This window comes from Pleurodeles waltl, chromosome 1_1 (assembly GCF_031143425.1).
Source record: "Pleurodeles waltl isolate 20211129_DDA chromosome 1_1, aPleWal1.hap1.20221129, whole genome shotgun sequence".
Lineage (NCBI taxonomy): Eukaryota > Metazoa > Chordata > Amphibia > Caudata > Salamandridae > Pleurodeles > Pleurodeles waltl.
This window is the reverse complement of record NC_090436.1, coordinates 335,195,087-335,339,265: the sequence shown is the minus strand read 5'-3', so window position 1 is coordinate 335,339,265 and position 144,179 is coordinate 335,195,087. Positions and strand designations below refer to the sequence as shown.

General features: G+C 44.7%; 1 protein-coding gene, 1 long non-coding RNA gene and 1 other non-coding gene across 5 annotated transcripts; 2 read left to right on the top strand and 1 right to left on the bottom strand.

The window, feature by feature from the left end:
• Window positions 1-50,007: 50,007 nt before the first annotated feature.
• LOC138284160 (uncharacterized) lies at window positions 50,008-57,299 on the bottom strand. Its single transcript, XR_011201353.1, has 2 exons — window positions 57,040-57,299; window positions 50,008-50,141 (listed from the first exon to the last, which is right to left on the bottom strand). It is a non-coding gene; the product is annotated as an uncharacterized lncRNA (long non-coding RNA).
• A 21-nt stretch (window positions 57,300-57,320) lies between these two features.
• On the top strand, window positions 57,321-114,769 carry DIMT1 (DIM1 rRNA methyltransferase and ribosome maturation factor). Of its 3 annotated transcripts, XM_069222632.1 has the most exons (13): window positions 57,324-57,456; window positions 59,736-59,836; window positions 70,391-70,464; window positions 77,539-77,625; window positions 80,450-80,511; window positions 85,642-85,735; window positions 85,838-85,887; window positions 86,749-86,872; window positions 87,040-87,132; window positions 88,714-88,778; window positions 108,681-108,744; window positions 110,006-110,112; window positions 114,179-114,769. In XM_069222632.1, the coding sequence occupies exons 2-13, from the start codon at window positions 59,830-59,832 to the stop codon at window positions 114,219-114,221; spliced, it is 870 nt and encodes a 289-aa protein (XP_069078733.1). In that variant the 5' UTR covers window positions 57,324-57,456; window positions 59,736-59,829; the 3' UTR covers window positions 114,222-114,769. The 3 variants fall into 3 exon arrangements, with proteins under 3 accessions (XP_069078739.1, XP_069078733.1, XP_069078724.1); XM_069222638.1 differs by lacking the exon at window positions 59,736-59,836 and having other exon boundaries at window positions 57,321-57,456; XM_069222623.1 differs by lacking the exons at window positions 57,324-57,456; window positions 59,736-59,836 and adding an exon at window positions 61,549-61,711.
• LOC138292258 (small Cajal body-specific RNA 24) lies at window positions 71,782-71,911 on the top strand. Its single transcript, XR_011202624.1, has one exon. It is a non-coding gene; the product is annotated as a small Cajal body-specific RNA 24 (non-coding RNA).
• Window positions 114,770-144,179: the final 29,410 nt, after the last annotated feature.

The following is a 144,179-nucleotide window of genomic DNA, read 5'->3' as shown; positions in this document are numbered from 1 at the left end:
ACTTTTAGTTAAATAAAAACACAAAGGGAAATTAGCTTTAGATGTGCAACATGTAGGAAAGCTTTGTGTATATAGGCCTAAATCTAGTACTGACACTTTGTGGGAACGAGTGAATGTAGACATGTGTTTTTGTTTCAGATTAAGTGGACATTTATGTTGAATGGTCAGGATCCAGCGATTTCTGGTATATATTACATCTGTGGACCAAATGCTTATTACCGTCTTCCAAGAGGATGGCAGGGCACATGTTACTTGTGGATAGTCTTCCCAAAGATATTTCAACTTGAGGACTTGAAAAGATTGCCGAAAATGACTGAATTACATCACATTAAACAAAAGAGAGAGTCTCCTTCTGGTAGAGTGCAAGATATATTTTAAGCAATGATTCCTTCTGTAGGAGTTGTTCTGAATTCTATAAAGATTCGGACGTTGTCTACTATTGAGGATAACATGTTGACAAAATTTTCAGGAGCCATGATCCTAATGGATACAGAAATGGCTGATGTGAGATCTATGACTCTTCAGAACCGCCTTGCGTTAGACATTCTTTTAACAAAAGATCACAGAGTTTGATTGCTGCTCGAATATTCCTGTTAATAGCAAAGAAATTAGAAGCTTACTTACTAATCTGACTAATGAAAGTGCTAATTTGAAAGAGTTGAAAGAACCAGGTTTTTGGGAGAAAGTTGGCAAAGGATTTGCTTCAGTGAGAAATTGGCTCAGCAACATTGGGAAAGGGATAATATTGAAAATAATAGAGGGGATATTGATTATTGTGATTTGCATAATTGGAGCATGGGGAATATGTAAATTATGTTGGTTGATTACATTAAAGAAAATGAAAAATAATCAGAGGAGGGAAGAAATCAAAAGGGAAAACTTGTTTAGGGAAAATTCGAAGAAGGAACGAAGATTAAGAGGGATAGAAATGACAAATATTTGCTGAACCAGAAAATTTGTGTGGAAAGATGTAGATGTGATGACATATTTAGTCATCAGAGGAGGGTTTCTTAACGCTGAATTTTACTAATGAATATTCATGTATTATGAGTGTTGAATTTGCATAGAAAATTAGTTAACGTAGGGAAATAATACACGCATTTGAAACTGTGCCTACTTGAGTAGCCGTCAATTTTCACGAAGTGTACTTATTAACAGCTTATTAATGTAAAATGTTGAGCTCATGCTTGAATTAATGTAGTAATATGGTATATTAAAGGTTATGTATCATGTATTTGCTTTATTAATCATAGGTCCTAATTTAGCAAGGTCTTGGGCCTATTTGCACAGCCTCATGTCAAGCTGCATTTCTTAGGCGATTTATAAAATGGCTGCTTAGAGAATTAACTTGTGATTTTCCACTACATTGACAAAATGCTCGTAGCTGAAATTCTTTCCCATGAGAACTGCTTGCTAGAATATGCTGTACTAGCTGGACATACAATGTATAACTTAGTGTGCGTAAAGGCGACCTTCCTAGGAGAAGACAATGGATGCACTGACTGAAGTATAAGCTGATACAATATTGATACTTGGCAAGCCCAAAGACGAGAACAGGAGAAGAGGAGCCAATCATCGACATGTTAACCGTGTACTAGTAAATTCTTAGATTTGGGTTTCTACTTTCACTGGACTAAATGTAAACGTATGATTCTTTCACCAATAGCAATGTGGGAAGTAGTTTTAGGAAATCTAACAGCCAGACTGCACCGAGAGGAGAGCTCACTTCTTTGCAATTATTTTCTTGACCGTCCCGAGAGGAGACGTGCTTAACTTTCCTTAACTTTGTTGCCTAGAAGTGACATTCTGTATGTCTATTCTTGAGACATTTCTTTCCTGAACTTTAATGCTGCATTCCGATGCTCTGCTGACTTAACTGATGTCCAGTTGACGAAGACTGTTATAGCTTGCTGAACCATACTAAGGCAAGTTAAAAGACGATGTTACTGATTGTTATGTCTATTTGCTTTTGTCCCTAGGCACCAACTGCCAATTTTGATACAGCGATAGTAAAATGTTTTCCAAATTTGTGTTGACATAATTGTTTTGCATAAAGTCCAAACATGCTATTCTAATCTGAAAGTTAGTTAGGGTATTCACAGATGACGCTCGCAACATGTAATAACAGTTGATTTCTTTTCTTTGCTGAATCTAAATGTACGTCATTTTGTTTGCTCAGTTATTCTTGCTATTGATTTGTACTATAACCTTAGAATGTGTAGTGGTCCAAGCTTTGATTAAATTGTGATTCTTTAGGAGATTTGGTCACCCAGTATTTGTGAGAAAGTAGCCTCTTTTTAGTATGGTACCCCCACTTTTGGCCTGTTTGTGAGTGTGTGTCAGTGTGTTTTTACTATCTCACTGGGATCCTGCTAGCCAGGACCCCAGTGCTCATAGTGAAAACCCTATTTGTCAGTGTCTTTTGCCTGTCTCACCGGGATCCTCCTAGCCAGGATCTCAGTGCTTATAGTTTGTGGCCTAATGTGTGTTGTCAGTAGTGCTTAACTGTGTCACTGAAGTTCTGCTAACCAGAACTTCAGTACTTATGCTCTCTCTGCTTCTATATTAGTCACTATAGTTTAGTGACTTCATTTACCAATTCCAATTGGTACACTGGACCCCCCTTATAAGTCCCTAGTATATGGTACCTAGGTACCCAGGGCACTGGTGTTCCAGGAGATCCTTATGGGCTGCAGAATTTCTTTTGCCTCCCATAAGCAGCTCAGACAAACCCTTTCACAGCACTGCCACTGCAGACTGTGTGAAATAGTGCACACACTATTTCACAGCCATTTTCACTGCACTTAAGTAACTTATAAGTCACCTATATGTCTGACCTTCATTTACTGAAGGCTAGGTGCAAAGTTACTAAGTGTGAGGGCACCCTTGCGCTAGCATAGGTTCCCTCACGCTGTCCAGGGCCAAATACCCGGACTTCGTGAGTGCGGGGACGCCATTACACAAGTGCACTAAAATAGGTCAATACCTATATGTAGCTTCACAATGGTAACTCCGAATATGGCCATGTAAGGTGTCTAAGATCATGGAATTGTACCCCCATTCTAAATCTGGTATTTGGGGCCAAACCTATTTATCCTGGGGGCTCCACCATGGACCCCCAGTACTGCCAAACCAGCTCTCGAAGGCTTGCACTGCAGCTACAGCTGCTGCCACCTCACAGACAGGGTTCTGCCCTCCTGGGGTCTGAGCAGCTCAGTCCCAGCAATGCAGAACAAAGCATTTCCTTTGGGAGGAGGGTGTTACACCCTCTCCGTTTGGAAATAGGTGTTACAGGCTTGGAAGGGGTAGCCCCTCAGAGCCTCTGGAAATGCTTTGAAGGGCACAAGGGGTGCCCTCCTTGCATAAGCCAGTCTACACCGGTTCAGGGACCCCCAGTCCTTGCTCTGGCATAAAACTGGACAAAGGTAAGGGGACTGCCCACTCCCCTGTCCATCACCACCCCAGGGGTGGTGCCCAGAGCTCCTTTAGTGTGTCCCTGGAGTTAGCCATCTTGTTTTCCAAGGTGTGGGGACACTTTGGAGATCTCTGAGTGGCCAGTGCCAGCAGGTGACATCACATACCCCTCCTGATAGGTGCAGAACTGGTTAGGTAGCCAATCCCCCTCTCAGGGCTATTTAGGGTATCTCCTCTGGGTTCCTTTTCAGATTTGGCTTGCAGGTTTCCACCAGAAATCCTCTACAACTTCCGCTTCATCCTCTGACCTCGGATCAACCGCAGACTGCTCCAGGAACCGCTGTAACTGCAACAAGGTATCCAGAAAGGCTACTGCGACTCTACAACTTCAGCTCCAGCCAGCAACTGCAACAGTTTCCACATTGTGCACGCTCTGGGGACTACCTGTCTTCACCCTGCACCAGAGGAACCGAAAAAATCTCCGGTGGAGTGATGGAGTCACTTCCGTGCTCCAGCAGGCACCTTCTAAGACGACGACCAGGTCTCTGGGACTCCTCTCTTGACAAAAGGTGTGCTCCTTGGAACACAGGTGGTGGACCCCTTTGACACAGAGGCCCTCATTCTGACCCTGGCGGTCTTTGACCGCCAGGGCGGAGGACCGCGGGAGCACCGCCGACAAGCCGGCGGTGCTTCAATGGGGATTCCGACCGCGGCGGTAAAGCCGCGGTCGGACCGGCACCACTGGCGGGGTCCCGCCAGTGTACCGCGGCCCCATTGAATCCTCCGCGGCGGCGCAGCTTGCTGCACCGCCGCGGGGATTCTGACCCCCCCTACCGCCATCCAGATCCCGGCGGTCGGACCGCCGAGATCCGGATGGCGGTAGGGGGGGTCGCGGGGCCCCTGGGGGCCCCTGCAGTGCCCATGCCACTGGCATGGGCATTGCAGGGGCCCCCGTAAGAGGGCCCCTACATGTATTTCACTGTCTGCTGCGCAGACAGTGAAATACGCGACGGGTGCAACTGCACCCGTCGCACAGCTTCCACTCCGCCGGCTCGATTCCGAGCCGGCTTCATCGTGGAAGCCTCTTTCCCGCTGGGCTGGCTGGCGGTCTGAACGAGACCGCCCGCCAGCCCAGCGGGAAAGTCAGAATTACCGCCGCGGTCTTTCGACCGCGGAACGGTAACTTGACGGCGGGACTTTGGCGGGCGGCCTCCGCCGCCCGCCAAGGTCAGAATGAGGGCCAGAATGTCTTATGGTCCAGCTGTCCAAATTTGGAGGAGGGAAGAGCTTGCCATCCCGTTTGCGACAGTACCTCTGTGCACTATGTCATCTTCACCTCCTGAGGCCTCTGTGCACTATTTGCAAGAATCCTTTGTGCACAGCCTGGCCCAGGTCCTCAGCACTCTATCCTGCGATGCTCAACTCATTGAGTTGTTCTCTGGCGGCGTGAACCTTCTTTGTCCTGGTGTCCTGGGACCTCCGTGGGTGCTGCCTAGTCATATGTGGGTTCCCTCCAGTGTTGGGAGCCCCCTCTGCCTCCTCAGTCCAAGCTGAGGCCCCCAGGTCCCTCCTGAGTCCAGGCAGCGCCATTTTGACGCAATCCGCGACACTGCTTGAACCAAGGCTTGTTGGATGAATCCAGTGCTGCAACTCGCCTGCATCCAACATCTCCACGTGGTACATCCTTTGAATCATGCAGGAACCGCAGGCATCTTCTTTGGTGCTCTTCTGCAGACTTCTTCCAACTGGAGAATCCTCTTTTGCACCATCTCCTAGGTTGACAGGGGCTCTTGTCCTTCCTGGAATCTTCTGCGACTTCTGGAATTGGTCTCCTCTCTTAACAGGTCTTCAGTTCCAGGAACCCACCATTTGTTGCTTGCAGTATTGGTTCTTGCAATAACTCTAATCACGACTTGTAGTGTGTCCTGAGGAAACTTCAGTACTTTACTCCTAATTTCCTGGGCTGTGGGGTGGGGTATTTTACTCACCTTTGTGTTTTTCTTACACTCCCACCGACCCTCTACACACTACACTTGCCTTTGGGGGAATTTGTGATTCGCATTCCACTTTCTTAATATATGGTTTGTATTGCCCCTAGGCCTATTTCTTCCAATTGCAATCTATGGTATTTTCTATTGTTTGCACTATCCTATGACTATTTACTTACCTTATTTTGGTGTGTAGTGTACATATTGTGTATAATACTTACCTTCAGAAGGAGTATTGCCTCTAAGATATTTTTGGCCTTGTGTCACTAAAATAAAGTACCTTTATTTTGGTAACACTGAGTATTGTCATTTATTGTGCATAAGTACTGTGTAACTATAGTGGTATTGCAGGAGCTTTGCATGTCTCCTAGTTCAGCCTAAGCTGCTCTGCTACAGCTATCTCTATCAGCCTAGGCTGCTAGACCACTACTACATTTCACTAATAAGGGATAACTGGACCTGCTATAAGGTGTAAGTACCTAAGGTACCCAATACAAACCAGCCCAGCTTCCTACAGTATTGTTTCTGTATGCTTACCATTTGATTTTGAGACTAAGTTACGTGATATTAGCATTGTTAATATAGGGAAAATAAACATTCTAACTTTTACATAAAGGTGTGGTTATTCATGACTGAAAGGTCATGGTGTGTGGAAGTTACTGACTCTTATGATTGTCGATGTTATTGATCGTCACTGCAGTTGATTTGTATTGGTCTGGGGTTACATGGTGGGAACTACTCGAAGTGCAGTCAAAAGGTCCATCGACCTACAAACCATCCCCCTCTAAATTAATGTAAATAAACCAAATAAGGTCAGACGCACTAACAATAATGTTGTCTAAAGTACTGAGACAATTGTGTGTGACTGAGTCAATACACATAGATCTGAGCATTGTTCGCTGTTGGATGAGCAGCGAGTGTGGTAAAGCCAAGACAGGCGTTAGATTACCATGTCTAGACAGGTCCACCACCAGTCTGGAACCCATGACCTGTATCAGGTGTAATGTTAAAAATTCTGCATTTGATTCTATGTTTTCCTTTAAAGACTAAGTACATGCACATGCAGAAAGTGGTTTTAGACAAAATCTCCATTTCATCCTCAGTTTGAAGATTCTTTAACATGCAACTATGAAAAATTAGTTTGGAAAGAACATGTTAGCACTGATTCAGAAACGTATCTTTGTAAATGTAATTTTGCAAGAGTCGCCCCACTACACTAGAGGTGTTGTTTCTATAGTATTAAAACCGTCTGACAAAGGCAGAAATTTTGTGATCTGTCTAAAGAAGTGTACCTACAGAATGCCTTTAGACAACTAAATAATCATGATTGCTATACAAGATTGAATAAACCCCCAACAATTAAACTTCTTAATAGATCAGAGGTTTTGTAGTTATCAATGGAGACGAGGGAAAAGTTATTGATGGGCTAAAAAATAACATATGCCTGTAGGCTTCAATTAGAAGAATTAAAAAAAAACATCACATTATGGAAATGTTTTTTCGGAAAGTTTCACTATGTAACTGCGCTGATATACTGAATCACAATCTCTTGGGCACCAGTTCACATATGTTATAATTTGCTCTTGCTTTTATGTCAGCATTGTATTTTGAATTTAAGATAAATGGATCTCTGTAACAATGGTGTCATGGGCTGTTAATATGACTGTGCTTTCTCAGTTATCTATTCACAATATACATGGCTGTGTTTTTATTAAGTTATTTGTAACATAAATAAATATCTCCTGATATAACTTACTTAATAGCCTTACCAGTTGCAGATTGGCTCAATCTCCCCAGATGCTTTAATGGTAATTATCTCTCTTAGTAGCACTTTATTGTTATATATGGCATCTGATTCTTATTGATGAGTATACAATCATGCCTTACATTTGTTGATGTTACCTTGAAAACACCCAGAGACATGACTGAAATGCACTTTGTGAGCCCTTTTTGCACTTTGAAACAAGATTATACTTATGATAGATCACTGGAGCTAATTTGTGAGTGGAGTTGCATTGAGTAGCAATGCAGCCTAGTAGGACTACTTAAATATTAGCTCGGCAGTCCATCCGTGGAATCAACTGCAATCCATGTCCCGTGGTTTTAGGCACAGCTTCACAAAATGTATTCAGATACATATAAAATCATCCCAACAAAAATGTGATTAAAGAAAAAGCGAAGAGTTCCTTTTAACGTCATAGTTGGAAACAAACATGAGTTTGTAAGTGGACTATCTGGAAAGCCATGTTAAGTTCTGAGTTTCACACTGTACCAAGTGTATGTTGTTCGCCTGGAGATTGAGGCCTGAGGAGTGATGCCTTAGTGCAGCATCTCTGTTTTGCTGCCTTTCAATTGTAAATGATCACAATACATCCAAAGGCCTTTCACTGAAAAGCAGTTGTGAAAGTTTGTAAAAGAAAAGACAAGCTCTTTTAGAGTTCTAACACAAATATCAAATCACTGACATGCATAAACAATTTGGCTGAAAAACAACGAGGTAACATGATGGCACTTGTTGGGACAGCAGGCTTAAGACTTCATGCAGCCACGGGAGTGTAGTGAAATGACCACTGAGTGCCGAGCGTAATGTCTACAAATTAGAGTTAGGCACTTTAAATTGTCAAAACCCAGATGTAGGTTTAATAATACAAGTACAGGTACGTAACTGTCATCAGACTATGAGCTTATCCATAGCTGTGTCAGAAAGCACTTATGCAGTGGATCTGGGAAAATGGTAATTCCATCAGAGAGAAAACAACACTTCATAGTGTCCTTTTGACTCATGGCTCTGCTGGGCACTGACTTTGACTAGCCGCTATTACACAGCCGCTATTTAAAGGTCAAATTAGGATCTTTAGTATGTTATCAATGTTTTGCAGGTCAAGCACTATGAATGAAATGCCTCCAATTTGAATATTGCCCCAACTTCTCAAAACATTGAAGCAGGATTTCAAAATCTGAGTAATTCTGGCCTTGATTATGGTTCCAGGGGCACTGTTCAAAATGTTCAACCTGCTCACTTTCTTACACATTGCAAAACCATTTCAGGAGGCTCTAGTCCCAGCTCATAGCCTTCCTGTGGGAAACAAGACGCAGCATGTCTCGTTTGCCAGGTGTAGATGAAGTCTCTGCAATGCAGGACTGTTCTGGGCAGATGGTAAGCTGTACTATTGGGCGTCACAGTTGATCCCAGTGATGACTGGGTGTTTGGGAACGGAAATGACTCACCTTTAAGGTTGGAATACATTTGAAAAATTCAACCCAATAACATTGCTTTATGGTGTATCAATGCCACATGCTCTCCCTTCAGTTACCAAGATACAATTTGTGTCTTGGTTTGAAACACGACAACAAATTAAATGGTATGACTCACTCATTGGGATGACCCAACTCTGGTAGTGTTTATGGCTTTCTCAAATAGTGAGGCACAACCATATTGAATCCTATACTGAATTGGCGACAGAATTTGCATTCCACAAATTCCAATTGTTCTGCCACCTGCAGTTGCATCATATCCTGGATCATTACTGACCAAGGCTGGGATATTGATAGCTGAACATTTACAGAGTAAGGTGTGGTAACCTATGGGCGCAGTGTTCTATATCCATAGGAACCTTGTAACTATGTCAGGGGGTATTCGTGGAATGTAGAATGCATCATGACATAGCACAAGGGAGACGCTAGTGGCAGTTGGTCGCAGACGTTGTTGCTGACTGGATGGGGCTTCATGGATTGCATCACTTAAATCAATAAAGGAGCCTCTATCAACAAACATTTGGATGCCAATGTGGTGGAGTCTTTTGATCAACGTGTGGTGCAATATGCTATTCAAGATGTCAATTGCCAAGATGTTGAGGGGCAGGGCTGCTGTTTTTTCTTGGTAGAGGGGGATACGGATGTCGTCTGTGGCTTTGATTAGGACAGTCTTGGTGCTGCGCATGCTGCAGAATCCGGATTGGGAGGCCTTGAATAGCTGTTTCTGCTCCAAGCAGGTGATGAGTTGCTTGATGATGTTTTTTTCAGTTCTTCAGCTGGGAAAGGGAGCAGGGAGACTGGCCAGTAGTTTTTGAGTATTCTGGTATCCATAGTGGGATTTCTAAGTAGTGGTTGGACTTTGTCGTGTTTCCAAGCATCAGGGAAGGTTGCGGTGGTGATGGAGGTGTTGAGTGGTGAGCTCCTGGTCAATCCATCGTTTTCCAAGAACGAAGATGTGGTGCAGGGGGTCTTTGAGGGCTCCCGAGTGCATGGACTTTATGGTGGAGCTGGTGTCCTCAGTGGAGTGAAGGCTCCAGGTGGTTAGTCTATGGTTGGTGTTGGTTGTGGTGGTGGTGACTCTGTCTATGAAGTCAATAAGAGTAGGTTGAGGTTTATAGTTCCTGTATATGTGAAAGAAATCAGTGAGGTTGTCCCATAGCTGTTGTGATGTTGTTTTTACTAGCTGCTGGGTTGGAGAATTCCTTAATGATGTTAAAGAGTTCCTTGGTGTTGTTGCTGCTGGTTTTGATAGGTGTGGCTAATGCTGCCTTCTTTGTTGCTCTTAGCACGCAGTGGTAGAAGTTGATAGAGGTCTTGAAAGCCATCCTGTTAGAGGGGTCTTTACTGGCATGCCAATCCCTCTCTAACTATTTGCTGTCTCGTTTAGCAGTACCAAGTTCAGGGGTATACCAAATGGCCAGTTGGTCTCTGAAACGTTGCCCCACCCCAGGTGGGGGATGCTGGATGTCTTGGGGGTGTCGGTGCATGGGCTGGAGATGTTGAAGTGGACAACCGAGTGGTCAGTCCATGTGTGTTTGGTGGTGTGGCTGTATGTGACATGGCTGTATGTGACGTGGCTGCTGGAGGTGAAGATGGGGTCCATTGTGTGTCCTATGTGTGGTGTTGTTGTCATTGGGGTTTTGCAGAAACTGTCCTATGGACCTGGGGATCAGTATGCTGGGGTACCTCTGTTGGTACTCTTGTCGTTCATGTGTAGCTTTAAGTTGAGGTGCTACATGGGCGGGAGTAGTTTGCGGTGGAGGTGGTACACTGTATAGTTTCCTTGTGGGTTATGGCTGTTCCTCCTCCTGGCTTGCTGGTGCAGTCTTCATGAGAGATCTTATATCCACTGGGGATTGCTGTGGCAATGCCTGGGGTGGATGTGGGTTTGACCAAGGTTTCAGTGAGGAAGAGGATATCAGGTGTGAGAATTGTGGTGAGGTCCCAAAACTTGGTGGCATGCTTGCACATCAAACGTGTGTTGAGAAGCAGGCAGTGGGGTGGTTTGTTGCTTTTTGCACAATTTGCAGATGCAGACGAACAGTTCACCATTGAGTGTGGTGCACAGTGGCAGCAGCATTCAATGGGTCGTCACACGTTTAAGGTGTGGAGGGTGGCGGGTCAGAACTGTGGGTCAGAGACCAACAACAGCATATCAGCTCATGTTCCTCACCAGGCAGGGTCTCCGATTCCGACTCAGTCACACCACAAACAGCTGACGACATCCTCTGACCTATAATGTGGGTGCTGGTTCGGGGTAGTGATTGCCTTCCATCCCACTGCACTGGCTGAGGTGATACCTTTTCTTGCACTGTTGTTTTAGACAATGCACTGGCCCCACAATATGTCATTATGTTACTTCTTGTAATGCCGTCTGAGTAGGGTGCCGTGAAGTTGGTTCATTGATCCTGGAACACACCTGTGTGCCCCCGCTGTCAAGGATATAGCCTTGTTTGTTAATTACAGTTACTGATTCCAATCTGGCAGCAAGATGTGGATTCCAGGGCTTCGTTAACCAAGAGCGGGGCATTGCCACTGTTGACCTCCCCTTCTGATTGGTGGTATGTCCCACTTTCACGCACCTATAGCAACTGCACACATTGCTGTTCTGTTCTAAAAAATGTCTTACAGTTTTGGGCAAATGATCGTTCTTCGCTGGACCCTGTATTGAGGTACTAGTTAACTTAACCAAAAAAGTTTACCTTTCTAATCTAAAACTTTTAACAAAGTACTGAAAAGTTTTTGAAAACTTCTAAACGTTTTCACAAAGTTTGAAAAAGTTTTTTCTCTGTGCTTTCTAAAGTTCTAAAACTTTTTCTCTCACTATCCTTAAACCTATACTATCATGTCTGTTGTAGAGCCCACTCCCAAAACTGTTAATGCAACATATGAGAGTTTGAACTATAAAAGTTTGAGGGGTCTCTGTCTGGATAGAGGTTTGATTATAGGTAAGAATCCTACAAAAGAGTTTCTCTTTAACATGTTCATTGTAGATGACCAGAACCAGTCTGTCCCATGTCAGGAGAGGTTAGAAAATGGGGAAGCTTCCCAGTCAGACTCAGAGGAGTTCCGTAAGGAAGCTGGGGAGGGTTCTTACAAGGTCCTGCCCCCTAGCAGGGCACCTAGTGACATTGGTAGTGTTAGAGTCCTACACCAGTAGGGCATCTTTCACCCTTAGAGACCAGGTTACTAGGGTCCAGACAGTTAGGGACAGGTCCCCATCTGAAACTTCTGACATTTCCTCTGTGTCAAAGCATTCCCAACCCACCCACCCTGAGGATAACTTGTTAGAAAGGGAACTGAAAATGTTGAGGGTTGAAGAGACCAGACTGAAGCTTAAACAGCAGCAGCTGGCCTTAGATAGGGAATCCCTAGACATAGAGACGGAAAGACAGAGGTTGGGGTTAGTTCCCCATTGTGGCAGCAGCAATATTCCTGATAGCAATCCTGTTAGAGAGCAAGATTCCAGGAATCTGCACAAGATAGTCCCCCCTTACAAGGAGGGGGATGACATTAATAAGTGGTTTGCTGCACTTGAGAGGGCCTGTATGGTACAGTTGGTCCCTCAAAGGCAGCGGGCTGCTATTTTGTGGCTATCTTTTACTGGAAATGGTAGGGATAGGCTCCTTACTGTTAGAGAAAGTGAAGCCAATAATTACAAAGTTTTGATGATGCACTCTTGGATGGATTTGGCTTAACCACTGAACAATACAGGATTAAGTTCAGAGACACCAGAAAAGAGTCTTCTCAAGACTGGACAGATTTTGTGGACTGTTCAGTCAAGGCCTTGGAAGGGTGGTTGCATGGAAGTAAAGTTTCTGACTATGAAAGCCTGTATAATCTTATTCTGAGAGAGAATATTCTTAATAATTGTGTGTCTGACGTGTTGCACCAATACCTAGTGTACTCTGATCAGACCTCTCCCCAAGAATTGGGAAAGAAGGCAGACAAATGGGTCAGAACAAGGGTGAACAGAAAAGTTCATACAGGGGGTGACAAGGATGGCAAGAAGAAGGATGGCAAGAAGAAGGATGGTAAGTCTTCTGAGAAGGGTGGGGACAAAAGTAAGCATTCTGAGTCTTCATCAGGCCCACAAAAATCCTCTGGGGGAGGTGGGTCCAAATCCTCTTCTAATAATAATCAGAAAAAGCCTTGGTGTTATTTGTGTAAAGTCAAAGGCCACTGGGCAAGTGATTCCACTTTTCCAAAGAAAAACATCAAATCTCCCACCACCACAACCCCTGCTGCAAATTCTAGTGCCCCTATTAATAGCAGTGGTGGTGGGAAATCTACTACTAATAGCCAATCCAAGGGTGTAGCTGGGCTCACTATTGGCAATGTAGTTGGGGTTGGTCTTGTTAGGGAGACCACAGAGGCTGTTTTAGTCAGGACGCCTGCAAAACCGCAACAAAGTAGCAAGACAACTACCAGCAACATTGTAGCGCCTAATCCTGCCGGCTTTCTCGACTGTTTCCTGGTGGTGCATGCTCTGGGGGTCACCTGCCTTCACCCTGAACTGGAAGCCAAGAAGAAATCTCTCATGGGTCGACGGAATCTTCCCCCTGCTAACGCAGGCACTCAAAGACTGCATCACCGGTCCTCTGGGTCCCCTCTCATCCTGATGAGCGTGGTCCCTGGAACACAGGAACTCTATCCAAGTGACTCCCACAGTCCAGTGATCCTTCAGTCCAAGTTTGGTGGAGGTAAGTCCTTGCCTCCCCACGCTAGACTGCAAACCTGTGTACTGTGGCTTCTGTGCACTCCTCCAAGGATTCCTTTGTGCACAGCCTAGCCTGGGTCCCCAGCACTCCATCCTGCAGTGCTCAATCCTCTGAGTTGGACTCCGACGTCGTGGGACCCTCCTTTGTGACTCTGAGCCAGCTCCCGTACACAAATCTTCTAAGTGCCTGGTCCGGTACTTCTGTAGGTGCTGCCTGCTTCTGCCTGTCCCCTATGTCTCCTCCTCCAAGGGGCGATATCCTGGTCCTTCCTGGTCCCCAGCAGCACCCAAAAACCTCTACTACTACCCTTACTGCTAGCAAGGCTTGCTTGTGGTATTTCTGCATGGGAACACTTCTGCGACCTCCAGCACGCCGTGGGACATCTTCCATCCAAAGGAGAAGTTCCTAGCTCTCTTCATTGTTGCAGAATCGTAAGCTTCTTCCATCTGGAGGCAGCTTCCTTGCACCTTCATCCGGAGTTTCCTGGGCTCCTGCCCCCCCCCGGACACTATCGCGACTCTTGGACTTGGTGCCCTTGCCTTGCAGGTCCTCAGGTCCAGGAATCAGTCTTCAGTGTTTTGCTGGTGTTTGTGGTTCTTGCAGAATTCCCCTATCACGACTATTGTGTCCTTTTGGGGTAGTAGGTGTACTTTACTCCTACTTTTCAGGGTCTTGGGGTTGGGTATCTTGGACACCCTGACTGTTTTCTTACCGTCCCAGTGACCCTCTACAAGCTCCCTTAGGTCTGTGGTCCATTTGTGATTCGCATTCCACTTTTGGAGTATATGGTTTGTGTTGCCCCTAGACCTATGTTCACCTATTGCATCCTATTGTAATTCTACACTGTTTGCATTACTTTTCTTACTCTTACTTACCTGTTTTGGGTTTGTGTACATATAACTTGTGTATATTACTTACCTTCTTACTGAGGGTACTCACTGAGATACTTTTGTCATATTGTCATAAAAATAAAGTACCTTTATTTTTAGTAACTCTGACTATTGTGTTTTCTTATGATATTGTGCTATATGATATAAGTGGTATAGTAGGATGTCTCCTAGTTCAGCCTAAGCTTTGCTACAGCTACCTTCTATCAGCCTGAGCTGCTAGAAACACCTCTATTCTACTAATAAGGGATAACTGGACCTGGCACAGGGTGTAAGTGCCACAAGGTACCCACTATAAGCCAGGTCAGCCTCCTACAGATGGCTGTTGGGTAAGTGGGTGCTTGCGTTTGTTTACTTTGGGGGAGGGGTCACATACACACTTGGAGAGGACACGGGATGTGTGCATGGTTGTGGAGGTGGTGACTGCTCGTGAGGGGTGTGTTGTGATGGGCGTGCTGGTGATGGAGGTAGTGCATGCAGGTGTGAGTGTAGACGCTACTGGGAAAGAGGTGGAGGAGGAGGAGGAGTGGGACAAGGTGGAGGCAGTGGATGTTGGTGTGTTTGCATGGGCATGGTGCTTGTGTGAGTGGCTGTAGGATGAAGTGTGGTGCTTATGTTTGCCTGAGCTGTAGCTGTTGTTGGAGTGGGCACAGAGGTGTCCACCACCGCCAGGGAGCTTCCATAGGAGGAGGAGTCGCTGTCAGTGGTTTCCCCTCCTATCCCTGTCGTGAAGCTCCTCTCCGTCCCACTGGTGCCTTCACTCTCGGTGGATCCAGCCTCCAGGCCCATGTGGGATGCAGCTCCCTCCGTTGCCGTTGCCGGTGCCTCTGCTCCTCCGCCGGATGATGCTAATGCACAAAAGGACAGGGCGACAAAAAAAGTGGGGGGAGAGACAGAGAATACACTTGGTCAGTGCCAGCAACAGCACTACCGTTGGCATACACAACACACAGTGAGCTGCCATATGCACTAGGCCATGCCCAACCAGTCACTAAGATAGTCACCAGCCCATGGGGTACAATGCCCAATGCCAGCATCAGGACACCTGACATCCACAGGACCCTGCCCAGAAGTAGATGGCCACTTACACCATTGCAGTAGGAGTGCGCCAGAGCCTGCACACAAGGGACCTACCCTGCAAGATCGCCCTGGCCTAGGGGCACCCACAGTCCACATCCCCCACCCAGCTACCTCCTAAAGCGCACAAAGTCATTAATCTGTACTCACCCACTTGTGGCTGCTGTGATGCCCTCAAGTGCCCATCCAACTCCAGATTGGCCACCACCAGGATGCGGAACATCAGGGGGGTCACCCCTTCCACATTGGGAGGCCAACCCCAGCTGGGCCTCCCTGTTTTCTTGGTCCAGCGGCGCAGGTCCTCCCTTCTCTTGCGGCAGTGGGTGCTCCGCCTGTGATAGACCCCCAGGGTCCGCACCTCCTTGGCGATGGCACGCCAAATACCCTTTTTCTGGTGGGCGCTGACCTGGAGGGAAAAGATAGCAGAAAAGGAAATCACTCACCCGTCCGGACCGGCATACCCATTGCCCACCAGTTCCCACCCATGCCCTGACGCACATACACTGACCACTCTCATGCATGATGCCTCAGCACCCCCCAACTTGGCTTACATCCACACCACTCCAAACATGCCTTGTCCACACATCATGCTCACAGTGTACTCACCTGTTTGTCTGGAGGACCGTAGAGTAATGTCTACTGGGGTAGGACCCCATCCACCAGTTTCTCCAACTCCTCCGCAGTGAAGGCAGGGGCCCTTTCCCCAGACACATGAGCCTTTGTCGCTTCCAGACTCAGGTCACAGCAGCACCTGCAGTGTAGGTCCTCTCCTGTTGGCGGTCTGGTAGCAAGTGAGTGAATAGTTAGAAAATGGCGGTGACGTCCGTGGCGGTGCATAGCGTCACCGCTGACATACAACGCCATTGGCTCCTGGAAACCATAGGGCCCAATTATAACCAATGCGAAGTTGCGTAGCGTCAACGACCCCCTACCGCGACAGCACACAACGCCAGCGCAATTACCTCATTTCAACTTGTCCCTCGTCACAGGTCAGTCAGCCACCATTTCAGGGGGGCACATGGCATGGCACCTAACTGCGTCACAGCAGACATTAGCACATCAACTGACTCTCGACTTGACATACTGCTTCTGTGACGTAAATTGAGCAAAATATGACCCTCTCCTCACCGTTCTCCTCCGTAAGCTACAACGGCTGTGGCAGATTGCGGCATCCTCCGGTGTACCGACCCCTGGTGGACCTGTCAACAATGGAGGACAAACACATTATCAATACATATAGACTTGATCGTGCCACAATCAAAGAACTGAGTGCCCAATTGGAGCCAGACCGGATGTCAGCTATCCGCCAGCCCACAGGAATCCCCACTCTAGTGCAGATCCTGTCAGTGCTCCATTTCCTGGCAAGTGGTTCCTTTCATCAGAGATGTCTCAGCCAATGTTCTCCAACATGTTGAACAGAGTGTTGTCTGCCCTACTGAAACACATGCGCAGCTACATTGTGTTCCCCCAGGTGGATGAATTGGCCACAGTGAAGGCTGACTTTTATGCCCTGGGACATATCCCCAACATCATTGGTGCCAGTGATGGTACACATGTGGCATTTGCCCCCCCCCCCCTCTCTCTTCCCCGGAGAAAAGAACAGGTCTACAGTAACAGAAAAAGCTATCACTCGATGAATGTGCAAATGGTGTGTTTGGCGGACCAGTACATCTCCCATGTGAATGCCAAATATCCTGGCTCAGTGCATGATGCCTATATCTTGAGAAATAGCAGCATCCCATATGTGATGGGCCAACTCCAGAGGCACCGGGTGTGGCTAATAGGTGAGCCCAAGGTCCCCACACAGTATAACTATGTGTCTGGGTATGGGTTTGTCCCTAAGGGTTAGTGTGTGTCTAACAGTTGTCCCTTGATATTTACAGGTGACTCTTGTTACCCCAACCTCTCATGGCTACTGACCCCAGTGAGGAATGCCAGGACAAGGGCAGAGGAATGTTACAATGAGGCACATTGGCGTACAAGGTGGATAATTGAGAGAACCTTCGGCCTCCTGAAGGCCAGGTTCAGGTGCCTCCATCTGACTGGTGGATCCCTGTACTACTCACCCAAGAAGGTGTGCCAGATCATTGTGGCATGCTGTATGTTGCACAACCTGGCCTTGAAACGCCAGATGCCTTTTCTGAAGGAGGATGAGCCTGGAGATGGTCTTGTGGCAGCGGTGGAGCTTGTGGACAGTGACGAAGAGGAGGCAGAGGAAGAAGATGTGGGCAACAGAACAAACATAATACAGCAGTACTTCCAGTGACACACAGGTAAGAGACTGTAACTCCACTTAACATTTCAGTAATCTGTTGGACATTGTACATGGCAGCCTCTTACCCTATGTCTATGGCCACTGACTGTTCCCTATGGATTCTCTATTTTCAGATCTGTGTGCCCCATTTTGGCTCCTGCTATATGTACTGCTGCCCACCAAAGGTCATCCTGTAGTATATTTCACTGTACATATACGTTGCAATGCTTTGATAATATTGTACTAATACATTTGAGATTCATTACACTGACTCCAGTATGGTATTTGTTTGAAGGGTGTTTATTTTTGTGCCAATAAGTGTAGGGGTATGTGCAAGGGGCTGGGGTGATGATGGAGGAATGTCCAGTTAGAGTTCAGTCTCTTGGTATCACAGGTGCATTGTCTAATGGGGCATAGGAAGGGGAGCAGTGGCATTTCAAAGTGGACTGGGTAACAGAGTGGGACAGAAGGGTGACTATCAGGAGAGTCCTATTTCCTGGCGGGGGTCTTGGCAATGTTTTCTGTCTTCTGTCTGGATTGCAGGGACCATTTGCGGGGTGGTTCTACTGCTGCAGGGGGTGGGGTGCTGGTGGCCTGTTGGTCCTGTGGTTGGGCCTTCTGTCCACTAGTGCCAGCGGAAGTGGAAGGCTGTTCCTCAGTTTGGCTAGTGTCAGGCGTCCTTTGTTATGCCACTGCCTCCCTCATGGTCTTGCCCATGTCCGCCAGGACCCCTACAATGGTGACCAGAATGGTGTATATTTTTGTTAGGTCCTCCCTAATCCCCAGGTACTGTCCCTCCTGCAGCCGCTGGGTCTTCTGCAACTTGGCCAGTACCTGGCCCATGGTCACCTGGGAATGGTGGTATGCTCCCAGGATGTTGGAGAGTGCCTCATGGAGAGTGGGTTCCCTGGGCCTGTCCTCCCCCTGTCGCAAAGCAGCTTCCCTGTTGTCCTGTGCCTCTGTCCCCTGAACCTTGTGCCCACTGCCACTGACCTCAGGTCCCTGATCATCCTGGGTTAGTGGGGTTGTCTGGGGTCCCTGTAGAGGTGGACACACTTCTGATTGACGTGTCCTGGGGACAGTGGCATGGGCCCGCTGGGTGGGTGCTGTGGTGGTGTTTCCTGAGGGGGGAGGCTCTGTGGTGGGTTGGGACTGTGGCAGGGGAACAGACTGCCCAGAGGTCCCTAATGGGCCAGGTTGGCCATCCTGGTCCAGGCGTGCAGAGCTGCTGTCATCACTGTGGGCCCCTTCTGGTTGGGGGGGGGGGCTGTAGGAGGCTGGCCTGGCTTATAGTGGGTACCTGATGGTACTTAGACCTTGTGCCAGGTCCAGTTATCCCTTATTAGTAGATTAGTAGTGTTCTAGCAGCTTAGGCTGATAGAGGTAGCTATAGCAGAGCAGCTTAGGCTGAACTAGGTGACATGCGATGCTCCTACTACACTACTTATATCATATAGCACTATATCATAAGAAACACAATACTCAGAGTTACCAAACATAAAGGTACTTTATTTTAGTGACAATATGCCAAAAGTATCTCAGAGGATATACTCCCTCGGGAGGTAAGTAAAATACACAAAATATACACGCAAACCAAAATCAGGTAAGTAAACAGTTAGAAAAGTAGTGCAAACACTGTAGATCACAATAGGATGTAATAGGCCTAGGGGCAACACAAACCATATACTCTAAAAGTGGAATGCGAACCACGAACGGACCCCAGGCCTAGTGTAGTGTGTAGAGGGTCGGTGGGAGTGTAAAAAAACACTAAGGGTGTCCAAGATACCCCACCCCAAGACCCTGGAAAGTAGGAGTACAGTTACCCTACTACCCCAGAAACACACTAAAGTCGTGATAGGAGATTCTGCAAGGACAACAACTGACTGTAAAGCACTGAAGATGGATTCCTGGACCTGAGGACCCGTAAAGAAAGGGGACCAAGTCCAAGAGTCACGAAAGTGTCCAGGCGGGGCAGGAGCCCACTAAACCCCGGATCAAGGTGCAAAAGGGCTGCCTCCGGGTGGAAGATTCTGAAACAACGGAAGGTCCCAGGAACTTCTCCTTTCCATAGAATATGTCCCACGGCATGCTGGAGGATGCAGAGTTGTTTCCACGCAGAAAGACTGCAAACAAGCCTTGCTAGCTGCAACGGTTGCGGTTGAAGAAAATGGGTGCTGCCCTGGCCCAGGAAGGACCAGGAGGTAGCCCCTTGGAGGAGGAGACAGAGGGGGTGCTCAGCAGCACAGGGAGCCCACACAGAAGCTGGCAGCACCCGCAGAAAAACTTGAACAGGTGTTCATGAAATCTGAGCACGGCGGTCATCTCAACACTACAAAAGAGGGACCCACGAAGCTGGTGGTCAATTCAGCGAGTTGAGCAATGCAGGACGGAGTGCTGGGGACCTGGGCTATGCTGTGCACAAAGGATTCCTTGCAAAAGTGCACAGAAGCCCTAGCAGCTGCAGTTCACTCAGTACACAGGATTACTGTCTGGCGTGGGGAGGCAAGGACTTACCTCCACCAAATTTGGACAGAAGGACCTCCTGTGTTCCAGGGACCACGCTCGTCAATATGAGAGGGGACCCAGAGGACCGGTAATGCTGAAGTTAGGTGCCTGCGTTAGCAGGGGGAAGATTCCGTCGACCCACAGGAGATTTCTTCTTGGCTCCAGTGCAGGGTGAAGGCAGACAGCCCTCAGAGCATGCACCACCAGGAAACAGTCGAGATGGCCGTCAGGATTAGGCACTACAATGTTGCTGGTATTCATATTGCTACTTTGTTGTGGTTTTGCAGGCGTCCTGGAGCAGTCAGTGGTCGATCCTGGGCAGAAGTTGAAGAGAGAGATGCAGAGGAACTCTGGTGAGCTGTTGCATTCGTTATCTGAAGAGAAACCCACAGGAGAGACCCTATCTAGCCCTCAGAGGAGGATGGGCCACCTAACCAGGTAAGCACCTATCAGGAGGGGTCTCTGACGTCACCTGCTGGCACTGGCCACTCAGAGGCCTCCACTGTGCCCTCCCACCTCTGCATTCAAGATGGCAGAGGTCTGGGACACACTGGAGGAGCTCTGGGCACCACCACTGGGGTGGTGATGGACATGGGAGTGGTCACTCCCCTTTCCTTTGTCCAGTTTCGCGCCAGAGTAGGGGCTGGGGGATCCCTGAACCTGTGTAGACTGGCTTATGTAAGGAGGGCACCATCTGTGCCCTTCAAAGCATTTCCAGAGGCTAGGAGAGGCTACTCCTCCCCAGCCCTTAACACCTATTTCCAAAGGGAGAGGGTGTAACACCCTCTCTCAGAGGAAATTCTTTGTTCTGCCTTCCTGGGACTGGGCTGCCCAGATCCCAGGAGGGCAGAAGCCTGTCTGTGGGTTGGCAGCAGCGGTAGCTGCAGTGAAAACCCCAGAGACCTAGTTTGGCAGTACCCGGGGTCCATGTTCGAGCCCCTGAGATGCATGGGATTGGCACCCCAATACCAGATTTGGCATGAGGGGGACAATTCCATGATCTTAGACATATTACATGGCCATATTCAGAGCTACCATTGTGAAGCTACATATAGGTATTGACCTATATGTAGTGCACACGTGTAATGGTGTCCCCCCACTCACAAAGTCTGGGGAAATTTCACTGAACAATGTGGGGGCACCTTGGCTAGTGCCAGGGTGCCCTCACACTTAGTAACTTTGCACCTAACCTTCACCAAGTGAGGGTTAGACATATCGGTGACTTATAAGTTACTTAAGTGCAGTGTAAAATGGCTGTGAAATAATGTGGATGTTATTTCACTCAGGCTGCAGTGGCAGTCCTGTGTAAGAATTGTCTGCGCTCCCTATAGGTGGCCAATGAAATGCTGCAGCCCATAGGGATCTCCTGGAAACCCAATACCCTGGGTACCTAGGTACCATATACTGGGGAATTATAAGGGTGTTCCAGTGTGCCAATCAGAATTGGTAAAAATGGTCACTAGCCTGCAGTGACAATTTTAAAAGCAGAGAGAGCATAAACACCAAGGTTCTGGTTAGCAGAGCCTCAGTGATACAGTTAGGCACCACACAGGGAACACATACAGGGCATACTTTATGAGCACTGGGGTCCTAGCTAGCAGGAACCCAGTGACACAGGCAAAAACAAACTGACACACAAGTAAAAATGGGGGTAACATGCCAGGCAAGATGGTACTTTCCTACAGGGACTGGATGTATCTGGCACCTCCTCTCCGGTGACGTTGGGTATGGGAATTGTTGGGATGCAAATGCGTGTGCCATCTTGTGCATGGGTGTGTTTCCCTCTATGATTGTGATTTCCCTGTCGGCTTGGCCTTGTGTGAGTGGTGATTTTGTGGGCTGGGTGAGTCTCTCTATTGGGCATGCTGGGGAGATGGCTGTCCATGCAGGTCTGTGAGTGATGTTCATGCATTGGTGGTGCTTGCAGGGCTTGGTTTTGGGATGGGTGGGTTGTACTAGTGGGGTATATGTGAGTTGGTGGAGTGATGGGGGTGAGGGTAGGAGTAGGAGTTTGTGATGGCATGCAGGTGGTGTGGGGGGGAATGAAGTAGTTAAGATTTGGCTTACCAGAATCCAGTCCTCCTGCTACTCCTGCAAGGCCCTCAGGATGCATGATCGCCAAGACTTGCTCCTCCCATGTTGTTAGTTGTGGGGAGGAGGTGGGGGTCCACCGCCAGTCCTCTGTACAGCAATCTGGTGTCTTGCTACCATGGAACGCACCTTCCCCCGTAGGTCGTTCAACCTCTTCCTGATGTCATCCCTGGTTCTTGGGTGCTGTCCCACCGCGTTGACCCTGTCCACGATTCTCCGCCATAGCTCCATCTTCCTAGCAATGGACATCTGCTGCACCTGTGATCCAAATAGCTGTGGCTCTACCTGGATGATTTCCTCCACCATTACCCTTAGCTCCTTCTCAGAAAACCTGGGGTGTCTTTGGGGTGCCATGGATGTGGTGTGAGTGATATGTGTGAGGATGTGTGGGGTGATGTGTTGTTGTGTATGATGTGATGTTCGTGAATGGTGTATGGGTGATGGTGTACTGTGCCTCTGATTGAGTGGGTGCTCCTGGCTTGTCTCTCTCAGATAGCTATATTTTTTTTGTTGAAAGGGGTTGTATGTATTGTGGGTAGGTGTTTTATAGTGGTGTGGGTGTGTGGGTGTGGTGTGTATATGTGTGTCAGGTGTGTGTATTTTGAATTGTCCAATGTGGTGTAGTTTTGTATGCGTGTGTGTATTTTGAGCGCGGTGGTGTGTACCGCCAATTGTTTACCGCGGTTGAAAGACCGCCGCGTTGATTCATGGATCGTGATACTGTGGGCGTATTCCTGTTGGCGTAACGGTGTGGGTTTTGCTATTGCAATTTTATCACTGACCTTTGGTCTGGTGGACTTGTGTGGGTGTCTGTATTGTGGCAGTATTCTATGTGTGGGTCATAATACCCGTGGCGGATTACCGCCGCAGTCACGGTATGCTGGCGGCCGTCAGCACGGCAGTAAGCAGCATTTACCGCCAGGGTTGTAATGAGGGCCTTAGTCTTGACTGTGTTTAGCTGCAGACAGTTTTCTTTCATCCATTCAGCAACGCTTGTTATGCATCTGTAGTAGTTGGTTTGGGTGGTGGTAAGGTCGACGGTGAGCAAGAGGATGAGTTGGGTGTCGTCTGCGTAGGAGATTATGTTGAGGCCATGGTATCTCACGTTGTTGGCTGGCTGGGACATATATGGGTTGAAAAATGTGAGGCTGAAGGATGATCACCCTGCAGATGATGTTTTTTGGTTTGGAGGAAACAGGAGGTAGGTGAATCATCTGGGTTCTTCTGGTGAGGAAGGAGGTGATCTATCTGAGTAAGTCCCCTTGGATGCCAATGAGGTGGAGTCTTTTGATCAATGTGTGGTGGAATATGGTATCAGTGTCAACTAAGATGTTGAGGGGCAGGGCTGCTGTTTTTCCTCGGTCGAGGGGGATACGGATGTCGTCTGTGGCTTTGATCAGGGCAGTCTCTGTGCTGCGAATGCTGCAGAATCCCGATTCGGAGGCCTTGAATAGCTGTTTCTGCTCCAGGTAGGTGATGAGTTGCTTGTTTGTGATTTTTTTCAGTTCTTCAGCTGGGAAAGGGAACAGGGAGACTGACCGGTAGTTTTTGAGTATTCTGGGATCTGTGGTGGGATTTCTAAGTAGTGGTTTGACTTTGTCGTGTTTCCAAGTATCGGGGAAGGTTGCAGTGGTGATGCAGGTGTTTAGTGGAGAGCTCCTGGTCAATCCTTTGTTTTCCAAGAATGAAGATGTGGTGCAGGGGGCCTTTGAGGGTTCCAGAGTGCATGGAATTTATGGTGGAGCTGTGTCCTCGGTGGAGAGAAGGCTCCAGGTGGTTAGTCTATGGTTGGTGTTGGTTGTGGTGGTGGCGACTCTGTCGATGAAGTCAGTAGGAGTAGGTTGAGGGTTATAGTTCCTGTATATGTGAAAGAAATCAGTGAGGTTGTCCCATAGCTGCTGTGATGTTGTTTTTACTAGCTGCTGGGTTGGAGAATTCCTTAATGATGTTAAAGAGTTCCTTAGTGTTGTTGCTGCTGGTTTTGATATTTATGGCTAGTGCTGCCTTCTTTGTTGCTCTTAGCACGCAGTGGTAGAGGTTGAGGGAGGTCTTGAAAGCCATCCTGTCGGAGGTGTCTTTACTGGCATGCCACTGCCTCTCCAACTATTTGCTGTCTCGTTTAGCCGTTCAGAGTTCAGGGGTATACCAAATGGCCAGTTGGTCTCTGAAACATTGCCCCACCCCCGGTGGGAGACGCTGGATGTCTTGGAGGTTTCGGTGCAGGGGCTGGAGATGTTGAAGTGGAAAAAAGAGTGGTCAGTCCATGTGAGTTTGGGGATGTGGCTCTTATGTGACATGGCTGCTAGAGGTGAAGATGGGGTCCACTGTGTGTCCTATGTGCGGTGTTGTTGTCATTGGGGTCGCTGATGTGGAAGTTAAGGTCACCGAGGAAGATGAAGTCCTTGGATTCCAACACTAGGGGCGCAATTAAATCTGCAATGGTTTTGCAGAAACTGGTATATGAGCCTGGGGATCAGTATGCTAGGGAACCTCTGTTGGTAGTCTTGTCGTCCGTGCATAGCTTTAAGTTGAGGTGCTACATGGGGGTGGTAGTGTTTTCGGTGGAGGTGGCACACTGTATAGTTTCTTTGTGGGCTATGGCTGTTCCTCCTCCTGGTTTGCTGGTGCAGTCTTCATGAGAGATCTTATATCCACTGGGGATTGTTGTGGAAATGCCTGGGGTGGGTGTGGGTTTGACCAAGGTTTCGGTGAGGAAGAGGATGTCGGGCGTGAGAGTAGTGGTGAGGTCCCATAACTTGGTGGCGTGATTGCACATCAAGCGTGTCTGGAGAAGCAGGGAGTGGAGTGGGTTGTTGCTTCTGGCACAATGTGGTGAAATTTCAGGGTGGTGCTATATGGCGTGATGGTGGTCGTGCAGCAGAAGGTACATTTGACGCAGACGAACAGTCCACCATTGAGTGCAGTGCACAGTGGCAGCAGCGTTCAATGGGTTGTCAGATGTTTAAGGTGCAGAGGGTGACGGGTCGGAACTGTGGGACAGAGACCAACAACAACATTTCACCTCATGTTCCTCGTCAGGCAGGGTCTCCGATTCCAACTCAGTCACACCACAAACAGCTGACGACATCCTCTGACCTATGATGTGGGTGCTGGTTCAGGGTAGTGATTGCCTTCCATCCAACTGCACTGGCTGAGGTGATACCTTTTCTTGCACTTTTGTTTTAGACAATGCACAGGCCCCACAGTATGCCATTATGTTACTTCTAGTAATGCCATCTGAGTAGGGTGCTGTGAAGTTGGTTTATTGATCCTGGACAAACCTGTGTGCCCCCACTGTCAAGGATATAGCTTTGTTTGTTAGTTACAGTTATTGATTCCATTCTGGCAGCATGATGTGGATTCCAGGGCTTTGGTAACCGAGAGTGTGGCATTGCCACTGTTGACCTCCCCTTCTGATTGGTGGTATGTCCATTTTCACGCCCCTATAGCAACTGCACACATTGCTGTTCTGTTCTAAAAAAACATTTCTTACAGTTTTGGCCGAACGATCGTTCTTCGCTGGACCCTGTATTGAGGTACTATTTAACTGTTGCTGTCATCATTGCCTGCTGGGCCAATCAATCAAAGAGGATTTGTAATACACAACTAATTACATTCAATGGTATCCATGCTTGCAGGTCTCAGAAGCTCATTCCAATAGCCAGGTCTTGAGGGCTCTACGGAATTCCAGATGAGAGGCGGTGGTCGGGAGATGCATGGGGAGGCTTCCAGGTTATTGCTGCTATGTGGGAGAAGGCATGCCCTTCACTTCTGCTTCAGTGGATGTTCAGAGTGTGGGCAAGTGACAGGGAGGAGGACCATAGTCTGCTTGAGAGTTGGTGGAATTTCAGGTGGTGGTTGATGTAGGCAGGTCTTTATTTGTGTAGAGATTATTGTGTGGGGGTCAGCAGCTTGAATACGTACTTCTTCTGGACGGAGAGCCAGTGGAGTTGCCTGATATGTGGTGTGATGTGGGATTGTCAGGGAAGGTTCTAGATGAGTCTGGCTGTGGTGTCCTGTATGGTTTAGATGGCGTTGCCATAGTTTAGTTGATTGGTGATGAGGGCCTGTGTCATGGTGTGTCTCGTGTGCGGAGGTAGCCACTTCAAAATCTTACATAGCATGCATAGAGTAAAGAAGCAGGAGGAGGAAACGTGTTAATCTGTGATTTCATAGTGAGCATGGTAGTGATGTTTCTGAGGTTTCTGAAATGTCTGGAGGGCATGGGTGGGGGTCCTAGTTCACAAGGCCACCTGAAGCCGTTCCATGTGTTGCTGTTCTTGCCTAAGATAAGAACTTAGTCTTGACTGTGTTTAGCTGCAGGCAGTTTTCTTTCATCCATTCAGCAACGCTTGTTATGCATCTGTGGAAGTTGGATTTGGTGGTGGTGGTTTTGGTGGTGGTAAGGTTCACGGTGAGCAAGAGGATGAGTTGGGTGTCGTCTGCGTAGGAGATTATGTTGAGACCATGGTATCTCACAATATTGGCTGGCTGGGTCATATATGGGTTGAAAAATGTGGGGCTGAAGGATGATGACCTTGCAGGTTTTGCGTGCATAGCTTTAAGTTGAAGTGCTACATGGGGAGCAGGTGATGTATTTTGGTCCGGAGGCAAAAGGAGGTAGGTGAATCATCTGGGTTCTTCTGGTGAGGAAGGAGGTGATCTATCTGAGTATGTCCCCTTGGATGCCAATGTGGTGGAGTCTTTGGATCAACGTGTGGTGGAATATGGTATCAAAGGCTGCCAAGATGTTGAGGTTCAGGGCTGCTGTATTTCCTTGGTTGGGGGGATACGGATGTCGTCTGTGGCTTTGATCAGGGCAGTCTCGGTGCTGCGAATGCTGCAGAATCCAGATTGGGAGGCCTTGAATAGCTGTTTCTGCTCCAGGTAGGTGATGAGTTGATGATTTTTTTCAGTTCTGCAGCTGGGAAAGGGAGCAGGGAGACTGGCCGGTACTTTTTGAGTATCCTGTATCTGTGGTGGGATTTCTAAGTAGTGGTTTGACTTCGTCCTGTTTCCAGGCATCGGGGAAGGTTGCGGTGGTGATGGAGGTGTTGAGTGGTGAGCTCCTGGTCAATCCTTTGTTTTCCAAGAATGAAGATGTGGTGCAAGGGGTCTTTGAGGGCTCCCGAGTGCATGGACTTGATGGTGGAGCTGGTGTCCTCGGTGGAGAGAAGGCTCCAGGTGGTTAGTCTATGGTTGGTGTTGGTTGTGGTGATGGTGACTCTGTCGATGAAGTCAGTAGGTTGAGGTTTATAGTTCCTGTATATGTGAAAGAAATCTGTGAGGTTGTCCCATAGCTGCTGTGATGTTGATTTTATTAGCTGCTGGGTTGGAGAATTCCTTAACAATGTTAAAGAGTTACTTGGTGTTGTTGCTGCTTGTTTTGATATGTGTGGCTAGTGCTTCCTTCTTTGTTGCTCTTAGCACGCAGTGGTAGAGGTTGATGGAGGTATTGAAAGCCATCCTGTCTGAAGTGTCTTTACTGGCATGCCACTCCAACTATTTGCTGTCTCGTTTAGCCGTTCCGAGTTCAGGGGTATACCAAATGGCCAGTTGGTCAAGAAACATTGCCCCACCCCAGGTGGGGGACGCTGGATGTCTTGGGGATATCGATGCAGGGGCTGGAGATGTTGAAGTGGACAACCGAGTGGTCAGTCCATGTGAGTTTGGTGATGTGGCTGTATGTGACGTGGCTGCTGGAGGTGAAGATGGGGTCCATTGTGTGTCCTATGTGCGGTGTTGTCATTGGGGTCGCAGATGTGGAAGTTAAGGTCACCGAGGAAGATGAAGTCCTTGGATTCCAAGACTAGGGGCGCAATTAAGTCTGCAATGGTTTTGCAGAAACTGGCATATGGGCCTGGGGATCAGTATGCTAGGGTACCTCTGTTGGTAGTCTTGTCATCCGTGCATAGCTTTAAGTTGAGGTGCTATATGGGGGTGGTAGTATTTTTGGTGGAGGTGGTACACTATATAGTTCCTTTGTGGGCTACGTCTGTTTTTCCTCCTGGCTTGCTAGTGCAGTCTTCATGAGAGATCTTATATCCACTGGGGATTGCTGAGACAATACCTGGGGTGGATGTGGATTTGAGCAAGGTTTCGGTGAGGAAGAGGATGTCAGGTGTGAGAGTAGTGGTGAAGTCCCATAACTTGGTGGCGTGCTTGCTCATCAAGCATGTGTTAAGAAGCAGGCAGTGGAGTGGATTGTTGCTTCTGGCACAATATGGTGAGATTTCAGGGTGGTGTATGTGGTGTGATTGTGGTCGTGCAGGAGAAGGTACATTTGACGCAGAGGAAAAGCCCACCATTGAGTGCGGTGCACAGTGGCAGCAGAGTTCAATGGATCATCAGATGTTTAAGGTGTGGAGGGTGGCGGGTCAGAACTGTGGGTCAGAGACCAACAAGAGCATATCAGCTCATGCTCCTCGCCAGGCAGGGTCTCCGATTTGGACTCAGTCACACCACAAACAGCTGACGACATCCTCTGACCTATGATGTGGGTGTTGGTTCTTGGTAGTGATTGCCTTCCATCCAACTGCACTGGCTGAGGTGATACCTTTTCTTGCACTGTTTTAGAAAATGCACAGCCCCACAGTATACCATTATGTTACTTCTGGTAACGCCATCTGAGTAGGGTGCTGTGAAGTTGGTTTATTGATCCTGGACAGACCTGTGTGCCCCTGCTGTCAAGGATGTAGCCTTGTTTGTTAATTACAGATATTGATTCCATTCTGGCAGCATGATGTGGATTCCAGGGCTTTGTTAACAGAGAGCGTGGCATTGCCACTGTTGACCTCCCCTTCTGATTGGTGGTATGTCCCACTTTCACGTCCCTATAGCAACTGCACACATTGCTGTTCTGTTCTAAAAATGTTCTTACAGTTTTGGGCAAATGATCTTTCTTCGCTGGACCCTGTATTGAGGTACTATTTAACTGTTGCTGTCATCATTGCCTGCTGGGCCAATCAATCAAAGATGATTTTTAATACACAACTAATCACCTTCAATGGTATCCATGCTTGTAGGTCTCAGCAGCTCATTCTAATAGCCAGGTCTTGAGGGCTCTACGGAATTCCTGATGAGAGGCGATGGTCAGGAGATGCATGGGGAGGCTTCCAGGTTTTTGCTGCTATGTGGGAGAAGGCATGCCCTCCACTTCTGCTTCAGTGGATGTGTGGAGTGTGGGCAAGTGACAGGGAGGAGGATCATAGTCTGCTTGACAGTTGGTGAAATTTCAGGTGGTGGTTGATGTAGGCGGGTCTTTGGTTGTGTAGAGATTACTGTATGGGGGTCTGCAGCTTGAATACGCACCTCTTCTGAACGGGGAGCCAGTGGAGTTGCCTGAGATGTGGTGTGATGTGGGATTGTCAGAGAAGGTTGTAGATGAGTCTGGCTGTGGCGTCCTGTATGGTTTAGATGGCATTGCCATAGTTTAGTTGATTGGTGATGAGAGCCTGTGTCATGGTGAGTCTCGTTTGCAGAGGTAGCCACATCAAAATCTTACATAGCATGCATTGAGTAAAGAAGCAGGAGGAGGAAACGTGTTAATCTGTGATTCCATTGTGAGCATGTTGTTAGTGATGTTTCTGAGGTTTCTGACATGTCTGGAGGCCATGGGTGGGGGTCCTAGTTCGCAGGGCCATCTGAAGCCATTCCATGTGTTTCTGTTGTTGCCTAAGATAAGAGCTTAGTCTTGACTGTGTTTAGCTTCAGACAGTTTTCTTTCATCCATTCAGCAATGCTTGTTATGCATCTGTGGACGTTGATTTGGTGGTGGTAAGGTCGACGGTGAGCAAGAGGATTAGTTGGGTGTCGTCTGCGTAGGAGATTATGTTGAGACCATGGTATCTCACGATGTTAGATGGCTGGGTCATAAATGGGTTGAAAAATGTGGGGCTGAAGGATGATCACCCTGCAGGTGATGCATTTGGTTCAGAGGCAAGAGGAGGCAGGTGAATCATCTGAGTTCTTCTGGTGAGGAAGGAGGTGATCTATCTGAGTACGTCCCCTTGGATGCCAATGTGGTGGAGTCTTTTGATCAACGTGTGGTGGAATATGGTATCAAAGGCTGCCAAGATGTTGAGGGTCAGGGCTGCTGTTTTTCCTTGGTCGAGAGGGATACGGATGTCGTCTGTGGCTTTGATCAGGGCAGTCTTGGTGCTGCAACTGCTGCAGAATCCGGATTGGGAGGCCTTGAATAGCTGTTTCAGCTCCAGTTAGTTAATGAGCTGCTTGTTGATGATTTTTTCCAGTTCGTCAGCTGGGAAACGGGGAAGGGAGACTGGCCGGTAGTTTTTGAGTATTCTGGGATCTGTGGTGGGATTTCTAAGTAGTGGTTTCAGTTAATCGCGTTTCCAGGCATTGGGGACGGTTGCAGTGGTGATGGAGGTGTAGAGTGGTAAGCTCCTGGTCAATCCTTTGTTTTCCAATAATGAAGATGTGGTGCAGGGGGTCTTTGAGGGCTCCAGAGTGCATGGACTTTATGGTGGAGCTGGTGTCCTCGGTGGAGAGAAGGCTCCAGCTGCTTAGTCTATGGTTGGTGTTGGTTGTGGTGGTGGCAACTCCGTCGATGAAGTCAGTAGGAGTAGGTTGAGGTTTATAGTTCCTGTATATGTGAAAGAAATCAGTGAGGTTGTCCCATAGCTGCTGTGATGTTGTTTTTACTAGCTGCTAGGTTGGAGAATTCCTTAACGATGTTAAAGAGTTCCTTGGTGTTGTTGCTGCTGGTTTTGATATGTGTGGCTAGTGCTGCCTTCTTTGTTGTTCTTAGCACGCAGTGGTAGAGGTTGAGGGAGGTCTTCAAAGCCATCCTGTCTGAGGTGTCTTTACTGGCATGCCACTCCCTCTCCAACTATTTGCTGTCTCGTTTAGCCGTTCCGAGGTCAGGGGTATACCAAATGGCCTGTTGGTCTCTGAAACGTTGCCCCACCCCAGCTGGGGGACACTGGATGTCTTGGGGGGTGTTGGTGCAGGGGCTGGAGATGTTGAAGTGGACAACCGAGTGGTCAGTCCATGTGAATTTGGTGATGTGGCTGTATGTGATGTGGCTGCTGGAGGTGATGATGGGGTCCATTGTGTCTCCTATGTGCGGTGTTGTTGTCATTGGGGTCGCTGATGTGGAAGTTAAGGTCACCAAGGAAGATGAAGTCCTTGGATTCCAAGGCTAGGGGTGCAATTAAGTCTGCAATGGTTTTGCAGAAATTGGCATATGGGCCTAGGGGTCAGTATGCTACGGTACCTCTGTTGGTTGTTTTGTCGTTCGTGCATAGCTTTAAGTTGAGTTGCTACATGGGGGTGGTAGTGTTTTCGGTGGAGGTGGTACACTGTATAGTTTCTTTGTGGGCTACGGCTCTTCCTCCTCCTTGCTTGCTGGTGCAGTCTTCATGAGAGATCTTATATCCACTGGGGACTGCTGTGGCAATGCCTGGGGTGGATGTGGGTTTGAGCAAGGTTTCGGTAAGGAAGAGGATGTTAGGTGTGAGAGTAGTGGTGAGGTCCCATAACTTGGTGGCATGCTTGCACATCAAGCATGTGTTGAGAAGCAGGCAGTGGAGTGGTTTGTTGCTTCTGGCACAATGTGGTGAGAGTTCAGGATGGTGCTATGTGCATGATTGTGGTTGTGCAGGAGAAGGTACATTTGACGCAGGTGAACAGTCCACCATTGACTGCAGTGCACAGTGGCAGCAGCGTTCAATGGGTTGTCAATGTTTAAGGTGTGGAGGGTGGTGGGTCGAAAATGTGGGTAGGTGGGGAACCAGAGGTCTTGGCACTGGGAGCAGTCCAGGTGCAGACGGGCTTACCAGTGGTGTGCCAGTGGCTCGTCTGCTGCAAAGCCGCACTGCAGCCTCCATTAAGTAGGCCCAGGGAGAAGGCAGGGGCCCTGAGAGGCGGTGGGCAGGGCTGGGCGGTGAGGGAGAAGGCAGTGAAAATTAGAGAAAACCAAGGAGAAGGCACATGAAATACATGGGAAAAAGCAAGGGCAAATCAGTGAAAACGAGAGAAAAGGAGTAAGCACACAAAAATACAAGGGACAAAACAAGAAAAAAGCTGTGAAAATGAGGGAAAAGCAAGAAGAAGGCACACAAAAATGGGAGAAAAGGCAAGGAGAAAGCAGTGAAAATGTGGGAAAAGCAAGGAGAAGGCACACAAGAACCAGGTGAGAAAGAAAGGAGAAAGCAGTGAAAATGAGGGACAAACAAGAAGGCACACAAAAATGAGGGGAAAGGCAAGGAGAAGACAGGAGCAAAAGTGATGCAGCAACACAGGGAGAGCTGGGTCTGTGAATAATGTTACTGTGTAATGGGTGGAGAATGGATATTATGATGAAAGCTGACTTTCTCCAAGCCTAATGTTGAATGTAAATGCATCATAACTTGGAACTTCAGAGGTATGGGGTCTGTTAAGAAGCAGTATAGGATCCCAGCACAGCTCAACCGCTGCAAGGAACACATAGTTTACTTGCAGGAGATACATCTCACTGTCACTGAGGCTGTTAAATTACGTAAAAGATGGAGGACAGCTGAGTAATACATCTTACTTGGCCTCTGTACAGCATGCAGTGATCTTGTTACACGTAGTGGTCCCCTTTGCAGGTCTAGATGCTGGGGTTGACGTAAATGGCCAATAGGTTTTTGTCAAGGGGACACTGGATGGGGTACCAGTCATGCTTTGCAGGAGCTATGCCCCTAATGCAGAGCAGGATACTTTTTTGGCAATTTATCCACCATCCTAACAGACTGGGCACAATATCCTGGGTAATAAGAGGGGACTTCAATACTGTCCTAGATATTAATTTGAAGCTCCTCCCCCCAGCTCATGCTCACTCCAACAAGTGAAGGCTTTACAACAATGGGTTCCAGGAAGGTCACCATCTGATGACTGGAGTAGTAGAAGCACTGAATGCTGTAATACTCCTAATAATCCCCGCATAAATTGCACGCATGCCTTGACAGGACCCTTTGCACTACATCCCTCCAAGCAAATGTTACTTGGAGGGATGTAACGTACGATCCGGTATTTGGGCATACAAATGAATCAGGAGGAGAAGGTTTGTTGGACAGTAACCTCTTAAAAATGATTGCCTCACTCAAATCGGGTTTTGGGTCACAATGCCCGTCGGTTGCAGGACGGCTGACTCTTGTGAAAATTGTTATGGGGCCCGCCTGTTAAATCAGCTTACCTGTAGTTATACTGTAGGAAAGAACCATCTTGCCTGGCATGTTGCCCCCATTTTTACTTGTGTGTCAGTTTGTTTTTGCCTGTGTCACTGGGATCCTGCTAGCCAGGACCCCAGTGCTCATAGTTTGTGGCCTATATGTGTTCTCGGGGTGGTGCCTAACTGTGTCACAGAGACTCTGCTAACCAGAATCTCGGAGCTTATGCTCTCTCTGCTTTTAAAATTGCCACTGCAGGCTAGTGAACATTTTTACCAATTCTGATTGGCACACTGGAACACCCTTATAATTCCCTAGTATATGGTACCTAGGTACCCAGGATATTGGAGTTCTAGGTGATCCCTATGGGCTGCAGCATTTCTTTTGCCACCCATAGGGAGCTCAGAGAATTCTTACACAGGACTGCCACTTCAGCCTGAGTGAAATAACGTCCACGTTATTTCACAGCCATTTTACACTGCGCTTAAGTAACTTATGAGTCACCTATATGTCTAACCTTCACTTAGTGAAGGTTAAGTGCAAAGTTACTAAGTATGAGGGCACCCAGGCACTAGCCAAGGTGCCCCCACATTGTTCAGGGCAATTTCCCCAGACTTTGTGAGTGCGGGAACACCATTACACGCGTGCACTACATATAGGTCAATACCTATATGTAGCTTCACAATGGTAATTCCGAATATGGCCATGTAACATGTCTAAGATCATGGAATTGTCCCCCCATGTCAAATCTTGTATTGGGGTGCCAATCCCATGCATCTCCGGGGGCTCCAGCATGGACCCCTGATACTGCCAAACTAGGTCTCTTGGGTTGTCACTGCAGCTACCGCTAATGAATAACTGGACCTGGCACAAGGTGTAAGTACCATCAGGTACCCACTATAAGCCAGGCCAGCCTCCTACACATACCTGCACCAGTTTTCAAATTATTAAATTCTTTGTTAATTGATCTGCTGTGGGGATCTGGGAGGCATAGGTTTGGCTTAAATGCAGCTTCTCCCTGGCTCCCTGGTGGTACGGGTTCCCCAGACTTCAAGGCCTACTGCTTGGTGGGGCAACTACAATGGCAATTACAATGGCTATCGTATTGGCTGACAGGCCATAATCTGACTGAGATTGGTTATACACCACACATGCTTAAACAGGAAAAATTACATTGCCTTCTCATCCCAGGTATCAGACCCCATCTCTGTAACCTCTTCTGCTACACAAACCTCTTACATATTGGAAAGCTGCCCTTTGCTACACTGAGAGATAACACACTTTGTTCCAAACATCCTTCTCAGAGGTCTCCCCTCTTCCTTGGGTACACTAACAGCAAAGAGATTGCTACCCTGGGTGCAGGTGCAAGTCACAACGATTGGTGCACTATTTGAGGACCAAATCCTCATCAACCACAAGGGATTTACTCAGACTCATCAGCTACCGTAGATGCTCTTTTTGACACATGCTAGTATTATTTTATATGTCCGCAAACACATGGCTCCAAGCCAGCTACCCACAAATTTATACAAGCATTTCACACAATGGGTCACGGTAGTCACCTGATTAAATGGTTATACCTTGGTCAGAGCTCACACCAGGTGGTCCCACTGACCTCTCTACGTGCCATCTGGGAAGAGGACCCCTCATGTGGTGCCATAACAAAGAATGGGACCTTCTTATTGAACCCCCCCAGTAGAATTTACCACAGCTCCAGTTCCAAATTTTTATAATTGTCAATACTATATAAAGTTTACCTCACACCACAAAAACGTTATTCTATGTTCCCACCACCTCTTCCAACTGCCCCCGTTGCTTCCTCTTACTGGGCAGTCTTTTCAACCAGCTTGTCAGATTTGGCTTGGTCTGACCACTGGAATGCAGCAGAACAATGCATTCTGGGACTATAACCTAGACATGAAGGCTCCAGAGTTTCAGCACATTTTGTGGATTTAGCTCTATTATTGGCAAAGCGCATCCTGATGAGATGCTGGAAGTTCCCTGTGATGCCCCCTCATCTCTCAATGGCATGAGGAAGTGGTGCGTTGGAGTGCGGCGGATAGTTGCACCATGAGGAGGAAGGAATACCGAGGTTTACATAAGCGCCTCATCTCTATGGAATGGAATGCAATGCTTGAATCCTTCAAGTCTAAGGATATAGAGGATGACTAACCTTTTATATATTTCCTGCTGGTGCCATTGACCAGTGTCCATAACGCCCTGTGACTGTCTCTTCCTCTGTTGTTCTGTACAGCTAGCCAGTAATAAGCATATGCAACCCTTTGATAGCCTTGAAACGTCTCTGTTATGCGCCACAGGTTTTGATATGTTGTTCATGTCACACCATGACATTCATACCAAGCTCCCTTGAGAATCGGGCAAATATAAGTTTCACCCCCATACAAATGTTCTCACTGTTAGACAGCACTCATGAGACACAGTATAATAATGATGAGTTTGGGGAAGAGGGAGGGAGTGGTTTCTACAGGTTTATGATGTTTGTTATGTTTTCATTCTTGTGGGTCATGTACATGGTGAGATGGCCTTATTCAACATCATTGTTGGCTGCTTTGTTGCTACTGATTGTACATACAACCACTCCAATTTCTCTGATTCGCAAATGTTCTTTTTTCTCTTCTTTGTGGAATGTATAACATAATAGTGGATGTAATATTACTGTCAACTGTCTGTCCTATTGTTTGGCTGCGGTACATCTCGCTGTGACATGTATGTTATGCTTCTGATTCACCAAAATACAATACATTTTGTGTAAAAAAAAGTAATCAGCTGGAACCTTCAGAGAGGCACTCGTTTCAAGATGTACACTTTAGGTCCATCCAAGTATGTCATCAGCTTTCAAAGAGACCTATCTTTTCCTTTACCTTGTATAGGTCTCGCCTGAGACAACGCATGCACTGTCACTTGTAAGACAATCTGTTCATTTAAAAAATGCTCATCCTCACTCTCATTTCCTTGCTTCTCATTGATGAATATGTGCCAGTTTCATTTTCTCTTTTTATGTATGTCAATGGATCATGGACCAAGCACGGCTTCCTGTAAGCGGCCAGTGTCCTTAGACTCTATCAGAGGTTCTTTTTTAATTTTAAGTTGTAGCACTCCATAAGAGTGCATGCTTGCAGGCAGTCTCCCCTCTTCCCCCTGACCAGTTCTACGTCATTTCTTGCCCATATCCCTGCTGCGTTGTTGCCCTGACATTTTTGTAAGCATTGGCAAATCTAATAGGTCTTGCCTATGCATGATCTATTGGCTTTGTCAATTTATTTTCCCAAGGAGTAAAGCAGCATGGTTGAAAGTTGAAAAAAATCACTATCCGCGGCCAGCACTGACCATGTCATAGCAATTTTTTTTGCCTAGCTGCTGTACAACATGGCTAAAAAATCATTGACAACCCCAATAGGTTGCATTAGGCAAGACCTATTGGCTTTTCCAATGCTTGTTTAAATGTGATAGTACAAATGAAGTAACCCAATATGTCCATCTTCTGACCCCTAAACCCTCCAGGGCAAATATCAATAGGTCTGCATATCACACATTCCCCATATCTTTAATTAAAGGTCCTCTGGGAGATTATTGATGAGCATGAACATGAATGAACATCATGCATTTCTTCACCATTTATCTCAACACGTTCCCTTCTAGAATTATACATTTGAACTGAATTACCACTTCATCACATACCTTTTTTACTGAGTCTTTCCTTAGGCTTGGCTGCCAAGTTGTAGCATTTCATAAGTTACTTTTGTTCACATGTATTGCACACCACCTTCTGAGCCGGGCAATCTTTAAAGCTGCCTAGGGGGCTGGGTTGGCCACATCTATAGACCAACTCTTTGAACTTGAATTCATGAGCCTTGTTAACTGCACCTGGTCCACCTTTTACTTCTTGCACTTGGGTTCTATTTGCCTCCGATTTACAAATCTTTCCCACACAAGCCATCATGTGATCAGCCTATTTGCCAATTGTTAGCACTTTAATCAAAGGTGGTTCTTTCTTAAGCCAAAACTCTTCTTGCAGTCTTTCATCATTACAGTAAAGCACAAACTGATAACTGATCACAGCAGAGCATCAAATTTAAAAAAGACAGACAGTTTTCTCAAACCTGACACACAATCCTCCAAGTCATTCCCCCCCAAGCTCTTTTCCCAAAGCGACAGTGCTCCAAAATCAAGCAAAACTTAAGGTTAATGGTACAACTCTAATTTTTTTTATAAAGATCTCCAGCTCATTCAACCACCTTGCTTCTGTTTGATCCAGGTCTGGTAAGTTCACAAAAACGTCCTGATCTTTCATACGCAAAATGTGTATCAATAGAGATCATTTTCTTTCCTTAGTCATATTTGCTGAGCACGTACAAGCATAATTGAGGTAAACCTTTTTCATTTGTTCCACGTCACTATTGGTTCACTAGGACAAGCCGCAACGAAAGGAGGCCCCATCATGCCATGCATTGTTTCAGTCAATAAAAGACCACGCTCAGCACCCTGGGCCTCCAAAATCATAATGATATGGCTGGACACACTCGACACTTAGCAAATCCCCTAAAGAATATACCACCCACCAACACCTTTTATAGCATGGCCTGATGGTAATTACATTCGCCACCCTACTCCACCATAATATTATACTTGAATTACAAGGCAGTTGTTTATATGTGTTTACAGTTTGGAGGGTACAACATTCAATATGTACTGTTCCTTTAACACACAGGGCATTGAATAATGTGAACCTGAAGCATCTTCAATAAGAAAAGGTGTACGTATCAAATTATAAGCGGTGACCAATATGATTTGTCCACTTCTTTTGATGACTGATATGCCTGTCACCAACCTAACAGGCTAAAGGCACAAATTCCACAAGGTAGCATAAAATGGTGTGACTGCATCGCAGAAAGCCACATATTTTCTGCAAATTATAAAACTGTGGTGTGCCCGTCACTATTGCAATAGGCTATCCCACATCTGTCAGTGAGTGTACAGCCTATCCAGAAACCGTCAGTGCTCGTCTCAGGTGCCTGACACTGCACACTTTACTAGAACAGGACTGACACCAATGATGGCTGCTTGAATTGCATCATCCAAAACCCAGACTTGTTTCTGTGGGCCACTGTGTTGTGTTAAAACATGTCACATTTCTACAGGTAATTCCAAATGCTCTTCTGAATTGCTCCACCCAAACGTCAGCATGCATCACAAACACAGATATATGCATGTTGTTAGATAACTGGGCAGTTTTCTGGAGATGGCTGCACTTGTACCACTGCCTGCAACCCTGCAATGACTTATGACATATATCGCACTCCGGCAGAGACACCAGAAGGCACAACATGCACGCTCCACTTAAGTGCACAGAGCAGTTCCTTCCCATGTCTAACACACTCTCAACTGGCAGCCCTACCTCTCTGGTATCAATGTCCTAGGATAGCTGCACAAAAAAGTAGGGTAACTGTGCAGTTCCTGCGCTCCAGCCATCCCAGACGCCACAGTCTCGAGGTGTTCTCCGTTCCATCCTTGTCGCCAGAATAAAATGAACTCAGAATAGTGTAGATTCAACTGGAAGGTTTATTAGGAAATAAACCTCAGCCACTACACGCCAAGGAAGCACCAGAAACCAACTGACAATATTTTCAAACATAAGCCAATATTCCATATATAACATTCCAGGCCATTGTCAAGCTTGACCAACAAATGTGGAAATCACACTCGGTCTTCCTTCGGTTGTACGATTTTACAGCACATGCCTTTAACACACATATGCCTTTACCACACAGGTAAGTATTATTAAGGTAAGTTAAACCTTTCTCTCTCACTATATATATCTATACACAGATAGATATTTCTTTTTTTTGGGGGGGGGGCTTAACCCCCTTCTTTTTTAATTACCCTTATCACCATATGCCCCTACCCACCCCTAAACCCTACAAATACCCTTATCACCCTGTACCCCTACCCACCTATTTCTTCACCTTTTGGCTTTCAGCAGGTTGGTTTCGTCGACCTGGTAAAAAATCATTCTTAAAGGAAAAGTTGTTAAAAAAAGGTTTGAATAAAACATTTTGTAAGGAGCATTTTCTGCAGGCTAATTTTTCGTCAGGAACTCATATAATATTATTTATGTTTACAAATGTGCTTACTTTGTTTCTTTATTCTTAAAACCAAGAAACAATATTGTAAAATTGCTGCAATTTGCAAAAATTGAAATAATTTAGCCATCACAAACTAATCAAGCATTGGCAACACCAACAGGTCTGCCTTACACCCTACTGACCCTCTCACCCACCTTCGTAATAGCTTGCTTGCAGTAAAACATTGAATAGCACACAGTTTATTAAGGCCAAATGCCAGCAAGACCAAACTTTTGATAACAGATAGGGACAGAGAGCACTGTGGCAGTTCATGGAGGGCGTCGTGACTGGGGGCTGTCTCATCAACTGCATCTCATTTTAAAAAATAAAAACGGGGGATCATTATTGACCTAAATCTAACGACGAGGACACAGATATATCTGATGTGTGCACCTTTTACGTCGAGTTCTCCCCTTTCTTCCAAAGGATATCAATATTCTATTGGCTATGCTTGCATTCTGCCTAAGGTGGACTAGTGCAACAATCTTTATTTGGTACTACCAGCTTATGCAAAACTGTAAAGAGAATAGAATGTAACTATGTGATTAACTTGCAACTAGAAAAGTATTGAAAATGTTACACAGGTATGCAATTGTTCATTATTGATAGGAGGAGTCACTCTGAATGCATCTGCGTAATACACAAACATTTGTACTAGCTGAATCTGTTATTGTGGCCCACAAAGACACTCCCAAGGGAACAGTCCAGCTCAAACTGCCAAGACGGAAATAAGCATCCTAGGACCAGTTTCAGGGTATCACCCTTCATCAGCCAGGCTAGCTTGAACCCAGTGGTGCAGTGAGCACTTGGGGCAACAACTGCAAAAAGAACAGATGATGGACAGAATGCTGAACAATGCAATCATTCACCCCCAGTCACAAAAATCTGAGTTTAAGCCATCGTTTTTTGCTCACCAAGCCACCCCAGTTTGGACCCAGCCACATGCAAATAAGTCTTGATCCTGTTACCCATGGGAACAGACCATCCCGAACTGCTAAACCAGTTCCTCCCTGGACCAGAAACAAGCATCCTGGGACCAGTTTCAGGGTATCAGCCAAATACCCTGAAACCGGTCCCAGGATGTTTGTTTCCTGTCCAGGGAAGACCTGGCCTAGCAGTTCGGGCTAGGCTGTTCCTCTGGGGAACAGGGTAAAGACTGCATATGGCTGGGTCCAAACTGGAATTGCATGGGTAGCAAAAAACAATGGATTTTGCCCACATCGCTGTACTGGGGGTGAATGTTTGACATTGTTCAACATTCCGTCCATCACTTGTTCTCAAAGGAACAATCATCATAGCATTTATGTGTGACACACTTCTTTTAAAGTGATGATTATTTTGATCCTTTGTTTGAGTTTGGATGGTAAAAATGTGTATTTATTTTCATCTTAGAATTATCATCCCTTGATGGCGGGCCGAGGAGGCCCGAAATGCATTGGCATTTGAGAAACATCTCATGATGACACAGTAGGTCAATTTAATATAACATAAAAGAAGAAATAAAAGAGAATTACAACTGTTGGAGACATATTTGCATTATTTCTATTCAAGACTTTCTGTTTAAGTACCTGTGGTTGAAAGTCATACTACCAGCAAAACATGAACTCCTCTGAATGAGGAACAAATGGAGTACAGGAGGGAGACACTGTTGCCAGACTGGAAGAGCGCTGCTTATTCATGTTTTCTTACACATAGGATTAGTAGGTGATACCCTCCTGTACACACCGAACTTGAGAAGTTTCTATCAAACATTTGTAAGAAATCAGTGTGCATTGTCATCCATTATATTTTATTCAAGGTCTGCCACAGGGTCATGAAGATACGGCGTACACAATCACCATAAAATGGTATGCTATACTTTATTCATATAGCAGTACTTCCTATTCACACCTGTCTACTGATGGGTAATGTGAAAAGAATGGGGTAGATGAGCCAATCCTATCGGATACCTTTATCGACTGAGCAATCTGGGGACACTACATACTTAGTGAAAACTGGTGCCATCATTTCAACATATAACGCTATCCCAGTGATGGTGCCACAGCTAGATTTAATTATATCTAGTATCACATACAGGTAATGCCACCAAAGGGTGACAAATGCCTTTGTGTCTGATCACGCAACTAGAGTCATCAGGATGTCTTCTGTTACACTAGCCTTGAAATCGAACAGCCACAACTATTTATGGGAAGTGATGCAGCCCAGAACAAAGTTACTCTGATTGGTCACATCAGGAGTCCGGGATTTTATAATCCGGGTTCAATAACGATAGGGGGTCAATAGGAAGTCTTGTCTAGGGGATTGCAGTCTAATTTGGGTATTAATAATACTAGCACTTCCTTACTAATCAGCTGGAAACTTCCCACTACTTTGGTCAAATTAGACAGATCTATAAACCGAGGAATCAGTTCTCCAAACATGACCCAGAACTCCATGGGTAGACCATCAAAGTCTGGAGTCCTGCCCCTAGACATTATATTTATGGAATTTTGAATCTTCACTGGGTTAGATAATGATTGCAAAGATTGTGTTCGGTCAACATAATGGTTGGCAAACAAGATCAACTATAGAAATTCAGTAGGTGACTGATGTGGGAGGAGTGGGTTTAGAGTACAGGGTCCAGTAATATTCCACCAAGGTTAAGTTAATCATGTATTGTGTATAAGATATTTTGGCAATTTCTCCTCTCTGCACTATATACAGTAGATTTTGATAATCAGAGAGAATCATGCAAAAAGCTGATGCCTGCCTCGTCTCTGCTGTTTTTTGTTTAGTTATATATAAAATTGTTGAAATCCAAATAATTCTAATGAGATAATATATTTTGTTTTACATCTAATAACTAGAACTCTCCAGTTCAGTCCAGGTCAGTTGTCACCCTTTTTTCAAGGTCACACACTTTATTTTCAAAGTGGTCTGGAAACCTTAAAAGCACAATCTTTGTCCCACTTGCTGCCTTAATACAGATTTCAGCATTATTATGTTAAACACTATCCACTCCACATCAACATCTCCCACTGCACCCTTTTGTTCTAAAAAATAATTGTCTATACAGGCCTCAAGAAATCTACTTGCCTATTGTAAATAAATGGCTCCCTGTTGCACTGATACACTTTTTGCCTGATACTGATGCTGACTTGACTGAGAAGTGTGCTGGGACCCTGCTAACCAGGCCCCAGCACCAGTGTTCTTTCACCTAAAATGTACCATTGTCTCCACAATTGGCACAACCCTGGCATCCAGGTAAGGCCCTTGTAACTGGTACCCCTGGTACCAAGGGCCCTGATGCCAGGGAAGGTCTCTAAGGGCTGCAGCATGTCTTATGCCACCCTAGGGACCCCTCACTCAGCACAGACACACTGCTTGCCAGCTTGTGTGTGCTGGTGGAGACTAAGTCGACATGGCACTCCCCTCAGGGTGCCATGCCAACCTCACACTGCCTGTGGCATCGGTAAGTCACCCCTCTAGCAGGGCTTACAGCCCTAAGGCAGGGTGCACTATACCACGGGTGAGGGCATAGGTGCGTGAGCACTATGCCCCTACAGTGTCTAAGCAAAACCTTAGACATTGTAAGTGCAGGGTAGCCATAAGAGTATATGGTCTGGAAGTCTGACAAAAACGAACTCCACAGCTCCATACTGGCTACACTGAATACTGGGAAGTTTGGTATCAAACTTCTCAGAATAATAAACCCACACTGATGCCAGTGTTGGATTTATTAAAAAATGCACACAGAGGGCATCTTAGAGATGCCCCCTGTATTTTACCCAATTGTTCAGTGCAGGACTGACTAGTCTGTGGCAGCCTGCTGCTGAGAGACGAGTTTCTGACCCCATGTGGTGAGGGCCTTTGTGCTCTTTGAGGACAGAAACAAAAGCCTGCTCTGGGTGGAGGTGCTTCACACCTCCCCCCTGCAGGAACTGTAACACCTAGCATTGAGCCTCAAAGGCTCAGGCTTCGTGTTACAATGCCCCAGGGCACTCCAGCGAGTGGAGATGCCCGCCCCCTGGACACAGCCCCCACTTTTGGCGGCAAGTCCAGGAGAGATAATGAGAAAAACAAGGAGTCACTGGCCAGTCAGGACAGCCCCTAAGGTGTCCTGAGCTGAGGTGACTCTGACTTTTAGAAATCCTCCATCTTGCAGATGGAGGATTCCCCCAATTGGAATAGGGATGTGCCCCCCTCCCCTCAGGGAGGAGGCACAAAGAGGGTGTAGCCACCCTAAAGGACAGTAGCCATTGGCTACTGCCCTCCCAGACCTAAACACACCCCTAACTTCTGTATTTAGGGGCTCCCCAGAACCTAGGAACTCAGATTCCTGCAACCTAAGAAGAAGAGGACTGCTAAGCTGAAAAACCCTGCAGAGAAGACGGAGACACCAACTGCCTTGGCCCCAGCTCTACCGGCCTGTCTCCCCAATTCTAAAGACACTGCTCCAGCTACGCTCTCCCCAGAGACCAGCGACCTCTGAATCCTCGGAGGACTGCCCTGCTCTAGAAGGACCAAGAAACTCCAGAGGACAGCGGCTCTGTTCACCCATGACTGCAACTTTGTTTCAAAGGAGCATCTTTAAAACAAATGCGTTTCCCGCCGGAAGCGTGAGACTTGCTACTCTGCACCCGACGCCCCCGGCTCGACTTGTGGATAAACAACACTTCAGGGAGGACTCCCCGGCGACTGCAAGACCGTGAGTAGCCAGAGTTGCCCCCCCTGAACCCCACAGCGACTCCTGCAGAGGGAATCCCGAGGCTCCCCCTGACCGCGACTGCCTGTCTCCCAGATCCCGACGCCTGGTAAAGACTCTGCACCCACAGCCCCCAGGACCTTTAAAGATCGGAACTCCAGTGCAGGAGTGACCCCCAGGAGGCCCTCTCCCTTGCCCAGGTGGTGGCTACCCCGAGGAGCCACCCCTTGCCTGCCTACATCGCTGAAGAGACCCCTTGGTCTCCCATTGATTTCTATTGGAAACCCGACGCGTGTTTGCACACTGCACCCGGCCGCCCCCGTGCTGCTGAGGGTGTACTTTCTGTGCTGACTTGTGTGTCCCCCGGTGCCCTACAAAACCCCCCTGGTCTGCCCTCCGAAGACGCGGGTACTTACCTGCTGGCAGACTGGAACCGGGGCACCCCCTTCTCCATTGAAGCCTATGCGTTTTGGGCACCACTTTGACCTCTGCACCTGACCGGCCCTGAGCTGCTGGTGTGGTAACTTTGGGGTTGCTCTGAACCCCCAACGGTGGGCTACTTTGGACCCAAACTTGAACCCCGTAGGTGGTTTATTTACCTGCAAGAACTAACAAACTCTTACTCCCCCTTGGAACTGTGAAAATTGCACTGTCTAGTTTTAAAATAGCTATATGTGATTTATGTGAAAAGTATATATGCTATTTTGATTATTCAAAGTTCCTAAAGTACCTACCTGCAATACCTTTCATTTGAAGTATTACATGTAAAATCTGAACCTGTGGTTCTTAAAATAAACTAAGAAAATATATTTTTCTATGCAAAAACCTATTGGCCTGGAATTGTCTTTGAGTGTGTGTTCCTCATTTATTGCCTGTGTGTGTACAACAAATGCTTAACACTACTCCTTTGATAAGCCTACTGCTCGACCACACTACCACAAAATAGAGCATTAGTATTATCTCTTTTTGCCACTATCTTACCTCTAAGGGGAACCCTTGGACTCTGTGCATACTATTCCTTACTTTGAAATAGTGCATACAGAGCCAACTTTCTACACCTATTCACTATGGCGAGTCTAATTTTATCAGGGCGAGCTATTTGTAGGGCCAAAAATGTCTGATTATGTCTTCTTAAAATTTGCTGCTTACTTTAGCCTGGAACTTGGTGTTTACTTACCTCTCTCTGACTGCAAAGTTAGAGAACTTTGCAAACTGAACTACCTGACAGTCGTGCTGTACAAAGAGTGAAATGAAAAGATGTCAGTTGTTTTCCCTAACCCACAACACTGAAATAGCTTGTAAATGAACTGTACAAACATTTCAAAATAAATTCCAGCAGTTATGAAAGCACATTTTTTGTAACTGTTTAATGAAAAAAAAGATTTTAATAGAATGAAAACAAATGAGAACACTTTACTTGGTGATGAGAGTAGGAAAGTACCATCTTGCCTGGCATGTTACCCCCATTTTCACTGTATGTATGTTTGTTTTTTGCCCATGAGTCACTGGGATCCTGCCAGGCAGGACCCCAGTGTTCATAATGTATTCCCTGTATGTGTTCCCTGTGTGGTGCCTAACTGTATCACTGAGGCTCTGCTAACAAGAACCTCAGTGTTTATGCTCTCTCTGCTTTTCACAATTGACACTATAGGCTAGTCACCATCTTCACCAACTCTCATTGGCACACTGGAACACCCTTATAATTCCCTTGCATATGGTACCTAGGTACCCAGGGTATTGGGGTTCCAGGAGATCCCTATGCGCTGCAGCATTTCTTTTGCCACCTATAGGGAGCTCAGACATTTCTTACACAGGACTGCCACTGCAGCCTGAGTGAAATAACATCCACGTTATTTCACAGCCATTTTTCACTGCACATAAGTAACTTATAAGTCACCTATATGTCTAACCCTCACTTGGTGAAGGTTAGGTGCAAAGTTACTTAGTGTGTGGGCACCTTGGAACTAGCTAAGGTGCCCCCACATCGTTCAGGGCAAATTCCCCGGACTTTGTGAGTGCGGGGACACCATTACACTTGTGCACTACACATAGGTCACTACCTATGTGAAGCGTCACAATGGTAACTCCGAACATGGCCATGTAACATGTCTAAGATCATGGAATTGTCCCCCGGGTCTCTAGCACAGAACCCGGGTACTGCCAAACTGCCTTTCCGGGGTTTCCACTGCAGCTGCTGCAAACCCCTCACACAAGTTTCTGCCCCCCTGGGGTCTGAGCAGCCCAGTCCCAGGAAAGCAGAACAAAGGATTTCCTCTGAGAGAGGGTGTTACACCCTCTCCCTCTGGAAAAAGGTGTGAAGGGCTGGGGAGGAGTAGCCTCCCCCAGCCTCTGGAAATGCTTTGATGGGCACAGATGGTGCCCATCTCTGCATAAGCCAGTCTACACCGGTTCAGGGATCCCCCAGCCCTGCTCTGGCATGAAACTGGACAAAGGAAAGGGGAGTGACCACTCTCCTGACCAGTACCTGCCAGGGGAGGTGCCCAGAGCTCCTCCAGTGTGGCCCACACCTATGCTATCTTGGATTCAGAGGTGTTGGGGCACAATGGACTGCTCTGAGTGGCCAGTGCCAGCAGGTGACGTCAGAGACCCCTCCTGATAGGTGCTTACCTCTTTCAGTAGCCAAGCCTCCTTTCTTAGTAGCCAAACCTCCTTTTCTGACTATTTACGGTCTCTCCTCTGGGCTATTCCTCAGATAACGAATGCAAGAGCTCACCAGAGTTCCTCTGCACTTCCCTCTTTGACTTCTGCCAAGGATTGACAGCTGACAGCTCCAGGACGCCTGCAAAACCGCAACAAAGTAGCAAGAAGACTACCAGCAACATTGTAGCGCCTCATCCTGCCGGCTTTCTCAACTGTTTCCTGGTGGTGCATGCTCTGAGGGCTGTCTGCCTTCACCCTGCATTGGAAGCCAAGAAGAAATCTCCCGTGGGTCGACGGAATCTTCCCCCTGCTAATGCAGGCACCAAACGTCTGCATCACCGGTCCTCTGGGTCCCCTCTCATCCTGACGAGTGTGGTCCCTGGAACCCAGGAGTTGGGTCTAAGTGTCTCCCACAGTCCAGTGGCCCTTCTGTCCAAATTTGGTGGAGGTAAGTCCTTGCCTCCCCACACCAGACAGTACTCCTTTGTACTGCGTGTTCTGCACCTGCTCCAGCTTCTGTGCACTTTTCCAAGGATTCCTTTGTGCACAGCCTAGCCTGGGTCCCCAGCACTCCGTCCTGCATTGCCCAACTCGCTGAGTTGAAATCCAATGTCGTGGGACCCTCCTTTGTGACTCTTGGTCGACCGCTGTCCTCAGATCTTCTAAGTTCCTGTTCCGGTACTTCTGCGGGTGCTGCCTACTTCTGCGGGGGCTCTCTGAGTTGCTGCGCGCCCCCTCTGTCTCCTTCTCCAAGGAGCGACATCCTGGTCCTTCCTGGTCCCCAGCAGCACCCAAAATCCTCAACCGTGACTCTTGCCGCTAGCAAGGCTTGTTTGCGGTATTACTGCGTGGAAACACTTCTGCAACCTCCAGCACGTCGTGGGACATGTTCTCACCAAAGGGGAAGTTCCTGGCTCCTTCCGTTGTTGCAGAATCTTCAGTTTCTTCCACCCGGAGGCAGTCCTTTTGCACCTTCATCCGGGGTTTAGTGGGCTCCTACCCCCGCCCCAGACACTTGTGTGTCTCTTGGACTTGGTCCCCTTCCTTTACAGTGCTGTTTGTAAATGGCAGTGCAGTATCACATGCTTTAACAATATATTTATTACAAGTGACTTTTTAAGCACAAACTGAGAAACATTCCTGCCCACTGCCCTAATGACAATGCTATTAGTGACCTAATAAGCAACTCAGGGGTCACGTCCACCCTATATGTGGGCTAGATTCTTATTATACATTGAGCAATAGTTTAGTCTATTAAATCAAACAAATGAGTTTATGTACAGCAGAAATACTGACCAGCATACATGAAGTTACCCTCATGTGACAAAGAAGAAAAAGGAGCCTCTGTAAATTAAAGTATTTTCCTAGGAGCACACAATTTGAGGTAAGTTTACAAGTCAAGTACATTACAGTTATGTCTGGTAACATCTGATGATTTTTCAAGGCCTGATAATGCTACTATGTACTGTACACCCAAACGATGCATCCTGCAGAACACACACTTCCCAGTTGGGAAACAGTAGTGAACTGTGTTCCGATAATGTTCCACTCCAGTGTATGCCATTTAAAGCCAAACCTTTATTTCGACATGCACAAAGTGTAACTTTAATATAAGGTATAAACTGCAGAGTAAAAATACATACTCCTTTTAATGCAGGTGTGCCATGCTGCATACCATTCAAGTGCCAGTGTGTCATTCACTCTCCATCGCCAACTTATTGCTAGTCATTCAACTCAGTGGGCAGGATGATCTATAAATTTCATTATGCTACACAGTTGAAATGTCCACAAACAACATAATGTTATGTAGCAGTTGTTCTATTAACCTACTTACAAACATCATTGTGGAAACATTTAGAGCATATATAGACAATTTAATAGCAATAGAATACCATCCACATATCCTTCTACTATTACGTAATAGGCACCCCATTAATATGTGCTTCCTGGCTTAAGTATCCCCACCATCTAAGGAAAACGAGGTGTAATATGACTGCTTTATCTCTTGAAATTTGGCACCCTCTGCATTTGATAAGTGCATTTCCTATAGGAAAGCAAACTAGGCTTACACTTCAAGTAAATGTGAACCTTGCGGCGATTAGCTGGGTCCACGACACCCAGACATTCCAGGCCATGAAACTATACTTAATCTTGTTTGAAAAAAAAAACCTGGATTAGGTTCACCTATTTGTTAACATGGTAACAAGTTGGAATATGTGTTTTTTGTTGGATTATTTAGCTGAAGGTTACAAGAAGCACGTTTTTGAACTTTATCATGATAAAGTTCTGCCATTTTTGTTCCACTGAAATCCATTGTAATGGATGACTGCTTTTGAGAGGCATATTGAGAACAAATTTTTGTTCCAAAATAAATCATTTCTTTGTGGTGCCATGCTACTTTTAGAAACTGTTTTGAGCTTTAAGGCGATTTCACCTCGTGAAAAATGCTGATCCCCTGTTGGGATTTTATGAACTATGTTTCGAAGAAAACAGTTCTCTCTCATGATTTTATCTTGCAAATTATAATAAGAGCTCTAAAAACGTAAAGGTGGCCACATTTTCTATAAATTCACAAATATATTCCTCAACTATGAGGGGTAAAATGCTGATGTTCTGATTAAAGCATGCACTTCCAACATCAGCAGCCTGCCAATTGGTTCCCCAGTCTTCTACTACATCTTCATCAGCGTATTAATGAACAACTAGAGATCTTACAGTGTACATTCATGACAAATGTTAGCATAAATACAAACATTCTGTGACCAAAAAAGGTATGATTTTTTTCAAATTTTAAAACCATTTATAATCATTAATTATGGCATAACTGAAATGTTGTGCACACCCTTTAGACCGATGAGCATCACACAAAGGCACATAATGTCACTGTCATCCCTACTAGGATACAGCTTTGTTACTTGCAGGTTACAACATTGCTTGACAGCAAGCACATTAAACCGGTAAGCTATTTTATACTGTTTCAAATGTGTTACCAACACTTCTCTGGAAAGTGTATTAGTCACCTCAACTTTCTCACCAGTAATTACCCATTTCTCTTGAGCTAAAAAGATGGTGAGAACAGTGGGCCCAGTTGCCTTAGCTGCAGCCTCTTTCCTCACATTTGCTTCTCAGTAAATCCCAGGAGCAGAAAGCCATAGTAACATAAACACTGAGGCATCCAAGCCAATCATTTTTTTATTTGTGGAGAACAAACCAGGGCATGCCCTCGATTGGTAGCTCAGGTGTGTCTCAGCTGCATTCGGCCTTTCTCTGGCTGTAAAACTGGAAATGCCATGGTCACAGGCACAGGTCTGTAAGAGAGGAAATACATTACTAGTCAGCGTGCATAAGCAAAGAACAAAATGACATTTGCAAGATGCTATATTTAACTTGTACTTGTCTCGTACATTTGTCATTACAAAAAGAGTTGTGCAACATTCTGAAAGAATTGTAGCTAAAGGTTACAGAGACAACTCTGCTGTCCATCGAAATAGACAGCAGAAGTAGGAGCTTTTATATTTTCCAATGCACAGGGCCCTGAAGTGCAGCATCTTGACCTTCTGGATCATACAAAGCTGTAGGATTATCCTGATGAATCACTAGGTGGTAGTGTTGTGTATTCTTTTCAGTTATAGCTTCATACACATTATTTTAGCACACTAGGCCTGCTGCAGTGCACTTTAACCTAGACATATTTTATTCAGCTTTGTTTTAATATTTTAACAATAGCCACATTTGCGGTCTTGTTTTATTTTCTCTATCTAGCTGTTCTTTGCCTAGGCCAGCACTGCGTTCTTAAACAAGACATTTCTTTCACTCTGTGCTTTTCACAAGGCTGCAGTAAGATAGGTTGCCAGCGAACGTGGTAACGCTTTGTCTCTAGTGTTCATAGAAACATACACACTGTTATGTGGGGATCCTTTCTTGGAACATCAGCTGTTTTATTATAAAAACACTACTTTGGCACATGTACGTTAGAGGGAGATTCCAGCCAGATGACCATGACTGTATGCTGATTGCTTCGCTGCAGCTGCTAATGTAGACTATAGGCCCTTTGCTCAGGTATGAGGGATGATGTCTTCCCCGGGGAACCTGAAGGGCAGAATTAGAGCTTAACATGCTGTGCTCTAAAGTTAGCCTAGGTAGGAGCTATTTTTAACGATTCTAGTGACAATATAGTAGCGTTATTTTTATGCTTTACTCTCCTTGTCACGATTTTAATCCTGTCATGCTTTATCGTCCTAATTATTGCAGTACACGCTTTATTATTCAAGATGCAGTTACTTCAATAAAACCTTATTGAATGTTATTCTGCCTCCGATTGTCCTTGTATATGTGAGACTAATATAACTGAGATGGATGAGATCTGAGTGACCACGATTTCCCTGAGGAGTCAATTGTGTCATGCGCCCGGTTTCCCAATCATCCCTGCTCATGGGTGGAGATGAGGCACTGCTAGTTACCCGAAACAAAACCCGGATTAGGCTGACAGGTGTCACCTGTAATGGGTTCAGACTCAGTCCCCAACAGCGCAAGTGATTCTGCTGCCCAAATCCAATAGTCTCATTAGGAAAATGAGAGCCTACACGACAGTAGTGCTGGTATAAAAGTGTCTGTCTAGTACCTAAAGCGGTAAGGTTGGCAAGTATTTGTGAGTGACACCTGAATGCCATGTTGCTGGATCAGAAGCTACTGAACTGAAATAATTTCCTATGGAGGAGATACACTAAATGAACAAAATCAATAGATTATTTTTTTCATAGAAATTATGGTTAATGCCATTTAGAGAACTACAACAGGGACATGCTTTCAATAAATTCTCAAACATCCACCTCATCAAATATTCTGGAACACGGAGTGAAACATAGTTTCACCCACAGCAGCGATCCGTCATGTGATTTACCACAGACTTCTCATAAACAACTGTCTCATTTGAAGACAAAAGTGCAGCACTGCTGAACATCATCTTGGTACATCAAAAGCTGTTGAATTTAAAACATTTCCTGTGCAGCAGACAGGAGCAAATTTACACTGAGGTGTTCATTCAGACATGAAACCGCCAGTTAAAAATGGGAGGGGAAGTAAACATTTTAGTGATTTTTACCATATTAGTTAAAAGGCTAAAAGGTAATGAAAAATCCCACCCTGATTCAGCATACCCTTTTCATATCCGTTTCCTTGAACTATCCACCCTCTCTATAGCTTACACCAGCTTGGAATTAAAAGAATAATTTGTTAGGTTTTTGTTAATCTTCCATTTAAGTTTACATGAGTAGATTTTTGTTTTTTAGAGGTAAAGGAACTTATTAGGAAATAAATCAGTTATTTAAGATAAACAGATTTACGCTCCTATGGGTAATGGAACCCTTTAAAGCCAATGCTATTTGGATATTTAAATGTTCTTTTTACTTTTCTCCCATTGCCTTTTGTCAGTAGTTACATGCCTGTGTCTTAATGCTTAATATTTTAAAATAAGTAGCACTGTTATGGAGACAAATCTATGAGGCTACTATTTAAAAATACAGTCAAAACTATCATGGACGACAACAATTCAGGGCTTGAAACAATCCACTCGACCACTCGCATTGGCAAGTTTTATTTGATAAAGTCCAGATATTCTTTTAATATTTACTCGTCCCTTCTGGCGAGTTGACACTGAACAGGTGTTCTATTCAGTTGAAAAGTGGAGGGGCAATAAAGGATGCCTTTAAATCTTGTTCTTATGTCACATTTGCTCTGTGTTCACAGACAGAGGTCAAAAATCAGTTTTTCTTACAATTAATTTTCCTTCTGACTGCAGAGTTCCAGGACTCTGTAAGGTGAACTCTGTGACCTGCTGCTTAGAATGTAAAATAGGAGGATATAGGGTGTCAGGTTTTTCCTAACACACAACATTTAAATGACTAAGTCAACTGTGCAAACATCTGAAAATATATTTCAGTAGTTGTGAAAGCCCTTTTTTATATTCCTGTGTGATGAAAAAATATTTTAATAGGATGAAAACAACATCAGAATACTTTACATGTTGATGTACAAAGGATATGTTTTCTGAAACCCAATTTTCACAGATTGTTAATACACTATATCGTTTTATCAGTAAAGCTGCAAGTAAGTGGAGAGATTTTGGGACATTTCTTGGAAAGTTACTGTGTGTAGATGACAATATGTTACCACATCATGGGTTAGTAATATATTTATTAAAACTGAGTGTTTAAACAAACTGAGAAACACTCTGGCCCTGATGGCAATGTTGTTAGTAAACTAAAATAAGTCCTAGATTATGTGGGCTAGACCTCATGGGTATGTGGGCAAGATTATTGTGATGCATGCAGCAAACTTTAGTCTACCTTATCAAAGAAAGGAGATACTTCGGAAATGCTGACCTAACATATTTGAAGGTGCAATCATATGTAAGAATTAAGAAAAAGGTGAATCTAAACTATTTGCCTAGGATCACACAATTTGAGACGCGTTTACGGGTCAAGTGCATTACAGTTAGGTCGAGTAGATTATTTAAGTTACTTAACCTGCAGATCTAGTAACATTTTTATGATTTTTTGAGCCCTGCAATTGTAACAGGCTTAGTACACTTTAAATACACATGTGCAATAGTAAAGTTATGTTGTCAGAAAATCATTTTATTCAAGAACTTGTAGCAGCAGAGATGAAAACTACATTCAGGTACAAATTCAGCCTTCTGTGCGGGAAAGTGAATTACTCTAAAGCTACTTCAGTAGCTGCCTTTACTCAAGAGATCCACTCGGAGCATGGGGTAGAGAGCCCTGATAAACGTACATGCTGTTTTGACTCATGCTTTTTGTGATTTCTACAAGCGAAGTCGTTTGAGCATTTTAAAATCAAATTCCATGCATTTATGGTGGTAATTAGTGCGCCACTTTTGTAATATTAACTTTTAAGCCTTATTCGCTCGTTATACAAGGTCTTATAAGCCTGCCTGTAGCACTTTCTGGAGAAAATATATTAATGTCAATTTTTTGCAAGTTTCCCTTTGAAATTCAGACATACAATTATTTATCAGGTTCCAAACGTGAGTACGAGCTGTGGTTCATGTTGTTGATTACTATTTAATAAATACAAATGTGTAATACGTTTGACCTGTTATGTTGCTTTAATAATACGTGTATAGTAGTTCTATTTGTGAACGATTCAGAAGGAACCTTTGTCTCTGGTAAACTGCCTCCTAATGAAGGCACGTTACAAACTTTCAAATTTAGGCAGTACAGAATGAATGCCATGAAGGCTCAAATGCAGAGTATGAAGTAGTCAGAAATCAGAAATATTAAGAAATCTCAAATCAAAAATAAAATGAGGAGTATCCCTTAACTGAAAGACATTCAGGAAAAAAAATCTAATAAATTGAGCACAGTCCCTATTAGTAGAGAAAAGTCATTTGGCTCACCCCTCAAAATCTAAGTGTTTCTTATACACAATTCTTGCCTAACAAATCAGTAGAAAATGCTGTCTCATCGTTGCATGTTCATAAGCATCAAGTTTTAGGTGAAATTGTAAGTTTATTCGTCAGTTAGGTTTACAAACTAGCCTCCTTTTAAGAAAACCTTGAACATTTTATGTGCTATTGCTATCTGGGGATGGGCTAAATAATATGAATCATTTGACAATAGGGCCAACCAAATAAACTAGGCCCAGAAAAGGACCTTGAGTAAAGTTTGTTTACAATACATAAACACTAGGAAAAATAAAACATTACATAAACTTGTCGTCGCTCCTGCTGACGCTGTGGGGAGAGATGATGCGCAGAGGGATGAGAAGGGAGGCGAAAGAGCAGGAGTGTGATAGTGCAGCATCAGAAGAGTATCCATGTTAACTAATATGTCAATTCTAGAAAAATGTGGCACAACTAAACTACATTAACAAACACAATACTGTAAGTCATATTAAACTTGTTTCAACTGCAATATTATTAATTCAACAATTGGGTACTGGATCCATTCCAAAAATCACTACGTATAATTACTTACTCAGAAAAATATAAACCCACTAAAACGCTACTACAACACCAAAAGCATATTTTCAGCATTCAACCAACATGGTTTTCATTCAAGGTTGTTCAACTGTAGGTACCCATATTCTCTATTGGCCTTTGTAAAGGTGGCCTTTTCCGGAGCTGCAACCTTCTGTCTGCATCTCCTTCCACCTACACACAAACATGCATCTCTATCTCAGCTCTATTTGGGTGAAATAACATGGACCCATTGCCATGCAGTTTGAGGTGTCCCGTCAGGCAGCTAGCTGTGAGCAGAAAAAAGCGAGACAGGTTTCATCCCACACCAGCTCAATGGTGGGCAATAGGACAGGCAACCCAAATTAGGGACAAATCTGCAAAAACAAAACAAAACAAAACAAAAAAACTGTAATGCAGGGTCACCTCGCATAACAAGCTACTGATCTACTACTCCCTTTTTCACTGCCTACCCAACAAACACTGTTCCAGGCACACAATCCCAGCATGAACAGTGATTCTTTATGTTTTAGCATAGTTTTTACAAAGGCAACTGAATATATTGTGTGAGCTACAGAAAAATGATAGATGCAAACTTTAGCATACACACCCTTATGGAGGAACAATTGGAAATCTTAATTGTCCTCAGAACTGCATTGAAAAAAAAGCAATACGTTTAGGGGGAAAACAAAAAACTGAAGATTCTCATAAGGAGTCTTGCTAATAAATGTAAGTATTTCTTGCAGAATTACAAATATTTCAGACGTGCACAGAATACCTGTCAACTCACCCCCGGTTGGCAAGCATCACCCTCTTTTTAGTTCTGTTCACCCACCGGATAAACAAAATGCTTCCATAGACTAATGGATGCACCTGCTATTCTTTAAAACTTATGACATTCTGAAACAAGCATTGGCGATGTCAATAGATTTGGCTTTAAAGGAATGTTGTATGGTAATGTGAAGCATTTCACGCAAATAGCATATGTATTTGTGTGGAAGCCATAACTGAAGAATATTGGTGTAGGTTAAAAGCTGAATTGAAAGTAGCACTGTCAAGCCAGACCTAAAAATGCATTTAGGTTTATGACTGCCCTCCTCCCATGGTGCTGCTGCCACAGAAATACAAACATCATAAATTATCTAGTTTTGTCACTTTTACAGCATTATAATGTTGTGTGTGTGCGCCCTAGAAAGTTCAAGCTAAATAAACAAAATGATGGAAGCTGGCGGACCCAAGTCAAACAGGATGACTCTAGAAGCCATCCCAGAGTGATTGGATGATCATCCAACTACTGTAGAAGTCATTTTCACATCATCGGGCATCATCAAGCTCTTGAAGTCATCAGCAGAGTTTAGAAAAGTGAGCCTGATGATTTGAGAATGACTTGAAAATGAGTGTGTGATGACTACACAAGTCGTGATTATTTGTGATGACAAGGGGATAAGCAGCTGATGACTTTTCATGCTGAGGTTGTTGCTGATGATTTGATGATGCTTTGAAGATGACTACCTAATTACTTCATTGGCACTAACAAGATTAAAGTGGGTCTGACGATTTGAGGAGGACCTGCTCATTGCTTTAATAGGCTATATCTGTTTTGGTTTCATTCTTGTTACAAAAAATATCGCTTATGGATAATTTCAGAATTATTTGCTGATTGGTGGAAAAAAACACCATTTCGTTATTTTATACGTTTTCGTTTACATACAAAGAAGCACAAAATGTTATTCTGAGAACTGTTATAAGGTCGTCCACAGGATAATGCTGTTCCACCTTTCATCTAATTTCATATTGGGTAAAAACAAGCATCCAGTGTTAAAATGAGCAATACATAACATTAATAAAGACGTAAATTGAGTAGTATAGGTAGGGCCATTAGATTTAAGGGATCATCCTAGATTTCTTTCTTGCTCAAATTGTGTGTTCTGAGGCAAATATATTTTTTTCCAGAGCTTCCTGTCTGTTCATTATTGCATTCCTTCCAATACAATACTTTAGTATGTGCGCTGTACAAAAACCTCTCTTGTTTTCATTTAATAGCTTACAATGTTCCATTTGTAAAAAGAATCCGGCCACGTACAGAATACCCATGACCTCTGACTTCTCTCTTAGTGAAGGGGCAGAATTGTTTCTCGGTTTATGTTTTAAAACGTGCACTTTTAATTAAGAACAAATAATCTGATTTACTCGGGAGAAACGCTTGTGTGTAAAATAAATACACTTACTTGAATTTTGAAGCCACCTCATTTTATGCGCGCATTATCTTTGTTGCATGATAACATACAAAATATTTTCAAGACTCTGCTTGTGTACTGGCTCTTACAGTCTGACCAACCCGTAAGTCAGAGCTCTTTGTTACTTTCATGGGCTCGCCTTCCTTTACATTCTACGAGGCAAGTTAGGACATCTGTTGTCATTGCCAATGATTGATGACTGCAAGTTAATAACGCGATAGTTTTGCAGTCCCTTTTCTGTTTCTGGGATCACACAGTATTGCCTCTGCTTTGGACGGAAGCGGAAGTTGAGGTGCAGGCTGCAGGAACCTCTGGAGAAGGGAGAAAGTTCTGCACCGTCGAACACTGTGCATATTCTTGGAGAGTTTACTTGAGAGGAAAAGAAGAAAGCGTTCCTCCGTTTCTGTGGTATTTTTGGCTCGGGGACAGTGGGAAGAGGCAGAAAGTGAGACGAGGCCGATCCTCGCCTTTCAGGGTTGTTGACAAACGGCGCGCTTGTTCCAAAGGCAGGAGTTCGCTACTCTTAACTATCTGGCGCCAAAATGTAGTGCTTTGTTTGCGAGAGGTGGTGGATGCAGGATTCCAGCTCTCCTCTGAGCTTTACTTATTGTGGCTTTCTTATTGAAAAGCCGGGAATAGACCCACCTGTGAGCTAGATTGCATGTTGGGGATTTGTTTGAGACAACAGCAAATGTGGGGGTGGTGGGGGTGAGGGGGGTTAACAAAGGATGTACACTCACATCTCATCGACAGTGGAGCAGACGCATTTGTATATTTTGCTTTATTATTTCAAAAGTGTGTGTGGAAACCTGTCGGAATAATTGTTTGATTTGATTTTGCAAGAGGTGTCAGTCGGAATTTTATGTCATTTACCCTAATGTAATATAACTAATTGAAGCATCAGAGCCGATCCACCCAAGCTTGATCCCAATGGCATTAATGACACTTTATTATCTTGTTATCAGCAATTCATGGTGCAGCATTTTCATCTCTACACCTTACATATTTAATTACTGACTGTTTAATAAAACATCGCTCCTCTTTTTTTCCCCTCATCTTCACTATCAGCTGTTCTTCCTCCCCTTCTCACCTCACTTTCCTTCTCGACGTTCATGTTCTGTTCTATGTCTGTTTCCCCTTTCTCTCTGCTACCCCCTCACCAACCATTTTCAGGTTTGCATCTGTCCCTTACACTCCTTTCATGCCCTCCCCTCTTGGACTGCTCTTCTTCTCTTGCCTCTCGCTCCTTTCTTATCCGCTTTCCACTTTTTACTCTCATGTTCCATGCCAATCTTGCACTCCTTTCTCTGCCTTCCCCAGTTCTCTTCAAATTCTTTGTCTACCTTTGCATTCAGAGTTCTTCTCCTTCCTCACTCTCCCTTTTATGTTTTTCCTTTTTGCACATATCTTTCATGGCTTCCACTTGTCTGCTTCATTCCTTCTTCACCACTCTTCTTCCCTACTCCCCCTCCTTAGAAAGTGTTTACACATTGCCATCCAGTCCTGGTGCGTTAGTGCAATGAAGATACCTTCTACATTTTTGTGCAGTACTGCTATTACCAGAACTGCTTGTTGAGGACTCGGCCTCCTGTCAAGGAGCAGCATGCAATCTTCTCTATGTAGTGCAAATAGGATCTGAAAGCTACCACAAATTCCCCCCACTCTACCAGCGCTCATCCCTGGGGCTGCTTGATCACTAAACTGAAGGCCTCAGCCAGCACAGCCCAAAAACCTCAATCACTTGGCAAAGGTCACAGCTATGCTGCAAACTGGAAGGGCTGGGGTTGAATGTTCTGAAATATAGAAAAAGCAGTGGCTTAGCTATGAGTGTTGGCACTGACGGCCTGACTTTTGGCTCTGTCACTGTTTTTGTTTTATCATGTGTTTGTTGCAAAACGTGGTTAGGAAACCTGTCAGGCCCACATTAATCTAAAACAGTTGGTTAAAAGCAAAACTGTTCTTGGTATTAAAAAGCACGCAGTGCCATATTAGTTCCTAGCTTTTTAAGAAAATGCTTTGTGTGGATGTGTTCCTTCTCAAAGGCAAGATTGCCACCACTCAAAGCAAAGTTAACCAATGTGTGAAGGGTACTGCGCCATGGTGTATGGTGTAGTAGATTGATTAAACATGATGGACCTATGGATGTAAGTAGGTATATTGCACATATAAGTAGAGCTATGAGTCTTGGAGGCTCCCCAAGGTGTACTGAGATCATATTGTGATACGCAGGGAGTCCTATTAGTTTCGAGGGCCCTTTTGATGACGTTTCCTAGATTAAAGTTCTGCTATCACCAAGCACGACACTTAAAGAACTGGTGGCCATCTAATCAGCTGTTCCAAAGCCTATTCCTTAAACAAGTTTTCTGGGAGTTTGTCAGGTTTCAAAACAGCTAAATGGCATTCTGTTTACATTATTTGAAATTCCACTATAACGTTTGACTTAACAATTTTGTCACAGAAAATCACAGAAAATTGGATTGACATAAAAAAAAGTAAAACTGTGGCTTATGATCCAGATATTATCACATGATTTAAGTACCAATAATAAGTAACTTTTGATTATTGTGGGTGATGATGGGGGCCAGAGTGTAACAGGTGATAAGATGATTTTTATACTATTCTTCTTTTTTTACAAGCATTGACAGTTAGAGTAATGTTACATTCTTTCATCATATTTCATCCATCAGCCACAGAAGGATGGAAGACTGAGTTTGCACAATCAGGATCGTTCTGCTTTTAGACAATCAGGATCGTTCTCTCGGGTTAGACCCTTCTGATTGGATGCAAGGTACACATTCAGAGTTACAATGGGCAGTGCATGCTTCCATTGAGCAGTTTCAATGGTTTTCTCGTATTCAGACTATGAATCCACTCTTTTTTTTATTTGAGGACAGCCCATGAACCAGTTACTTGTATTTTTTGTAGCCATGATCCGCTTTGCAGACAAAATTAATAAAAAATATGGACTTTTTAACTTCCACAGTATGTCAGACAAGGATTAGCCATTAATATTCAGGATCATTTTAGAGCAGTGGTTCTTAACCTGTGGTAGGGAGGGGAGGGACCTAAATTAATTTGGAAAAGCACCAATATTCCTATTAAAATGTTGATTTTTGTTTATTTGTGAATGAATAAAACATTTTATCAGTTGTGTGTTTGTTTGATTATTGCCTGTTTCTGTATTTGCTGTGCATTGTTTTGCTGTTCAAATAGTAAATGCTTAGCTGTGGACCCTGGTTTCCAGTAATGACTCATCTGGGCCCCCCAGACTCCAGCAATAATGCAGTGGGTTCCCCGAGTTCCAGTAATGATTAAAAGGGGGTCCACAGAAGTCAAAAGGTTGAGAACAACTGTTGTAAAGTAATACATCCCTATCTTGAAATCATCATAGAGTAATACAGCCAGATGCTATCTTGGGGCAATACATCTCCATCATTACGGCATCATATGGCCTCATTCTAAAGTTATCCTGGTGCCATCCTTGAGTAATGCAACCTCATTTGTATGCCATTACAACATAAATCTGTGATAATACAGCCCCATCCTGGAATACTCCTATCATCCTGAACTAATCCAGCCTAATCCTGAAATCATCCTGCAGTAGTAAATGATCATCACATGTTTTCCACTGAAGTAATCAGGAACCCATCTTTGAGTAATCCAGCCTAATCCAGAAATCATCCTGGGGTCATCCTGCAGTAGTACATGATCATCAGATGTGTTTCACTGAAGTAATCCGGAATCCATCCTGGAGTAGTTTCTGTGATGACTCTAGAATCATCTCATTTAAATATTTCGCCCTATAGGCATACTTCAGGATGGTTTGGGATGACTTCCCCAGATAATTACAGGAATAGCCCAGCTGAAGTCATCAGATGACTTCAGAATGACTCCAGGATGATCTTCCTTTACGACTTGGGGGAGGGAAAGCAAATTTTTGAAGCACATGATGGGCCTACCGTGATCCGAGTTGGTGAGGCAGACAGAGGCAACCACGACAGCCCTGGGAACGATTCTTATTAGATCATTAAGGGGATTGTGTTTTGTGAAAGAAAACGTGTCGTTTGCAGTATCTTCTGGGTGCCGAGTTTTTAAGATCAAAACCTAATAAAAGTGTATTATTAAAAAAACACGGATCGTTCTCCGTTTACCTTGATGGGATCGTCCTCTACAAAGCCTGACTTCAACCGTATTTTTGAGCGGCAAAAAGTGTCGGGTATATAGTTCACGGCACTTCTAAACGAGAAACTCTCAAAACAAATACTCATCTCATTACCTTCTCCTCCGCCTTACCACCCAACATCCTAATACCAGGCCTCCAACAACATTTACTCTCGACGGGCCCTTCTCTTCCCATCTTCTTTCCTTGGACTGTACTTCTAAACAGAATGGGGACATTCAACTTAACACACTGTTCTAGAAGCAAACATCTGTAATAGATGTTTCACAGCAGGCACGCATGCGCCTCACTTTGATGTCGCGCAATCTACGTCACGAAAGCGACTTCCTTCCTGTGCTGGAGAAAGGCGTCCCTTCCCACAGCATCAGCAGAGCTGAAGCCGCGTAGTGCTAACACGTGAACGGCTCGAATTGTAAACAGCAAACATGCCCAAGGTTAGGACGGAAAAAAAGTCCCGAAAACATAAGGAAGTGAAGACACAAGGTATTTATTTTAGGTGCCCATGATAAATATTTATGTGAACAGCGGTCGTAGTGCATGTTGCGCTCTCTCAGCATTGTCGCCAGCTGGGGTGCCTACGCTTTGTAGCGGTGAAATTGATGCATATCGGTAAAGCGCCGAAATTACCTACTTCCATGCATGAGCAGGAAGATCCATGCTTCTTGTCTGTTGCATGCTACGAGTTGTAGTCTTGTGGTGAGCCTCTCGAGCTTCTAACTGGGAAGTTTGAGCACGATGGTTTGAACCAATCAAAAAATTCACTTTGTAAACTGAGATTTTTTTAGTCCCGCCTCAGAATATTTTATATAAGAGAAACGTCAGGTTTCCGAACATTGTTATTGCTTGGTTAAAATGCCAAAACAGACGGAGTGCATTCGCTCTCGACTAAAAGTATGGGCGCTGTAATGCTGCCTGCATTAGGGGCGGGGTCCGTGAGTGGTTAAAAACACAACATATTCTGTAAGCTTTTTTGGTCTTTCACCCTTAGGTATGTACATATAAAATAACGCATAGCTTAATTGAGAAATGAATAAAAAGTTAAGTTAATCAGTGGCAAATGCACAATAGTATTTTATGAAACTTCTATTAGTTAATGCACTACGGAGGTCTGGGTGGAAGCAGAGAGCCACATAATTAAATATTGGTTGATGCACTGGAGAATAGTGACTTGTGTATTTTCAGTGCTGCAGGGTAAAAGCCTGTGACAGAAAGCAATGTGAATATGTAAGTCACTATTTTAAACTTGTGTTGCACATTGTATAAGGTAGACTACTACAAAATGCACAAAAAGGTTTAAGATAAAATGGTGCCTCCAAAATATAGCTTTTAGTGGCACCTAGACTGTACTCATTCTTTGTTTGTATAGCTGTCCCTTAAACTTGCATTGCACACAATAAGCTAGACTGCTACAAAATGCACACAAAGGTTTAAGACAAAATGGTGCCTCCAAAATATATTGACAACCAAACTACAATTTTTTTGTTATTTATGTAGCTGTCTCTTAAAAGCAGGCACTTCACAGCTCAACTGGTAACTCAACTCCCTTGTACTGCCACACAGAGTAAATATCTGTTATCACAAAGCTTCGAGTGATTACATCAGCTAAAGCCAGTACCGGCTCTAAAGCACCGTTTCACTTGCAGAGTAACCAGTTGCTCACATCTGAATTTCTTTCAGGCAAGTAGGCACCCTGGCAAGAAGGCATGTTTTTGTTTTGGCTGTCTGCCCGCATTTGGTTTCACAATACGGGGTGCTCCCTGAATTGTGCTTCAGCTGAAGCATCTAAACTATCAAAATTAACAGTCTCAGACAGTTGTCTTGTCACAAAAAGTATGGTAACGTTTTTTCATAAACTCAAAAAGTAGTGCCCTTCTGACCCGCCCACATCAACCACTGTCTAATCACAGATAGTGACCATTGAGGGAGGCGGTGTGCTGCTTAAAAAGTGAAATTTTTAAATTCATTTTAGTGTGTTCGACCACTGTCAATTTCAGCACATCATTTTGAATAGAAAAAATGTAAATACATACTTAAATCTCCCGCATCCAAAAGTGCAGTCATATTTACATGAATGACAAGACGCTCCAATGACATATTTCTAGGATACCCAATTCATTAAAAAAGCTATTGGCCGTGCTTGTTGGCAGCTTAGGTGGCACATATTAAATGGTATGTATCGTAACAGTATACTGGATATTGAGTGTTTTTAAAAAGGCCAACCCAATCCACTCCAGTCTGGTCCTCCCACTCAAATGCACCCACCCCAATCAACTCCACTGCTATCAAACCACCTCACTCCAAACCATCCTATCCCCATACAATCCACTTTTATTCCACCCTACTCCAGTCCAATCCATCCCACTCCAAACCACCTTAATCCAATCCAGCCCACCCTCCCCCATCCACCCCAAACCAATCCACCCAACTCCAATTCAGTCCACCCCTTTCAGTCCAATCCTCCACATTCCACTCCACTCTAATGTACCCCGCCCCAGTCGAATTCAATCCACCACACTGAATCCACCCACCCTAATCCACCCCACTCAATCCAATCCACTTTACTGTAATCCAATCTACCCAATCTGATCCACCCTGCTCCAGTCCACCCCACGCCAATCCAATTCACCCCACGCTAGTCCAGACCACCTCACCTCAATGCAGTCCACTCCAGTCTGCTCCATCCTAACCCAACCCTCCCCCTTCTAATCCACCTCACGCCACTACACCCTACGCCAGTTCACTCCAATCCACCCCAGTCCAATCCACCACATCCCATTCCAGTCCACTGCACTCACATTTATTCCATCCAGCCTACCCATCTTCAATCCACCCCATCTGACTACAATCTACCTCCCCCACTACAGTCCCTCTACTCCACTCCAGTCTCCCCACACCAATCCAACCTGCTCCAATCCACCCCAATCCAATTGACACCCCCACTCCAATCCATTCAGCTGAAGCCCACTACACTCCAATCCAACCCATTTCAATCCTCTCCAATCCAGCTAATCCCACCTCACTCCAGTTCACCCCACTCTATCCCAATTCAGTCCTCCCCACCCCAATTCAGTCCACCCCACTCCAGTCCAACCAACTCCAGTTCAATCCACCAACTCCAGTCCAATCTGATCCACCCCGCTTCACCTGCGCCCTCTCACTCCAATCCAAACCACCAACCAAATTCAGTCTAATCCACCCTATTCCAATCTACTCCACCCACTCTACCCCAGTCCAATCCACCCCACTATCTCAATTCACTCCAACCCACTCCATCCTAATATATCCTACTCCACGACTCTCTCTGCCACTGAACTCCGCTCTACTCAATGATGCTTTTCTCTACTCTACGACACTCCACACCACTAACCTTTAGCCATGCTGAACAGCAGTCACGCTGGTGTACTAGATGGCAGAACACACTGCCAAAGTCAACAGCTCTTGTATAGGTGAGACCTGTTGGCTTTGCAAATGCTTGTTCAGTCTCTCCAGACTGGAAAAGGTTGGACGTTTACTTCTGACAAAGACAGGAGTGAATCTGTTTTCAGAGTTAGGGAAAACAGGGAAGGAGGCATATTAATGTTATAATAGCCAGGGCTGTGGAATTTAATAAAATATCTACTTGTCCATGTGACAAGTTGCTTCCTAAATCTGCTTGTCCTGTAAAAACAAAAATCTACTTGTCCCTTTGGTGCCATAAAGTGCAGAAACAAATTATGGCAGCAACCTCAATATGTAAGAGCTCTGATAAAAGCCTGTCTGATTATGCTCGTGCTAAAAAAGTGGTTTGGGGCAAAAAGTGGTTGGAGGGAAAGTGAACTTGTAAACACTGGATAAAGTTTTGCATGAGCACCATCTACTCATGCATATATTCTCGTGCTAAAATACAGCTCACAAATATTTTGTAGGAGTATGATTTTCTGGTCTACTTTTCTAAATTCTTGTGAGTTCATGAACACCACTAATGCACAGGTATGTACCATGGGTGCACTTTTGTGATTATCTTTAAGAATTGAGCCCCCAATTAGGTCTGGTGTTAATCAAGACATTTTGTTTTTATTAAAATTCTATTTCTCCCTCTGTTCATCTGTTGGCTGGCTTTACTATAAGTGATAGTATTCTGGCCTTCTACAAGGAGGATATTGGCACACAAAGTAGATTTGTTCAGTGCCAGGAACCACTGTGGCATTGTGTGCTTTTTGAACCCCAAAAACATTTTGTGCTTACTGCCAATGTTTGTTACAAATGTGAGGGCCTGGCATCTCCCATAGCAATAAAGTGTTATAAAAGCCAGGTCAAAACAAGACAGGCATTGACAAAACCAAAAGACTAACAACCAATGTCTAGTTGTTTTGCTTTGCCAGTGCTTGTTTATTTTCATGTTTTTCATAATGTGTTAAAAATGGTAATACTGATTTTCCATGATAAATATTTTTTGGAAATACTAGCATGCCATCAACACATTTTAATAAATGCTGCTTCAAAGAAATAGTACCTACAATTTCACAGTGATTTAGCAAAACCTTTTGTTTCCCACTTGCTTTTTTCTGAACATTCTATTTTGAAACCAAAGAATCATCAATCTTGCTTCCATCCTTCTGCAAACATTTGAATCTAATCAGTGAGCATTCTGGGAGCATTATAGTTAGCCTCCTATTGTTAAACTAATTAGCTGGAGTGGAGGAAATAAGGGTGGGATGAAATAAGGCAACAAAGCGTTATACCCCATGGCATTTTTTAAGGGAAATGGCGATTGTCTCTTTCTTGCAGATAACATACTACCACTCAATTTTCTGGAGCTACTGTTATATTCTTTTACTCTGGTACAGCGGTTTCATGTTGAATACTGCCTAAGGTGGAACCATATCCAACAATACTTCTTGAAAAAGCTTCAAACCGAAACATGATGGGTAGGCAAGAGGCAAAAGGCAATTTTGGTTCGATACTTCAGGGAGCAATCAGCTCCAAACAACAACTCCCTGAACGAATAAACTTGAGTAATATGAGGTTCTGCCTGTTGGCTAATTCCCCTAGGAACAGTAGGGGTAATCCCCCACAGTTACAGAATTGCAAAGAGCAATTATTTAGAAGCTCGTAGCAAAAAATGGATAGCTTGAACATAAAAAATAAAATCAGTCCCATATTAAAAATTCTAAGCTGGAACATAGCAGGTTTAAAAAACAAAATGGAAGATAAAGACTGGGTTGAATTTATTAAAAAACAAGACATCAGCTGCTTCCAAGAAACTTGGTCTACTCACGCTATTGACCTAGATGGGTTCTCCACCTTCCACTTACCTGCTATTAAGCAAAAAAAAGGAAGACCCTCGGGAGGTCTGAGTATTTGGATCAGAACTTCATTACTGAGGAACTCCGTAGTAACTCACACTGTACAAAGCAAGGGAATCCAGACGCTCGCAGTCAAATATGAGGAATGGTCACTCGAAATAGTAAATGTGTACTTCCCACCTATCAGCTGGGCTCAAGTTATGCCAGGGGTGCGGCTCCTTAAAGAACATATCCTAAATAAAAGAACCAAGGATCGGAGGAACCCAGTACCAGGTCACACGAACAATCGCTCTCCCCAACCTTGTAAAACCTTTTTATTGATATGTGGTGACTTTAACACTAAACCTCATTCTATTCTCTGGGATGAACAAGTAGCAGAGGAAGATTATGCCTGGAATATCCCAACGCCTCTTGTCCAATGTTGTAATGACTCCAAGAAAGGAGAATTAATCTTTGAAGCATTAATAGAAGGAGGAATCCGCACATTAAATGGGAGAACAAAGTCAGATAAAACCTTTAAATCTACCTTTCGAACTGGAAAAAGGCAAAGCATAATTGACTATATGGCAATAAACATCAAAGCCTGGCATTATGTCATCGATATGGAAATAAGGGACAGAATCGAGAGTGATCACGACCCACTGCTAATGGAGATAGTCCATCCGGACACGAGCCCAGGGAAGGCGGAGTCTCCATTCAACGGAAATAGCCTAACAATAACTATGAGACCAAACATGAAAAACATATTAAGGTCAAATGAGGATGAACCTTATATGAGTGTACCCAGCCAAATCTGGTTGTCATCACTTAGCACGTTCTTAAATCCATCAGTTAATGACGCTATACCCCTCCTGCATAACTTTAATAATTTGCTATTGCAAACAAAAAAGGAAAAGATCAAGCATCCTCAAATCAATCCTAAAATGATGGAGGGCTGGTTCGATGAAGAGTGTTTAAAGCTAAAAAAGACCTTATCACAAGCACTGAAGAACCGGCACTTGAATGATTCCAATGAGCAACATTTTCATGGATGTAGGCAACAGTACAAAAAATTGTTAAGATACAAAAGGAAGATATTTCCACATAAACTTTGGAAAACTTTACTGCAAGCAATAACGGCAGGGAACTCCAAAAAGTTTTGGGAGATAGTCAGGTGGGGATGCGAAGGTCCCCCGAAAAACCTAGAACTGAATATCAACCCTCAACTTTGGGTAAAGCATTTTACTGCCTTGTATCAGGAAGTGGCCAAGACAGCACCAGGGACGACCAATAACCCAAACATCCTCACTCAAGGGCTGGCAGGCAGAAATCAAAGATTAAGTAAAGCATTTCCTCTTCAAAAGACCCACGTAGTATCCTCAAATCGGCTTGTTAGATTGGTAAACGGAACCCAGAATGTACTAGTCTCCAACGAATTTTCCAGTACAAATTCCACGCAAGTAGCCCAAGTCATTCCACGTGCAATGAAGTTAATATCGGAATTCAGTGAAAAAGAGATTAAACAAGTTATCCTCCTTCAAGAGCCGCATAAGGCTGCAGGCCCAGATGGTATCCCTTCAGATGCTTACCGCAACCAGCTAACGTTATGGTTACCTGCTCTAGCCCGTCTATTCAACAGTGTTTGGCATTACGAGGTAATCCCTCCTTCTTGGAAGGAATCAATAATTGTTCCAATTCACAAAAAAGGGCCTCGGGACATGGTGAGCAATTATAGACCTATCTCACTGCTTGATAGTGTTGGAAAGATTTTTGCCAAATTGATTCAGTCGCGTCTAGACCAATGGCTAGAGGACGGAGATTTAATATCAACACACCAAGCTGGTTTTAGGAGAGGCCAAAGTACAACAGATCAACTTTTTAAGCTAAACATGATCTGTGCTAAATACGCCACCCTTAAAAACTGTCCATTATACCTGGTCTTTGTGGCTCTCCAAACAGCCTTCGACAGCGTAAATCGCCAAACATTATGGCAGTTATTGTCGGGCATACAGGGAAAAATCTTAAGGCTGCTAATTCTATTGCATACAGGAAACACTGCCAGGGTTAGATATACTACAAGAAATGATTATACGGCCGAAATTCCAATTGAGCGAGGTGTAAAACAAGGCTGCGTTTTGGCCCCAACCTTATTTAATTGTTATATAAATAAAGTAAGTCAAGTTTTGAAGGAATTAAATCTGGATGTGCCAAAACTAGCCAATGAAAGTATACCTATCTTGCTCTTTGCTGATGACGCCGTATTACTGGCAAGAACAGAGATAGCAATGCATGGACTACTTAGGGACTTCGAATCTTTTTGTATCTCAAGGAGCATAGTAATCAATGAGGGGAAAACAAAGTTTATGATTCTTAACCAAAAACAGATGTTGCAATCGACTTTTAGGGCAAATAATAAGCCTTTGGCCCGAGTGGCCACCTATGATTACCTGGGCTGCAGATTAGATGAAAAACAGACATGGAAACCACAAATCTACAAAAGCAGAATTTCCTTGGCCCAACAAGCCGGAGCAGTACTCAGATTTGCAAAAGCTACAGGCAATCACTCCGTGAGCTCTGCACTGCTTGCATACAAAACAAAAGCAAGAGCCGCAGCACTTTACAGCGCAGAGATCTGGGGATTCAGAAAGATTCCATCAATACAAGTAACCGAGAACAAATTCTTACGCCGATTACTTTGTCTAGGTAATGCTACACCAATGAATGCAATAAGAATTGATTTACAGATGAGAAAGGTTGAGGACTACATTGCTCTGGCTCCAGTAAGATACTGGATCCCTATTTGGACAAAAGAGGCTCTCAAACCATTCAGAGACGTACTTAAGGACATCATGAAGTTGCAAAACCATCGGAAACTGTCCTGGTTCAAACATATCTCAACTATCCTGGCTGCTATCGGCCAGGATGACTTTTGGCTCCATCCAGAAAAAATCGGAAGGACTAGTCTAGCTGTTATAAAAAAGGCATATTGGGAGAGAAAGACTGAGATTATGTGCGAGTCATTTAGCCCTTTATTCAAGCGGTATATTTTGTTTAACCAAGAGCTTAAACCAGCAATATTCATAGACAGTATTTATCCGGAGGAAAAAAGGGCTCTCTACTTTAAATTCCGTATGGGCACACTACCAGTGACAGCGGTGGTCAACAGATGGCAATCCGCTCCTCCGGGTAGATTAGAATGCTGTCCATGCCTTCATGGTGGTCCGGAAACACTTTCCCACTTCCTTTTATTATGCCACTTTACGCTCAAACTCCGTAAACTGTACCTTCGTCCACTTTTCAGATCTTACGGAGTTAGGAAGTGCAAGGAGGCGGAAGCGCTATGTATGCGTTCAGATGAGAAATACATTGTGACAGAGGTCTCAACTTATATCTTGGAAGCATGGAAATTACGTCTATCAATGCACCCACAGTTGGCATAGGCACAATAGCCTATGTTATCCCGTAGCTATTTAGCTTGGGAAATCGGTGCAGGGTAGTGTAAAACTGGGTTAGGCCTCGGGCTTTTATTAAATGGTTGGAAGGCACTGCAAGGTCCCAAATGATTCGTTCCAGAATAAGACATTTTAAATATTAGATTTATAACGTTTTTCTAGAATAAGTTAAGTTTTTATGTAAATTATGGTCAAATCAGGTTTTACGATATGTATGGTAAATTGGACACATTTTGGTACATGTTAAATCAAAAATTCAAGCATAGTTTCCTTTTTACTGAGATGTTTTATTCAATGTGATTTTTATTGAGTTTGATGGATTGATATCTATTGTGTGATTATTGTTAAGGCCGGATAGGCTAATAACAATTAAATAAATGGTAAATGGCCTAAGGTGGACAGACATGTAAATCATTTTAATTTTGTCTAATTTCCGTTTGGCCTAGGAATCATGTTCAACACTGGAATTGGGCAACATATTTTGAAAAACCCTCTGGTTGTCAACAGCATAATAGACAAGGTTAGTACATTTCATTTTGGTATTTATTCAATTCTTTCTTTATACTGGCTGAAATAGAGGGATATTTTGTTAGGTTTCGCCTGCACAGCGCTTGTGCTGTGTTTGGGAAACCTATTGTATTCAATATAAATCTTAAAAGGGGCTTACATGCTGCTCGCTTGCTTCCTTGCTTTTCATTGGTTACTGTGCTTGCCATTTCCTCCATTTCTATTGGCTGTACCATATTATTTCCTGTTGTTCCTCTCACATCAGTGTCCCAAGTACTGTTTCATCCCCTGAGTTTGTTGAACTTCTATGAGAGCACAAACCCTAACTCTGGTATCGTAGCGCCTACAGACTGACGCATTCACAGGCACAGAGTATTTTTTCCAATATGCCTTCCTCCCTCCCATTGCTTCAGAATAATTACTTTCAATCAGGACCCTTTCTCAAACGTCGTTCATCATCCCCCACGTATGCACACTCATCCTGCATGGCATGTTCGAACATTCGTGTCTGTCCAGTGACGTTAAAACACAAAATGCACAAACAAGTCGGGGGCGGGTCCTGATAGTGAGCAGAAGAGCTCCGGCATTCCACATTTAAAATCTATTTTGATGGTAATTGCAAAAAGCAATTACCATCCACGTATCCTTTAGAACTTATTTGCAGGTAGTTTTCTCAAAGCATTTGCCAGTAAAATGGTTTTAGTCACGCCGTGATTTTCCCCTCATAATTGGTCGGTGTAATCCTAGGGTGTATCTTGAGATCCAATCTGTTGCGTTCCATGTTGCCCTCTCCTTGCCCACTTGCCCCCTCTCCTTCATCTAATGCTCTTGTAAAGCACGTTCCAAAAATACTTACAAATGCATTTACAAAGGAGTTTAGTCAATGACCAAGGTCTATTTATTTTGCTGCAACAAAGAGGACAGATTTACAACTGTCGTCCCCAGTCCAAAGTAGTGTGTGCTAACATGGTGCGTTCAACAGTGATATTTATACTCATACATCAAAGGATACATAAAGTAAATAATGATTTAAGATATAAAAGACTCTGCATTCCGTGGAATCTGCATGATGATCGGAGTGAATCCTAGTGGCGTTGTGCAGGTAACTTGAGTTTTTGGATGAAATTGGGAGTTCCTCTAATTGTTGGTGGGTACTCTCGAAAGACTTCCTTCATCAGGGCTGCAGTGTGGGTGAACTTTGACCTCTTCCATATGTAAATGGTAAACTCCTTGTTTGTCTCTCAATCACTAATTTAACATTGCACCTTCTGTGGTACATCCGCCTTATTGTTCAGGCCAGACTGATGTGAAGCCCATCACCTAACATATATGGATGCTTAGGTGTTACCAGTTTCTCCAATTCATGGTGATAACTGTACACAAGTGTCCAACAGTAACGGAGGTTATCTGACCAGCTCATAGAAGTTTAAATGGGCTGGCTCGTTCCACCTCTTACATTTTCACACCAGCCAGTGTGACTAAATCTTTCTCCCAGTGCATTATGAGCCTATATGTTAGCCTTGGGTAAACTGAACATATTGTATCCTCCTTCCTGAGCTACAGCCTTCCAAATGAAAAGAACACTTTGACGACCCTTGCCTGAGTGTGAGCCAAAAGAATTTCTTCAAAACCTTCTAAAGAGGATCAAAATATCAGTTACTTCTGTATCGCAGTCACCTGTGATAAGTCTATATAGAGCCATGGAAATGGCCCTATAAAAAAAACAGTCCAACATTTTGATGTGTTGGTTCTCACTTGTAATTACGTTCCGTGTAAAGCTATTTGACCCACGCCCCCCAATTTAAGTCTTGTCTGCATGCTAGAAAACTGCAATATATATGAATGAATGACTAGGGCAAATGTTGGCACTAAACTGATTGAGGTCACTCTGGTCTACACAAGTCTTACCAGAAGCTGAAGCCGGCAATTTGAATGGGTAGCCACATACAAATTCTAAGGGGAATACTGATAATCTAGTATGAGGTATTTGATCAGGCTTTCCAGTCTCCTGAGCCTCTTGTAAATGTGAGAACTGCCAATATAATCTGCACACTTCTACACATCCGTCCTGTAAACTGTATGCATGTCTAAATTTGCTACCCTACACCATGTGCTGTAATTTTGAAATCTTTTGCCAGGAGTTGATATTTAAGCACCCCATAAACTCTAAACTAAGATCACTAAACCTCTGTCCAAAACTGTGTTCTTGGTAGCCTTTTGTGAACCGAACGGAAGTACTGTTGTAGGAGGCTGGCCTGGTTTGTAGTGGGTACCCTAGGTACTTACACCTTACATATTTACCCATGGTTCTAATAATGTAGTGTATGTACATATATGTGTGTGTATTCATGTGTGCATGTATGTATGTGTATATGTTGTTTCTGTGCTCGGCATGTTCATGGGTCATTGCATGGCTCCTGGGTGGGTTGTTATACTAGATATCTATGAATCCCTGCTCTCATCTTATCACACTTATCTACCCATCATCATATGTCATGTCTCTATCAAACTATCCACCATAACCACTCTGACTCATCCCAAATCCTTTCTACTACTTTCATCTCCTAAATAACTCTGCCTAAGCTCTTCCCTCCGCTTCCACATCTAACTCACCAAACCTCACTCTACTACCATGACCTCCCACACAACCCTACTAAATTCTCCCCCTTTACTCATCCCAAGCCTTTGGGTTGAGTAAATGAGGGATATACTCCCAATTAACACTTCTGGATTTCTTTCCTCCTCCACCCCTCCATTACTCCGGTCAATAATAATACTAAAACTGTACTCATATTTCCCGATACTAATCCATCACTAATTCTTGTTGGGTTCCAGAGTAGCATGCTACTTACCGAAAAGCGCTTCAACGCCTTGTCAGGGGTAGTAAGCGCTATATAAATACTATTACAGTACAATACAACATATGTCATTCAGGAATTTTAAGGAGGGAATCAGTTTCCACACACTGGTTCCCGTCTCTGCTTTGTCCTCGACTCCCTTCTGTAGCTGTCTGACTTCTCACATTCTGAGAACCCTTCAAAGGATTTCGTGGTTCAAAGATATATATATAAACCTTTCCCTCCCCAAAATACAACATCCATGGTCGGTTATTTTATTTTTACCACATGATTATAATGAGTAATGTGCCCCAGCAAGGGAAAGAAACCAGCTGGGAGCCCGTGGTGGAACCAGGCTTTTTTTAACTAAACAAATATATGATAACATATGCAATAGGTAGTGCATTCAGAGAGAGAACTCAAACTAAATGTCTTTAAGGAAAAGGAGCAATACAAAATGGATTCTTACAATCAGCCCTTTTTGAGTTTTCTCTCAAACATAACCAACGTTTTCAAAAGGAGTTCTAAATCTCCTCATATATGTTGAATTTCACTCCTACGTCCTTTGAATTGACATTCATGGGACATAAACAACAGATGGGTATGAGCAACCAATATCTTTAGTGAGAATAGTGGGATCAATAGCCACTAGGGAATTGATCTCTTCTCTCTGAATCATAGTTCGATTTGTTTCTTGTATTTTAACTGGAGGAGGGTTACACATTTTTAAACAGGAACATAAAGCAGATAAGCACTGTACTAACAGACAGCTTAATATAATGGCTATTATTATAAAAAGTATGTCTTTAAACAACCAGCCTCTTCCTATGTCATCAGTAATTTTCTTGTGGGCATTACACTTAATGATTGGCGTGCCATGCTGAATGGTGGTGCCATGCAACGTGATAAAGCCTCTATTCGCCCAGAGTCGCCCAAAATTATGAGCTACTCCAAATGCATACTGGCTATCAGTGTAGATATTAACACTAAGATGTTCACTTATTTCACAAGCTCTGGTGAGGGCAATTAATTCTGCAGCCTGTACCGAATGTACCGTGGGCGCCAGTGTGGCTGTACATTGACGATTTGGGGTATTAGGGGTATGAGACATTATTTGCAAGGTTGCATTGTTGGCAGGCAGTGGCGGAGCAGGGGGCGGGGAAACTTGGACTTGGGCTGGGGTCTGTTATTACTATGGCACAGGCTGAGGTGGTGGTACACCTGGATTGCCTAAATTCAGCCCTTGCTGTTGCTGGGCTCCCATGATAGGCTGGACTACCACAGGGGGATGAAAGGTGGAGGTGCAGTGGGGCTATTATCTAACATTTGTAGCAATACCTCATCTTCTTCTAATGCATGTTTGGATTCTGTCTGTTTTGATACATAACTTCCATCCACCTGAGCTCTATGGACTCTATCTTCAGAGTCCATTCTCTTCTGGGTTTGGGAGTGGTGGTATTGCGCTACATTTTGCTTTATTGTTTTTCGTTTTTCTTTCTCTACCAATTTGTCTGCCTTAATTTTCCTTTTAGTAGCCTCAGGCTTCTATTTTCTATGTACATCAAACATGTGCTGTCTAGCCTTTTTGTGAAACAAGCATTCCTGCGGGTAGGTTATTTTCTTTAAATCAAAAGTTCCATCCTCCGGCCGCTGGAGGTCAGGATAATGTCTAGTATATCTGCGCCATATACTGTTATACAAATTATTTTCTAAACCATAATCCTTTAACATGTCGTACCCTGGTGTTCCCTCTTTTGGGATCAGTTGTCTTTCGTCCAAACGTGGAACACTATTTCGGCGAAAACAACGACGTAGCCCTTGCTAGCATTTTTTATTTCCCATGTCTAACTTTTTAAATTTCAAACTGTAACATTTAGTTTATTTTTACCAAATGATTATAATGAGTAATGTGCCAAAGCTAGGGAAAGAAACCAGCTGCAAGCCTTTTTTTTTTACTAAACAAATATATAAGATAACATATGCAGTGGGTAGTGCGTTCAGAGAGAGAACTCAAACTAAATGTCTTTGAGGAAAAGGAGCAATACAAAATGGATTCTTACACTCTCCTGTGCTCTTTACTTGTAGCTTTCATGATTGTTTCAGGCATCTCCTCAGAGCACCCAGTTTGCATGCATTAGTGCCTTCTAGCCCAGCCTATACAGATCTGCACCTTTTGTCTCCAAGAAGGTATATTTCTAGCCAGAGCCACTTAACACCATAACTGAATTACCACGTCATTCCAGCTGCTTTAACTCTCTTTTAAGGTCTCTCTTTCATACTTAAAAATAGTGACTCGCCTTCACATTCATATCAAATTTCATCCCTATCACTCATATTTAGTATATCATTTTTAATCTCAAAGACTAATTTGGGATGTAGGTTCTCTATGGCACGTTTTCTATTCCCAACACACTCTTGGTGCAGGTTGACTAACTGTGATCCTTTCTTTAGTCTTTTGGAGTTGTTTTTTAATTTTTTTAATTTTTAAATTATTAATGTAATGTTTTTTGAATTTCGATTTATCAGCCTTGAAGAAGTCCAATGTGTGGACAAAACACGTGTCGGCTGATGTTACATGTGTATTCGACAAAATATCATCCGGTCCTTTGACTCACAGTTCATTCTGTTAGATTATGGACTTTTATTGCATCTATTTACATTATGTCTTTTATGTTGGTTGGTTTTCTACTGTAGGGGTTAGTGTTGTATGTTATTTATCATTGTCACCAATTTTTGAAATAAATATTTTCATTATATAAAATTATGAGAACCTACATTGTTTGAGGTTAATAATATATGAATGTATATGGATTGTGGACAGTCTATCACAATTTACTAATTATATAGTCATATTTGACTTTTTGATTATCAATACTTTAGAAAAAAGAAAGAAAAGAAAAAAAAATTGTTGTGCTCCGCTAGTACATTTTGTTTAGTTTTCAGAAATGTCTGGGTTTGGTAGGTTTCCCTAGATGGCTGCTGAGCCCAGGACCAAAAACGCAAGGCTCCCCCGCCCCCCCCCCCCCCCCCCCCCCCCTGCAAAAACAGGTTGTTTTCTATTTGATCATTTTGATGTGTCCAGATAGTGTTTTGAGGCATTTCCTGTTGGGAGCACAAGCCTACCCACACAAGTGAGGTACCATTTTTATCAGGAGACTTGGGGTAACGCTGGGTGGAAGGAAATTTGTGGCTCCTCTCAGATTCCAGAACTTTCTGTCACCGAAATGTGAGGAAAAAGTGTTTTATCCAGAATTTGAGGTTTGTAAAGGATTCTGGGTAACAGAGCCTGATGAGAGTCCCACAAATGACCCTATCTTGGATCCCCCTAAGTCTCTAGATTTTAAAAAAATGCACAGGTTTGGTAGGTTTCCCTAGGTGCCGGCTGAGCTAGAGGCCAAAATCCACAGGTAGGCACTTTGCAAAAAACACCTCTGGTTTCTGTGGAAAAATGTGATGTGTCCATGTTGTGTTTTGGGGCTTTTCCTGTTGCGGGCACTAGGCCTACCCACACAAGTGAGGTACCATTTTTATCGGGAGACTTGGGGGAACATAGATTAGCAAAACAAGTGTTATTGCCCCTTGTCTTTCTCTACATTTGTTCCTTCCAAATATAAGAGTGTGTGTACAAAAAGACATCTATTTGAGAAATGCCCTGTAATTCACATGCTAGTATGGGCACCCCAGAATTCAGAGATGTGCAAATAACCACTGCTACTCAAAACCTTATCCTGTGACCATTTTGGAAATACAAAGGTATTCTTGATACCTATTTTTCACTCTTTATATTTCAGCAAATGAATTGCTGTATACCCTGTATAGAATGAAAACCCACTGCAAGGTGCAGCTCATTTATTGGCTCTGGGTACTTAGGGTTCCTGATGAACCTACAAGCCCTATATAGACCCGGAACCAGAAGAGTCCAGCATACATAACGGTATATTGCTTTCCAAAATCTGACATTGGAGGAAAAAGTTACAGAGTAAAACATAGAGAAAGATGGCTGTTTTTCTCACCTCAATTTAAATATTTTTTTATTTCAATTGTCATTTTCTGTAGGAAACGTAGGGGTTAAACCCTTGTCAGGCACTTCACCATTTTTGAGAGGGCTCTGAAAAGGGGCTTAGACATTTAAGGGTTCCATACTGTTTTCTTGTACTTGGAAATATACACTTGCACATATTGGTTTGTTTTTCAAGACGAAATATAAACTGAAACAGATTTCCTGACGTCTTTTTTTTTTTATTGTTTAGGCTGCATTGAGACCAACAGACGTTGTACTTGAAGTTGGCCCTGGAACTGGTAACATGACTGTGAAATTGTTAGAAAAAGCTAAAAAGGTAAGATGAAAGTATATCTGTATTCTACTTTTCAGCAGGCGTCACTATAATAGCAATAAAAGTACGTTGTTCCTAGGTTTTTGTAATTTCATTCTTCCTCATTATTAGATGGTCATTTATTTCTGGTGTGAATTTATGGCTACCCTGTGGAAAGTTTGAATTCCAGGTAAACAACAATAGAGCACTCAAAAATAGTAGTTTTGCTATCAGTGTTTGAATGTACTTGTGTAGATGCTGTTATTAGTGGATAGGGTCAAGAGGTTACACCTGTCTTATGAACATTACAGAGAATCTTTTATCTCTTTAATGTTTAAATTCATATTTTTGGCAAGGTGGGTGCATCCGTTAAGGGTTTGGGGTTATCCACCATATGCTTGCTGGTAGTGTCAATAGCGTGTTTGGTTCAGTCCACTGGGCAAGCATTCGGTGACTGGAGACAGTCATCTTGAATAACAGCACTTTCCCTCTTTACGGCTGAGTGTGCTTTAGGGATACCTGTGCATCTGAGGAATTCCATGTGGATCGAAGCTGCATTAGTGACCTCTGAGCAGGAGAAGCAGCTCGTCATCACCACTAAGGCTTCCAACTTGCCAGCAAGAAGTCTGTGCTGCAAAGAAATCATTCAGCTGTGATGGGCCCTAGGCGTAGCACGAATGGAGTATCTATCATTTTGGGCGTACCCCATCACAGCCTACCACTTTACCTGTATTTGCATCATTTATATTGATACTCTGGCCTTGCTAGATATAATTATCTGGCCGAAAATTCCGATAAGGTTACGGTCCCAAAATAATTAACTTTTTGAAAACGTGGTTGCCGGTCTATAATCAGTGAGTAGGTGTACGCCAATTAAGAGCTGTGAACATCCTATAACATCAAAGAAAGAAAGTAAAGGATTGTTGCCAGTTTTATTTTAGAGCACCTGTCGCTTTGGGACAGAGTTGTCCACGTCACAAAGGGAATAATATGACAAATTTACTTTTTTTCTGTCTTGGGTCTCTGATATTTCCATAATTAAAGTTGTATTGTTTAAGTAACAAGCTTTGCTGATACAGTAATCCCTCCACCTCCTTCGTGCTCCTCAGCGTGGTTTGCTTTGTATGGGGGCCGTTCGGGGGAGAACCTCCTCTTTTTAATTTTTAAACTTTTGGTGTTTTTTTTCTCTTGCATCTACGAAACACCTTTCAATGTGGCTATTGCTGTTGAATCAATATTCTGACCTAATTGTTAAGAGAATTGAGACGTTATAATATCTGGTGAAACAGCACACGAAGTATCATCCAGCGTTTTCATCTGCTCAGTTGATATTACTAATAGATATAACTTTCTGTCAGATGGACTTTCTAGAACGGTAGTTTTCTGGGCTCCGCGAAAAGGCATGAAAGTGGCTTCTGACCCTCCTGCTTGGACTTACGGCACATTGACAATTGTCAGATGTAGTGGTTACCAGGTCTGCAAATCTACCAGTATTTGATAGTTGGGAGGAAAAGGGAAGTCGCTATCACCTTAGAACAGTTGTGCTCCCTCTGAGAAAGCAGCATTCCAGCTCACCTTGTTGCTGGAGAAAGATGCATCACCCACGATCCAGCGCTTCCTGAAATGGGGGAAAGATGGCTTCCTGCACATTCAGATACTCACGCCAACGGTGCTGACAGCCATTATAAGCATTACCTTGTACTCTGCTTGGTAAGTTGTTCTTGTTTTAGATTTACCTGTTATTACCCAGAAAGGGGACTACATGAGTTGAAGTTCTGACAGAATGAAGTCACTCCGGTGACGTTCTGTAGGCATGATCTTGCATGCGGGCATGTTGTTTTTGTAGAACAGTGAGCATGGCAAATCTAAACATATGATCGTAATTAAACACATATTGTGGGTATTTTGGGCACAGTGGGGCCTACTTCTGTGTAATGGCTTGGACTTGTTCTAATTCTTTATATATTGTTGGCATTGTAAGTAAAATGGTGGCATTCATGGTGTAATGCTTACGTAGACTTAACAGTGACTTTTAGCATCATCACTGCTACTGTGGGGAAATTCAGTTTGTAGGATTCGTGTAATCTCTACATCCACACTTTAATACAATCATCCATGCACACACTAATCTATCGGCTATTGACTCATTCCTACACAGCCACTCATACACACTGCACACTCTCCAATCAGTGAATCACTTATAAAACAGCAATGCCTATAGATCTGTCAGTGCTGGTTTTTATAGCATTCTGTCATATCAGTGTTTCAGCCATGAATTCTGTAAAATCCGAAGAATACCATGCCACAGTTACAGTAAGGATTAGTATTTCATGTTTGCAGATTATGTTGATAATGTTATTTGATTGAGCGCCTGTTGTTTAATAGCGTGTTATCACATTAGCCTTTTTGTTTATTTTTGTTATTATCTACTGATCTCAGCGACTTTAAAGGTTTAGCATTGAACAGTGGACATATCATAGTATCTTTATTCATCTTTATTCATCTTTGATTCTTGCTATTCATTTTTTGTTTTGTGAAACCAGTGATCATGTTTTCTTGTGATTTCTCCACGTGACCAAAAGACTTCAGATATACAGTGATGCTTCCCTTTTGATGACTACACTTGGCACACGGTTGAGGACAAGATCTTCTGAGCTCATAAATACTTAATGCTTACGGATATATGACATTTCTTAATAGCCCATCTCTTGTTTGGAGGAATGAGCAGAACAGAAAAATGCTAGGCAGTGGCGGCTGTTGAAGTTAGCAGCATCATGGCTTCCTGTCACAATGCAGTTATGTTTTCAAAATGAACCACCCTCTCTTAGTTTTTTGTTTGTTTTTGCAGGTAGTTGCTTGTGAACTTGATACACGACTTGTTGCAGAACTTCAAAAGAGGGTACAGGGCACGTAAGTTTCTATTTCTTCGTAGTATTATGCTTTTATTGTTTAATTCCAAAATCTCTTCTTCCATTTTTGTTGTGTGCAGTCATAAGTTTGACTTATTTAATTTGGTATATAACTCGTATTAGCACAGTCTGGGTTTTACGTTCTACCATCTTCCTCGGCATACCACCCAAGTGCTATTTTAGTAAGAGCTTTTTGGAGAACCTGTAATTTGTATACAAAAGGACACTTGGCGTAATGTATATTAGTGTCTTCCTTATTTCTGTTAATCTTTGTTACAGCTTTTACACATAACACAATGTTTCTATTAATAATGAAACTTGAAACATATAGTATTAGGATTTTTACTTGGTTAGTACAAAGACATTTCCATTAACAGCTTTTAAAACTGCTCTTAAAATTGTTTGACATCTCACACCCCATTTCCCGATAAACTAGAGAAGCCTTTTGATATAGTTTTCAGTCTTGATTGGAACTAGGTGTTTGCATCCATAACAGGGAGGGTGTAGGCTGAGGGATTATGAATCTACCATAATCACTGAGAGTAAAGCTTGCATTGTATGCCTCCCTCCCCAGGTCAACTCAAAGTGCAAAACGAATTTTAATGGTGACAGGCTGCTGGTGTGTCTTTTTGTAGTGCACAATCCGATTGTGTATTTATACGTGTGCAACATCACCAACTTATAACAGAAAGCATGGGATTTGACCACATCCTTGAATTGTTCAATCCTAGAGTCTTACGTAGGGTGCTTCACAGCAGAATACTTAGGCTAAAGAAATCCCTGCTTCACCTAGATTTTAGGCAAAAACACAGCAAGAAAAGACTGCCAATGTTAGATGATTCTTTCTTTGTGGAACTCTTTTTTTGTCTGCCATACATGCCAGAGCAGACCAAAGTAAGTCAAAGGAATTTGAACACCATCAACTTGGAACCAGTAGCCAGTGTAACTATTTTATGCATGCGGAAGCTTTGACTCTTGAGTCATGGCTGCAATCATGACCCTGATCTTTTCATCTATGTGAAGTTTTGTTAGCTGTTTCTGAGAGACTCCAAGTTAGGTTAAGTTGCAGTAATTGCAATAGCTCTCACAAATTCTTCACAAGGCATCAGGGTAGTAAATACTACACACAATGTTTCCCACATGGGCTTGTAAAGAGAGAGATTCTTTTATGGTAACACCTAGGTTTTTATCCTAACAGGCAGGATGACAAGCTGATCAAAGAGTGGAATAACTCTGCTTTCAGGAGCAAGTTGTTTATATCCCTCATATTTGATATATTGATGTTTGATATTGTACTCAAAGCAGGCAATTACAGTGTTGTTTATTCGGTGGGTTCTTGCTTGGGCTCCTAATGAAGTGATAACCCATGTACATTTCCATAACATTTATGGCTGAATCTTGAAGTTGTCTTGGCAGAGTTTTGATAGTGCCTTTATTATGCAAATTGGGCTTTGGTATATCTCTAACATATTTGTATTAAGATTTAAATATTACCAGTCAGCGAATGTTCTTGTTGAAGGCTTTTGTAAGTTCTAACACTTGAACTATGCCACGTTATATCACCCATATGTTTAATTTGCTTGGCTAATTATTCTTAACAGATTGTTGTTGTAATAAACATCATTTCTGGGCAAAACCTTGATGCATGAACTGGCCTTGTCAACACTTAACAAAATGTAGTTTATATCCTCAGTATACAAATATCACTCAACTCCAATTTTACACAGCATCAATAACATGTAGTAAGTAACTAATTGATTAAAAATATATATTCTCTAATTGAATTATCATACAAATCCAATGCTAACAAAATGCATTCTCAGATACGCTGGGAGGGAATGTAAAAATCCTAGAAGGCGAAAGAGTATATGGCATTGTCATGAAAATCTGAACCCACATCAGGTAAAGAAAACTGTTGCTAAAATTGTAGTTGCTAATGAGTTGTCCTCTGTAGGAAATTTGATTATTTTGTGCTGTGTTTGTGAGACCTCACCATGTAATAATGTCACAATCCCTATGAAGTCAATATATGTGGCACTGAGCAGTCGGGCTTAGTCAAAAGAACAAGGGTAAAGTGTTTAGAAGTACCAAAACAACAGGTAGGCAAGAAACACTGATTTATAAAAAATAGTGTATTTGTACCTTAGATTAGATACTAAAACGTCACAAATCCATTGAGGGGAATTGGAAATATGATTTTTAAAAGGTAAGCAAATTCTTTTAAGTTCCAATAAATCTCTGTGATCACCGTCAGGTTTCTTGAACCAGCTGCTAGCACAATTACTGATCCTCTCTTGGACTGACCACAACGGGTTGGGAGCCAGTCATAGGGACCGCTTAGGTCCATGGAGACAGTTACCTGTTATGTCCAGCAGTCTCAGAGTCCTCACAGCAGATTTTACCGGGATCACGGTTCCAGCTGAGAAGTGACCCTGATGCTGGGGGTGCAGGATGCTGAAAAGATGCCAAGGTTGCTGAAGATTTTGGAGATGTGGTGAGTATTCCTGGGGACACCTGGGGGACACTTACTTCAGGCCTCAGAACTCGATCTCCTACGATGCCCAGTGCAGGTCCATTTGCACTGGTTGACTGATCTCCGGTTACATCAATCTTCAGTAGTCATCCACAGGTGAATGTGTCTTTCTTGGAGGAGGACCCGGATCCACTTCGCCGACGACTTTGGGTTCCACGGACTTAGGGACGTTTCAGGTAGGTCAGAACACTGTCTCTAAGCAGGCATCTCAGTGTCCAGCTGTGGGCAGGTGATCCTGGGCAGCTGGGCTCTCACAAGTTCAGGCTTCTTTCAGCTTTTGTGTTCCTGGTGCTAAACAGTGGGCTGGCCACATAGCTCTTGGAGTGACTTCTTCTGACCCAGCACAAGTGGATCCTTTTTCCACAAGTAGCCATTACAGGGACAGTACATTTGTCGAGTCCCTCTGGTTCAGCAGAAACAGTCTAGTCTTTGGTGCAGCCTCTTTTCTGGGTCCATGGAGCAGCAGGGCAGTCTTCCTTCTGTACTGGGCACAAGTGAAGCTCTTTCTACATGAGTGGGCCCAGCAGACACATTCCTCTTTGCCAGTCCCTTGGATTAATCAAATACAGTTCTTCCTTGGTGAAACCTCTCTTTGCTTGGTCCAGGGAGCATCAGGGCAGTCCTTCTGTCTTCTTGCCCGTTCAGCAGTGATCTGAGGGCTCTGGAACTGGGATTCTACATCTATGCCATCTTCTCTTTTGTGGATTTGCAGGCCAGTGAGGCACTAGTTTCTACAAGGCTACCCATCCCACTTTGTCCCTTCCTGGGGCTTTGGCTATCAAACAATCCCAGGATACCCCTCTCCACCCTAAAATGGCATACGCCATCTTCCCCTGGGGTGTACCTAGCATAATTGCCATTCCTGCTGGAAAACCAGTTTTTCAACAGGTTTTCCCCCTCTAGAGGAGATGCCAGCCTGTCTGCCTGCAAAGAGAAGGGAGCAGGGGAAGGCATGATCGCCATTTGCTTCACTGAGTCAGTAGCCTGTTTGACGCTGGAACATCTGTGGCTACTGCCCGGTAGTCACCTTGTTGGAGGAGGTCACACCTTCTCTCTTCAGCAATTCTCTTTGTTCTCTGCCCTTAGAAACACTTACATTTCCTTGTAGGGGGCAGCATGTTGCCTCTGGTGACAAGTGTTGCATGACAACAGGAAAGGCTACAGAAGGTTTGGGCATCAAAGTGATTACTTTTTAAAGTTACGTTTCTGTAGAAAGTTACCTTAAATCCGATCTCAGCAGTGAGTCTGGCTTAATGTAACTATTAATTTGACACATTTGAGTACTATCTTTGGTGGTCCCAAATGAAAGTAATTAGTACTTATCACGTTGGCTAGTGAAGCTCCATGGTAGCTAATGAGACCACCATCCTCGCTACAGTCAAAACAGCAATTTTGTGTTTTCACTATCAGGGCATGTTAAACACAAAAGGAACATGCCCTTCTTAATATTAAGCGCCATTCCTGGTGGACTACCAATGCTTTCCGTATGGATGGCTTACTAATCTTAAAAAGGAGCAATTTCACCTAGCAAAAGACATTTATTTTGTGTCTGTCACAAACAAATCCAGCACCCTCAGAAGTAATGAACCAGTCTTGTATGGTCCCCATACATATACTGAAATCTTGTGGATCTTTAATTCCCCTCCTATTCTTCTGCCATCTTGCTTCCGGAAAGTCAAACCCTATACCTTTACTATTCCAAAAAATATATTTAGGAGAAATGTGTGATTTACTTACAAGACCCTCATTATGGAAATCCTCCACAATGTTCAAAGTGCTTACCCAGAAACTCGGTCCGTGTTTCTTCGTCATTATTGTGCTAACCAGGTTCATTAAATGTGACCATAGCACAGGGTCCATTGTAATCATCCTACTTTCTTCCTGGAAAGTGTCTACTACAAGTTAAGTTATAAATAAGAAGATTTTTCAACCTCCAAATGGTTTCTCCTTCACAGCCTTCATTTGTACTTTCTATAACAGAAGACCCCTCCAAAACCACTAACTCAACTCAGCCTTCTCTAGCACAAAACGTGTATCAGCTGTTCCAAGAAACTCCACCCATTCTTTGTCAACAATATTCTAGGTAACTCAGGGCTGCTGCAGAAGCTCATCCTAAATGGCTCATCCTAAACTGCAACCCATGTTGAGCGTGTCTCCAGAAATGCTCAGGCTGCCCTCCCAATAGCAGGGGATGCTGGACTTTAATTCTGTGTTGCATTTCTTCAAACACTTTAAATGTCCCATAATGTTCAGTGAGTTTATGATCACAGATTATGCTAAACTGCATAGTTGTGTCACAATATGTTAAGATTAGACTGGGAACCTGTGATGTTATTCAAAGTACTCCTGGAAAAAGAAAAAGCTCTACCTGAATGGCTTGTGTATCTGAGTTGGTGGTTAACATAAACACAAAAAATACTACACATTCAGTTGTTATGATTTTCGAAAAGTTAAGATTACTATTTCTATATACATTACTTATGTACTGGGCTTGCCATTCCTTCCCATAACCGAGCAGAGTATTGTTTTATCAGTATGTCACTGATGCCTTAGTTGTAAGCTTATTTTACAGTGTTGATTTGTTTCTCCTTTCTTCAGTGCTTTGGCAAGCAAACTTCAAGTAATGGTTGGTGATGTGCTGAAATCAGACTTACCATTCTTTGATATCTGTGTGGCTAACTTGCCATACCAGGTGAGGTGTTAGAGTACCAATGTTCTGAATAATACAGCCATGATTTCTGGTACTTTTATTATAAAATAATAAACAGACATCCTGTTTTTTTTATCTTTTTAGATATCCTCCCCTTTTGTTTTTAAGTTATTGCTTCATAGACCCTTTTTTAGGTAAGTGGTGTGTGATTTAAATCATGTATTGTCTTATACATTCTAGTTAAGACCAGGAGGTGCCGTGAACACTTTGTTTTGATATTCCATTTAGAAAACATGATACTGGTGTATTACCTAAGGTATGTTGCAAATGCATAAAATCAAGAGAACAGCATGTAAATAAATAAATGATGAATAAGCATTGCTGGTGCTGCATGTGCCAAAATCCATTCACTTTCTAGTTTTCAATTAGAAAAGATCTTCCATTGAGGGAGGTGGCTAAAGAAAGTAATTCATGACTTTATGACAAATAAAGTATAAACATTTTGAAAAGAAAGAACTGACTAGTCAGACGAAAAACAGTCTTCCGTGAGTTCTGTAATAAGAACACAAGTAAAGTACTTAATATTTTTTGTGAGAAGTGTACAGAATACAGGCATGCCATACAAAGGCTTGATCATCGTGGACTGGATGGCGAGCGGAGTCAAAACCACTCAGTTGTGCCACTTGTTTGATGCATCTCTGCAATTATATTGTGTAGACATTCTCATTACAAATTAGGATTTCTGTTTTTGTTGTGCTCTGTTCTCAAATTCGGATTTCTGTTTTTTTTTGCGTTCTTAACTAAGGCATGAGTCTTTCAGAACCTGCTGTCAGAACAGCATGAAAGACATATGACCTCTGGTCATTTTAACAGTTTACTGTGTAACCTAGTAGCATATGTTTGTATCTCCCAAACATAAAATAATGAACTGGTAGACTGCCATTAGATATTCAGAGAATTAAAGAGATGTAATATACAGCATTTTGTTATTTACAGCTTACACTTGTGTCTTTCCTTGATAAGTATTCTAACATGGTCTGGTGCTTTTTCCCCAGGTGTGCTGTACTGATGTTTCAGAGAGAGTTTGCCCTACGTCTAGTCGCTAAACCTGGGGACAAACTATACTGCAGGCTGTCAATCAATACACAGCTGTTGGCTCGTGTTGACCATCTAATGAAAGTGAGTGATAGGTTTTACTGACTTTGATGCAAAGAAAGATTATATTGGGAAAGCGTCTTACAAAGATTTCTGGCAAGACGTTTATGCTACCCTCCTTATTTTGGCTTATAAAATCTGTGTGAAAGGCTGTAGTCTAGGCTTTAACTGTAGTTTAACTATGTTTGCAGGTTGGAAAAAACAATTTTAGACCTCCTCCGAAAGTGGAATCCAGTGTTGTTAGAATAGAACCAAAGAATCCCCCACCTCCTATTAATTTCCAGGTGAGCGTGTAGTGTGTTCTTTCAGTGTAATACTCATATATGTAATTGTTTTGGAAAGTGCTATTTTTTGCATCAGAGAAGTGTTCCTATTATGATTTGTGAGTTAATGTTATCAGCAGTAGCAATACATTAATAAAATAGAAATGTTGTGAAGTTTTATGAAAGGTATGTAGAACACTGGCTTGCTTTGTAATTTTAAATAATCACTAAGGTTAATTAGAAATGGCAAGTACAGGTACTTTTCTAACAGTTGAAATAAAATAAGATTGACTGGACAAATGTCTGACTCAAACATTCCAGACCGCTGGACTCGTGGAACTTCTTTCATAACACATTAGTTGAGCATAATGATCTGTTTAGGAGGTACAGTTTAAAATTGACATTGACAAATCTTGTTTGTGAAACTATTTGTGAATGGGAAGGAGACCCTTGAAGGAGACTCTGAGAAGAGACGAGATTACAGGGTTTGTTTTATAAAAAATGCATCTATCCAAAGTTAGACTGCTACAATATGCTGTTTTTAGTTCATTTTAATGATCACCAGTGTGTCATTTATGTAGTTAGAAGAACGGCATGCCAAATAGTGTTCTCTAAGAGCAAAGATGGATATTTAAAAATAGTGAAGGAAGGGCAGATCCTTGAGAAATCCTACATCTTAACCACTTCCTTGAGAAAGGATTCATTCGAGCTCAGAGTTTATTGAATTCTTAGCTCTGCAAGGCATTCTAACAGAATGTTGTAGTTGATGTTGTGGAAGGCCGCAGCAATATCCAAAAGTACAAGTGCTCGGACACCTTCAATATTTAGTTTTGATTTGAGATCTTAGCAGGAGCAATCTAGACTTCTGTTGAGTCTAATGAGCTATTTGACCCAACAACCTCGTGGGCCTTATTCAACAGTTTACCCAGGTAAGCACTCCCATGGTTATTCAGTAGTTACTCAGATCCTCATGGTTGGCAGAATATTTCTCTTCGATGGAACATCAACAAACCTATGTTAGCAAAAGTAGAACATTTGCAAAGCTCAAGGGTCTAGTCATACACCAGGTCCACAGTTAAGTTATTTAAGGAATAAACAATACCTTGGATTACCCTTGATTAATACCCTTTTTAGTATTATGGCCACATTTTGAAGGTTTACAGATGTATTAGGTATTTTACCTTAAATTTACCTTAGGTTTCGAAGTAAATTTACCTTAGGTTTGGAAGTAGTAGTTTAAATTAGTGTGACCAATACAAACAAAACTGTTTTAGCATATATTTATCTCTCTCTGTCTCAAATATTGGATTTCTCATCCATGACAATAAAGATGCCTAAATGTCCATAATCTTAAACTGAGCATGTATTTAAAATCGCATCAGTCCTGTTTTTTCCTGCTGTTTGTTGCACACTCATTTTGTTATGTTTGTTCTATTTCAGCTTATTTATGTCAGTAGTAAATTCGCCTTTTTTAAGAAATAGAAAAATAAAATACAGCAGGGTTTGTTATTTTAATCGTCCTATATGTTTTCACATACAAACAGAATCAATGTTTTACTATTGTTAATATTGGTTATTATATGGACAGTTCTTTATCTTCAGGAATGGGATGGTCTCGTAAGAATTTGTTTTGTCAGGAAGAATAAGACACTATCTGCAGCATTTAAGTGAGTATCTTTTTGCCTTGTTATATGCATATATTTTGGGACTTGTATTGAAATTTAGGACAGCTTCCACTTTGCACAATCCTTTATACCTTTGTTTTATGGCAATAAAAATATTTTAGAAAGGGCTTGATAGTGTATGTATTCTGTGAACTATGCTGTGTATGTTTGTAGTTGGGATCCCTGTCCAGCAAAAGGAATAACCATGTGGATGTTTTCCTGGCCTAAAGTAGGAGGAAACAAGTCTTATTATGCTTGTGCTTTCCTGTATGCTCAAGTTTGTTTCAAGGATGGAACGTTAATATTATCTCATCACAAATATGTTCCTAAGTAATAATGTAATGTAGATGCTTCTAAAAATATAAATTAGGTTGCATGCAACAGTTTCTGCCCTGATAACATATTGTCCTTTTGAATTACGTCTCATTTCCTGTTTAGTTGCACCGTTAGCCTTTATAGGCCATGATGCTGTAATCGATTTTGTTTGAATAAGAACAACGAGGACGCGGGAGCATGGCATGAATAACTGTTTCTTTTACATCCTTTATAAACTGTTTAGATAATAACATTGTTTGAGTAAGATGTGTGGGCAATTGATTGCAGCCATCTCTGATATAAATTCTCAATCTAAAGCGGACATTTAGTATGTCAACTTCTCCTTAGATTTGCTAACAGGAAGAGTGACAACAAGAACAGTTGGCAACTGGTAGCTATTCTTGTACATGAGAAGTGTGTTCAGTTTGGATTTAAACCTCTTTCGAAAGTTTCATTTTTTGGCAGAATTGAGCCTGATACTTGATATTGGCATTGGCTGTGTGTACTGTCACATGTGTGTGTGTGTGTGTGTATACACACACACACGACTATTACAACACTTTTGTCTTTTTTTTAAGATCAGATTATAACTAAGTAATTCGTAGAATAAAAGGCATGCCAGTGAAACCATGAACCACGCCAACCTTGCAAGAATAAACAAGACATTAATAATAACCTTTGTCAAAAACTGTACTAGATGTCTTAATATGGTCATTCATATCTGTTGTTGCAGGAGTGGACCACTTCACTTAGTTGTTAGGTTTAAAATCTCTTGACCTGTCTCTAAGGTCTTCATAAATTTAGAGATTTCATCAATGTTCCCTCTAATTGTTTTCCTCTGTGTGTGGCAGTTCAAGATCCTGTGCGGTGCAGTCAAGGCTATGTGTACCAAGGCACTGGTCATGCTTGCGAGTGCTGCACTCACAAATATAAATCTGTGGCAATTACCACTCCAAACTCTTGGTTACAACAAGAGCGAAAACAGGTGTTTAATTGGGTCTTGAGACAGTTTTGCAATGTAGATAAAAACCCTCGTAACATGAATAGTTTACTCTTGTGGCACCTACACCCCAGGTTTAAAAAAACAACAGGACTCAGAAGGTTGTACCATTATAAGATTTTACTAAACAGTAGGGTTGATGCAAGCAGTGAGAAGAATAAGGCAGCCATTATTAAGCGAGAACTGGGGTCTGGGCTGGACCCAGTGAAATATGCTGAATGTTTTCCCCACTGTAATTTTCAGACACCAAGGCACATTGAGCAGCGCCCACAGATTGTCTGCTTTCTGCTCCAAGCAGGAAACTGCAGGCAGTGAAGGGACTTTCTTATTTAGAAATCCAGCACACCCAAAACAAATGCCTCATTTAAAGGGCCATCAGCCTTCCTTTTGTTAATAAATGATCTTGGCTTGGACCCGTCTGTAACTATGACCTAGATGCCAGTGTAATGGAGGGGAAACAAAGGAACACAGCTTATTACTTTAAAATTACTTAAGAGAAACATTGGAGGTAAGTTTTTGTCTTTGTTTACCACTTGTATATACGCTTTGTGCATGTAATATGAGAAGGTAGGCATTGTATGTTACGAATGTATAGCACGGAATAACAAAAAGTCAGGGATTAAAATATAATAAAGTGCTTGGGGTTTTCCGTTGTCATAAGACCACACTAATATACAAAGTAAGCCCTTTTAGCAGCCTTATATGAACAATTGAGAAATACAAATTTAAGGTTCCAACTCATGACTTTCAGTTTGCATGCAGTCTTTAAAACTATATCTGTCCTCCAGGGGACTCAAATTTGTACTAACTAGTTGACACAAGACATTTGTATCCAGCAGTTACAAAATTCACCTGCCATTAGACTACTGATGCAAAAGTAGAATTAATTCTTCTTGTAAAACCTACTTAATATCACCATATTTGTTTATGGGACAAATACAAGATAATATGTTATTCCTAATCAGTAGGTTATGACTCCCTGTTGAACATCATTAGTCTTAAGTAGTATTGTATTGTTTCATGTTGAGCTGGATTGTAAAGTTATGGGTTGCCTATGGATGCAGCAGTATTCTTCCCTATACAATACATGGCTCTCTGAAGAGCCCCAGCACCATACCTCTTTCTGCCAGCACGACACCAGGGGAGCCTTGGACAACTTCTAACGTTGTGTAATTTGTCTTTTGGTGAGCAGAAGGGGCTAGGTCGATAAACCCAGCTTGTGCTTTCAAAGCTTTAGGATGACGGTACAGCCCAAAAAAACAATGTTCGACTGAGTCTTAATCAGGGATCCAGTCACTGTCCAGAGTGAGTCTCTAATGCCTGGCCAGTAGGATGACAATATGGGACAGGACCACACTATGTGTAACAAGTTTGCATCTTCAGCTCAGCAGTGCGGGAAGAATGGTGAGGCTGCAGGGGTCATTTTATGGAGTTTAGATGGTGTTAAATATGCCCTGTGTAATAATGAGAACAGTATAAATTTAAACATGAGTTACGAGGTGTCATGCTTGGATATGCTAGGAGAATTCTCCACTCTTTATCATGACAAGACGATTTGAGGTCTAATTCCCAGCTGGCCCTTAATGTGAGCAGTGGGGTTTGTAAGTGCTCTCAAAACACCCTGTATATCTACTTGACCAAATATCTGTCCGTGCCCATTAAGTACAACATCTTAGTCAGTGTATGGATGTCTGGTTTCAGCCCTGTTAGCGAGCAATGTGTCTGTATATATTGGACTATAATAGCATGTGTGAGAAAGAGGGCCCCTGGGATTTCGGATTGACATAACAAATCTTGATGTGTCAACAACACTCCATCACTAAACAGGTTCCCCACAGTGGAGAGTCCTGCTCTTTCCCACAGTATGAGACTGGGACGCGTGAGGGTGCCAGCTGAGTTGGATAGGCCTCATAATGGAATATTTGGTGCATAGCACGTGTGGGAGTGTGAATAACGAACAGCATGTTTCCAATATGTGATAGCATTGTTCAATAGTAGTGGGAGCTTCAGAAGAGACACCACTCCTGTCAGCATCAATTGGTGTAACTGGCCCGATCTCAGCATGCACTGTGTGTACATGGTCTTGTGTAAATGTATCCCAGCCAACCAGTATGACAGCCATTGAAACTGGGCTGTGTAACAGTAGGACTTAAAGTCGGTTGTGTCCAATCCACCCTCCTCTATTTGTAGTTGCGTAGTAAGGTGTCTGGTAGCTTGGAAATTGAGGCAGGGACCACAATATGTACGTTCACAAAGTATTACAGTACTTTGGGCAGCATTACCATTTCAGAGAATGCCAACCGGCCTGCTACTGATAGTGGTAAGGTTACCCAAAATTGTACTTGGGCATGTAAATGTAAAGCTGTGGCGGCTTTATACAGGTTTCCATCTAGGAGATCTGTATGTGTTTTATATATCTGAGCCCCCAGATAGCGGAAATGTGTGATGAGCCACAGGATTGGGTTACATCCCTGTAGGAAGTTGGCTCTGTATGTGCTATTTCAAAGTAAAGAATAGCATGCACAGAGTCCAAGGGTTCCCCTTAGAGGTAAGATAGTGGCAAAAAGAGATAATACTAATGCTCTATTTTGTGGTAGTGTGGTCGAGCAGTAGGCTTATCAAAGGAGTAGTGTTAAGCATTTGTTGTACACACACAGGCAATAAATGAGGAACACACACTCAGAGACAATTCCAGGCCAATAGGTTTTTGTATAGAAAAACATCTTTTCTTAGTTTGTTTTAAGAACCACAGGTTCAAAATTCTACATGTAATATCTCATTTGAAAGGTATTGCAGGTAAGTACTTTAGGAACTTTGAATAATCACAATAGCATATATACTTTTTACATAAAACACATATAGCTATTTTAAAAGTGGACACAGTGCAATTTTCAACAGTTCCTGGGGGAGGTAAGTTATTGTTAGTTCTTGCAGGTAAGTAACCCACCTACGGGGTTCAAATTGGGGTCCAAGGTATCCCACCGTTGGGGGTTCAGAGCAACCCCAAAGTCACCACACCAGCAGCTCAGGGCCGGTCAGGTTCAGAGTTCAAAGTGGTGCCCAAAACACATAGGCTTCAATGGAGAAGGGGGTGCCCCGGTTCCAGTCTGCCAGCAGGTAAGTCCCCGTGTCTTCGGAGGGCAGACCAGGGGGGTTTTGTAGGGCACCGGGGGGGACACAAGTCCACACAGAGAGTACACCCTCAGCAGCGCGGGGCGGCCGGGTGCAGTGTGCAAACAAGCGTCGGGTTTGTAATAGGAATCAATGGGAGACCAAGGGGTCTCTTCAGCGGTGCAGGCGGGCAAGGGGGGGGCTCCTCGGGGTAGCCACCACCTGGGCAAGGGAGAGGGCCTCCTGGGGGTCACTCCTGCACTGGAGTTCCGATCCTTCAGGTCCTGGGGGCTGCGGGTGCAGGGTCTTTTCCAGGCGTCGGGATTTTGGATTCAGACAGTCGCGGTCAGGGGGAGCCTCGGGATTCCCTCTGCAGGTGTCGCTGTGGGGGCTCAGGGGGGACAACTTTGGTTACTCACAGTCTTGGAGTCACCTGGGGGTCCTCCCTGTAGCATTGTTTCTTCACCAGTCAAGTCGGGGTCGCCGGGTGCAGTGTTGCAAGTCTCACGCTTCTGGCGGGAATTGCAGGGGTCTTTAAATCTGCTCCTCCGGAAACAAAGTTGCAGTCTTTGTTGAACAGGGCCGCTGTTCTCTGGAGTTTCTTGGTCTTTTGGAAGCAGGGAAGTCCTCTGAGGATTCAGAGGTCGCTGGTCCAGGGGAAAGCGTCACTGGAGCAGTTTTCTTCTGAAGGAGGGAGACAGGCCGGTAGGGCTGGGGCCAAAGCAGTTGTTGTCTCCGTCTTCTCTGCAGGGGTTTTCAGCTCAGCAGTCCTCTTCTTCGTAAGTTGCAGGAATCTGATTTCCTGGGTTCTGGGGTGCCCCTAAATACTCAATTTAGGGGTGTGTTTAGGTCTGGGAGGGCAGTAGCCAATGGCATAGGGTGGCTACACCTTCTTTGTGCCTCCTCTCTGAGGGGAGGGGGGCACATCCCTAATCCTATTGGGGGAATCCTCCATCTGCAAGATGGAGGATTTCTAAAAGTCAGAGTCACCTCAGCTCAGGACACCTTAGGGGCTGTCCTGACTGGCCAGTGACTCCTCCTTGTTTTTCTCATTATCTCTCTTGGACTTGCCGCCAGAAGTGGGGGCTGGGTCCAGGGGGCGGGCATCTCCATTAGCTGGAGTGCCCTGGGGCATTGTAACACGAAGCTTGAGCCTTTGAAGCTCACTGCTAGGTCTTACAGTTCCTGCAGGGGGGAGGTGTGAAGCACCTCCACCCAGAGCAGGCTTTGTTTCTGTCCTCAGAGAGCACAAAGGCTCTCACCGCATGGGGTCAGAAACTCGTCTCTCAGCAGCAGGCTGGCACGGTCTGGTCTAGTCAGTCCTGCACTGAACAATTGGGTAAAATACAGGGGGCATCTCTAAGATGCCCTCTGTGTGCATTTTTTAATAAATCCAACACTGACATCAGTGTGGGTTTATTATTATGAGAAGTTTGATACCAAACTTCTCAGTATTCAGTGTAGCCATTATGGAGCTGTGGAGTTTGTTTTTGACAGACTCCCAGACCATATACTCTTATGGCTACCCTGCACTTACAATGTCTAAGGTTTTGCTTAGACACTGTAGGGGCATAGTGCTCATGCACCAATGCCCTCACCTGTGGTATAGTGCACCCTGCCTTAGGGCTGTGAGGCCTGCTAGAGGGGTGACTTACCTATGCCATAGGCAGTGTGAGGTTGGCATGGCACCCTGAGGGGAGTGCCATGTCGACTTAGTCATTTTCTCCCCACCAGCACACACAAGCTGGCAAGCAGTGTGTCTGTGCTGAGTGAGGGGTCCCTAGGGTGGCATAAGACATGCTGCAGCCCTTAGAGACCTTCCCTGGCATCAGGGCCCTTGGTACCAGGGGTACCAGTTACAAGGGACTTACCTGGGTGCCAGGGTTGTGCCAAATGTGGAGACAATGGTACATTTTAGGTGAAAGAACACTGGTGCTGGGGCATGGTTAGCAGAGTCCCAGCACACTTCTCAGTCAAGTCAGCATCAGTATCAGGCAAAAAGTGGGGGGTAACTGCAACAGGGAACCATTTCTTTACACAAGCCCCCCCCAGCCCACAGGCCAGGAGACTCAACCAAAGCTGGGAGAGTCTTCCTAGTCTGTCAGGCGAGGAAGAGTAGAGGAAATAGGCTGGTTTGTTGCAGGGCCTACTCTGCCTTACATCCTCCTGTTCAGGTCATTCCCTCTGGGGAACTGACCCACTTCCACAGTGATAGGACCTAATCTGAACTGCCGCTTGTCTGTGCTTTTAATGTCTTCACCCATTCTCTCTATTTTGGGGTTAGAGGTATCCACCTCTGCTGATCTTATCTTAGCCAGGGTCACCCCTACCTTACCCAAAGAGGTTACCCAGAGCTGGAGTAACCCCACCATGACCAACAGGGTCAGGGGGCCTATCTTGCTATTTGGCATGGGGTCTGACCACCATGCCAAGGATAGTGCAGTCATAAAGGCTAACACCCAGCAGAGGCCACTGACAGCTGTCAGTGCCCAGAACCACACCTTTAGCTCTTCACCTACAAGGGAAGGGGCTAAGTTACAGGCTTCTTTGGGTTCAGGGTGCCTGTCTGCTGTATTAGAGTGGGGGGTTACCACATCTTGTAGTAAACACCCTTCTTCCACTCTTTCTTCTGTTAGCTGGGGAGCCACCCACTCAGGCTTAACAGTTGCCTGACTAGCCAGGACTTCTTGTGGGACAGGTTGGACTTTACCAGTGCCACTTTTGGAGTTCTCCCCTACTGGAGCAGGATCTCCTTGGCTTGCTGGAACCTTGGCTACAGGTTGTCCACCCTTCCTACTCTGTTTTCTTTTCTTTTTCTTCTGGGGCCTACTTGCAATTACTGCAGGGGCAGCACCTCCAGAGTCCTTGGGAGAGGACTGGCACTGGACCAGTTCCTCTCTTGGGCTCTGACTAACCTCTGGGTAGTCATTTCCAAGGAGACAATCAAGGGGGAGGTCTGTACTGACTACCACCCTTCTCCAGCTAAAAGTCCCACCCACTTCTATGGGCACAAAAGCCACAGGCCTATCAGTGACCCTGTCTGGGCTAATTCTTACTCTGGCCATCTCACCTGGGATGTACTGGTTTGAGAACACCAGCCTGTCATGCACAATAGTGTGACTGGCACAAGTGTCTCTCAGGGCAGTGGCTGGGATTCCATTCACCTGTAGGTGGTGGAAGTGTCTACTTCCCTCTGGAATCTCCACCTCACCTGTTGGGTCCTTTTTCCAGTTGAAGGCTATGAAGACCTCCTCATCTGAGGAGTCATCCCCAATGGCTACACTGGTTACCCCTGGGATTTTGCTAGGGGGTTTGTTTTTGGAACAAGAACTGTCCTTGGTGTGGTGCCCTGTCTGTCTACAGTTATGGCACCATGCCTTAGTGGCATCCCAGTTCTTACCCTGGTACCCACCTTTGTTTTGGGTTGTGTCTTGGGGCCCACCCACCTGTTCTGGTTTTTGGGGGCCTACAGAGGATTATTTTTCTTTGTTTCTAGTGTCACCCACTTTCTCCTGGGGACCCTTTGTAACCCCTTTCTTTTGGTCACCCCAGTGGAAGTTTTGGTTACCCTAGTCTTGACCCAGTGGTCTGCCTTCTTTCCCAATTCTTGGGGAGAAATTGGACCTAGGTCTACCAGATACTGATGCAACTTTTCATTGAAGCAGTTACTTAAAATGTGTTCTTTCATAAACAAATTATAAAGCCCAACATAGTCATGCACTTCATTTCCAGTTACCAACCATCCAGTGTTTTCACTGAGTAGTCTACAAAATCAACCCAGGTCTGGCTCGAGGATTTTTGAGCCCCCCTGAATCTAATTCTATACTCAGTGGAGAATCCAAAGCCCTCAATCAGGGTTCCCTTCATGAGGTCATAAGATTCTGCATCTTTTCCAGAGAGTGTGAGGAGTCTATCCCTACACTTTCCAGTGAACATTTCCCAAAGGAGAGCACCCCAGTGAGATCTGTTTACTTTTCTGGTTGCACAAGCCCTCTCAAAAGCTGTGAACCATTTGGTGATGTCATCACCATCTTCATATTTTGTTACAATCCATTTGGGGATTTTTAGGATGTCAGGAGAATCTCTGACCCTATTTATGTTGCTGCCACCATAGATGGGACCTAGGCCCATCTCTTGTCTTTCCCTTTCTATGGCTAGGATCTGTCTTTCCAAAGCCAATCTTTTGGCCATCCTGGCTAACTGGATGTCCTCTTCACTGAGGTTATCCTCAGTGATTTCAGAGGTGCTGGCCCCTCCTGTGAGGGAAGCACCATCTCTGTCTAGTATATTTGGAGACAGGGCTTGAGTGACCCTGTTCTCCCTAAGTAGGACTGGAGGGGGGGAATTCTCCTCCAATCACTATCATCATCCTCTGGGTTGTCATCCTCAGAGGGGTTGGCTTTTTCAAACTCTGCCAAAAGCTCCTGGAGCTGTTGTTTGGAGGGTCTTGAGCCTATTGTGATTTTCTTTATTTTGCAGGGTGACCTTAGCTCCCTCATCTTAAGATGGAGGTAAGGTGTGAGGTCGAGTTCCTCCACATTCACATCTGCACCAGGCATTATGTTTCTAAAAGTTGGAATACTTTTTAAGAATCTAAAACTAGTTCTAGAATCTAATTCAAACTTTCACAAAACTTTTAAACTCTAAAAGAAATGCTAACAGGGACTAACACAAGACCCTAGCAGGACTTTTAAGAATTTAGAAAAATAGTTCAAATTGCAAAAATCAATTTCTAATGACAATTTTTGGAATTTGTCGTGTGATCAGGTATTGGCTGAGTAGTCCAGCAAATGCAAAGTCTTGTACCCCACCGCTGATGCACCAATGTAGGAAGTTGGCTCTGTATGCACTATTTCAAAGTAAGGAATAGTATGCACAGAGTCCAAGGGTTCCCCTTAGAGGTAAGATAGTGGCAAAAAGAGATAATACTAATGCTCTATTTTGTGGTAGTGTGGTCGAGCAGTAGGCTTATCAAAGGAGTAGTGTTAAGCATTTGTTGTACATACCCACAGGCAATAAATGAGGAACACACACTCAGAGACAATTCCAGGCCAATAGGTTTTTGTATAGAAAAATATATTTTCTTAGTTTATTTTAAGAACCACAGGTTCAAAATTCTACATGTAATATCTCATTTGAAAGGTATTGCAGGTAAGTACTTTAGGAACTTGCATAATCACAATAGCATATATACTTTTTACATAAAACACATATAGCTATTTTAAAAGTGGACACAGTGCAATTTTCAACAGTTCCTGGGGGAGGTAAGTTATTGTTAGTTCTTGCAGGTAAGTAAACCACCTACGGGGATCAAATTGGGGTCCAAGGTAGCCCACCGTTGGGGGTTCAGAGCAACCCCAAAGTCACCACACCAGCAGCTCAGGGCCGGTCAGGTGCAGAGTTCAAAGTGGTGCCCAAAACACATAGGCTTCAATGGAGAAGGGGGTGCCCCGGTTCCAGTCTGCCAGCAGGTAAGTCCCCGTGTCTTCGGAGGGCAGACCAGGGGGGTTTTGTAGGGCACCGGGGGGGACACAAGTCCACACAGAGAGTACACCCTCAGCAGCGCGGGGCGGCCGGGTGCAGTGTGCAAACAAGCGTCCGGTTTGTAATAGGAATCAATGGGAGACCAAGGGGTCTCTTCAGAGGTGCAGGCGGGCAAGGGGGGGGGGCTCCTCGGGGTATCCACCACCTGGGCAAGGGAGAGGGCCTCCTGGGGGTCACTCCTGCACTGGAGTTCCGATCCTTCAGGTCCTGGGGGCTGCGGGTGCAGGGTCTTTTCCAGGCGTCGGGATTTTGGATTCAGACAGTCGCGGTCAGGGGGAGCCTCGGGATTCCCTCTGCAGGCGTCGCTGTGGGGGCTCAGGGGGGACAACTTTGGTTACTCACAGTCTTGGAGTCGCCTGGGGGTCCTCCCTGTAGCGTTGTTTCTTCACCAGTCGAGTCGGGGTCGCCGGGTGCAGTGTTGCAAGTCTCACGCTTCTGGCGGGAATTGCAGGGGTCTTTAAATCTGCTCCTCCGGAAACAAAGTTGCAGTCTTTGTTGAACAGGGCCGCTGTTCTCAGGAGTTTCTTGGTCTTTTGGAAGCAGGGCAGTCCTCTGAGGATTCAGAGGTCGCTGGTCCTGGGGAAAGCGTCGCTGGAGCAGTTTTCTTCTGAAGGAGGGAGACAGGCCGGTAGGGCTGGGGCCAAAGCAGTTGGTGTCTCCGTCTTCTCTGCAGGGGTTTTCAGCTCAGCAGTCCTCTTCTTCGTAAGTTGCAGGAATCTGATTTCCTGGGTTCTGGGGTGCCCCTAAATACTCAATTTAGGGGGGTGTTTAGGTCTGGGAGGGCAGTAGCCAATGGCTACTGTCCTTGAGGGTGGCTACACCCTCTTTGTGCCTCCTCCCTGAGGGGAGGGGGGCACATCCCTAATCCTATTGGGGAAATCCTCCATCTGCAACATGGAGGATTTCTAAAAGTCAGAGTCAACTCAGCTCAGGACACCTTAGGGGCTGTCCTGACTGGCCAGTGACTCCTCCTTGTTTTTCTCATTATCTCTCCTGGACTTGCCGCCAAAAGTGGGGGCTGAGTCCAGGGGGCGGGCATCTCCACTAGCTGGAGTGCCCTGGGGCATTGTAACACGAAGCTTGAGCCTTTGAAGCTCACTGCTAGGTGTTACAGTTCCTGCAGGGGGGAGGTGTGAAGCACCTCCACCCAGAGCAGGCTTTGTTTCTCTCCTCAGAGAGCACAAAGGCTCTCACCGCATGGGGTCAGAAACTCGTCTCTCAGCAGCAGGCTGGCACAGACCAGTCAGTCCTGCACTGAACAATTGGGTAAAATACAGGGGGCATCTCTAAGATGCCCTCTGTGTGCATTGTTTAATAAATCCAACACTGGCATCAGTGTGGGTTTATTATTCTGAGAAGTATGATACCAAACTTCTCAGTATTCAGTGTAGCCATTATGGAGCTGTGGAGTTCGTTTTTGACAGACTCCCAGACCATATACTCTTATGGCTACCCTGCACTTACAATGTCTAAGGTTTTACTTAGACACTGTAGGGGCATAGTGCTCATGCACCAATGCCCTCACCTGTGGTATAGTGCACCCTGCCTTAGGGCTGTAAGGCCTGCTAGAGGGGTGACTTACCTATGCCATAGGCAGTGTGAGGTTGGCATGGCACCCTGAGGGGAGTGCCATGTCGACTTAGTCATTTTCTCCCCACCAGCACACACAAGCTGGCAAGCAGTGTGTCTGTACTGAGTGAGGGGTCCCTAGGGTGGCATAAGACATGCTGCAGCCCTTAGAGACCTTCCCTGGCATCAGGGCCCTTGGTACCAGGGGTACCAGTTACAAGTGACTTACCTGGGTGCCAGGGTTGTGCCAATTGTGGAGACAATGGTACATTTTAGGTGAAAGAACACTGGTGCTGGGGCATGGTTAGCAGAGTCCCAGCACACTTCTCAGTCAAGTCAGCATCAGTATCAGGCAAAAAGTGGGGGGTAACTGCAACAGGGATCCATTTCTTTACACAAGCCCCCCCCCAGCCCACAGGCCAGGAGACTCAACCAAAGCTGGGAGAGTCTTCCTAGTCTGTCAGGCGAGGAAGAGTAGAGGAAATAGGCTGGTTTGTTGCAGGGCCTACTCTGCCTTCCATCCTCCTGTTCAGGTCATTCCCTCTGGGGAACTGACCCACTTCCACAGTGATAGGACCCATTCTGAACTGCCTCTTGTCTGTGCTTTTAATGTCTTCACCCATTCTCTCTATTTTGGGGTTAGAGGTATCCACCTCTGCTAATCTTATCTTAGCCTGGGTCTCCCCTAGCTTACCCAAAGAGGTTACCCAGAGCTGGAGTAACCCCACCATGACCAACAGGGTCAGGGGGCCTAACTTGCAAAAATGCCCCCCGCACTCGCCAGAGTTTTGCTCGCCACCGGCGACACTTGTGGGAGCTGTAAGTCTTGCAGGAATGCTGGCACATGTGCAGGGGTGGAATAGGGCAGTGATGTATATAGGTCTGTGTAATACGAATGAAAAGCCTCGTTTACTTCTAGCTGAGTTGTACCATGGGCCCCTTCAGGGGCCCTCGGGAAGAGTACTGTGGTGGGGGATAATGCTGTGTGTTTCATGCGGGTTACTAACATATCCGCCCTGTTCCCCCTCAGCGTGGAGCTGCTGCAAGTATGTTTAATGGTTTTCATTCACTCGTTTCAGTAGTTCTGCATTTTGAATTCTAGCTTCTTGCAAGTCATCTAGGTGCACAGGATCGTGTTTCGACTTCTGTTCAAGAAGTCCTAGGCATCCCTCTGTGTGTTGCAATTCTGGGATTACAGAATGCTTGGCCCTGGTAGCTTTGGCTATCGATGTTCCCCTGATCACTACCCTAAATGCTTCCATTCTATAAGTGGCGTGGCAGCCACACCCTCGTTTTAATCAAAATAGATGTCAATTGTTGTGGCCAGTGTGTCTCTAAATACCGCACATTCAAGAAGGAGGGGCTGCATGCGCTAGGTGGGAATCTGCGCTGGGCACCTTGCCCCACTCCAACAATAGTTACTTGAAATAAATCTAACAGCTGACTTTCTATGGTTTTGTGCATGTAAATTCAGAACCTAACTAAAACGTCCCTGTAACTTTTTATTTTATTTTTTAGAGGGGAAGACTATGGCCCTCATTATGACCGTGGCGGTCGACTGACCGCCAGGGCCACAGTGGCGGTTTCACTGCTGGCAGGCTGGGGGAGAAGAGCGCCACATGAGTCTGGCGGGTTGGCATCTGCCAACCTTCCTCATCCACCCCCTGTACTACCAGGATGGTCGGATCGGCCGGGCCGGAGATCAGCATCTCCGACCCAGTGGTCCAGTGAAGACCACCGGCAGTATTTGGAGCCAGCTTTCCAGCAAGGTTTCTGCGGCAGTAGCACCGCCACAAAAACCCTGGTGGAAAGGCTACCGGTGACAGGAAATGTCTTTCCTGTAAATACAGTATGTAGGGGTAAATGACTCCTCTACCCTATAGTCAGCATTAGAATTCAGATGAGAGTAGCATGAACGAAAGTAGACGACACATGTATGTTATCAGCATTGTCCCTTTGTGTCTTTTGCTGACAGTGGCATTATTGCATGAAATATTTTACGATCCTACGAATACATTGTGATCCTGAAAAATAAGCTGGCATTTTGCAGCAAATCAGTCTGTAGCCTTTGTAAAATATGCCTAATATAATAATATACCATAATAACTGCTATAGTACTGGTAGGAAATTGGGTTATTAGTTGTGGAAGATGTGAGTCCTGCACAAGTTATAGGCCATAATTATCCCCTCTCTGGGAACAAAGCACCCCAGTGTAGCTCTTGAGTTTCTCACGGTATCAAAGCATAACAGTCCAAGGCCTACTTAGTGGAGGTGATGTGGGCTAGTAATCACCATTTTTTGTCAATCGATGAATCATTTCAATTCTCTGCATTTTCCTTGAAAGAGGAAAAGTACATTTACTACACACATACTACTAAATACTATGTACCAGTTTGCAAATAAATACATAAGGTAGGTGGAAGTACATTTGGTGACATTCTGAAACCACATTTGACTTCTAGGGGGTCATAATCCCCCAAATCATACTCACTACTCCCCTACTAGATAGAACATGCCAATGTTATTTTCAATAGCACAGACTGATTTACTGTGTTGGGAAGTCACCACCCCAGAATATCAGGCAAGCCAATGGGCTTTTCAAGAGTCACCACATAAAAAGACCAATAACCATGTGTTAAAAATCACTATCTTGTTACCGGAACCACTAACAAATGTTTAAATCCATTCATTATTGTTAATAAAAAGCATTGCATACGATGCCAGCAATACATTTTTTAATCTTAATCTGTGGTCCGGGGGCCCCTGGGGTTGCATGAAGCCTATTCAAGGGGTCTAGGGCTTCTTTGAAAATTAAGTAATATTAGCGGATTAATAAAGTGTACATAAATTAAGAAGCAATTTATAAAATATTAGATTTTTCAACATTCTGTAAATGTGAAGGAATTAGAAATTGGACATATTCTTAGATCAATTTGTGAAAGCAGTTCAAGTGCATCAAACAGAATATATTACATATGATAAGTGGCCTCATTTGAATTTAGAAATGCCCCATCCTTACCATTAAAGTTACAATTCTGATTTTCTTATATTTGTTTGTATTTTAAATATTTAATCATTTGCCCATTTGTTTGATGAATGTTTGTTTCTGTATTTTTTGCATATTGTTTTTCAGTTCACATAATTGAAAATGCTGAGGTTGGAGTCCCTAGCTTCTAGTAATGCCTTACTAGGGAGTCCCCAGTAATGATTCATTGGGGTCCTTAGGTTCCATGGGTTGAGTGGGGCTCCACAGAAGTTAAAAGCTTAAGAACCATACCACTGAAATGAAGCATTCAAAATTAACATAACATGTGCCTGCGTCTCTTTTGAACCACGTTATCTACATTGCATGGAGCCATGGGACCAGCCACTAGAGGTCCCCACACTTCCGAGCTGTAGTGCAAAAGCTCCAGCATAGAGTGCTTCTAAAACCTTGCAAAGTCTCACTAGGTCACATTTCCTTAGACCTGGGGGACACAGGGTTACTTTTGAAAATGTTACATATGTGGCACCGCTGTGCTCCTGCAGCCCCAAAACACATTCTTAGAGACATTTGTGGTGCCCCTGATGCCCTGGGGTTACCACAACAAGGCTGTAAGCCAATACCTGCAGGGCATTATGGAGTGCACCCACACATGGGATGGTGCATATTTGATTTCTTTCTGGTAAGGAGGCCGTCTGGCACGCAGGTTTTTCCTTGTTTTTGTTGTGTTCTTTTATAACGGAGTGCCCAGTCCCATCCGGACTCCCCGATGCACTGGATTTTATTTTTCATTGGGGTGGTGTGCTGAGCGTACTTCTGCACTGTCCATCTGGATCCCCGCTGGACCAACCTTGAAGTTCGCCGGCGTGGGAGCAAAAGTGCTATGTGCACATTCTCACACCCACACTTCTTGCGGGTGGTGCATCCCACTGCCATCCCCGGTTTCACATGGGGGAGTGGAGGCAGCCCAAGAATTCTGCTGCACTCCCCAGCTTTTCGGCTTGGGGTCCAAGAGATGGAGTTCTGGGGCCATATGACTTCAGTGTCGACCTTCACATGCTCCAGTATTGGCATGTCTGCCCCCAGAAAGCTGAGCGCCCACTGGGTAAATCAGAACATAGGGGAGGGAGGCCCATGCACACCAGCTCTTCCAGGCACAGAAATAAATTGCTCCTGCACTGACCCCCAGGTTTTGGTCAACCTGGGGGTACTTTTAAATCTTGCAGCGAAACCCCATGCTCTCCATTTCACTTGTGTAAGCAGATTTAAATGGGTAATCTTCAAGGGTGCATAACCTTAGCCACCTGGAGCCCTTTCAGCAGGCCTTCTGACCTCAAAGTGACACACTTTGCAGAGAGCTGGTTTCACTAGCTCTTTGCATAAGCTTCTCTCCTTTGCCTGGCTTCTGGTGTTCCTCTCTTGCTGGAGCACAAAAGTCCCGGTCTTCCCCCAACTGTTCCTGAAGGGACATAAGGGGGACAGGCTTGCTGGCCCTGGAGAGACCCACTAGTCCTGGGTTCAGGTGCGGACAGAGCCCTTAGGGCATCAGAGGCATCTTCTTCCATCTATCCATGGTATTGCTGTTGTCCAAGTCCATGGTCTAACTCTGTCTCTCCCATGTGAAAGAGTTTAAAAGTGTGGGTGAAATGTTCTAGATGCCAGGTATCCCTGGCCAATCCCAGGATGCCACATTCCCCCCTTCACCCTGTTCATATCCTCCTGCACAGCTTCTGGGGCAGTCCAGTATGATGCTATCAAGTGGTCTATGGGCACAGCTCCTCAAATTGTTCCATCTCTACTCCTACAATCACTACCAAGGACTTTCCCACCAAAACCCCAAAGGGGAGAGCCCACTGCTGTGCTGGCTCCAAATGTCTGGGCTTACTCCTTTGTTTAGCGGGCTTGGACTGTCCCAACTCCAGTGCAGTGTGGCCCCTAATTACCAGATGCAGATTTTCCTTCCCGCCCCTTCCTTCTCAGGAGCTGAGTGAAGCACTGATAATTGCTCTTTTTGTGTGGTGAGGCCTTTTTCCCTCTGCTGGGGAACAGAGTAATTAACACCGCCCAACAGGGTGACAAAAAGTCTGGAATCTGATTCTGAGCTGGGGCCACAGAAATATGATAATTCTCTACGACCCTTAAGGTGAACATGTATGTTCGTGGGTCCTGCATATTTTAGCTCAGTGTGCATGTCCCTCCCCGGGTTGACATCTAACTGAACTGTATAGGTCAAAGGAAAGCAGAACTCCAATTTAAGATAGATTTTTCCCTGTGTGTATAATACAGTGAGACTACAGATAATCCAGTAACCTTTCTTGACCTATCTAGGAGTACCCACTAATATTATGAGGTGACCCCAGGTCAACATCTGTCCCTGCTGACTCTTTATGCGCAGGCTACGTGAACACAGTTACCTGGCTGTGCACAAAGGTAGCCTCACACGCACAGCTCGCACACATACATGCAGCCACATGTTCACGTACAACCAGCCCAGTGCCCCTTATCCTACCTGTGTTGCAGCGGCCTTATCTTATAAGGCAGACACTGGTGTTAAACATATGTAGTCCAACTATCATGTGATAACTGTGGATGAGACTCAAGTAGTGAGGCCCACCCGCAGTAAAGGCCAAAAAAACAAGGTGATCAAAAAGTGAAAAATCTGCATGGCCTGAATAGACGGAACCCATTTTGCTACAGCTGGGGTGCACAGTGCAGGAATGCCAGGAATCGTCCAGCTCCTTGTCATGGGTCACTGCAGAAATTTGTTCAGGGGGCCGCAGCTGTACTAGTGCCGGCAGTGTAACACTACGGTGGCCGTAGTGTTGCGCTGCACTATGAACCGGCACACCAGGCTGTACCTAAATTCTGGGGGGCACGCGCCCTACCTTGACACACGCTCCTTGTCCCACATTGAACCAAGAAAACTATTGGAAGTCTGAGATAGCTCTGGTCGGACCCAAACTTGCAAAATACACTTGAGCGCACACTCAATCAAACTAAACACTACTCCTGACCCCAGTCCCAGTGCACCCACCACTAGTTAGTGAACCAACTAGCTGGAAGCCACACGTTCCCACACAGGTTTAATGTTCTAAAGTTTGGGCCAAAGATGCGAGTGACACTGAAGACCAAAGATACCACCACAGTCCCCTACTTTCTACCCGGAAAATACCTCTGTATCAAAATGCTCCTGCTACACTTTCTAGTTCCTAAGTCTAGAGTACACTATGACCATGTTGTGACAAAAATTGGAACTTTGATTATTACAGTTATTGTGGATGGTTGTTACCTTGTACTTTTTCATGTTCTCCTCCAGGGTCACAGCTTCGTGCATTTGGCTCTCCTAGGATCAGCAGCACTTCAGGCATGTCTGCTGGTCATGCCTGTAGTAGACTCACAGCTTCTCACAGAGCAACAACCAGTATCCCCTTCCTCACCGACATTCATTCACACACTCACACTGCCTTATTCTCCACCAGTCCTGCCATGTTGGGCAAATACCAGGTGAGCTGCAGATTCTGCTAGTTGAACAACTTGGAACATTGCATTTCACGGGCTGCTCGATGGAGTTTCAGCAGAAGGTGTGGCTGTAGTCCACTGAAATCGATCCTGAAAGGGAGCTAAGGTGATCGGGCAGGCGGCCTCCTCCTACAGGCTGAAGGCAGGGTCTGGCTCATCAGCAGTATCCATATTGTGATAGGTTGCTAAATGAACAAGTAGATGCTGCACTGTGAACTGCTCTGCTGATGGTTTAGAAAGCCTACGGCAAACCTCTGCTCTGAGATGAGTGTTAAAAACACCAGGAGAGGGAAAACAGGGACTCAGCATCTACCCTTTGTCTTGACAAACAGAAATAATACTTGCACCCCATGTTCAGAAGGGACAAACCAACCTTGTAATGTCTTAGAAGCATGCAAAAGTAGACCATTTGGAGAAACTAATTTAACTTGTCTGACTGACGACGTGATCTTAAAAAGATTGTTAAAAAGTAATCTAAAATAACGAATTTTTATTTAGAAAATATTAAATGCAATAAAAGACAAGCCATATGTTTTTTTTTTATATATATGTATGCGTTAAATAAAATGTAGATAACAGTCTTTAGACTGTGGCTCCTCATCATGCAACAAAGATGGGGCAGAAGCAGGAGGCAACAAGCTCATATGTAGAGCGTAGTAGTTAAGTAGAGAACTCTTAAGTGGAGTACTGGTCACAGATAGGGCATCTAGGAGGGCAGAAGGTCAACCATTGTTCTTTCTGCCTCTCTGCACTCGATTAGGTTGTGAGGTGAGCGAGAAGGTAGCAGGCAGCTTTAATTTGCTTTTGGGCCAGCACAGGTTTGGGAGCTATGGAGAACTAACTAGACAGCTGCAGTTTGAGGAAATTGTCTGGTGTGTTTCTCAACCATAAAAATATTGATAGTGCACCTCCACTGCAGTCAAGGCACAATCCCCAGTCTATGTTCTGCAGTGAAAATACCAGTTAGTCTGTCAGATCAAACTAATCACCAATGAAAGACTGGAGGTTGGTGAAAGGAAGTACTCCCCTGGGCTAATCTAAATTGTGAATGAAAATTCTTCGGGTAGCTTCAAATAGCTACAATAATCTGACCCAAACACACGGAGGGGTGAAAGGGGCCAACCGCAAGAACCTTCCTATATTTTGTATTCCTCATCTCATGAGATCTCACAAACCGTTTTAGCTTTCTGTAACTAGGCCAAAGCATGGGCTAGTGCAGGGGTCTCCAACCTTTTCTGTAATAAGAGCTACTTCAAGATCTATCAGTCAAGGTTGCATTAGTGGCCACTGTATGCAAGATTACCATCAGTATTCACCTCAGTGAGTCAGGAAGGGTTACCGGTTCCAATGTCAAAAAGACTTTGTCAATTCATAATGCCTCTTTGTGGGTAATACATAACAGCCATAGTTAAAATGCCCCTGGCACCAAGGTATATGAGCAAAGAGCCTCCCAGTGCCTTATAATTTATAACGCAAACATCAGCTTTAAATATATTTTGCAAATTGAACCATTTTTCTCAAAACATCAGCATGAGTTCTGTAAATGCACACATTTTCACCTTGCATACATGCTTTTTAATTTTAGTATAGATAAAGTAATTCATTCAAACAAAAAAGTCTAATTTAATATGCTGGGCTGCAAACAGGAGAGCTCCTTACAGGTAGATAGAGAGCTACCAGTAGCTCACGATCTACTCGTTGGAGAAGCCTGGGCTAGTGCATTGTAAGCACCTTGCATACCTTACTGGTGTAATGCTCTCTAATGTCACTGATACATGTATAGATTTTTTAGACTTGTTGCACTTTATTTATGCTGTATCTTCTGACATTAAAGCTACGTCACCATTGGGTATTTGTTTTTTAGATCCAGTGCAGTGCAAGAATTACTGGAGAAAAATTACAGAATTCATTGTTCTTTGCATAATATTGTAAGTAAAAACAAAACAGGGAATGCTAATAAAAATGCATTTGTATTCCAGTTTGTGTGAATGTTGTAGTCTTGTAGGATAAGAACACATTTGTTTGCTTTAAAATGCTAAATAAATATTTTTAAATAGCCTTGTGCATGCTGCAGAAGCTCTTCATAATGTATGATGGGAGTAGTAGTTTTCAGAATATGAATGTATAAAATAGTCAGTATAGACTTGATTCAACATTTCTTGTCACTAACAGTAACACCTCTTTCTTTATGCTGTACTCCTGCTGTTGAAACCGCGTGCTACGTTTCGTGAGCTGGGCACTATCCTTATTGATCTCATATTGCGTAAGGGAAAGAGAAGGGTCCCTCTGGCTAAACTGCAGCAAGCGACCACAGACGATGAGAGGAATGCCCCTGACTTCCACTCTTGCTACCTTGCCACTCAGCTACAGTATAGTGCATGGGCTGGTTCCCAGGGAGGGATACACTGGGAATGCTTAGATTAGCAGACCCCCCACCCCACTGATTTGCCACATCTGTGGACCCTTGTGCTTAATGCGAGACATAAGGGTCCTCACGGCATTATATGACTGTTGGGAAACGAACCTGGGGGCCCCTTTGACTGGCAGGATTGGGATAAACTGTGGGAGGTTGCCCCAAAATTATTTGCAATGCCCACTTCCGACTTATACATTTTTATATCCCACATAGAGCATACCTGACACCCCTGAAACTTAGCAGCTACTTCCCAACCACCGCCCTTGTTTAACTACTTGGTTTGAGATCTTGCACCTCCTGGTGGAGATTACTGACTGCTCCTTAGCCCTCATGCCCCAGTTCTGCCACCTGTGGCTTTACCCCAACCCCATATCCTTCTCCATTAGTCCCTACAGGTGGAGGGTGGGGGAGGAATGTTGACCTTTATATGCACAGTTAATTATTGTTATGCAGGACATAGGAGAGGACTAGCTTTAACTAACGTGATTGCACTGAGAGATTTTATACCCTGTTTTTCAGCATTATGGTGAGTTGACTGGGCTACATCTTATACCGGTGCTGGTCCGCCTTATGCTTTTTATTCTAGGTAACTGTGACCATTAGTGTGTTTATAAAAAAAATAAAAAAAACAGTAACACCTCTGTCTGAGGACATGCATTTTTGTAAGGTAGTTGATCAGTGAAGAATGAATTTATGGAGTTTAATAAGAAAACTTGGCAAATTATTTTGCTGTGCAGATCTGTGATTAAATCTATGCCTTTTTTTTTTTACAGTTGATTCCTGAACAGTTTAGCATTGCAGAAAAAGTAGAAAGCATTCTCACAGAGGCCAAGTTTAGTGACAAGCGTGCACGGCAAATGGATATTGATGATTTCATTCGGTAAAGCAATCTTAGTTTTTATTAATCCTTTAATTTCTTCAAAATTATCCCCATACAAGAACATAGATCCCACAAGAGTGTGATCTGTTTACTGTTTTTTTGTAAGAAAAATGCTTAAAGTATAAAGGTTAATGCTTCATGTTGTACATACCTGAATACATTGTTATATAGAGGAATTTTGCAAAACGTCTGATAACTGGGTTGATAAAGTGTGTATAAATAGATCTACTCTACGGTGCATTTACTGGTAGTGATTGCTGTTATAGGCTGCTTAACCGTTAGAGGAGTACATAGAAGCTGCCTTGATTACCCAGGTAACTGGGACTTGTGTGAAGTACACAGCATTTGATTACTCTTGAGAAAGCAGCAGCTCAGTAAGGGTCATAGGTCTCTATGGGCACATATTTGCTAGAGAGAACTGCCCTATTGGATAGGCTGTAGAAGTTCATTGATGAACCCATGGTAGGTAACATACCACTCAATGCAGATGAATCCAGGATAATTATGGTGCTTATCGCTAATAGGGATTTAACAGATTTTAAAAGTGAGCCTTAGTCTATGCTAAATGGAGATGTCACAAATAATAAAAAATATATTGGCACAGTGCAGCAGCTTATCATGCATGTGTACATGCAGACCTGTCTGGTTTCATTAGCACAGGAAGATAATGCTCTGTTTTAAAAATGTTAGCCAATTTTATGGAGAAATTCTGGGAAGTGAAGATGTGAACTTGGTTAAAACGGCTAGCTAGGGATTCCTGATTCAAGTGCTTCTGTACTGAACTATAACCCCAAGTTTATAGGCTGTCTGAGGCTTCTTTGTTAACAAAGTCTTTTATGCAGTATTGGAGTGTTGGGATCTGGACTGTGGTGCAAGACAAAGTTACCCGCTATCGCCAATCCTGTTTGTAGTGGCACCATTAGTCTTGTGTACTGAGCATCCCGGGGTGGAGACCTAAATGGCGAAAGTACTGCATGACGCCTTCCTCAAATGGGGCTTTGCTTAAATAAATATTTTTGCAGATGTGGGACACAGAAAATGCTGCAACTTCACTGATAGATTTTTACCAACCAGTAATGCCCTTTTGATTAATTGGCCAGAAATTCGGTAACATGAATTTGGCCTTTGTTTAAAGCAGGGATTTGAGCCCAAATTTTCGATCTCTGTCTAAAATTAAGACACAGGAGTTACCAACTAACTAGTAAAGGACAATATTTTGTGCATAGTTGCCTTTTGAGAGGTAAATTATTAGCCTGATCTTCTCTCAGCCACGCACAATTTCAACCATGAACTTGCAGTCCATTGTAATCTATCTTTCCTACTGCCAGGAACAAATTGATTGTTTACTTACCATTGTTCTATTTTTGAGTGAAGTTACATAGTTCATGTCTTCAACATTATCCTGATGATGGTCCTGGAGAATTAGTTCATATTGGGGTCTAAACACCAGCACTTTTATCACTTTGGACAGTCTTGCTCAGGCGCAGCCCGTCCTTTAGGGTGGAGGGGCCACGCCCCCCCACCTTTTGCCCCTCATGAAGAGTGTCTGTCAGGCTGAACAAAGGTCGGCCTGACAGACACTCTTCATTTTGAGGTCAGACAGCCAGGAGTGAGACATGCGCGATTTGCGCAGACGCCTGGCTGTCTGAGCTGAACTTTGCTGGGCTGAGGAGGTCACAGCTCCTATGGGTGTGACCTCCTCCGCCCAGCAAAGGTGCCTTGAGGCCCTCCCCTGGGTGACGAGGAAAGAGTCACCCATTGACACTCGCCCTGGGCGCTTTAGGTTTAAGCCCTGAAGCGCCAAGGGCGAGTGTCAATCTGTGACACTTCATCACAGAGTGGGGTGGGGTCAGCAGTCTCACTGACCCCATCCCACTCTGTAACGTGGCTGGGACTGCTGCCTTCCCTCTGGCTGACCTAATGTCAGCCAATGAGGGAAGGCAACAGCCCCAACCCTCCTGGGACCTCGAGGCTGAAGGTACGTGTGTGTGTGATGTTTTAAAATGAATGTTTGGTGCATGCGTGCATGTTTGAATGTTATGCGTGTTAATGGATGTGCGTGCATGCGTGTGTGATAGAATGTGTGTGTGTGTGTGTGATGTTTTAAAATGAATGTTTGGTGCGAGCGTGCACGTTTGAATGGTATGAGTGTTGTTAATGGATGTGCGTGTGTGTGTGCTTCCTGCCCACCCCCCTCCCTCCTTAAGCTGCCGGCCGCCACTGGTCTCGCTTATCTTTTTAAAGACATCCACAGGAGACCGTGGACTCACCATGGTCTTCTGACGTTAATAATATAATGGCAGTTTGATGGATGTTTGTACTTTTTATGTGCAACAGTGTGTTATTACCACTTTCTGAATGTTTAATTCACAAGAGCACTGCACCATCGCTCATTCACGTGGCTTTATTTTATTCTTTGATGATTATTTTTTGCTAAACAAATGCTGATTCTCAGATGTTCAGTTATAGTGTCCTTTGTATCTAGCAATTAATCTGCTACTTCTTGATGCCCTCAGCTTAAATTAGCTAAGCTAAGTAATGAACTCAATAGAGCAATTTTTTCATTGTGTGTTTCATTCATGAGATATTACCCTTGTATACGGTTTCCAACAAACTATATTGGGGCTACTGTCCTCCGGGGGCAGCGGGGGAGGGAGACTTTGGTTCCCGTTTATTTGGGGTGGTGGCATGGCCATTCCATTGTGCCAATTTGTCCCGACCTTTCCCCCAGGGGAGCAGAAAGACTGAAAATGCACAAAAGACGGTGGTGGAGCAAAAGCCCTTGCCCAAGGGGATGCTCCTCCTACCTGGTGTCTAGTGAAGTGGATCCCTGCTTGGGAATCAGTAATCACCCTCCTTGGGTAATCCCCAAGCAGGGATCCACTTGGGGAGGGGTACCATTGGAAAGGAGAGATTCTCTCCTTTTCAACAAAACCTTCCCCGTCTGCATCGGTGCTCGGGGGCTGAGGTAGGCCCCAAGAGTATTGAGGTAGAGAAAGTGAAATTAGCCTATTGGCTCATTTCACTGTAATTTTTGGAGAAATTACTTCAGCAGCCCACACGCACTGATTATCATTTAGCTGAATATCAAAAACAGCATCAGGAGGTGGGGAAGCTGTTCCCCCCCCCCACCTCCGAGACAGTTTTAGTCAGCAGGGAATCCCTCTGGTGCCCACACCAGAGGGAGTTTCTGACTCGTGTGAGGATGGCTGGGAGCTGTCCAACGCACAGAACAGGTTAAGCTGCTGGGCCTCAACTATTGTAGCTACTCTCCACTTTCTTCATCTGGTGCTTCAAAGGTGATGAGGGGAGTGTACTCTTTAACAATTAGGCTTGTGGACAGTAGTTCCTCTGCTTGCCCTCTTTGCTCAACTGTTTGATGTGGAACTCTCCCGCACTTGAGTTTAGAGAGTCTTCATAGCTGGGAAGTTTATAGTTTATCAGCAGTTATTATACAGGTCTGACCTTTATATTTTTAAAGGTGATCTATTGATCTCTTTCCACTGGCCAAAATACGGGTTTAATTAAACGGATAGTTTGTGTGTTGCACACCTTTCTCTTCTCTTCCTAGGAGGAAGAAATCAGAAGCTCCTTTTACATCGTGATTCAGTTTTTCACTGAGCAATAAAGTAGCTGCAGGGGACTTTGTTGTAAGGCCCATTCCTTACCCTCTGTAGTTTAACCCACAACCTTTTCTCCTTTTCAGAGGCGAGACACCCGTTCACATTTCTCTCATTCCCCAAGGGTGTAACTCATTCTTCTGCTAAGAATGAGCATTCCTTCGGTGAATTGTACAGTATATCAATGGCAGAACTCTCTTGCCTGCCTGATAACTTTCAGATTGTTTCCATTTCTACCTTTTGTGACTTCTGCTGCGGAGAGGCTCTTTTCTGTCTTAAACCATGTTTTTTTGGCGATGTTCCCTTCTAGTGCTGCAGGGTGGCCTTAAGCAAAAAAAATATGTACCAATGTGGGTGTATCTATCAATGATTTTCTTGCTATACACACACAGTAAAATAAAATAACGTTGCCATCTGATCCAACTAAAATTTGTTCTGTTTTTCAGACTTCTGCATGGATTCAACGCCGAAGGCATCCATTTCTCCTGAATGAAGCACTTTTATAGTGGAAATAAATTACATCAACAGTAACCTATGAAGTTGTTTTGGTAGTGGAAACATCTGCTATTTTGTGTGAGGACGACTGTTTACAAAACAAATTGTGTCCTGAACAAAGGAAATCTATTGGAGCGTTGTTGTGCCCTCTTGTTATTAGAGGCAATAGAATGTGATGCCCTCAGAAGTTGCAATAAAGAAGAAAAATGTTTTGTACAACACACTGACTCTATCAACAGAGAAGAAATATATTAGAACTAATACAAAAATACACTTGAAATGGAACTCCATCAATTTTTACAAGGCACTTTAACCCTTGTACCGAGCTGCAAAATTGTAAATCGGGGAAACCTTTTCGCCACACAAATTATTGCAGGTACAACCTGAATGAATCTGTAAGAAAGAGCTAGAAAGAAAAATAACTTTTAGCAGTCGTGTGGAACCACTATTGTTACAGCTGCAAAATAGTTTCTATGTCGAATTCAAATGACATATTTTCCCCTTATATTTATAAATGATAAAACTTTTTAGAGTACTTTTAACATGTTTTTCTCCTTGAACTCATTTTGCACAGAGTGGTCGAATTTGTTAGCATCAAATGTTCCCATATTTGAACTGCATGCACTGTTTGGAAAACATACTTCGTTAACATGATTGTATGCTTGAGGTCCATTGAGCCATAGTGAATTAATTAACAGGGGTTCATTATGACCGTGGCGGTCACTAGACCGCCAGAGTCACAGTGGCAGTCCAACCGCCACATTATGTCCGTGCCGGAGCCGCCACGTTCTAACCGGTGACACCGCCAAGCTAAGGTGCCACCATCCTGCAGCCTGGCAGTTGTAATCCGGCAGGGCAGCGCTGCCCTGGGGATTACGAGTTCCTGTCAGCCAGACTGTCTATGGCGGTAAACACCTCATGGAAAGGCTGGCAGAATGGGGGGCCTAGGGGGGCCCCTGCACTGCCCATGCACTTGGCATGGGCAGTGCCAGGGCCCCCATGCACAGCCCCATCGCACATTCCACTGCCCGAATTACGGGCAGTAGAATACACAACGGGTGCTGCTGCACCAGCACATTGCAGCTGGCTGCAAGTTTAAGGCCCTGTTCCCCACTGGAAACCATAATAGGGCCGGCGGAGTTCAGGCTGCACAGTCTGCCCACCAATGTCATAATGAGGGCCACAGTATTGTGTGCAAACATGGTGGATGCTTGTGTTGAAACGTTAACTTCTCCTGACACAAATGGGAAGATTCGCAAACAATGTTTTGTCAGTCAAAAGATTGAAGTGAATTATTGTTTTGCTATTTCTTACTCATTGTACAGTTACTTGAAATATTTGCATCACTTACCTTCATTTGAGCCTGCTGAAACGCTGGAGTGCAATCCCATCATTTGTTTTATTATTATACTAATTAAGATACGTATTAGACATTTAGGCCCTCATTACGACTTCGACCGCCGAAGCCGCGGGCGCCACTATATCGCCAGTGCAGGTGGTATATGTGGATCCCTATTATGGCTTTTCTGCTGGGCCAGCGGACAGAAACAGTGTTTCCGTCCGCTGGCCCAGCGGAAAAGTCACATCAACATTGCAGCCGGCTCATAATAGAGCCGGCTGCAATGTTGATGTGCAGCGGGTGCATGTGAAATGCGCGATGGGGCTGTGCCTGGGGGCCCCTTCACTGTCCATGCCGAGTGCATGGGCAGTGCAGGGTCACCCCGAGTCCCCCTCACCGCCAGCCTTTCCATGGCGGTGTTTACCGCCATGGACAGGCTGGCGGTTGGGGATTATGACCACCAGGCAGAAGCCTGGTGGTATGTTGGAGGGGCCGGCGGTATGGCCGTGGCTAATGCGCCATGGTCATAATCCACTGGCGGTGTTACCGCCGGGGTATGGCCGGCCGCCAGGGTTGTAATGAGGCCCTTAGTGTTTCTGTCCCTTTTGAATATAGATAAATAAAACATTTGGATAACTGTAGTCTTGCATCATTTGAATCTTCATTGAAGTCATAAATATTAGAATTATTCCCTATTGCTCCCCTGGATCCCAAAATAATAAGAATAATTGTCCATAAGTGAACATCCAAGGTGCAGTTGTCCATATGATGAGCACATATTGCAGGAGCCTTTTTAGAAGAAATCTAGACTTCGAAAGTCCAGTGCTGTCTAATTCATGACTGCATTGTAGCATCTCTATTGAATAAAAGGCGGGCACCAAGTCTAAGAATGCAGGAAAAGCACAGGCAGCCTCATAGACTTACATTGTATAGCTGTGATAAGTAGTCTCCTGTGCATTTTCAGGCTCCAGGACCTTCCAATACCCTTTATGCAGTTTTGCTGAAAGTTTTAACTGAACACTAAAATAAGTTTCTGGCTTTGCCTGGAAAGCTGGAGGCAGAGTGCAGAGCCTGTCCACAGTACTTCACTATTCATTTGGGAACATGGTGACTACCTTGATGGAGACTTCCATCTTTTGGACTATTGTGGTGCAGCTAGAGAGTCTGGCCTTCCTTGAGGTAAAGGTGGTAAATGAGATTCTGAAACTGATAATTGCATTGCTTCCTGCCTCTCCATTATCAGTGACATGGATGTTAAACAAGAGACCATTCTTGGTAGTGAATGCAGGACAAGAGGTCACAAGGGAACCTTAAATGGATAATGTGGTGGTATGACAGACCTTGGCAGGCTCAATGGTAGAGGAGTCTCTTTAGCGTGAGTGGTGGTGTTTTCTTTGGAGCAGGAGTAACAAGCAACATTGAATCTCTGCATCACTCTCTTGCTATTGAGAAATGTGACTCAATCCAACCTCAGAGTTCACTGGTGATGCCAACTGTATCGCTAGTGATTGTGAACATAATCGTTGAGGGTTTGACATTACTTTTTTTTCTGAACCTGCTATGATGCGTAACTGTGAATGCCAATCCTGTCTTTGACAATGAATATCTCGGTACCAAAGACTGTGCGGTCGACTAGGAATGTCACAGGGGATGTGGTGATAATGCTTCTTGCTACCTTTACTCAAGCTCCTCTCTCCATAGCTCTCTTTATGGTAGTCTTGCGAGAGGCTGGATCCTTTTTAAGGCTGTTCATCTTGAGGACATTTCAGTCTTCTTTATCTTCTTCCTTGGCCCTCATGTCCTCTAATTTACTACATAGCCTGATCACTTCACTGTCCTTTAATCCCGTCGCTACCAGGCTTTTTCCTCCTCAATTTTCTTTGGATATTTGGGGCATGGCGCGCTTAGGCCCTCATAACGTTTTGTCCACATAAGCTAACCACGCCAAATTGGTGTCCTTTTTTTCTAACATCCTAGGGATTCTAGAGGTATCCAGACTTTGTGGGTTCCCCTGAAGGAGACCAAGAAATTAGCCAAAATACAGTGAGAATGTCATCTTTTTTTTTTAAATGGGGGGAAAAGGGCTGCAGAAGAAGGCTTGTGGTTTTTCCCCTGAAAATGGCATCAACAAAGGGTTTGCAGTGCTAAAATCACCAGCTTCCCAGCTTTCAGGTAGACTTGAATCAGAAAACGAAATTTTTCAACACAATTTTGGCATTTTACTGGGACATACCCCATTTTTACGATTGTTTGTGCTTTCAGCCTCCTTCTAGTCAGTGACAGAAATGGGTGTGAAACCAATGGATCCCAGAAACCGAAACATTTCAGAAAAATAGACAACATTCTAAATTCAGCAAAGAGTAATTTGTGTAGATCCTACAAGGGCTTACCTTGGTACCCAGAGCCAGTAAATGAGCTGCACCTTGCAGTGGGTTTTCATTCTATACCGGGTATACACCAATTCATTTGCTGAAATATAAAGAGTGAAAAATAGGCATCAAGAAAACCTTTGTATTTACAAAATGGGCACAAGATAAGGTGTTGAGGAGCAGTGGGCACAAGATAAGGTGTTGAGGAGCAGTGGTTATTTGCACATCTCTGAATTCTGGGGTGCCCATACTAGCATGTGAATTACAGGGCATTTCTCAGATAGGTGTCCTTTTTTACACACTATCTTATATTTGGAAGTAAAAAATGTAGAGAAAGACAAGGGGCAATAACACTTATTTTGCTATTCTATGTTCCCCCAAGTCTCCTGATAAAAATGGTACCTCGCTTGTGAGGGTAGGCCTAGCGCCTGCGACAGAAAATGCCCCAAAACACAACATGGACACATCACATTTTACCACAGAAGACAGAGGTGTTTTTTGCAAAGTGCCTACCTGTGGATTTTGGCCTCTAGCTCATCTGGCACCTAGGGAAACCTGACAAACCAGTGCATTTTTGAAAATTAGAGATCTAGGGGAATCCAAGATGGGGGGTGACTTGTGGGGCTCGCATCAGGTTCTGTTACCCAGAATCCTTCGCAAACCTCAAAATGTGGCTTTAAAAAAAAAAAAACCTTTTCCTCACATATCGGTGAAAGAAAGTTCTGGAATCTGAGAGGAGCCACAAATTCCCTTCCATCCAGCGTTCCCCTAAGTCTCCCAATAAAAATGATACCTCACTGGGGTAGGCCTAGTGCCCGCAACAGGAAATGCCCCAAAACACTATCTGGACACATAAAAATTATCAAATACAAAACGACCTGTTTTTTGAGGGGGGTGGGTGGAGATGTGCGTTTTTGGTCCTGGGCTCAACCGCCATCTAGGGAAACCTACCAAACCCAGACATTTCTGAAAACTAGACACCCGCGGGAGTCCATGGAGGCATGACTTGCGTGGATCCCCCAATGTTTTCTTCACCAGAATCCTCGGCAAACCTCAAATTTAGCTAAAAAAACTCATTTTTCCCACGTTTCTGTGTGAGATCACTGCACCGGGACAAATTTCCTACCACCCAACATTCCCCTCAGTCTCCCGGTAAAAATGACACCTCACTTGTGTAGGTGGGCCCAAGTACTTGTGACAGGGACGAGCCAAATACATGTCGAAATTGAGGAGGAACCAAAGTGGGTCCAAAAGGGCAGCTTGAAAAAAAAAACATTTTTAGGCTGACAAGTGCAGCAAAATTTTTATCAGTATATATAAGACAATGCTGGGTGGTAGGAATTATGTGGATTCCTGCAGATTCCGGAAGGTTCCATTGCAAAAATAATTATATTAGGTCGATCTGCCCCCAGGGGGGAGGGGGCAGAAATGGCCTACAAATAGTTTGGTCCCCCTGGAGCAATTGCCTAAGGGGTCGCTCCCCAAACATTAAAAAATACAAATAAATAACAAACAAAAAAATGATCCCTGGTGTCTAGTGGTAGAGGGTCGCTGGGAGTGTAAGAAAACACTAAAGGTGTCCAAGATACCCCACCCCAAGACCCTGAAAAGTAGGAGTAAAGTGATACTACTTCCGCAGAACCACACTAAACTCGTGATAGAGGATTCTGCAAATACCTCAAGAGATTGCAAAGCACCGAAGGTGGATTCCTGGACCTGAGGACCTGCAAAGGAAGGGGACCAAGTCCAAGAGTCGTGAAAGTGTCCGGGGGGTAGGAGCCCACTAATCCCCGGATGATGGTGCAAAATGGCTGCCTCCAGATGGAAGAAGCTGAAGATTCTGCAACAACGTGCAGAAGATGTCCCACATAGTGCTGGAGGATACATCGTTGTTTCTTTGGAGAAAGACCGCAAACAAGCCTTGCTAGCTGCAAAGGTCGCGATTGAAGAAAAAGGGTGCTGCCTGGGCCCAGGAAGGACCAGGATGTCGCCACTTGGGAGAGGAGGCCCTCAGCAACCCAGAGAGCCCACGCACAAGAAGGCAGCACCCGCAGATGTCCTTGAACACGGGTTCAAGAAGACTGAGCAAGGCAGTCGTCTCAACACTACAAAAGAGGGTCCCACGAAGCCGGAGGTCAACTCAGCGAGTTGAGCAATGCAGGATGGAGTGCTGGGGACCTGGGCTTGGCTCTGCACGAAGGATTCCTTGCAAAAGTGCACAGAAGCCCTAGCATCTGCAGTTCTGTGGGTGCACAGGATTACTGTCTGGAGAGGGGAGGAAAGGACTTACCTCCTCCAAATTTGGAGAGTTGAACCACTGGACAGTCTGGGTCACTTGGGTCCCCCACCAGTTTTCCAGGGGCCACGCTTGTCAAGATGAGAGGGTCCCAGAGTACCGGTGACGCTGAACTTTGGTGCCTGCTGGAGCAGGGGGAAGATTCCATCAACCCACAGGAGATTTCTTCGTGGCTTCCAGTGCAGGATGAAGGCAGGCAGCGCCCAAAGCATGCACCACCAGGAAACAGTCGAGAAAGCTGGCAGGATTAGGTGCTACAATGTCGCTGGTAGTCTTCTTGCTACTTCGTTGCAGTTTTACAGGCGTCCTGGAGCAGTCAGTGGTCGATCCTTGGCAGAAGTCGAAGAGAGAGGTGCAGAGGAACTCTGGTGAATTCTTGCAAGTCATTATCTGAGGAAAAGCCCACAGGAGAGACCCTAAATAGCTCTCAGAGGAGGATTGACCATCTAGTGAGGTAAGCACCTATCGGGAGGGATCGCTGACGTCACCCGCTGGCACTGGCCACTCAGAGGCCTCCAGTGTGCCCTCAGACCTCTTGATTCAAGATGGTGGAGGTCTGAGACACACTGAAGGAGCACTGGGAACCACCCCTGGGGTGGTTATGGACAGGGGAGTGGCCACTCCCCTTTCCTTTGTCCAGTTTCGCGCCAGAGCAGGGATTGGAGGTTCCATGAACCAGTGTAGACTGACTTTGCAAGGAGGGCACCATCTGTGCCCTTCAAAGCATTTCCAGATGCTAAGGGAGGCTACTCCTCCCAGCCCTTAACACCTATTTCCAAAGAGAGAGGGTCTAACACCCTCTCTCAGAGGAAATTCTTTGTTCTGCCTTCCTGGGACTGGGCTGCCCAGACCTCAGCAGGGCAGAACCCTGTCTGTTGGGTGGCATGGGGGTACAATTCCATGATCTTAGACATGTTACATGGCCATATTCGGAGTTACCATTGTGAAGCTACATATAGGTATTAACCTATATGTAGTGCACACATGTAATGGTGTCCCCACACTCACAAAGTCCGGGGAAATTGCCCTGAACTATGTGGGGGCACCTTTGCTAGTGCAGGGGTGCCCTCACACTTAGTAACTTTGCACCTAACCTTCACTAAGTGAGGGTTAGACATATAGGTGACTTATAAGTTACTTAAGTGCAGTGTAAAATGGCTGTGAAATAACGTGCGTTATTTCACTCAGGCTGCAGTGGCAGTCCTGTGTAAGATTTGTCTGAGCTCCCTATGGGTGGTAAAAGAAATGCTGCATCCCATATGGATCTCCTGGAACCCCAATACCTTGGTTACCTAGGTACCCCATACTAGGGAATTATAAGGGTGTTCCAGTGTGCCAATTAGAATTGGTAAAAATGGTCACTAGCCTATAGTGACAATTGTAAAGGCAGAGAGAGCATAAGCACTGATGATCTGATTAGCAGAGCCTCAGTGACACAGTTAGTCACTACACAGATACACACATTCATGCCACAAACTATGAGCACTGGGGTCCTGGCTAGCAGGATCCCAGTGAGACAGGCAAAAGCAAACTTACATACATGTAAAAATGGGGGTAACATGCCAGGCAAATGGTACTTTCCTACAATACTTTAACAACATTTAACTTGAATGTCAACGCAGTTCTTTACTTTCGAAAAGGTCATTATTACAGATAAGTCAAAATTCTACGCACTAAGGGGCATATACTCTGTCTGCACCGAACGTGCATCAAATATTTTGACGCACATTCAGCGCAAACCTTGCCCCATATTTAAACTTTGACGCCCGCAGACATCAAAATCCCGCTGTGTGTGTCATTTTCTGGATGCCGCAACCCGTCTTGCATTAATCATATGCAATGTAGGCGTTCCCATCCACAAAATGACTTAAACGGCTGTGCGTCGTATTTATGCTTTCGGGCAAAAATGCTGCACGGCCGGGAGGTGGAGCCTGGAAATGACGCACAGCCCGATTTGCCTCAAAAATTAACGCCTGGGTCAGGACAGGCATTGAAATGGGGCAAACACACCTGTATTTAACCAGAACACACAGAAGCAACAGGAGAGCAGCAGAGTAGCAAAAGGGAGACATGGAGGTGCTTCTCATCCAGCGTGCACGCAGACGCAGAGCCCAGCAGCAACAACAGCAGCTACCACAACACCAGCATCGAACCCCAAAGGCAGCGCAGAAGGCAGGATAGGATATTCCACACCAGAACAACCGTTCATGGCATCGGGGAACATGACGTCATCCAGAGGTACAGGTTGAACTGGCAGGCCATTCAGCAGCTGCTGCGCAACATTGAGCCACAGTTGGCACCCACCTTGCTGACACCCCGCACCATCCAAACAGAAACCAAGCTGCTTGCCGTACTTCCCATGCTGGCAAGTGGCTCTTTTCAAACAACTGGTGCCCTGGTTGCAGGAATATCACAGCCATCATTCTCTGCATTTTTGCCCAAAGTACTGGATGCCATCATTGGACTCACACCCCGCCACATCTGCTTCGCTAACACACTGCAGAAGCAGCAGGAAACAAAACAAGGGTTTTACCTCATTAGTGGCTTCCCCCACGTCCTTGGTGCAATCGACTGCCCACATGTGCGTCTTGTGCCATCTGCTGCAACTGAACACCTCTACCACAACAGGAAGTACACACATTCCATCAATGTGCAGGCCATTGTCGATCACCAAGGATTGATCACCAACATCGTGGCAAAATATCCTGGGAGTGTCCATGACTCCTTCATCTTCCGTCACAGCACCATCAATCAACACTTCCAGGATGGACGGTACAGCAATGGACTACTTGTTGGTAAGTACAGAAACCTACTTATATACACACTGCACAGCAACCCGCTAGGACACACAACACATACACCACAACAGCAACATGTTGACAGGAACACACTGAGGTGTCATCGCTAGCCATGTTTCATAGGTCACCATTGAACCTGTCACACATTTGAAATTAGTGTACAGTCTGATGTTAAGACGTCAACGATCACAACGTTTGGAGTGGTTTGCCTAGTTGTCACCTTGCAAAATGTAACCGTCTCACTGATGTTTAAATTAATCCATTGCATAAGTCTAAAGGTATGGGATGTCCAGAGTACATTGATGTGAACGTGTTAACAGCACTGTCAAATTGAACCTGTGTATGCAACTATCATCTCACCCCCAGTGAAGACACAGGGACACCTGTATCACAAGTCACAATGCTAAGGAGTGCACACTCTACTGCAAATCCCAAAACATACTGCTGACAACCAGTCAGCAGCCAAATACTTGTGCAGCCAATGAAACAACACAATGCAGATGGTACATCCTACAAGCCTGGGATGCAACACAATAACACAAAAGAGTCACAGACAACACAAGACACCTACTGCCATGCAAGGTTATATCAATGGGGCAGGCTACATCAACATGATCCCATTCATTTTCTCTTTCAGCTGATCAGGGGTATGGGATCCAGCCATGGATAATGACACCATTTGGCAACCCAAGCACTGCAGCAGAGCGTGCCTACAATGACTCACATAGGAGGACACGCAGCATAGTCGAGAGGACCTTCAGCATCCTCAAGTCGAGATTCAGGTGCCTCGACATCACTGGTGGTAGCCTCCTATATTCCCCTGAAATGGTCTGTAAGATCATTCTAACATGTGCCATCCTGCACAACATTTGCATAAGAAGGAACATTCCTCTCTTGGAACCAGAGCCACACATGCCTGAAGAGGAGGAAGAGGAGGATGGTGGCCTGCAACATGAGGGGGAACAACAAAACACGGCTGCTGGATTGCGTAGGCACCAACATATTGTGAACAATTTCTTTTAAAAATAATCACCATCACCACTGTATGAACTAATGTAAATAAACACAGATAATAATCACCATAGCATGGTCTGGCTAATCATTTTTGCTCACCTTTATCTCTAACTATCAGAATAAGAGTGTAGCCTCATGGAGCATTGCTGCTATACCGATCAGGACACAGAAAATCCCAGAGCAATTGTAATGCGTATCATGCAACAGTCACATACCCCATCACTGTAAATGACATATATCCTGTACATTTCACCTTTGAAGGGCAATAGCAGAGGACCACACCTATTTCACACATACATGTTGGAAACATGGTTCATCGCAGCATATGGCACACAACTAAGACACCATCACTCAATAAGGGGAAAACAAGCCTCATACATGAGGCAGTTGATGTGCTATTGCATTGGTAACAGGAATGTATGACCAGCCCCTTGACAGCAGTAAGTCCAACTGCATCCAATCTTTGTAAGGACTATCTGTGACTATAGTTCCCTAGAAGCAGATCATAGACAACACAAGTGACATACCTATGACAAGCATTGCACAGATGACATTCCATGTACGTCAGCTCATTTCCTGACACACCCATGCTCCTGGTCACAACCTTCCTGTCTGAAGAGGTCCCTGGAATAGTAATATGTGTACCCAGATATTCCCTCCTCTACACACACAGACAAACAGTAATCCAGTGTGCTACACCCTTTCCTATGGTATACCATTGTCATAGTACATCTGACTGCATGGACGTCAGGTCAATTAATACACTGGCTTTGTAATGTTGGCCATTTGAATGCAAATCTCACATACAGGACATGTGAGAAACAGATGCAGCAGCACACCTGTGATCACCTCCATGAACACCACCTATCTGAACATGCACTGCCCCTGCTGATGCCTGGAACAGCATAGAAGTTGCCATTTTGTCAAATAAACCGTTATGCATTGCTAGTAATTAAGCCGTGTAACACAGGCCCTTGGGTTAATGTGTCACCTTCAAAAACACAGGACATACACAGTTTTCCATGTCAACTGTCTTGTTCTTCCTCCGACCAGTCTTAGTCAGACCACTGATTATGTAACTTTGAAATTGCTGGATCCTGATTGACCCTGCATCCTGTCAGCCTGACTGGCACCTGTTACCCTAAAGATTCCTTGTGGCTACACATGTACCACACTTGCGTTAGCAAACCTCTCATTCCTCAGAGGGTATTTTGTCATGTGTTTCATCAATGCATACCCAAATACATTGTATAGCATCATCTGCCTTTTAATTGTACCATATTTGTTAAATTGTCTTTGAATACCAAAATCATGGCCCATCCCTTGTCTGGGTCTCATGTATGCATGAACGACAGTGTGACAGTGTACCAGGGCCATATGCAGTGATTGAGTACGGTGCCTCCAGCAGAACCAGCTACCTCTGATAATATCCATGAAAAGTCCACACGTTAGGATCCTGACAGTTCACACGCTGAATCACATTGCTCACAACATATTGATGGGCCGTGCGTGGTGAATAGCTGCGAGAATAATCAGCAGAGAGGCTATGATGTTCCCAGATGCAGTGGGAATTTAAGAGGCCAACCTGTGCACAAATGTTGTAATGACACCTGCCGGAACATGACACCTGAGACATTATCTCACTCAGCACACCAAGGTTGCCCTTTTGACAGTCTCATTACACGTCTTCAGTGACAGGGTGGGACCATCCCCATGTAAGTTCTCATGTCCTCATTGACTTTACTCACATTGATCTCCGAAGGATACTCAGTAGATACAGAAATAGCTGCCACTGACTCATGATGAGACCTGGACGTAACTGACAACATACACCCCTAAAAATATACAGGATCAACATTGGACCACACACATGAACAAGACACCTCTGTGCAATTGAGCACTGGAAAAATGTGGACATGTGCTGCCTCGTCTGCTGGTCCACCACAGCCACTGGAGAGTTGTGCCTCAGTTATATGACCTCAACTGTGGCGTCATAATACATTTGTGGTTCACCTTTGGCTGTCTGGGCCAATTACATGGTACCCACTTCGTCTATTCATGTGCCTGACTCACTGTGGGATTCACCAACAAGTGCCTAGGAAGCAGTTACCAAACATCTAAGACATGGGATGGCCAACTTGTGGACCATTGACAAGAACAAGCGTCTGCCATCTATCTGGTGCATGCTTCGTCATTTGTGGCGTTTACGTTACCCAAAATCTTGGAAGTGCACACAACGGATGTTGCTACATTTATGACTAACACATGTCCTCTCTCATTTCCACAATGACTTGCATCTAATGTTTGGACACATTGACTTCACATTCATACAAGCATATTTTCAATAATGCATCTTGTGATGCACACACACTGGGTCGACTAATACATTAGTAGCCACTGCACACACATTGAGCCATAGGCCTTGAGGTATTGTACTCATGTGCATCACCTTGCTATTCTCTCCTGATGCCAAACATGCCCAAATTCTGCAATACATATATGTAGGCCACACTTATGGCCATCTAGTGCGTCAGTCAAGCGTCAAAATCCTATTAAGGAAGTAGCGGGTCATGGTCCGCTGCAGTATGATGTCTCACATGTGAACATACACCATCAGCACCAAAGTGGGTGCAATCAGCCTCTCTCAGTTGTGTCCCAAATGTAACATAACATTAAAATGGAAAAAATACCCAAAACCAGTTCATGCCCTGAAATTTTGACGTTTTTATCATTATGCGTCCTATTTTTTCACCCATACTGATTGTGCATCATATTTTTGGACGCACAGGAGTGAAAATTAGGCCGCATCCAAATGATTGTAAAGACTATTTACTATTATTTGGATGCAGCCTAATTTTCACTCCTGTGCGCACAATCTGTATGCGTGAAAAAATATGACGCATAACGATAAAAACGGTGGCCATTTTATGCAGAAAGTGATGTAATAGGATATCCTGTTTACAGATTATGTACAGTGAGTGTACTTTCACTTTCACTTTGCAGTCTGTGAAGCTTCTAGACTGTGTGGCTGTGTTCAGAGTGTTGTCCAGTGATTTTGTTCTTTTGTGTCCTGTGTGCTACCTTGCTTGTTACTTTGTGAAATAAATATTGTTGTATACTGTCTGAGTGTGTTTTGTTTACAATTGTCTGGTATTGTATTGTATTTGTTGTTTGTGGGAGTCTGTTGTGGGTAGTACTAATTCGGGGATAGTCGGGCTCTTTTTTTTTTTGTACTTCTACTTCCCCCTTTTCTCCTTTCTTCTTCTTTATCCCCAATTCCCCTTTTCGGTGCTGAGATGTTGGGTAGGCCACGTCTTGGCAGGATGGGTGAGGAGGAGCTTGGGGGGTTTATATGGCTGGTGTGCCATTTCCTCCCACTCATGATCGAGGCAGGGGGCAGGGTGATACAGGGGTATCACACTGAGGCACGTCAAATCTGGTGAGGAAAGGTGCTGCATCACTTGCAGCTTGTGTATGGGAGTCATAGGAATGACCACCAACTGAAGCACTGCTGGGCTGACCTCATCACCAGGGAGCAAGATCTGCTGGACCATCTGGGAATAGTGATTGGTGGCACTGTTGGTGAGTACAAATCATGTAAATTTGCACAATTAAAAGCTCTGTAGTGACATCAGATGATCTGTACAATATCTGCCGGCTAAGTTGCTGACTGTGTTGAATGCTGCGGAAACATACGGGGTAATTGATGGACTATGTGAAGGACCACAATTGCTAGCTGTCAGGAAGCACGTGGTCTGCAAACTTACAGAATACTTTTGCTTAATGTAATTTGGTGCCGCCTTTGTGTCAGACAGTAACACAAAATAGGATCCAATCATGTCTATATAGGTCACATTTGTCAGTGAAGTATAGATTTACTAAAATATTGGCAACCTTTGTTGACGTAATAGCTAGACTGACTTTAGAAACACTACATGATTGTAAGGAAATGCCTCCTTGGCATGGTTGCCCCCTGACTTTTTGCCTTTGCTGATGCTATGTTTACAATTGAAAGTGTGCTGAGGCCTGCTAACCAGGCCCCAGCACCAGTGTTCTTTCCCTAACCTGTACTTTTGTATCCACAATTGGCAGACCCTGGCATCCAGATAAGTCCCTTGTAACTGGTACTTCTAGTACCAAGGGCCCTGATGCCAAGGAAGGTCTCTAAGGGCTGCAGCATGTCTTATGCCACCCTGGAGACCTCTCACTCAGCACAGACACACTGCTTGCCAGCTTGTGTGTGCTAGTGAGAACAAAACGAGTAAGTCAACATGGCACTCCCCTCAGGGTGCCATGCCAGCCTCTCACTGCCTATGCAAGTATAGGTCAGTCACCCCTCTAGCAGGCCTTACAGCCCTAAGGCAGGGTGCACTATACCATAGGTGAGGGTACCAGTGCATGAGCATGGTACCCCTACAGTGTCTAAACAAAACCTTAGACATTGTAAGTGCAGGGTAGCCATAAGAGTATATGGTCTGGGAGTCTGTCAAACACGAACTCCACAGCACCATAATGGCTACACTGAAAACTGGGAAGTTTGGTATCAAACTTCTCAGCACAATAAATGCACACTGATGCCAGTGTACATTTTATTGCAAAATACACCCCAGAGGGCACCTTAGAGGTGCCCCCTGAAACTTAACCGACTGTCTGTGTAGGCTGACTAGTTCCAGCAGCCTGCCACACTAGAGACATGTTGCTGGCCCCATGGGGAGAGTGCCTTTGTCACTCTGAGGCCAGTAACAAAGCCTGCACTGGGTGGAGATGCTAACACCTCCCCCAGACAGGAGCTGTAACACCTGGCGGTGAGCCTCAAAGGCTCACCCCTTTGTCACAGCCCAGCAGGGCACTCCAGCTTAGTGGAGTTGCCCGCCCCCTCCGGCCACGGCCCCCACTTTTGGCGGCAAGGCTGGAGGGAACAAAGAAAGCAACAAGGAGGAGTCACTGGCCAGTCAGGACAGCCCCTAAGGTGTCCTGAGCTGAGGTGACTCTAACTTTTAGAAATCCTCCATCTTGCAGATGGAGGATTCCCCCAATAGGGTTAGGATTGTGTCCCCCTCCCCTTGGGAGGAGGCACAAAGAGGGTGTACCCACCCTCAGGGCTAGTAGCCATTGGCTACTAACCCCCCAGACCTAAACACGCCCTTAAATTTAGTATTTAAGGGCTACCCTGAACCCTAGAAAATTAGATTCCTGCAACTACAAGAAGAAGGACTGCCTAGCTGAAAACCCCTGCAGAGGAAGACCAGAAGACAACAACTGCCTTGGCTCCAGAAACTCACCGGCCTGTCTCCTGCCTTCCAAAGAACTCTGCTCCAGCGACGCCTTCCAAGGGACCAGCGACCTCTGACTCCTCTGAGGACTGCCCTGCTTCGAAAAAGACAAGAAACTCCCGAGGACAGCGGACCTGCTCCAAAAAGACTGCAACTTTGTTTCAAGGAGCAGCTTTAAAGACCCTGCAAACTCCCCGCAAGAAGCGTGAGACTTGCAACACTGCACCCGGCGACCCCGACTCGGCTGGTGGAGAACCAACACCTCAGGGAGGACCCCCGGACTACTCTCCGACTGTGAGTACCAAAACCTGTCCCCCCTGAGCCCCCACAGCGCCGCCTGCAGAGGGAATCCCGAGGCTTCCCCTGACCGCGACTCTCTGAAACCTAAGTCCCGACGCCTGGAAAAGACCCTGCACCCGCAGCCCCCAGGACCTGAAGGACCGGACTTTCACTGGAGAAGTGACCCCCAGGAGTCCCTCTCCCTTGCCCAAGTGGAGGTTTCCCCGAGGAAGCCCCCCCTTGCCTGCCTGCAGCGCTGAAGAGATCCGTTGATCTCTCATAGACTAACATTGCAAACCCGACGCTTGTTTCTACACTGCACCCGGCCGCCCCTGCGCTGCTGAGGGTGAAATTTCTGTGTGGGCTTGTGTCCCCCCCCCGGTGCCCTACAAAACCCCCCTGGTCTGCCCTCCGAAGACGCGGGTACTTACCTGCAAGCAGACCGGAACCGGGGCACCCCCTTCTCTCCATTCTAGCCTATGCGTTTTGGGCACCACTTTGAACTCTGAACCTGACCGGCCCTGAGCTGCTGGTGTGGTGACTTTGGGGTTGCTCTGAACCCCCAACGGTGGGCTTCCTTGGACCAAGAACTGAACCCTGTAAGTGTCTTACTTACCTGGTAAAACTAACAAAAACTTACCTCCCCCAGGAACTGTGAAAATTGCACTGTGTCCACTTTTGAAATAGCTATTTGTGAATAACTTGAAAAGTATACATGCAATTGAAATGATTCAAAGTTCCTAATGTACTTACCTGCAATACCTTTCAAACAAGATATTACATGTTAAATTTGAACCTGTGGTTCTTAAAATAAACTAAGAAAAGATATTTTTCTATAACAAAACCTATTGGCTGGATTTGTCTCTGAGTGTGTGTACCTCATTTATTGTCTATGTGTATGTACAACAAATGCTTAACACTACTCCTTGGATAAGCCTACTGCTCGACCACACTACCACAAAATAGAGCATTAGTATTATCTCTTTTTACCACTATTTTACCTCTAAGGGGAACCCTTGGACTCTGTGCATGCTATTCCTTACTTTGAAATAGCACATACAGAGCCAACTTCCTACATTGGTGGATCAGCGGTGGGGTACAAGACTTTGCATTTGCTGGACTACTCAGCCAATACCTGATCACACGACAAATTCCAAAATTGTCATTAGAAATTGATTTTTGCAATTTGAAAAGTTTTCTAAATTCTTAAAAGACCTGCTAGGGCCTTGTGTTAGATCCTGTTTAGCATTTCTTTTAGAGTTTAAAAGTTTGTAAAAGTTTGAATTAGATTCTAGAACCAGTTTTAGATTCTTAAAAAGTATTCCAACTTTTAGAAGCAAAATGTCTAGCACAGATGTGGCTGTGGTGGAACTCGACACCACACCTTACCTCCATCTACAGATGAGAGAGCTAAGGTCACTCTGTAAACTAAAGAAAATAACAATGGGCCCCAAACCTACCAAAATACAGCTCCAGGAGCTTTTGGCAGAGTTTGAAAAGGCCAACCCCTCTGAGGGTGGCAACTCAGAGGAAGAGGATAGTGAATTGGAGGAAGATTCCCCCCTACCAGTCCTATCTAGGGAGGACAGGGCCTCTCAAGCCCTGACTCCAAAAATACTAGTCAGAGATGCTGGCTCCCTCACAGGAGGGACCAACAACTCTGAAATCACTGAGGATAACTCCAGTGAAGAGGACATCCAGTTAGCCAGGATGGCCAAAAGATTGGCTTTGGAAAGACAGATCCTAGCCATAGAAAGGGAAAGACAAGAGATGGGCCTAGGACCCATCAATGGTGGCAGCAACATAAATAGGGTCAGAGATTCTCCTGACATGTTGAAAATCCCTAAAGGGATTGTAACTAAATATGAAGATGGTGATGACATCACCAAATGGTTCACAGCTTTTGAGAGGGCTTGTGTAACCAGAAAAGTGAACAAATCACACTGGGGTGCTCTCCTTTGGGAAATGTTCACAGGAAAGTGTAGGGATAGACTCCTCACACTCTCTGGAAAAGATGCAGAATCTTATGACCTCATGAAGGGTACCCTGATTGAGGGCTTTGGATTCTCCACTGAGGAGTATAGGATTAGATTCAGGGGGGCTCAAAAATCCTCGAGCCAGACCTGGGTTGACTTTGTAGACTACTCAGTAAAAACAATAGATGGTTGGATTCAAGGCAGTGGTGTAAGTAATTATGATGGGCTGTACAATTTATTTGTGAAAGAACACCTGTTAAGTAATTGTTTCAATGATAAACTGCATCAGCATCTGGTAGACCTAGGACCAATTTCTCCCCAAGAATTGGGAAAGAAGGCGGACCATTGGGTCAAGACAAGGGTGTCCAAAACTTCCACAGGGGGTGACCAAAAGAAAGGGGTCACAAAACCTCCCCAGGGGAAAGGTGGTGAGACAACCAAAACTAAAAATAGTAAAGCGTCTTCTACAGGCCCCCAAAAACCTGCACAGGAGGGTGGGCCCAGAGCCTCTTCACAAAACAATCCTGGGTACAAGGGTAAAAACTTTGATCCCAAAAAGGCCTGGTGTCGAAACTGTAGTCAGTCTGGACACCAAACTGGAGACAAGGCCTGTCCCAAGAAAAGTTCCACTCCAAACTCCAATCCAGGTAACACTGGAATGGCTAGTCTCCAAGTGGGATCAACAGTGTGCCCAGAGCAAATCAGGGTCCACACTGAAGCTACTCTAGTCTCTGAGGGTGGGGTGGATTTAGCCACTCTAGCTGCCTGGCCGCCTAACATGCAAAAATACAGGCAGCAGCTCTTTATTAATGGGACAAGTGTAGAGGGCCTGAGGGATACAGGTGCCAGTGTCACCATGGTGACAGAGAAACTGGTTTCCCCTGGCCAATACCTGACTGGAAAAACTTATACAGTCACCAATGCTGACAATCAAACTAAAGCACATCCCATGGCAATGGTAACTTTAGAATGGGGAGGGGTCAATGGCCTGAAACAGGTGGTGGTCTCCTCAAACATCCCAGTAGACTGTCTGCTTGGAAATGACCTGGAGTCCTCAGCATGGGCTGAGGTAGAACTAAAAACCCATGCAGCCATGCTGGGTATCCCTGAACTGGTGTGTGTAAAAACAAGAGCACAATGCAAGGCACAGGGTGAAAAAGTAGAGCTGGAGTCTGGAAAAATGGCCCAGCCTACCAAGAGAAAAGGAAAGTCAGTTGGGAAACCAACTGCAACACAGTCAGAAAAAGAGAACCTCTCTTCTCAGGAAGAAGTTCTGCCCTCTGAGGGAACTGAGCCTTTGGAGCTTGAACCTTATCAGGTTGAGCTCTTGGGCCCAGGGGGACCCTCAAGGGAAGAGCTGTGTAAGGGACAAGAAACCTGTCCCTCTCTTGAAGGCCTTAGGCAGCAAGCTGCTGAAGAGTCCAAGGGCAAGAAAAATGGAACACATAGGGTCTATTGGGAAGATGGACTCCTGTACACTGAGGCCAGAGACCCCAAACCTGGTGCCACTAGGAGAGTGGTAGTGCCTCAGTCGTTCAGAGAGTTTATTCTGACCTTAGCCCATGATATTCCCCTTGCTGGGCATTTGGGACAAACCAAGACGTGGGAGAGGTTAGTCAACCACTTCTACTGGCCCAATATGTCCCAGAAGGTTAAGGAGTTTTGCCTCTCCTGCCCCACCTGTCAATCCAGTGGTAAGACAGGTGGGCACCCAAAGGCCCCCCTCATTCCACTTCCAGTGGTGGGGGTCCCCTTTGAAAGAGTGGGTGTGGACATAGTTGGTCCAGTGGAACCTCCCACAGCCTCAGGAAATATGTACATCCTAGTAGTAGTGGATCATGCTACTAGGTATCCTGAAGCTATTCCCCTTAGGTCGACTACTGCCCCTGCAGTAGCCAAGGCCCTCATTGGTATCTTTACCAGAGTGGGTTTCCCTAAGGAGGTGGTGTCTGACAGAGGTACCAACTTCATGTCAGCATACCTAAAACACATGTGGAATGAGTGTGGAGTGACTTACAAATTCACTACACCATACCATCCACAAACTAATGGCTTAGTTGAGAGATTCAACAAGACATTAAAAGGCATGATCATGGGGCTCCCAGAAAAACTCAAAAGGAGATGGGATGTCCTCTTGCCATGTCTGCTTTTTGCTTACAGAGAGGTGCCACAGAAGGGAGTAGGATTCTCACCCTTTGAACTTCTGTTTGGTCATCCTGTAAGGGGACCACTTGCTCTTGTTAAAGAAGGCTGGGAGAGACCTCTTCATGAGCCTAAACAAGACATAGTGGACTATGTACTTGGCCTTCGCTCTAGAATGGCAGAGTACATGGAAAAGGCAACCAAAAACCTTGAGGCCAGCCAACAGCTCCAGAAGTTTTGGTATGACCAAAAGGCTGCACTGGTTGAGTTCCAACCAGGACAGAAAGTCTGGGTTCTGGAGCCTGTGGCTCCCAGGGCACTCCAGGACAAATGGAGTGGCCCTTACCCAGTGCTAGAAAGGAAGAGTCAGGTCACCTACCTGGTGGACCTGGGCACAAGCAGGAGCCCCAAGAGGGTGATCCATGTGAACCGCCTTAAGCTCTTCCACGACAGGGCTGATGTAAATCTGTTGATGGTAACAGATGAGGATCAGGAGGCAGAGAGTGAACCTCTCCCTGATCTTCTGTCATCAGACCCAAAAGATGGCTCAGTAGATGGAGTGATCTACTCAGACACCCTCTCTGGCCAACAGCAAGCTGATTGTAGGAGAGTCCTACAACAGTTTCCTGAACTCTTCTCCTTAACCCCTGGTCAGACACACCTGTGTACCCATGATGTGGACACAGGAGACAGCATGCCTGTCAAAAACAAAATTTTCAGACAGTCTGACCATGTTAAGGAAAGCATTAAGGTGGAAGTCCACAAGATGCTGGAACTGGGAGTAATTGAGCGCTCTGACAGCCCCTGGGCTAGCCCAGTGGTCTTAGTCCCCAAACCTCACACCAAAGATGGAAAGAAAGAGATGAGGTTTTGTGTGGACTACAGAGGGCTCAATTCTGTCACCAAGACAGATGCTCATCCAATTCCTAGAGCTGATGAGCTCATAGATAAATTAGGTGCTGCCAAATTCTTAAGTACCTTTGACTTGACAGCAGGGTACTGGCAAATAAAAATGGCACCTGGAGCAAAAGAGAAAACAGCATTCTCCACCCCTGATGGGCATTATCAGTTTACTGTTATGCCCTTTGGTTTAAAGAATGCCCCTGCCACCTTCCAAAGGTTGGTGAATCAAGTCCTTGCTGGCTTGGAGTCCTTTAGCACAGCTTATCTTGATGATATTGCTGTCTTCAGCTCCACCTGGCAGGATCACCTGGTCCACCTGAAGAAGGTTTTGAAGGCTCTGCAATCTGCAGGCCTCTCTATCAAGGCATCCAAATGCCAGATAGGGCAGGGAACTGTGGTTTACTTGGGCCACCTTGTAGGTGGAGGCCAAGTTCAGCCACTCCAACCCAAGATCCAGACTATTCTGGACTGGGTAGCTCCAAAAACCCAGACTCAAGTCAGGGCATTCCTTGGCTTGACTGGGTATTACAGGAGGTTTGTGAAGGGATATGGATCCATTGTGACAGCCCTCACTGAACTCACCTCCAAGAAAATGCCCAAGAAAGTGAACTGGACTGTGGAATGCCAACAGGCCTTTGACACCCTGAAACAAGCAATGTGCTCAGCACCAGTTCTAAAAGCTCCAGATTATTCTAAGCAGTTCATTGTGCAGACAGATGCCTCTGAACATGGGATAGGGGCAGTTTTGTCCCAAACAAATGATGATGGCCTTGACCAGCCTGTTGCTTTCATTAGCAGGAGGTTACTCCCCAGGGAGCAGCGTTGGAGTGCCATTGAGAGGGAGGCCTTTGCTGTGGTTTGGTCCCTGAAGAAGCTGAGACCATACCTCTTTGGGACTCACTTCCTAGTTCAAACTGACCACAGACCTCTCAAATGGCTGATGCAAATGAAAGGTGAAAATCCTAAACTGTTGAGGTGGTCCATCTCCCTACAGGGAATGGACTTTATAGTGGAACACAGACCTGGGACTGCCCATGCCAATGCAGATGGCCTTTCCAGGTTCTTCCACTTAGAAAATGAAGACTCTCTTGGGAAAGGTTAGTCTCATCCTCTTTCGTTTGGGGGGGGGTTGTGTAAGGAAATGCCTCCTTGGCATGGTTGCCCCCTGACTTTTTGCCTTTGCTGATGCTATGTTTACAATTTAAAGTGTGCTGAGGCCTGCTAACCAGGCCCCAGCACCAGTGTTCTTTCCCTAACCTGTACTTTTGTATCCACAATTGGCAGACCCTGGCATCCAGATAAGTCCCTTGTAACTGGTACTTCTAGTACCAAGGGCCCTGATGCCAAGGAAGGTCTCTAAGGGCTGCAGCATGTCTTATGCCACCCTGGAGACCTCTCACTCAGCACAGACACACTGCTTGCCAGCTTGTGTGTGCTAGTGAGAACAAAACGAGTAAGTCGACATGGCACTCCCCTCAGGGTGCCATGCCAGCCTCTCACTGCCTATGCAAGTATAGGTCAGTCACCCCTCTAGCAGGCCTTACAGCCCTAAGGCAGGGTGCACTATACCATAGGTGAGGGTACCAGTGCATGAGCATGGTACCCCTACAGTGTCTAAACAAAACCTTAGACATTGTAAGTGCAGGGTAGCCATAAGAGTATATGGTCTGGGAGTCTGTCAAACACGAACTCCACAGCACCATAATGGCTACACTGAAAACTGGGAAGTTTGGTATCAAACTTCTCAGCACAATAAATGCACACTGATGCCAGTGTACATTTTATTGCAAAATACACCCCAGAGGGCACCTTAGAGGTGCCCCCTGAAACTTAACCGACTGTCTGTGTAGGCTGACTAGTTCCAGCAGCCTGCCACACTAGAGACATGTTGCTGGCCCCATGGGGAGAGTGCCTTTGTCACTCTGAGGCCAGTAACAAAGCCTGCACTGGGTGGAGATGCTAACACCTCCCCCAGGCAGGAGCTGTAACACCTGGCGGTGAGCCTCAAAGGCTCACCCCTTTGTCACAGCCCAGCAGGGCACTCCAGCTTAGTGGAGTTGCCCGCCCCCTCCGGCCACGGCCCCCACTTTTGGCGGCAAGGCTGGAGGGAACAAAGAAAGCAACAAGGAGGAGTCACTGGCCAGTCAGGACAGCCCCTAAGGTGGCCTGAGCTGAGGTGACTCTAACTTTTAGAAATCCTCCATCTTGCAGATGGAGGATTCCCCCAATAGGGTTAGGATTGTGTCCCCCTCCCCTTGGGAGGAGGCACAAAGAGGGTGTACCCACCCTCAGGGCTAGTAGCCATTGGCTACTAACCCCCCAGACCTAAACACGCCCTTAAATTTAGTATTTAAGGGCTACCCTGAACCCTAGAAAATTAGATTCCTGCAACTACAAGAAGAAGGACTGCCTAGCTGAAAACCCCTGCAGAGGAAGACCAGAAGACAACAACTGCCTTGGCTCCAGAAACTCACCGGCCTGTCTCCTGCCTTCCAAAGAACTCTGCTCCAGCGACGCCTTCCAAGGGACCAGCGACCTCTGACTCCTCTGAGGACTGCCCTGCTTCGAAAAAGACAAGAAACTCCTGAGGACAGCGGACCTGCTCCAAAAAGACTGCAACTTTGTTTCAAGGAGCAGCTTTAAAGACCCTGCAAACTCCCCGCAAGAAGCGTGAGACTTGCAACACTGCACCCGGCGACCCCGACTCGGCTGGTGGAGAACCAACACCTCAGGGAGGACCCCCGGACTACTCTCCGACTGTGAGTACCAAAACCTGTCCCCCCTGAGCCCCCACAGCGCCGCCTGCAGAGGGAATCCCGAGGCTTCCCCTGACCGCGACTCTCTGAAACCTAAGTCCCGACGCCTGGAAAAGACCCTGCACCCGCAGCCCCCAGGACCTGAAGGACCGGACTTTCACTGGAGAAGTGACCCCCAGGAGTCCCTCTCCCTTGCCCAAGTGGAGGTTTCCCCGAGGAAGCCCCCCCTTGCCTGCCTGCAGCGCTGAAGAGATCCGTTGATCTCTCATAGACTAACATTGCAAACCCGACGCTTGTTTCTACACTGCACCCGGCCGCCCCTGCGCTGCTGAGGGTGAAATTTCTGTGTGGGCTTGTGTCCCCCCCCGGTGCCCTACAAAACCCCCCTGGTCTGCCCTCCGAAGACGCGGGTACTTACCTGCAAGCAGACCGGAACCGGGGCACCCCCTTCTCTCCATTCTAGCCTATGCGTTTTGGGCACCACTTTGAACTCTGAACCTGACCGGCCCAGAGCTGCTGGTGTGGTGACTTTGGGGTTGCTCTGAACCCCCAACGGTGGGCTTCCTTGGACCAAGAACTGAACCCTGTAAGTGTCTTACTTACCTGGTAAAACTAACAAAAACTTACCTCCCCCAGGAACTGTGAAAATTGCACTGTGTCCACTTTTGAAATAGCTATTTGTGAATAACTTGAAAAGTATACATGCAATTTAAATGATTCAAAGTTCCTAATGTACTTACCTGCAATACCTTTCAAACAAGATATTACATGTTAAATTTGAACCTGTGGTTCTTAAAATAAACTAAGAAAAGATATTTTTCTATAACAAAACCTATTGGCTGGATTTGTCTCCGAGTGTGTGTACCTCATTTATTGTCTATGTGTATGTACAACAAATGCTTAACACTACTCCTTGGATAAGCCTACTGCTCGACCACACTACCACAAAATAGAGCATTAGTATTATCTCTTTTTACCACTATTTTACCTCTAAGGGGAACCCTTGGACTCTGTGCATGCTATTCCTTACTTTGAAATAGCACATACAGAGCCAACTTCCTACAATGATGCAGAAAACGAGTGCTGGCTTCGAGTCAATTGATGATAGCAATGTGGACCAGACATATGTCTCTTGTGTCTGGTGAGTGTGTAAGGAAAGCGTTTTTGGAAGTTCTATGAATGTTAGGGATTATTGTGGTCCTTCATCTTTTTGGATACATGTCAGATCTGGATTTGAAAACATCGGGAAAAGGTGTAAGGTGCCCTCAGCTAAGATCTTACACTGGTATTTGGAGTTTGTTGTGCCACATTCCAATTAGGGATGGCAGTCCAAAGGTATGCACATGGGTTCATATCTCTGGTGCAAATCACCATTGCTGGGCCACATCAAATGAAAAAACTGTAACAACATGAGGGCTTACAAAAGTCCCTGCCCCTCTGTATATTGTACCTATGTGTCATAAATGTGTCATGGCCACATAGGCTGTTTGACTGGTAATGCAGTCCTCAAGTAACCAGGCTTTGGATGTCTCTCTTGGATGCCCATGATGAGACGATTACTCTCCATTATTATTTCTGTTCACTAATGAAGGAGCATGTTTGCCACCACATGATAGTTAGGGCCACTGCATGTGTGCAGATGTGTGTGCAATTGTCACAGGAGACCCATGCTATGTACATGTTAGCCGTGCTATATCAGATGCAGTATCATCATGTCTGAATGGCTTTCATTACTTATGTCATCTTACACATTGTTTTTGTCTTTGGAATTGTTGGTCAGTGCAGAGATTGTGAGCACATTTCTTCCTTCCATGCCTTACAGGTGGACCAGCACCCTGCACTGTGGGAGAGGTGACTTCATTTGAGGACCCCAACCACTCCAGTAAGTGTTGATATGTCTGTTATGTGTTGTGTTTGCTGGTGATGTGTGATGGACTCCTGTGTGTTGAACACATAGCAAGGTATGAATCGCTGGCCAATCATTTGTCTTGTTCCATGAGTGGGATTTCAGTTTCTCACCATTTTTGGGTTGGCCAATGCTTAACCTTTTGTATTATCTAGGGATTGTAGGTCATTCCTGTAGGCCCCGCAATGAGAACTGGGGTGAGTCATGTGGATAACACTTGTATCAACAAGAGTCGCACTGGAACTCATCTCAGATTTAGTCTGCCTGTCAGACCCACATTCTCCCAGATTGGGACTGCTAAATCCATTTCTAACAGACTTCTGCTTCTCTATTCACCAAAGTACTTACTAAAATGTAGGTTGAACTTCCTAGCAGCATGTAGCTCCACATGTAGTGCTACAAGTATGTGGCACCTGAGTGCAATGGCCTAGGTGTGCTTGCAAATCATGATCATGGGTGTTCTTGCAACTCTGTGTCTGTTGTAAGTAATGCCTTACTGGAAGTATATGATGTGGACAAAGGTCTGCATTTCCTGACGTGTGGCGCTAGGATTGGTCAAGGGTTTGCTGTCTCCTATTTGTTGATAGACCTTACCTGTGGTGTGTGTGTAGAGCCAAACACATGTCCAGCTTTCTATAGACTCCTGGGTGTCCATGTTGTTTGGAATTTTTGTTGTTTCTCCACCCCCCCACCCTCAAACACAGGCATGGGTTTGAGAATAGGGTACCTAGGACTGATGCTACCAGTATGTTACACAGACATGTGAATAAGTGCTTTTTGGTCAGAACCTAGTATACACACTCAGGTATGGCACATGAGTAGTATACTAGCAAGTCCAATTACAACTTGCAGATCATGTGGCTTTAGATTTCCATCCCGTACACTGACATCTGTAGCCCTGGCATTGGCGGAAGATGTGCAGCATGATTGTTAGCTGACAACTGCCAGAACTCTGATGCCAAATTAATGCCAGTTGTTACCCATCTTGTAGGGTTTGGATGTGCTATGTGTGATATGACCTTTGTAGGCTGCCCTGCCATGTACTTCCTCAGGGACATTCAATGATCTGTATGATGATTTGAGCTGTTACAAGTACAGTAGATGTACTGTCTGATTTACTTCTTGTGCCATTTCACACAATGCAGTTCCTAATGTAAATTGTTTGCCTTGGTCGTCACAGCTGCAAACATGACACTCATCCAGGTCCGTGAGTTCCAGAGGCGGGCTATGAGGTTCCAGCATATCCTGCTGGTAGAGTCTGGGTTCAGAGGGATGGCCCGAAGATACCGGAACGAACGGGCCTCCGGAGCATGGAGGGCTTTCCCACAGGGTGGCCCTACTTTACCCACTAAAGCCACCACCAGCACAACCACCACTTCCACCCAGGTGGCACTACCCACAGCTGGGACTGTTGTCCCAACGTCTGCAGTTGCTCCAGGCCCCAGCAGTGGAACACCTTCAGGGCAGCCCACAGGCATTGACTCTACACGCCCAGACACATCCTCCACCGGTACCCAGACTGCCCCAGCAACTACAGTTGACCCTGCAACTTTTCAGGCAATGGAAAGAAAAATGGACAGTGTGCTACGGAAAATCAGTCACCTGCAGCCGGATGTTCGACATATGAACAGGCGTGTGCGGTCCATAAAGCGGAACCTCCGGAGGGCCAAACTCTAGACTTTTAATATGGACATGGTTCCCTCCCCACCCTCCTCTTTCCTTGTTCTTATACTTAGTGGGCTTAGGGGGCTTAGTGTTAGGTTAGTATAGGCTGTTAGTTTAGTTAGTGTTAGTGGGTGGGGGTCCTAATTCTTTCTATTTGTACTTTTTGAATGTGGGGGTGGGTGGGTGGTTGTTTGGGCTATGTTGGGGTTCTTGTGTGTTTACAAAAAAAATAAAAAAATGAAAATGATTTTTTTTTTTTTTTTAATATCGAAAAAAATACAAAAAAATATATATTTGTTTAGGATAGTATATTATGTGTTTAGGTTAGTATCTGTTGTCCTCCATGTGGCCGGTCTCATAAGGGGGGTTGATGTTTAGAACGTTTCGTTACATGTGATAAGTAAGTTTAGGTTAGGTTAGTGAGGGACAGTTGTGGGTAATGAGTAGTTAGGGTAGATTAGGGTAGGTAAGACTTTTCCCCGAGTTTCCTCTTCTGTTATTACCGTTTAATAAATATATAGTGAACCCTTTACAGTATGTGTTAAATGCTTGTTGATCAGGGCCTTCGCATAAGTGTACATTAATTTTGTTCTATTACATTTGTGTCCTATGCTACGAACAAATCCCAACTGAGCTGTAAGATTGGCAGCTACCCCAGAGCTACCTTGCAAAGATACTACCATTCATTGTAACCACCAATCACAGTTAATATGGATCCCAAAGTGTTTTTGTCAATAAGTATGTTTTCAAACTCACAAACAGTGCTTCCAGATTTGGTATTGGGGGAACTGTTTTAGGTGTGACTGCAGTGTGATGTTCAAGGATACCCTTATAAGCTGAGTTGTCGTAAGCACTCTTGTAGTATCGTCTTCATGACTCACAGACATCATTTGTGACACTGTTCAGCATGATTACTTATTTGGATGTAAACTCAGACACCTTCATTCATGCAGTTTTTGGAGTGTTTGCTTAGATTTGTGGGCACTGTTATATGTGTTAATATTGCATGGTGACAACATTTTGCTGCCACTATTTGATGACTTAGATATCCCTTGAGGAAGCATTATTCTGTCCAACACAGCATGAAGGTGTATCGTTTCTCACTTCCTCAGATATTACCCTCAGGAAGGGCAGAGTATGATGCAATCCTGGCCAGTGTGCAAATTTATCTGACTACATAATTTCAGGACAGTTATATTGACAAGCTATGTAATTTGACAGAAGTCACATTTCAGTTATCTACTGCACAGTTGACGTGTCACATTACACAGAGACAAAGTGGTTGTGTAAGTGCTATTTATTGAAAAGTGCTGTAGTGCTATATGTACATTGCCATGATTGTAAGTCCATTATAGTGACATCTTCCATTGTGATCCTACACAAGTTGTAAAGCAAAATGCTTTTGACATGCTGGGGTGATGTGTCAGACAGTGCAGAGGGACATGATTTGCCAATGAGTAAGTGAGAGACAATCACTGAGCAGGATGACAAGATTAACTGTGGTTTACAGAACAGTCATTGAGTACAGTTGTTAGACTGGCATGTTACAAAGCGCTGGACCTTGGTAATAGTTGGCCATGTTGCAGGGACTAGTGCTTCTGGGTACTTTTCCGTGTGAAGGTGATCTGTTCCATGTCTTCTTCTTCTGATGTGTGTGTTGCCTCCTCTGTCCTTGGTGGTGGTGGTTGTGAAGGGGCAACACACACCTCAGTGTTAGAAGACGTGGAGTCAGACATTCCGGTCGCTGCTACCTATGAAGTTCTTAAGGGCAGTACTGCTGCAAGGAGGATCTGCTGATTATTAAGAATATCAGCCACCTCACGATGGTAGGCAGACAGGTCAGCCCTGAGGGGGTCATAATTGCATTTGTGCATGCAGTGGAAGGTTTGGGGTGCGAGGTGTTGTGGCAACTCCCTTACTGCAGTGGTGAATTCCTTGACAGTTTGTTGTAGTCCTTGCAGGATGGATGTTATGGCTTGCATAGCTGCTGCCTGATCTGCAGATGACATCATGCACAAATGCACCCCCTCTAGTCTGGCTGCCATAGTTTGCATCCCCACCGCACCTCATTGGCCAGCTCCCGCTGTACTCCAACTACAGTTCTCTCAAAGCCGGTGCCTGTGTTGTCGGAGTCCTCCGCTGTATTGGAACTGGCAGGTCTTACAATTGGGGTGGTGGGTGGATCCTCTGCGATGGCTGCTTGTTCTGTGCTCCTCCTTGTGACTGAAGGTGGGGTCTGGAGGGTTCCAAGGACATCTTGGATGGTGTGCTGGGGAATGTTTGTCAGCTCGTCATCCATTTCATCAGGGTATTCCGGGACAGGCATATCAGCAGGAGATCCATCGTCCTCTGAAATGAAATGGGGTACAATTAGTGTGTGTGTGTTGTGGCATTTATGATGTGACATGCCTGCCTTGTGATGATTTCACATTGTGATCTTGTTTCCTGTTCATTGCTCCAGTCTTTCAGATGGGCATTCTCCCAGGCCTATGGCCCACCTGCATGTCACATGTATTGTATTAAGTTATTGGACTTGTCAGCATCATCTCCTCTAGTGTTTTAGGCCAAATAATGAATTGCCACCTTCTTGTCCTACTCAAGCCTCCGTCTACATCCATTTTCATGGTGAGACCTTTCACTGGCTGTGGGTGCTCTGATGGCACTGGAACCACACTTAACAATCTGGACCTGCCCCAGTGTCAACAGGACAGTGTGCGCTCTACGGGCATCTAGAAAAACCCAACACTCGCAAGATAATGTAATTTGGGCATTGTGATGATATGTTATTGTTTAACCTTTTGCATTGCAGAATTCCATCCAAAAGATTCATTTTTAAGGTGCTTATAAATATTGTACATTTGCAATGTATTGCTGCAGACATTCAGAGTGTGTTAGGTTGTGGTCCCTTTCCAGGGCCTTCTAGAGACTTTCCCTGTAACATGCCTGGGCGTGGTTCTAGGCTGGGCCAAGACTCTATAAAAGAGAGTCAGCCCAACTTCCAGTGCTCACTATTCAGAGGTCCCGGTGCAAAGCAGCAGCTTCTTCATGAGCTCCTGTCCCGGCGGCGGCCTATCTGGATTTTCCAGTCTTCTGCACTCAACTCTCATTGGTGATCACTGTTTCCAGGCGGTAAGACGGTGTTTAGACATTTCCCAACACCGTAATTGAGAATTTTCATATTCTTGATATTAATTCTTAAATGAATAACAGATTACATGTGCTTCCATTTTTTGACA

Coding starts and splice junctions, on each gene's coding strand:
- DIMT1 (XM_069222623.1), top strand. CDS start 61,654: ATGCCCAAGGTTAGGACGGAAAAAAAGTCCCGAAAACATAAGGAAGTG. Junction 70,465..77,538: donor TCAACAGCATAATAGACAAG/GTTAGTACATTT, acceptor TTTATTGTTTAG/GCTGCATTGAGACCAACAGA. Junction 85,888..86,748: donor CTTCATAGACCCTTTTTTAG/GTAAGTGGTGTG, acceptor CTTTTTCCCCAG/GTGTGCTGTACTGATGTTTC.